General features: G+C 34.3%; 20 protein-coding genes across 50 annotated transcripts in view; 10 read left to right on the forward strand and 10 right to left on the reverse strand.

The window, feature by feature from the left end:
• Positions 1 to 3,628, forward strand: part of LOC103483113 (uncharacterized) — an 18,960-nt gene extending 15,332 nt beyond the window's left edge. For 7 of the 15 annotated variants that reach the window (XM_051085814.1, XM_051085816.1, XM_051085810.1 and 4 more), the window contains 7 exons: positions 525 to 923; positions 1,086 to 1,175; positions 1,277 to 1,366; positions 1,658 to 1,697; positions 2,247 to 2,693; positions 2,827 to 3,005; positions 3,149 to 3,628. The gene's annotated coding sequence lies outside the window, so the exon portion shown is untranslated. The other 8 variants (XM_051085811.1, XM_051085804.1, XM_051085808.1 and 5 more) reach the window with 7 other exon arrangements.
• Positions 3,629 to 4,759: 1,131 nt separating this feature from the next.
• Positions 4,760 to 8,889, reverse strand: LOC103483114 (uncharacterized). 3 transcript variants are annotated; one of them, XR_007821528.1, is made up of 7 exons: positions 8,402 to 8,871; positions 8,071 to 8,130; positions 7,846 to 7,958; positions 7,705 to 7,773; positions 5,696 to 5,786; positions 5,444 to 5,495; positions 5,228 to 5,322 (listed from the first exon to the last, which is right to left on the reverse strand). XR_007821528.1 is itself a non-coding variant. In XM_008439560.3 (6 exons), the coding sequence occupies exons 1-6, from the start codon at positions 8,801 to 8,803 to the stop codon at positions 5,200 to 5,202; spliced, it is 819 nt and encodes a 272-aa protein (XP_008437782.2). In that variant the 5' UTR covers positions 8,804 to 8,889; the 3' UTR covers positions 4,760 to 5,199. The 3 variants fall into 3 exon arrangements, 2 of the variants coding, with proteins under 2 accessions (XP_008437782.2, XP_050941774.1); XM_008439560.3 differs by lacking the exon at positions 5,696 to 5,786 and having other exon boundaries at positions 4,760 to 5,322; positions 8,402 to 8,889; XM_051085817.1 differs by lacking the exons at positions 5,444 to 5,495; positions 5,696 to 5,786 and having other exon boundaries at positions 4,760 to 5,322; positions 8,402 to 8,887.
• Positions 8,890 to 18,903: 10,014 nt separating this feature from the next.
• Positions 18,904 to 25,547, reverse strand: LOC103483116 (uncharacterized). The gene is made up of 2 exons (XM_051086333.1): positions 23,707 to 25,547; positions 18,904 to 20,343 (listed from the first exon to the last, which is right to left on the reverse strand). The coding sequence occupies exons 1-2, from the start codon at positions 25,388 to 25,390 to the stop codon at positions 19,007 to 19,009; spliced, it is 3,021 nt and encodes a 1,006-aa protein (XP_050942290.1). The 5' UTR covers positions 25,391 to 25,547; the 3' UTR covers positions 18,904 to 19,006.
• A 2,840-nt stretch (positions 25,548 to 28,387) lies between these two features.
• LOC103483118 (putative expansin-B2) lies at positions 28,388 to 29,943 on the reverse strand. Its single transcript, XM_008439563.3, has 3 exons — positions 29,692 to 29,943; positions 29,209 to 29,515; positions 28,388 to 29,065 (listed from the first exon to the last, which is right to left on the reverse strand). Exons 1-3 carry the CDS (start codon positions 29,861 to 29,863, stop codon positions 28,723 to 28,725), a joined length of 822 nt encoding a protein of 273 aa, XP_008437785.1. The 5' UTR covers positions 29,864 to 29,943; the 3' UTR covers positions 28,388 to 28,722.
• Positions 29,944 to 34,023: 4,080 nt separating this feature from the next.
• Positions 34,024 to 35,590, forward strand: LOC103483120 (protein transport protein Sec61 subunit beta). Of its 2 annotated transcripts, none has more exons than XM_008439564.3 (2): positions 34,024 to 34,157; positions 35,195 to 35,590. In XM_008439564.3, exon 2 carries the CDS (start codon positions 35,196 to 35,198, stop codon positions 35,439 to 35,441), a length of 246 nt encoding a protein of 81 aa, XP_008437786.1. In that variant the 5' UTR covers positions 34,024 to 34,157; position 35,195; the 3' UTR covers positions 35,442 to 35,590. The 2 variants fall into 2 exon arrangements, with proteins under 2 accessions (XP_008437786.1, XP_050941775.1); XM_051085818.1 differs by having other exon boundaries at positions 34,065 to 34,161.
• Positions 35,591 to 36,343: 753 nt separating this feature from the next.
• Positions 36,344 to 59,880, reverse strand: LOC103483121 (uncharacterized). Its single transcript, XM_051085819.1, has 51 exons — positions 59,571 to 59,880; positions 58,519 to 58,816; positions 57,866 to 58,094; positions 57,383 to 57,722; positions 57,185 to 57,298; positions 56,977 to 57,105; positions 56,620 to 56,811; positions 56,272 to 56,466; positions 55,977 to 56,114; positions 55,695 to 55,817; positions 55,321 to 55,574; positions 54,450 to 54,553; positions 54,262 to 54,356; positions 53,992 to 54,186; positions 52,799 to 52,969; positions 52,582 to 52,657; positions 52,432 to 52,499; positions 49,976 to 50,121; positions 49,638 to 49,746; positions 49,409 to 49,555; positions 49,196 to 49,243; positions 48,985 to 49,113; positions 48,544 to 48,783; positions 46,766 to 46,906; positions 46,612 to 46,697; positions 46,401 to 46,506; positions 45,615 to 45,710; positions 45,352 to 45,504; positions 44,554 to 44,736; positions 44,250 to 44,464; positions 44,031 to 44,163; positions 43,823 to 43,948; positions 43,313 to 43,357; positions 43,107 to 43,184; positions 42,855 to 42,971; positions 41,343 to 41,469; positions 41,161 to 41,261; positions 40,947 to 41,084; positions 40,776 to 40,853; positions 39,801 to 39,947; positions 39,564 to 39,695; positions 39,357 to 39,386; positions 39,124 to 39,270; positions 38,983 to 39,044; positions 38,523 to 38,676; positions 38,236 to 38,427; positions 38,051 to 38,155; positions 37,312 to 37,446; positions 36,894 to 37,130; positions 36,701 to 36,802; positions 36,344 to 36,608 (listed from the first exon to the last, which is right to left on the reverse strand). The coding sequence occupies exons 1-51, from the start codon at positions 59,667 to 59,669 to the stop codon at positions 36,459 to 36,461; spliced, it is 7,155 nt and encodes a 2,384-aa protein (XP_050941776.1). The 5' UTR covers positions 59,670 to 59,880; the 3' UTR covers positions 36,344 to 36,458.
• Positions 59,881 to 61,427: 1,547 nt separating this feature from the next.
• On the forward strand, positions 61,428 to 62,378 carry LOC103483122 (uncharacterized). Its single transcript, XM_008439567.3, has 2 exons — positions 61,428 to 61,868; positions 61,964 to 62,378. Exons 1-2 carry the CDS (start codon positions 61,651 to 61,653, stop codon positions 62,181 to 62,183), a joined length of 438 nt encoding a protein of 145 aa, XP_008437789.1. The 5' UTR covers positions 61,428 to 61,650; the 3' UTR covers positions 62,184 to 62,378.
• On the reverse strand, positions 62,197 to 71,294 carry LOC103483123 (metalloendoproteinase 4-MMP). Of its 3 annotated transcripts, none has more exons than XM_051085823.1 (2): positions 71,145 to 71,294; positions 62,197 to 68,749 (listed from the first exon to the last, which is right to left on the reverse strand). In XM_051085823.1, exon 2 carries the CDS (start codon positions 63,264 to 63,266, stop codon positions 62,418 to 62,420), a length of 849 nt encoding a protein of 282 aa, XP_050941780.1. In that variant the 5' UTR covers positions 63,267 to 68,749; positions 71,145 to 71,294; the 3' UTR covers positions 62,197 to 62,417. The 3 variants fall into 3 exon arrangements, with proteins under 3 accessions (XP_050941780.1, XP_050941779.1, XP_050941777.1); XM_051085822.1 differs by lacking the exon at positions 71,145 to 71,294 and adding an exon at positions 69,783 to 69,932; XM_051085820.1 differs by lacking the exon at positions 71,145 to 71,294 and adding an exon at positions 68,837 to 68,964.
• LOC103483125 (squamosa promoter-binding-like protein 7) lies at positions 69,233 to 71,636 on the forward strand. 2 transcript variants are annotated; one of them, XM_008439569.3, is made up of 3 exons: positions 69,233 to 69,681; positions 69,794 to 69,909; positions 71,106 to 71,636. In XM_008439569.3, exons 1-3 carry the CDS (start codon positions 69,233 to 69,235, stop codon positions 71,558 to 71,560), a joined length of 1,020 nt encoding a protein of 339 aa, XP_008437791.2. In that variant the 3' UTR covers positions 71,561 to 71,636. The 2 variants fall into 2 exon arrangements, with proteins under 2 accessions (XP_008437791.2, XP_008437792.2); XM_008439570.3 differs by having other exon boundaries at positions 71,109 to 71,636.
• Positions 71,637 to 72,199: 563 nt separating this feature from the next.
• Positions 72,200 to 75,728, reverse strand: LOC103483126 (uncharacterized). 5 transcript variants are annotated; one of them, XM_008439575.3, is made up of 4 exons: positions 75,059 to 75,728; positions 73,794 to 73,898; positions 73,333 to 73,600; positions 72,200 to 72,719 (listed from the first exon to the last, which is right to left on the reverse strand). In XM_008439575.3, the coding sequence occupies exons 2-4, from the start codon at positions 73,875 to 73,877 to the stop codon at positions 72,571 to 72,573; spliced, it is 501 nt and encodes a 166-aa protein (XP_008437797.1). In that variant the 5' UTR covers positions 73,878 to 73,898; positions 75,059 to 75,728; the 3' UTR covers positions 72,200 to 72,570. The 5 variants fall into 5 exon arrangements, with proteins under 5 accessions (XP_008437797.1, XP_008437795.1, XP_008437794.1 ...); XM_008439573.3 differs by lacking the exon at positions 75,059 to 75,728 and adding an exon at positions 74,682 to 75,010 and having other exon boundaries at positions 73,794 to 73,888; XM_008439572.3 differs by lacking the exon at positions 75,059 to 75,728 and adding an exon at positions 74,682 to 75,009 and having other exon boundaries at positions 73,794 to 73,893.
• Positions 75,729 to 75,971: 243 nt separating this feature from the next.
• On the reverse strand, positions 75,972 to 79,605 carry LOC103483128 (malate dehydrogenase, cytoplasmic-like). Of its 2 annotated transcripts, none has more exons than XM_008439582.3 (7): positions 79,298 to 79,605; positions 78,098 to 78,256; positions 77,841 to 78,016; positions 77,259 to 77,536; positions 76,926 to 77,061; positions 76,714 to 76,825; positions 75,972 to 76,324 (listed from the first exon to the last, which is right to left on the reverse strand). In XM_008439582.3, the coding sequence occupies exons 1-7, from the start codon at positions 79,338 to 79,340 to the stop codon at positions 76,230 to 76,232; spliced, it is 999 nt and encodes a 332-aa protein (XP_008437804.1). In that variant the 5' UTR covers positions 79,341 to 79,605; the 3' UTR covers positions 75,972 to 76,229. The 2 variants fall into 2 exon arrangements, with proteins under 2 accessions (XP_008437804.1, XP_008437802.1); XM_008439580.3 differs by lacking the exon at positions 79,298 to 79,605 and adding an exon at positions 78,739 to 79,086.
• Positions 79,606 to 80,529: 924 nt separating this feature from the next.
• On the forward strand, positions 80,530 to 85,546 carry LOC103483127 (uncharacterized). The gene is made up of 8 exons (XM_008439579.3): positions 80,530 to 81,078; positions 82,315 to 82,435; positions 82,929 to 83,205; positions 83,342 to 83,470; positions 83,554 to 83,603; positions 84,038 to 84,135; positions 84,217 to 84,504; positions 84,768 to 85,546. The coding sequence occupies exons 1-8, from the start codon at positions 81,028 to 81,030 to the stop codon at positions 85,248 to 85,250; spliced, it is 1,497 nt and encodes a 498-aa protein (XP_008437801.2). The 5' UTR covers positions 80,530 to 81,027; the 3' UTR covers positions 85,251 to 85,546.
• A 571-nt stretch (positions 85,547 to 86,117) lies between these two features.
• On the forward strand, positions 86,118 to 97,406 carry LOC103483129 (E3 ubiquitin-protein ligase BRE1-like 1). Of its 3 annotated transcripts, XM_008439586.3 has the most exons (20): positions 86,119 to 86,349; positions 86,622 to 86,807; positions 87,699 to 87,860; positions 87,953 to 88,037; positions 88,633 to 88,860; positions 88,970 to 89,131; positions 90,607 to 90,800; positions 90,934 to 91,017; positions 91,167 to 91,286; positions 91,380 to 91,566; positions 91,667 to 91,827; positions 91,901 to 91,972; positions 92,272 to 92,348; positions 93,842 to 94,036; positions 94,417 to 94,489; positions 94,565 to 94,651; positions 95,476 to 95,613; positions 95,728 to 95,930; positions 96,006 to 96,171; positions 96,535 to 97,406. In XM_008439586.3, exons 2-20 carry the CDS (start codon positions 86,697 to 86,699, stop codon positions 96,664 to 96,666), a joined length of 2,637 nt encoding a protein of 878 aa, XP_008437808.1. In that variant the 5' UTR covers positions 86,119 to 86,349; positions 86,622 to 86,696; the 3' UTR covers positions 96,667 to 97,406. The 3 variants fall into 3 exon arrangements, with proteins under 3 accessions (XP_008437811.1, XP_008437808.1, XP_050941782.1); XM_051085825.1 differs by having other exon boundaries at positions 86,119 to 86,807; XM_008439589.3 differs by lacking the exons at positions 96,006 to 96,171; positions 96,535 to 97,406 and having other exon boundaries at positions 86,118 to 86,807; positions 95,711 to 95,860.
• Positions 97,407 to 99,382: 1,976 nt separating this feature from the next.
• Positions 99,383 to 100,281, reverse strand: LOC103483130 (ethylene-responsive transcription factor ERF038-like). Its single transcript, XM_051085826.1, has one exon. The coding sequence runs from the start codon at positions 100,193 to 100,195 to the stop codon at positions 99,500 to 99,502; it is 696 nt and encodes a 231-aa protein (XP_050941783.1). The 5' UTR covers positions 100,196 to 100,281; the 3' UTR covers positions 99,383 to 99,499.
• Positions 100,282 to 109,509: 9,228 nt separating this feature from the next.
• Positions 109,510 to 112,125, forward strand: LOC103483134 (uncharacterized). Its single transcript, XM_008439597.3, has 4 exons — positions 109,510 to 109,911; positions 111,160 to 111,318; positions 111,422 to 111,530; positions 111,613 to 112,125. Exons 1-4 carry the CDS (start codon positions 109,603 to 109,605, stop codon positions 111,804 to 111,806), a joined length of 771 nt encoding a protein of 256 aa, XP_008437819.1. The 5' UTR covers positions 109,510 to 109,602; the 3' UTR covers positions 111,807 to 112,125.
• Positions 112,126 to 112,355: 230 nt separating this feature from the next.
• On the reverse strand, positions 112,356 to 114,426 carry LOC103483133 (uncharacterized). Of its 2 annotated transcripts, none has more exons than XM_008439595.3 (4): positions 114,060 to 114,426; positions 113,131 to 113,307; positions 112,930 to 113,038; positions 112,356 to 112,835 (listed from the first exon to the last, which is right to left on the reverse strand). In XM_008439595.3, exons 1-4 carry the CDS (start codon positions 114,354 to 114,356, stop codon positions 112,654 to 112,656), a joined length of 765 nt encoding a protein of 254 aa, XP_008437817.2. In that variant the 5' UTR covers positions 114,357 to 114,426; the 3' UTR covers positions 112,356 to 112,653. The 2 variants fall into 2 exon arrangements, with proteins under 2 accessions (XP_008437817.2, XP_008437818.2); XM_008439596.3 differs by having other exon boundaries at positions 113,149 to 113,307; positions 114,060 to 114,424.
• A 167-nt stretch (positions 114,427 to 114,593) lies between these two features.
• LOC103483132 (uncharacterized) lies at positions 114,594 to 120,267 on the forward strand. Of its 2 annotated transcripts, none has more exons than XM_008439594.2 (14): positions 114,594 to 114,902; positions 116,292 to 116,463; positions 116,541 to 116,731; positions 117,171 to 117,243; positions 117,377 to 117,451; positions 117,545 to 117,655; positions 117,746 to 117,788; positions 118,324 to 118,414; positions 119,033 to 119,135; positions 119,217 to 119,312; positions 119,398 to 119,427; positions 119,516 to 119,618; positions 119,789 to 119,873; positions 119,967 to 120,267. In XM_008439594.2, exons 2-14 carry the CDS (start codon positions 116,374 to 116,376, stop codon positions 120,097 to 120,099), a joined length of 1,224 nt encoding a protein of 407 aa, XP_008437816.2. In that variant the 5' UTR covers positions 114,594 to 114,902; positions 116,292 to 116,373; the 3' UTR covers positions 120,100 to 120,267. The 2 variants fall into 2 exon arrangements, with proteins under 2 accessions (XP_008437816.2, XP_016899082.2); XM_017043593.2 differs by having other exon boundaries at positions 116,320 to 116,463.
• Positions 120,268 to 120,655: 388 nt separating this feature from the next.
• On the reverse strand, positions 120,656 to 122,920 carry LOC103483131 (uncharacterized). Of its 2 annotated transcripts, none has more exons than XM_051085827.1 (2): positions 122,656 to 122,920; positions 120,656 to 121,129 (listed from the first exon to the last, which is right to left on the reverse strand). In XM_051085827.1, exons 1-2 carry the CDS (start codon positions 122,872 to 122,874, stop codon positions 121,043 to 121,045), a joined length of 306 nt encoding a protein of 101 aa, XP_050941784.1. In that variant the 5' UTR covers positions 122,875 to 122,920; the 3' UTR covers positions 120,656 to 121,042. The 2 variants fall into 2 exon arrangements, with proteins under 2 accessions (XP_050941784.1, XP_008437814.2); XM_008439592.3 differs by having other exon boundaries at positions 120,656 to 121,113; positions 122,656 to 122,917.
• Positions 122,921 to 129,038: 6,118 nt separating this feature from the next.
• Positions 129,039 to 131,327, forward strand: LOC103483135 (homeobox-leucine zipper protein HAT3-like). The gene is made up of 4 exons (XM_008439598.3): positions 129,039 to 129,401; positions 129,629 to 129,975; positions 130,210 to 130,289; positions 130,783 to 131,327. Exons 1-4 carry the CDS (start codon positions 129,263 to 129,265, stop codon positions 131,087 to 131,089), a joined length of 873 nt encoding a protein of 290 aa, XP_008437820.2. The 5' UTR covers positions 129,039 to 129,262; the 3' UTR covers positions 131,090 to 131,327.
• Positions 131,328 to 132,951: 1,624 nt separating this feature from the next.
• Positions 132,952 to 137,136, forward strand: part of LOC103483136 (peptidyl-prolyl cis-trans isomerase FKBP20-2, chloroplastic) — a 5,313-nt gene continuing 1,128 nt past the window's right edge. Inside the window, exons 1-6 of the mRNA XM_008439599.3 lie at positions 132,952 to 133,179; positions 134,116 to 134,212; positions 134,328 to 134,542; positions 134,697 to 134,806; positions 135,553 to 135,661; positions 135,801 to 135,877. Coding sequence (XP_008437821.2) covers positions 133,125 to 133,179; positions 134,116 to 134,212; positions 134,328 to 134,542; positions 134,697 to 134,806; positions 135,553 to 135,661; positions 135,801 to 135,877 — 663 coding nt within the window. The 5' untranslated portion in view covers positions 132,952 to 133,124. The remainder of the gene's footprint in view (positions 133,180 to 134,115; positions 134,213 to 134,327; positions 134,543 to 134,696; positions 134,807 to 135,552; positions 135,662 to 135,800; positions 135,878 to 137,136) is intronic.

Consider the following 137,136-nt stretch of genomic DNA (forward strand, 5'->3'; position numbering starts at 1 on the left):
ACTAAGCCTTGGTTATGACGGGTGGAAGGTAGAAGCTGAAATCTGCGTTCTAAAGATGAGAAGAAACCTAAAGGATGCTCAAATTGAGGAATGGGCTGACCTAAGGCTTTCCGTACTTAATTCTTACTTAATCCTTACTTAATCCTTACTGGAAGCTTGATAGCAGAGGATTCTTGTGTTCTAAATTCTTAATGGCATTGGCTTGAGAAGTGAATTGAACCTTCTGTACAAATTTATTTGAAATATGGAGTGAACACCCCAGCAAGATAAGGTTCTATCATTGATATAGTTTATTTGGTTGTTAGTTAGTTTTCTTATGTTTTTTACTGTTTTACTGTGAGGGGCTATTTGTTTGATTAGTGATGTAGTTTGTGTGGCTGTGTTTTTAGGCATATTTTGTCCGTGGTTTTTCCTACATAAAGGAACCCATTTGTTGAAAGGATCTCATTGAATGATATTGATTTTTCTCCACTAATTGGTTCACACCGCTGAATCATTAACACCTTTGAATAGCTTCAATGCAGATTGTCTTAATTGCCCATTTCACCACAATGGTGTTTGTTGTGCAAGAAGAGTGAGTCACAGAGCCACATTTTCCTCTCTTGCAGCCTTGCAAACTTGTTTTGGAAGGGATCTTTCATCCTTCAGATGGGCTATACAGTTCTACAAAATGACATAAGGATTTTCCTTTATCTTCGGCGGGTCACCCTTTTAAAGCGAAAAAGAATGTTTGGATGCACTTCATCTAAGTATTTTTATGGGCCATGAATTGAAGGAGATCAAAGGAATCTTACGAATTACTTTCGACTTATAGGACAATGTGTGTCCCATTGGATCATAACTTATCATTCAATTAGGACCTATGTAATGATGGGTTTGTTCACTTACCAACTACGTTGAAATGCTCCTCCTCGTCAATTAGGGTATGTGTGTCTTTGAATTCTTTAGTGGGAATTCATTTAGATCAAACTTTTAAATTGCCTGTACAATTTACACTTTCAACGATAGAATACTAGAACTCTCTTGTTTGCAACTTTTGTTTTACCGAAAAAGTCATGAACTTATGCTTGTATGTTCATACATAGGATCAAATCTAGCTATTCAGGGACCTGAGAGGTGGCGAGTGTTCATCCACTAGCTTCATTGGCGTTAAGTTTATATCCACAACAATTGAGGTACAAGCAAAGTTCTATCTCTTCAAGATTGAGTGCGTGACATTTATTTACATTTTAGTTTGGAGAGTACATTTTCGTTCTAACTGTTTAATGTTGTTCAGTTGACGATAATCATTTGATCCCCATTAAAAAAAAAAATTGATTGTAGTTGTCATCTCAACAAGCAAGTGATGGTTAGCCCTTCACAACGGGTAAGGAAACTCATCCTATCTTACTTGTTGAGATCCAAAACGTTCGTTTTGTCAAATTTGTCTCCATTTAGGAACATTTCAGATTTTTCATTGCATTTATACTTTGTACCAATCAATCGTAAGTTCTCATAATTTTGCAGAACGGATGCATGTACTTACCAACAATGTTAAAATCTTGAGGCTTGTATTGATTTTTTAACTGTTGTTATTGGTGTTTCTTTCCGTGAGCGATGTTTATATCCGATGGTGGTTATGAATTTGAACTTTTCCTAATTCATTGTCCATGCACAGCTTTTGGAAACCTTTTGATGGACTTTCTTTGCTTCTTTGGGTAAGTTTGACTTTATTTGTTATTATCATTATTATTTATTTTCTTTTAGAACTAATATCACCAACCATTTCCACTGTAAGGGGGAAATGATAACTGAAGTTCAGTTTCTAAGTCCAATTCTTTTCGCACTACAATCCAGTAGAAAGGAATTAGGCCCTTAGATATTAAGGTAGTAGTAATGATTTAGGCCCCTAGATATTAATGTAAGTTGACCCCTTTTATCCTAAGTGGTATCTCATTGATGACTCTGGGCCCATGAAGGGGACCTTCTTCGCCCTGCCATCTTACTTCTTTTAGTTGGTCAAGTATAATGAATTGAGTAGTCTTATTGAGAATGGCATTTTGATAGGTTAGTATTGGGAGCTTTAAAATCTATCTGTATCTGACCTTTTTCTCTTGGTAACCTTTTGGTGGAGCAACACACCGGCCAACTCTCTTCAGTTACATCTAAAATATGTCCAATTTTTTGCTAGCTATAATTCTTTGGCAATCTATTGCTCAAATTCCACTATTATATCTTAAAAATATTTTTGTTAAATTTAACCGCAGGGCATTTACAATTGACTCGAGGGAGTTTACGAGAGATTCACATTTTTCCTCACAGAATAAGGCGGTCTATTACCCACAGCTCTCACTTTTGCCTCTTTCTCCTAGGAATATGTAAGATATGGAATGGAGGCCTATCAAGATAGTAATACAAAGCTTTACAAGTAATAATTCAAATGGTAAACTTTGGAAGAATCGAGTAGCTAAGATCTAAAGCAATGCAAATGTCGATCCTCAAACTCCCTCCGAGACCAAAATAAAAATTTTAATCCAAAAAAGTTCTCCTGTTTCTAAACCTCCATTATTGCACATTTGGGGATTGCCAAAACATTGACTGGTTATTAAATTCTTCCTCCATCTGCAAATGTGGGGATTAAGAAGAAACTCTTTCATAATTTCTACAATCTTTGGGAGAGGCTAGCCCCAGAACTTTGCTATTATATGCACCAGGTATGAAAACAGTATTGAAATTCTAATTTAATTAGGTTTTCCTTTCTTTCCAGTTGGTCACTTTCTGGTAATGTTTGTTACCGTTGCCCTTCACTGGAGTCTTTTCAATGTTTTGTAACTTGCTGTTATACAGTTCAAGTAAGGTTTGAACCTGGAAGCTTTTTCAGTTGATGCATCTGTTTTCAGTTGATGCTGGGACTTGTTATGTGCTTCAGAGATGGGCTTTTCCTTTTCCTTAACCAGATATGAAGACAAGAAGGCCCTCCTACTCAGATAAGCCCATCAAAGCATGAAAATCATTGGATCTTTATGGTAAATTGTGTGTGTGTTTTGACATCAAGCATGTTTGGTGTTATTGATGTTGAAATTTGAGTGGGAGACTAAATTTTTTATGCCCACCACACGCTTTAAGGACCCTTGTTAAGCTTATTGGCATTTTATTTGCTCTACTACAGATCATTTTGATGAACGAGATCAATGATATCTTCGGCAATGGATTTCACACATCTTTGTGGCATATTCCCAATTGAGTTGCTGGGTTATTGCTGTGGTTTGCCCAAGAGTTTTACGGTAACCCACTTGCCTCAATGTTGCGATTTCACAAGCTTGGAATAGGTCACAAGTTGCTCGGGATTTGGGTCTTCGTCGAAATCAATGATTTGGAGGTGTTTGAATGGTCAAGTCTTACCCATCTTCTTTCGCTTATTTTAAGACCTGTGAACAATTCTTGGATATAGACTCTACTCACCAAAGTCTTTACAATTATCTGATGGGCAATCTCACCCATGCAATTAGTCGTAGTTCGAACAAACTTTATTTGGTGATTTGGAAGGATGCTTACCTCAAGAATGAATAACATTTTTTTCTTGTGAGATCTGTCTTGGTAAAATTGATAGAGCTAATTGATACGGAGGAAAACGTCAAGGTTCACTGTTTCTCCATGTTGTGATGTGTTTTCCTTACTCAGCATCCTAACCATCTCTATATACACTGCCCTTTTGCTTCTCAGAATATGTCTGAAGCTTTTGCTTGGGTCATACGTCATAGTTTTGCCAAACTACACATCAACTATTTTAGCTTCAGTTATTTGTGGTTCACCCTTTCCATGGTGTGAACATAAATTTGTGACTACCTATAAACCTGAGTTTCTTCTGTTTCGAGAGGAATGGGTGAATAATTTGGACAAATTTTCTCGACCTTCGTTAATCTTTTGTAATTGATTATTATTATTTAATTATTATTATTATTGATTTTCTAAATTTGGCCGTGGAAGCTCTCCAAAATTAAATATTCGTAGAAATAGTGTAACCAGGTTGAATTTTTCAAACTCATATATAGCAAATAAGAAACATCAATATTTGAGCAATAAAGGTGCTAATTTAGCCAGGATCTACTGTTGATTAGAACGAGATAAAAGAATTCAATAAGTTTATAATTGAGTGGGAAGCATAACATGTGGCAAGGCTTGGCTTCTGAGAGATTAAAAAAAAGTGATGGATGGTGTTACCAAAAGAAGAATTAAGAGATGATTTGCTTTCTTGACTGGATCATTCTGTTAAGAGGTGTCCATGGTGGCCGTCCACCACCGAGCAAGAAGAATATAGTGCCTTTCACTGACGAAGATCCACTGGATATTGGTTGAGCCAAATATTAGAATTCCCTCACCCAATTTTCGAGTAAGGAAAAATGGATTATGGCTTCTAAGAAAAGTAAATGGAGTGCAAGAGGCACCATCACAGATAGCAACTATTACTACCAATGTTTAGATCATCTCTACTTGCCCATTATTACCCAAAATCACAATAATTTTAAAACGAATGATGGATCATATAGGATTATTGATATTTCAGGGATTCCTAAGATCTTTGTTTATAAAATAGTAAAGATCTCCCATAAAAATTAGCCAACGCAAAATGGCATCTAAAGGTAAAAGACTCTAACCCATGGAGATGCCGACGAAGAGTCCTCAAGCATGAAATTAGGAGACTGTCTAGGCCTTTAGACGCTTTTCCACAGTATTAACTTAGCAAAGCGCCATTTTTAAATCTCATTATGACTGCAGCATCTAATCAATTTCTTCGTTTAGAAATAATTTCAACCAAGTACATACGCGATTCGGCGATCAAGGAGAAGCACAAGTGCATAGGACGGACCAAAGCAAATCCCATCCTTAACTAACCGAAGTGTGTAGGTGAATTCAATATGTGAGGACAGATTCTGACAAGATTGTTATAAAGATATAATGTCAAAAGCGTCGTCGTCGTCATCATCTCACAACCCGCAACCTTCAATTGAGCCTTCATTAGGAACAGCGGTATCTCTTTTCACCTAATTCCGTGACCATGCTTTGAGGAAGTAACCCTCCATTTCTAAGTCGGTTGCGGCTCTCTTCCACTTCAACAGTAATAAATACCCTTTGTTTGATAGCAATTTTGTTATCCGTCAAAGAGAAAAATACCCCAAGGGCCTCTCCCAGATTATTTTTTTCCTGGCCTGAAGCACATCCTCAATCCTTAAAGTCTGGGTCTGTAGGTGGTCCCTCGATAAGTTTATCTTGTAAGACTAGACTCTTGGGCACTAAAAGTTCGGTTCCCTGGCCTGACATGAGAAAATATCTCTCGAGTACCATCTGCGTCAAATAAAGAAAGTAAAATGTCAGAGACAATTATTTTTAAAAGAACACACGACTGGACTGCTGCATTTATTATCATCACAATATTAAAAAACATGACAATATTCCCCCACTTTACCATGGCAGCATAGGCATCAATCTTCTTCTGCCTAGTAGATTTATTGAGACCCCTAAAGAAAACATTAAAAAATAAAATTAATTTTCCCCATTATGATACGTGATATATGTGACCAATCCAAATAGAGAAGTATAGATCTGCTGATACAAGATATTACTATTTTATTTTTCAATAAGAAACCGACCAATTTCATAGATCCTTCAAACTACAAAAGAAGTGGAGGAAAGAGGGGTAGGAAAGCCGAATACAAGCCTGAAAAATTACAGAGTTCTTCCTGTCGATGCAACAAACAATCTAACCATAGCGGTTGAATGGACAGGGTCTGGGAGCCATAAAATTTACACTGAGAGAGAACCACAATAGAAATATGTAAAAGAAAATAAGAAGTCTTTCCAATACTAGTGGCACAACAATTTTTTTTTTCTCATGTGAACAATGCACCTAATTTGCATAAAGAAAATAAAACAGCCGCCAGGCCAATTTGAAATATAAGCTGTCCCATTCTACACTTCTCTTCCATTAAGTGAAAAAAGCAAAACGAAACCTGATAACATCAATTATTACAGGTCACAAAAATGTGTTGCTACCCATGCAACAACCCTCACAAGAAACGAGTCCATTCTCCATCAGTTTCATATAGAAATTTGCATGAGTATCAAAATTTCTAGTCATTGACTAGGTTCTCCATCATTCACGTCATTCAATCTTACTTTTTCTTTGCTCCCTCATTCATCAATAAGCTAATTTGCAATAAGTGAAGTATCTATGATTTATCTTATTTGCCACAAAGGCTGTTTGGAATTTAGTTATGGTATAAGGAATAGCTTTCTTCAACTTCTAAGTGAAAACTATTGCTAAAATCTTGTATAAATATCTAATAAGAGCGTTTGGTTTGTAATCCCCAACCATTTTGTGTGTGGGGTGAATCTCAAACCGGCTTTCTTGGTAGCTGTTTATAGAAATCAACAAAGCCCTCTTCTATTTCTTTGTCATTTAAATTGTTGAACCTATATTTACCAAGGATCCAGATGTTGTTTTTCCTACTATTTCTTACTAGGCATGATTTGATTGAAATAAGTTGAGCTTCATCACTCATCCAACTACTTGGACTTAAAAAGCTCTGCGCTAATTTCAGTGTGCTTTTGAAAGGATGGGGAATCGAGAGACCATTGATTAGTTTTAATATTAGAGAGACAGCCAAAGGTCGAGTTCCATGCTTTAAAAGCCAACTTAAAACCTTTGAGCTTCGGTAGAAGATTATGACAATGACCACTAATAGGGTCGTTATGCCACCAATTCTCCTAGAAAAGAAGAAAAATTTAGAAACTATAAGATGTTTCAACCCCTATTTTCACAATTGCAATAAAAAAAATCCAGGTTTCCATCAAAGGTATTCATTTTATCTCAAGTCTTACAGATTTTGTTTGCCTTTGTCAAATTCTCCTTTTCTTTTTTTAGTAGGAAATGGTGAACTCCAATTGATTAGAAGACTGCACCAAAGGTGACGAGTCCTCCAGCCCAAGCCAAGGAGAGTGATTCCCAACTAGCTATAGATGGAAACTCAGAGTAATTAAAAAAAGAAAATATGGAGATGTACTAAATCCAACAAATCTGTTCACTCATATTTCTCTTCAAAAAATTTGTTGTTCTTTATCAGCCATAAATGTCAAAGGAATGCTTTGCAAACATTGAGCGACATTCAAGCCACAGAAAAGAGCTTTCGTCAACAAGTTTCTACCACAAACAGTAGATGATTCCATCCCAATGCTCTTGGGGTTGGTTTGAGCACTAGTCTGCCTATTTGGAATGAAGGGAAATATAATTGGAAACCAACTGATTATTTTGGGCAATTAAACCGGAATGTGGTCACCGCCACCTCGTTGACCATTAAATCCTCAGGCCATATATTTCTTATTTACCGGTGATAACTGCACTTCTTAAATGTTTCGTTTTCTTTTCCATTTTGGACAATTTTTCTACCTTTTTATCTCAGTGTCCATCTCCTCCATTCCTACCATAGCAATTAACAACCAATTGTCTGCATCACCTTGATAAATTCATGATACCTAATACTCCTCTGATACCCAGTAAATCACTACATTCTAGCTCTCCAAACAGCTCCTAAGTGCAATATAGTTTACAGGCAACAGAATCCATATTAACAATACTGATAAAGGAGATGAACCAAAATTTATAGGATAGGATCCAAGGAAACAATATTAAACAAAGACAACATAAGTGAGTGTTGAGGACAACATTACTTGGAAATCATATGGCTTTCCGCTTCTGCTGTTGTCCCATGTTCATCATACAAATAAACTCTCCAGCCCCTAAACTAAAAGCAGTATTAGTACAGAACAAAAGACATAGGAGAGGCAGTACAAGCATTCGGTGTATTTCACCTTTCAGCTGCTCGGGCTGCCACCCTTCCGGCAATACTACGAATTTTGTTTGACTGAGGTGTCTCTTTCCCATCGCATGATTTAGGAAGTCCAATAATAAATTCATCAGCCTCCTACAGTTTATTTCCCATCAATTAATGTGCAAGCAAAAAGAAGAAATAAATTTCCAACATGTTGATAGCATTTTCAGTAGGAAGATGGTCGAAGAGGGAGAGATATATATACTTCCTGTTCAGCAATCTGAATGAGCTTAGCCTCAAGCTTTTGTCCTCGCAACTCTAGAACCTAAGGCAGCAAAAGAAATCATGAATCCCAAACGTAGGATAGTTTCAATATAATAAACAGCAGTCCGCCGTTGGCCACATTATAAACAGTTAAAGAAATGAAATTGAATAAGAACATGGATCATGATTGAGTTAAAAAAAAAAAAAAAGAAAGGCAAAATTGAGGAGAAAATGAAAATATGCAGAAAAGAGTGGAGAGGTAGAATGATGAATGTGGTGAGAATAGTAGGTAGAGAGAAATGCATAAAGGGAAGAATGAAAAAAAAAATTACGGTAAGAGGACGAATGGAGAAGCCTTTACTAAGAGCAAGTCCAGTGCGAGAGGTTCCGAGGTCGACACCTAGACTGAAACCTCCTCTCCAGTGAGGATCGAGCTTGCGGCGGAGGGCGTTGGGAGGAAGTTCAATGGAAGAAAATGGGTTGTTGTTGTGGGATTTGGAAAATAGGGCTGGTGGAGATGGAGGAGGGAGATGAGGATGGAGGGAGTGAAGTAATCTGTGGCTTTGCAACGGAAACTGAAAGGCTTGGAATTGGAAACATTGTCCACACAACAACGTAAACATTATTGGGAGAATTGGGGGAATTGGGGATTCCAAAACCCAACATAAACAATGGATCGGAGCTCTTTCACAAATCACAACCCCTCCCCCCGCCAAAATCCTCAATTTTTCCATTACTCTTTATTTATTCAAACCTTTATCATAATTCCAATCAATCAATTGTTTCAAATCTATGCCTATAGAATATATGACAATAATACATTCTTCTTTCGCCTTAAACAATACAATACCTGGGGTGTCGATCATTTAAATCTATAATTACTGCTTGATTGAGATTACTGTTTTATGTCATTCTTTTTTCAGTTTAACCATTTGAAAATTAAAAATTTAAATCTCCAGTCATTTGCAATGTTTTATTTATTTTTAAAAGATTGAAAATACATATAGTTTTAATATGTCTATTTTAATCTTTAAATTTCAAATTTTATAATTTTACCTTTGAGATTTAAATTTGTCCGGATTCGATTCCTAAATTTCAAGATTGATTTTTACCTTTCCTCGTCTTTATTAGGAATCTCCGCTAATTAATTTAGAATATTTAAAAGAATTATAGTTAACTAAATTTTACTATTTGTATGGTTATTAAAATAAGTTAAAGCAAATTATGGTTTATTTCTAATTTGCATTTTCCTTTTCTGCTATTTTCCTTATCTGTCAGTTTCCTTTGATTGTATTCTTACCTCTATTTGTTTTGTTATTTGCTTATTATTCAATAATATACAAAAATATGAACAAATTAAATTTAAAATTTTAGTTTTATGATTATTTTAAATTAATTAATTGAAAATAAATATTGAATATAAAAAATTGATTTTTAAATATGTAAATTTGAAATTTTAATTAGTACGGAATTGAAGTAGAGAAAAGTGGAAATTTTGAGAAATAATATTTAGTAAGTAAGAAAGTAATTGGTGATTAAGTTAAGTTAAATTATAGGGTTTAGGTGAGGGTCCCGGGACGGTAATCACTTCCTCGTGATGTCCTCATCTATGCAGAGATGGTTCGGCGGCAGGTACCACCGCCCAACAATTTGTTGCCCATCTTCATACTTTAAAGCCCTTCCCTTCCACGCAAAACCCAAATTCAGCAACACAAATTCAACTATATTTACCCCTTCTTTTGTCGCCATTAATATTAATCATGCATGCATCTTACTAGCTTAATTAATTCATATCAGGAAAACGATATAAAGATAGGAAGTTGAAATAATCCAAACAACTTGCCAAAAGACAATATTAATTCCATATGTAGCTCTAAAGCGGTCAAAACTTACCATTAGAGACTGTAAAAGGGGATTGGCCACCAAAGTTTGATTTTCAATGCTCCAAAGTGCGTTTCCATAGGGTTTTGGTGCCTTCAACTAATGGCCAACAGGGGCGGCTTCTCCTCTAGCTTTACTGTTAATTAGTCAAAATTCTTAACCCAAATTATATTGTCGTATGTAATATGTTTTATTGAAAAATGAATGCAAAACTCTCGACTACAACCTCTAAACTAACGTTTCCAACTAAAATTTCTTAGATGTTAATTGATGATACATTTGGGTGACGATAATATTACATACATCATTCTTAAGATATTGTCTTAATTTTACACCAACTCTTAACTAAAAACAAATTAAGTATCCCGGTTAATGGATTTAGCAAAAATTGGGTTGGTGTGTTGTGTCAAATGGAAAAGTTAAAGGAAGTAAAGGGGAAATTTAAAGTTAGTATACAAATATTTTGGAAGCAAAAGAAGAATGTGATGTTTGAGAGGAGCATATTTTCTCATGGAAGGGGTTGAGTCATGAGTGGATGACATGCAATTTCATACACTCAATAGTTACTAATGTCGATGCCTTTTAAATTTGAATATATTGAGTATATACGAGTATAATTTATTTACAATGGAGAGGCTATTTTGATACATACAAACATACACACATATATATATATATAACATTAATTTTCCTTTAGTTCCCACGCAATATAATTAAGCCACTTGAAAAATAGTTAAATAAACTACTTCTTCGTCATACATACATCGATTTGATTTGATTTGATGTATACACATAAAATGAATAAAGATCAGATGAGTATTTGCAATTCCCCACCAAATTGAAAGGCCGCATTATCTGATTGACCTCATGTTTTGTTTACATTTGTTTTTCACTCATTGCATTTAGTTAAGTGGCCACTTATTAAGATAGATATCGAAAACGTAACTAAAAGTTTCTTGGTTATTCTTAATTATAATTAGTCTCTAGTGTAATTTAATTTAATTAGTACGCAACAATATATATATATAATTAAATGTGTGTGAAAGGTGGATGGGATGCCCTTTAATAATCTAATTAATATATGTGTGTGTGTGTGTGTGTGTATATTCTTGTAGAAATGAAAGTGGTTGAGTTTGTGGTGCTTGGGACGTGTACTGAGATTTTGGTGTGTGAGAAATAGAGACGAGTGGCTTACAATTTATTTGGGTTAAACAACAGAGAACTTGATGCTTATTAACCAAAACCACTATCCCACCAAAACTTAGAATAATACTACTACACTTCTCTTTTCAAATTGATTGGATCTCTCTTCTCACTTATTATCATCCATATTGCTATTCTTTTTTTTCCATATACATTATATTAATATTTCGTCTCTCAAACCATAATCACAATTAATAAACCAAATACCTAATAACATATAACAATGCATCTAATTGAAAAAGAGAGCCTTGTTTTTCAACTATATATAATCCCATAAATAATATTCAAATGTATGTCAAATATGATTAATTAGTCTAAAAGTAATATAGGGATCTAGATCACATTATGTTTGTGGATCTTAAAATAGTTTAAAAGTTAAATCAAATATGGAATGAGAGATTAGGAATGCAATGTTGAATGTAAAAATGTAATAAATAATTAATATTAATTAAGATGTAGATGAAAAATAAATTAAAAATAATTCACACGTGAAAAACGATACATAAAAAGTATATTGTTTGTATTTTTTCTAAATGTAAATGTTGGAACAACTAAAAAAAGAAAAGGGGGCATTATTGGTGAAATTTAAATTAGAGGATCCAACTTCTTTTCTTCGATTATTTTCACTTAATTAAGTACTGTCTCCATTTTTCTTCAACTCTCTCCCTCTCACTATATGATGTGAAAGCTCCCCTACTACATTCATTAATAATGTGCCCACTAACTTATTCTCAACTCTTTTTCATTTTCAACTCACATCCCTTCTTCTATATATTTTTTCTTTTAGAAAAAAAGAGGGTGCATGTAGTGTTAGGTTATCTACACTTATATCAGTAATAAATTATTGAAAAAAAACTAGTTTGTCTATTAGACTTTTAAACCAATCTCTCGAAGCAAAGCGTCGATAATATAGGCCTAAAATGCCTTTTGGTTCCACCAACTCCATCTTAATATTGGTGCATTAATTTTGTTAATAAGCCTTAGGACACCTACCTGTATGAACTTTAGACTTGGTTCTATAGTTAAGCAATTTTGATACAACTTGACTCACAGCGAAAATATAAGATTTAGTTACCATCACAGTTGAATATGGACACAAAAATTAAGTACACCTAAAAATCAGTATTTAATCATTTTTTCTGTTCCTAATAAAAGTCAATTAAATCAACATGTTTCAGTGATATTCTAGTTTTTCCTATATATATGTATGTTTTGAAGGTCGCAAACTGTAGTATTAGTTTATTATGGGGAAAGAATTATAAGATGAAGGTAGAGGTTAATTATCTGGTGTAACAATTTCTCTTGAAAATATTACAAAAAAAAAAAAAAAAAGAATTGTTTCAGCTCTACTAGACAAAAGCTTGAGCCACATCACCCCCACATAAGCATTGAAAAAGTCAACTAACCCATTATGCCTTTTGAGGTAACACCAAAAGTCAACTATTGTTTGATTTGTAATTATCAATAAAAGAATATTTTGATCGACCTATGTTATTGTTGTTTGATTATTATTATTATTTAAGAAATAACTCATATACATATTGTTTAATTAGTTTGTATGATTTTTGAGTCAATGCCTTTTCGCTTGGTATTACACAATAATAGAGAATACGCAGTTTCTATTATATTAGTTTGATGAAAATTTAGATGTGACGTGTAAGCTTTGACTGAGGAAGACATTTAATTTCTTCCTGTAATTTCCATATTTATATTTCATTGATTATGGAATTAATCCTTAAGAACAGGTCCACATATATTCCAAACATTGGGAGACCAATTTATGTTTGGAAATGAAGAAAAAATGACAATATATTATATAAATCTGATAGAGAGAACATATTTTGGAATTTATATCATTAGTCAAAGTTGTTTGCCTCATCCCAGGTCTTCTTTTCCTTTTTTGCTGGGTCGATATCTGTACCCTAAAAATACATTGGTAAAAGAAAAAAAGAGTAACCATTTATTTCTTTAAACCATATTGGCTAATCTTCCATATGCGAGCTTGCGCTGTTAATAACCATGCTTGTGTGTATTTCTCTTAATTAAAAAGGAAAGTAGGAAAGGAAGAGCGAAAAGAGTTGTGGTTTAATTAGTAGGTGCCTTTTCTTTTCAAACAAAACCAATGATGATGATGATGGCATTCACAAAATATCAGAAATGGAAGGAGATCACATTTGTTGACCTCTCTCTCTCTTTTATGCTTCTTTTTCTATTTGGGATAAATTTTTCAACATACCTCACACTCTTAGTCCCACTTTTATTATTAACAATTTGTTTTTAACTTTTTTCTGATATATAAACTTTATATACAATTTTTTAAAATAAACAAATTCGAATCACAAAAACCTCGATCATTACTAACAAGCATTACGATTACGATAGTCAGTTGATCAGTTAAGTACTCAATCTGAAAATTAACAAAACAAGCTTCACACACACAACACAAAAGAAATGGTAGTACACATAGTAAAACGCTGCCTCAGAATAACTTGCGAGAATAATTTAGAAGAGAGGAGTGATTGATAAGATCAGATGGGTTAACTAAAAATAGTGAATGTATTTTTGTATATAAAGAAATTAGGAAGTGAAGAATAACCGACCCACCGACTGATGAAGAGAGATTCTGTAAAGTGGAAATGTAAGGGCCAGCTAAGAGAAAGCTATGTGTCCCTTTGCATGTCCCCTTCCTTTTTATAACCCACACCACTATTTTTATCTGTTTGGCCGATCGATTCATTAACCCACACCACACCAAAACAATATTTTTATTTCTTATTTATATCATAAACTTTATCAACTACTCTTATAACCAGTTCTTTTAGTATTAATTATAACTGATCTTTTCTTAATTCATCATTATTTTTATCATCTCATACACTACAGTATTTTAGTACTACTTTTCAACCATTTACTACTGTTTTTATTACATACACTTTTTAAACGTCTAGAGCAAGAAATATAGTAAATATAATAAAATGATTTTCTTAAAGAAAATAGATCACTAAAATTCAACCAACAACAGATTGAAACATATAGTTTCATAAAATTAATAACTCGGAGGACCCTATAAATAATTTGTTCACTTTTTGTAACATCACGTCCTTTAAAAATGTGATTCCTTTTTTTCTGTCTTTATGAAAGAAGGATTGTGATGAAGGGCATGAGAGGGAATATATTTAGTTTGGTATTATAAAGAGAATATTACTAGGACGATAATTTTGACTATAAATGGCCAATGAGATCACAGAACCAAACCCACAACAAGAAAGACGATGATCATATGGGAAAATTCAAATAGAGGTGCAATATTAATTGATGAATATGGTATGTTTTATAACAAACAAATTGCCTTTTTTGATTCTACTAAATATATAATTTTGTTTTAATTACTTGGTATATATATTCTAATTGGAGATTGCTTGTTCAGCCAATTGCAAAAAGTGTTCGATTTTGCCTTTATGAGTGAAAAGTTGAATTGGTAAACTTACTTTTAACTTTTAAAAGAAAATAAAAGTCTCTATATTTGTCAAACTCTCTTAAAATTGTCGATAGAGAAGAATAAATTCTACCGTCCAAATATCTTCGTTTGGTCACTATAAAATTATAATTTTGCTTATTTTTTGAAATATTGCACCATCAGCTTAATTCGGTTACCTTTATATATCAAAGAATTTTAAGTATATATATATATATATATATATATATATATATATATATATATATGTTTGGAATAAAATATGAATCATACTTTGGTATAACTAACAAAATAATACCCTAAAACAAAGACTGATAATTAAGAATTTTTCATCAGCTTCATTATTTGTATGTGTATGTATCCACATTTTGTTAATTCACTACATAACACACATATAAATGTGGGTGTAGAGAGAATTAATTATTTGAGATTTAGTGTAAAGAGAGAAACCATGAAGCCACTTTTTTCCCCAACCTGGCGCAACACACACTCTTAAAGCAAATATTCCTCTAAAACAAGAAATCTCTAATATTATCATCACTACCAAAACTCGATCATAATATATATTTATCCAAAATAATTCATCATCTTGCAAAAGAATCATATTGGCATGCAAAAATATTCTATTTAATTCTAATTATAGACCAAATATTTCTTTTTCCTTTGTTGACTGTTATTATTGTACTTTGTAAAATCATGGAATAAATTGAAAGGTTGCGTTACTAGTATTAATGTAATAATGAATAATGTATTAAAGCTAAGGAAGGGAAAAAAACCTAATTTAATTTGAAAGCACTTTCTATTCTTTTCCCCTATAAAAATACTTCTCTTGTTTGTTCAACAAAACATTTTATTTCAAATTAATTAATTCTACCAGTTTAATTTTTCTTCTTTAAAAAATTGAAAGATGGGTTTCTCTTTTTCTTTTCCGACAAGTTGAAAGGATGAGTTTATACAGTATGTTTACCAAATTTTTTACTTACTGTAATAATTCCTTCTGATTAATATTATTATTTCGATTTAGAACACCGAAACCTTTTGAAAACACATAATATATCGTTGAAGTGTTTCATTGGATAGGTTGAATGTGTTGAATGTTAGGTAATGGAACTAATTTTCATATTACTATGGGTAGACTTTTCTGATCCCATCAGATTTATATGTTGTTTCCAAAGAGAGGAAATTAATGGAAAATTTTCAGAATCACGAAACTTAATAAATATTTTTAAAATAATAACCAAATTTTAGGTATATCCATATATATATATATATATATATATATATATAGAGAGAGAGAGAGAGAGAGAGAGAGAGAGAGAGAGAGAGATAGAGAGAGAACGATCACATTTACGGCTTTCTTTTTCCGTCAGATTAACTCATGTTGAAAACACTATTTTTTAAAAATGATTTGAAAACCAAATCAGAATTAGCTTGTTTTAATAGTGTGATTTTATTACTTATTATCTAAAATTAGAATAGAAATCAAAATATGATTTATAAATTTTAATTAAGTTGCACCTTCAAATTTAAAGCAGACACAGTACCCTTCATATCAGGAAGTTTTTCTTAAAAAGAAAAGAAGAAACGAGTAAAAGAAAAACAAGGGATTGGTAAGGATGCAACGTCATATATCAATTAAGTTGACATTCTGAAGTTTAATTCTTCAAAATGAAGGTTAAGGTGGAGAGATTTAGACGTAGTCGGTACATAGTCTACAGTACAAGTTTGGATTTAGATGTATAAACGCTTAGAGATATGTATATATTCCAATTTTCAAGTTTGAACTTGATTTATTAATTAGAGTGATCGGTCGGTGCTCATGGTAAACATAAAAAAGAAATAAGTATATATATATATATAAAAAGACATAAATAAAGGTAAAACATTAGAGAAAGAGTATATATTGAAAAAGTAGTATTATGGGGTAAAGGGAGGGGCCCCATCTCTCTCCACAGAAGGAAAAGAGGATTAATATTTGAAAGACAAAAAGCTCAACAACGAATATTAATACCATCAAAATCATCTTTTCTTTTCTTTTCTTTTCTTTTCTTTTCTTTTCTTTTATATATATATAAATCATCAATGTGATTAAAAACGTAGACATGCACGAGTTTACTACTGCTTGGGTTTAATTTTTATGATTAAAAAAGAAAAAAGAAAGAAGATTTAGTTGGCATTGACATTATGAATTGTTGTGAGTTGTGGAAAATGACAAAGCAAGAAAAAGAGATTAGGTGGCATGGATTGAGTTAATTGAGAGATGATGCGTTGGCGGAATTAGATATATTAAAGTGGGTGTTGTTTAGTGTTACTACACAACTTAACACTCGGATTTCCCTCAATTACAACCAAACCCAACATAAACACATTATATAAACACACATATACTAAATTAATTAGTAGCATTACAAATTGCAACAAAGTTTTAGCCTACCATTTGCATCTCCACACTATAAAAAACAAACCCTACCCAACCTTACTCCTCAAACTAATTCACAAATCACTACACATTTCAGCATATATTATAATGGACTAATTCAATCAAACTTATTATTGTTGACCATGCTATTTACCTAATCTTTTACCTTATGGGATTAGGGTTTGGTTCAAAATAATATATACACATAATTGTACGACAAGTTGGGTTAATCAAATTAATTTGATTGGTTTCCATGGAGTTGAACTAGAGAAAAAAAAATGATTAATTACCATAACAAAAAAGTTTTCTTTTTCTTCCAAGAACTTGACAGAGAGAATTTCGATGTAATTACACTGAATCTTGACACATAACATAGTAGCAAGACTTTTGTTTAGGAACACAATTTAATTTCTTTAGAACATTACTGTATTATGAATTAAACAAAAAGGGCCGAGAGTCTAGGGTTGATAAATTTTCTTTATTTTTGGCAAGGCTTTTTGAAGGATATATATGTTTTTGAATTTTATAATTAGTAGGTGCCAATGAAATTTCACATAATTAAATGCATTTGTGAAATGTTTTTATTTTTATTATTAGTTTGCAATCTTGAAAGATGATAGAAGATTTTATTTGCAATAGATGTAGGTAAAAAAACAATAAGTGCTAAGGTATCAATCATGCCACTAATGCAAAGTAATTAAATATGAATAAATATTTCCATTTATGAAAATAAAAGGCCACACACTGATCCACACATACTTTGTCACATTCCCAAATCAAAGCAATTTTATTCTCTCACTAAAACTACGGATTGTGCTTTTCCCCCATCCTATATCACACTTTTCTTTTCTTTTCTTTTCTTTTTTCCCCTTTCAAAATCTCCACATTAATTCTTTAAATAAAAAATCCAACAAATATCAAATGACATTTCAAGATATTGCTCTCTCAATTGCAATTTTCTCCCCCATTAAATATATATATATATATATATATAAATGTAGGATAGAAAGGTTTGAATGTAGATGTTAGGCTCACGATTGCATTATATTTGGTGTGCAAGCTAAGTCTAAAATTCATTTAAATTAGCATATTAATATGAGTTTGTATAATTTGTGAGAATGACATATACAATGTTGAATAAATAAACAAATTATAGGTCAATTGTTATTTAAATTAATAACTTGCAGATCTCCATGATGAATTTTCAAATCCAATTCTTTTTTTTTTTTTTTTTCTTTTTTTTTTCTTTTTAATTTTTTTCAAGAAGATCATAGAAGCTTTTTGAAGTGTAAAAAAATAATAAAAAGAAGTGAAGGGAATTAAACATGAAAAGGCAAAAGGGAAAATGAATAAATAAAAGGGAATTGACACAGAATAAGAGACTTTACTGCTCCTGCTGCTGCTGCTGCTGCTTCTTCTCCATGAACTGTCTTTGCCAATTGCAAGTGCAAGTGGAGAGAGATGGCAGTTACCTTACCTTCCATTATTCGGAATATAAATAAAATACAATAAAATATGGATTGGACTCTTCAAGTTCTTCTGAAAATGACATCTTTTGTTCTAAATATATATTTATTTAAAAAAAAAAAAAAGAATCTGTTTTTTTTTTTTTTTTTTTGAACAGTTTGCAACAACTTCATCGTAGGTTGAACCAAAATTCAATTAGTAACCTCAGCCCACAGGAGAACCCAGAAATTATGAACAGAAAATGAAAAAAGGAAAAAGTGTTTTCCGGGAACTGATGAAGGCTGAAAGGGTAATTAGAGCATGAAATTCAGAGAATGATCAGGAATTCCCAAGTCTAAGTAGTAATGAAACTTTCAACCATATAATATATAAGTCAAAACTCAACAAAGTTTCGTTTGGAATGAGATTTGATGTATTGATCAATATGAATATGAATACTCAGGTCAAAATTTTCCTTTTACTTTTTTTGTTACCTCGAAATTTGTATGTTTTTTATTGCCTAATGGCGTTGACGAAATCCGCATCAGAAACTGCCGAGAGTTCGATTTGGCTAACATCGTCTTCCTCAAAAGGAGCCGGGAGGTTAAGATCTATCAAACTATCCGGGAACTTTTTCTGTGCAGTTTTTGGCGGATTTGAGTAACCGGTGACATGAGATCTCTTATGTCCACCAAGTGCTTGCCCTGAAGAAAATACTCTGAAACAAACAGGACACTCGTGAATTTTCCTTTCCGCTATGGAACCACTGCTTGGTGTAGCTGCATTTTCATGGTGGCTCCCCAATTGGGGATTGTTGTAAGTTAGGGACACTTTAATTTTCTTATGGCTAGCTCTATGCCCACCAAGTGCTTGATACGATCGAAACACTTTGTTGCATGTTTCGCATTTGTAATTCCCTCTGTTTCGATTCTTTGGGAATTTCACCGCCTCGGAATCATCGGTCTCTTCCATCGACTCTTCTAATTCCTCTTCTTCTTCCTCTTCCTCTTCATCTTCATCTTCATCTTCATCTTCATCTTCTTCATCCTCATCCTCTTCTTCCTCATACCCACCTTTCTGTTTCGTCCATTTATCCCGAGAAAGCATCATCAGCCAAAACGCAACATCTTCTTCCGTTGTGCTACCGGAGATCGAACTAACTGGCTCCGCCTCCGTCCACGATTCCGGCTGGTTCATCTTCTTCTCCTGAAGGCGTTTAAAAACATTATAATGACGATGGAGGTGGTGGTGGTGGCGGCGATCGGGTTTACGAGTCCTCTTGGATCTTCTTCGGGTTGGGTTCTTTGAGGACTCTGTTTCGCTTTCCCTGTCCTGAAGAACCACGGAAGCTGCGTCGACGGCGAATGAGAATTCAGGATCTACCACTCGAATGCTTCGTTTTGGGTTCTCCCTAAGCCCATAAGAAACACCCTTTTCCTCTTCATCGCCTTCCGAGGATGAGGGAGAGGAAAGAAAAGAAGCAGAGTCACCGTCTTCACAGAGATGGAGATGCGGGGGAGCTGCATCTTCTTCTCCTTTGGGTGGAAGAGGAAGGTTCATCATATGGGACCTCATATGACCTCCTAAAGCTCTGCCATTGGAGAAGCTTCTGAAGCAGAGCTTACACTTGTGGCTGTCCATTGCTGAAACCAATAAATTATTGTTTTTTTTTTTTTTTTTTTTTTTGGAGAGAAAACAGAGGTGGGGGAGAAGGGAAACCCACAAAATGGGAAAAACAGAGTATGAATCTTCTTCTTCTTCCTCTCCTCCTTCCTTCTTTTCCTTTCTTTCTACGTGAGAGAGAGAGAGGGGGGGGGGGGTGTAAACTGAAGAGTAGGTGACAAGCAATCCTCAACCAATAGATATATACAAAACTACGAAACAAAGTAAATTAAAAAAAAAAAAAAATCTTTTTTTCTTCCCAAAAAAAAAAAAAGAAAAGAAAACAGTTTGGTTAGGGAAGGGAATGAATTAGAATGAGAAGAAGAAGAAGAAGAAGAAGAAGAAGAAGAAGAGAGGTTATGTGATTGGTAAGGGCATATTGGTACATTTGAGAGTGGTGTTGAGGATTAAAACGGCAATAGAACAATAAATAGGAAAAATAATGAATGAATGAATGAATGAATGAGTGAGTGAATTAAAAGAGCGATATATGTAAGAAAGTAACATGCAAAGCAAAGCAAAGCAAAGCAAAGCAGGCAACTATGTATTTATCTTATGTAACCCTTCCCCGTTTCCACCATTTATTATTCCCATCCTTTCCTACATATTCCCCAAACTACCCTTCTCAATAATAAAACTTTTTTGTTATAGGGGAATTGTTATTGAAAAATGAAGAAGGGCCGTTTGATATTTGGATCATGAGCTCAAAATAAAAATAAATAAAGTTATATTTAGCGGTCATTAATTAAAAACACTTTGGGGAATTAAACCAATAATTACCAAAATAAACCGATGCCATAGTTGTAGAGGTCAAGGAAACTGCCTGTTTGTTGTAACGACAGGCTGAATCGGGAAGGCCTTCTTAGCTCTTCTTCTCATCTAAAAAACTTCAAAGGTTTTCATCCACGTGTGAGGGGGAGGGCTAAGAAATTAAAGAAAAATAAAAAGAAAAAAGTCCTTTAAAAATGGATCTTTGGGTTGGAAAATGAAAGAGGCCGAAAAAGAGATGGAAACTAAAAAGGGGATCAGGGGATGTGTGGTGTGGGAAGGGGAGTAAATAATGTGCGTAATGTTAGGGAGTTGAGTTAATCATTATATTGACGGAGTCGGTCAGTGAGAGTGAGGGCACAAGAAATGGTTCTACTTTTATTTTTATATGTATCATCATCAACCTAAGCTTAATAATAATAATAATAATAATAATAATAAGAAGAAGAAGAAGAAGAAGAAGAAGAAGAAGAAGGAGGATGAGACCCTCCAGTACTGTGGATTAATGAATTGTACCAAATTTTGTTGAATTAGTAGTAAGCATTTCCCACAGACTTCCTCTCTAATTAATTCACCACAGCTCCTAATTCAAAATGCATTTTCCAAATAATACATACATATATATATATATATATATATATATATATATATATATATGAAATTTAAAATATGTTTTTTCTTCCAAGTTTTCTTTAGTATCTTTTTCTTTTTCTATTTCTTTTGCTTTTGATCCAACTTATCAAGTAACTTTTTGTATACCGTCAATCCCTCCATTTCAATTGTATATCTGGGATGCTTTTATGCAATGCAATGCATGAACTTAATTCAATATGTAACTTTAATGTAATCAACACTCCCTATAATATATATTTACAAGAGTCATTAATAATAAAGTTGAAGCTAATAAATGATGAATTTAATTTAATTATAACCCATACAAGTCTTTATTTTATTATTTCTTTAGGCAATAATTTATCTTATATTTTTACTTTCTCTTATGTTGATGAGTTTCATACTTTACACTTTTAATTAGTTTGGTACATTCTGTACTTATCTTCAAATCACATCACAAAAAGTGATTCAAATTAAACTCACTCCTTCACATTCACTGTTCTATTTTACTCCATAATCAATCACATTTATGCTATAAAATTTCAACTCTTTATTATTATTATTACTATTACATATATATATTTGGTAATAATTCTTCCCATATACTGTTATAATTGGTAGAAGTTATATAAATGTAAATACGTTATACATTATATTAATTATTTTAAACATATTTGATCAAATAGAGTTTAGTAGAGATATAAATTACGATGGGAAGAATGAGGTAATGAGATTGTTCAATTTTAAGCATGAATGGAAACTTTGATAACCAAAGTATATGTATGTATGTATGTATGTATATTTAATTGACATTTTTTTAAAAAAAGGGAATAAAATTAGTGAATTAATTTGAATTTAACAATGGCAATATATATGTGGTTGTGTTGGATGAGAAAAGGGTAAGACCTAATGAAATAATAATGGAGTGGGCATACGATATGAATAATAATTAATGTTGATTTTTGACAACTTGAGTAGAGTGGACTTGCAAACCAATTAAACTCATCACACTATTCAAAAAAAGAAAAGTTGATATTCAATTCAATAGTTTGTTGCGTCAAAAGGTTTTTGTGTGAGTGAAGAAGCCCTTTTAACTAACTTTTTACTTTTTTCTTTCTCTCTTAAGTCAACAATAATTATATCATTATCTTTTATTTCAGTAATTTTAATGTGTAGTATTACTTTTAGATCAACGAAAACAATCCAATTCTCATCCCTTACCAACAACAAGTTAAATTTTTTTAATATATATATATAATATCTAAGTCTCAAACTGATGATTAAAAAGATGTTTCATAGCTAAAATTTCAAATTACAATATGGAGACCTTTTAAACTAATTATAAGAAAAAAAAGAATTGACTTTGCATTCATTGAAAACCATAGTGTGGGCTCGTTGGGTCTTTGAGTCTTAGAACTAAGACATTGGCCCATTTGTATACTCACTTTAAACTAAACCCCTCAATTATTTTGTTCAGTTTTTGGCTAAACCAAGAATCGGATGGAATAGTTTATAGTTTATAGTTTATATGATAGCCAGTGTGCATGTGGATCATGTAGAGAAGAGGAAATTGGTATTTCAACTCAGTAATCATAATATGGTTCATGATATTTTACATGAACTCACAAATTGGGCTATTAAAAACAACAGTTTTGAAACTATTCAATTCACCCTTAATTGGGTTATTAAAAACTTGTAAATAACACTAAAATAGAATATGCCAGACATCACAAGGACTTGACCCATGCTTACATATGTTGGCATGCCACCTATAATAATTAAGAAATGAATTTTGTAGATACATGGCAGATTTTATTGTTGGGTAATCGGTTACTCTCAATCCATTTATAACCAAAATTGTTACAATAGGACCCCATAATTGAAGAGTATGCATATAGAGTAGAAAATTTCAAATTTGAAATTTTGGCATGGTGTGGATTGGATAGAGTATAGTACGTATGAGCAAACTAAAGATCAGAAGTGCATAATCTTAAAATTGACCACAACAATGTTGAATATCATTTAATTTATGATGTCCTCTATTTGTAATTAATTTGGTATGATTTACTGTTATACAAAAATGCACATTACAATGAAAGAATGTGAAAAAGAAGAAAAATGAAAAAGGGATTTATATATGTGTGTATGTGTGTGTGTGTGTGTATATCAAGGATCTGGTGTGACGACATGAGTTGTTGAAGCAATCCCCACCTGCAACCATGGCGAAGAATTCCCTGCACTCATGTTCATATCCTTTAGCTCACTAAGTTTTGCTAATTTCACTTTACTCTCCGCTTCTTCCTCCACATCCTCATTATTCACAATTTTCTTTTCTTCTTCGTTTTTCCTCATCATTTTTTTCTCTTTCTGCTCTTCTTCATCTTCCTCTTCACACTCATTTTCCTGCACCTTGTCCTTTTTACTACACACCCACGACTGCAAGTGAATCTCCGTCGACACATCCATCGCCGGTCTCCGTACCTCGTCCGCGGGAGCTGGGAGGTTCAGATCCAACTTCAGGTCCAATGGGAGTACCAGTGCTGAATTAGCTGTAATTGTATCGAAATTAGACGGAGGAGGAGCCACTACTCTTTTATCGTGGAACTTGGGGGCCTCGGCAGCTGCTGCTGCTGCGGCGGCGGCGGCAGCATTGGAGGTGATCCAATGGCAACGCTTGTGACCACCCAATGCCTGTCCGGAAGAGAAAATTCGGTGGCAAATGGAGCATTCATGGACTTTGGTCTTCCTCTTGGAAGCAGAGGCCAAGGGGTTTTCGTAATGGAAAGCAGAGGAGGAGGAGGACTTGTGGTTGGGTTTAGTGGGGAAAAGAGAGTCCTCATAAACGTCGTCATTTTCACGAGAGTCAATGTCCATGTGATCGAGGCGTGCGGCAAAGCAACCCTTGACTTTCTTGTGGCTAGCTCGATGGCCTCCCAAGGCTTGATGGGAATTGAATACTTTCTTGCACGCTTTGCATTCGAACATTCCCTTCCCGCCGCCTCCCACGGTTCCTTTCGCCTTGTTGTTATTGTTGTCTTCCTCTGTATCTGGAAGTCTGTAGGACAGTGGAGGAATGAAGTTTATTGGTTTCCTAATAATGTTATTGTAATTATAATTTCTATGATGATTATGATCTTGTTGCTGCTGAAGAAGAAGATGATGGTGATCCTCCTTACTGGCGGAAGCGCAAGATTCCTCTGCGTCTGCATCTGCGTCTCCCTCTGCCTCGCCCTCCACCAACATAGGCTCCACCACCCGCCCATTCGACAGCATCATTAAACAATTCGCAAGGTCCTCCTCTTCGTTGGAGGCTGGGGAGCCAACCTTCACTCTCAAAGATCTCTTACGCTTGGACCAATTATTGTTGCTGTTGCTGCCGGAGGGTCTGCGGGGGGTGGCGGTGCATTCGTCTTCATCGTCATCGTCGGAGCAAGGAGGGGAAGAGAGAAGAGAGTCGTCGAGGTCATCGTCGGAGGTGGTGGAGCATTTGCCGTGTTCGAGGAAGGATTTCCAAGAGAAGAAGTCCTTGCCGCAATTGTGGCAAACGCGGCAAGTCTTGAGGCGATTGGGGTTAGTACGAAGGGCGTACATGCGGCGGTTAATGGGTTTGTTATTGTTATGATGGTCCCAAGAATGATGAAGAGAGTGAGGATCGGGATCGGGATCGGGATCGGGATCGGGATCGTCGTCGTCAAAAATGTTGTTATTGTTGGAAGGAGTGGGTGAGTCGTCGGCAACAATGCCGTGAGCCCTCATGTGACCTCCAAGGGCTCTGCCACAACCAAATCCCTTTTTGCAGATTTTACAGAAATGCTTCAAGTTGGGCTTTTGGTGGTCCAAAATCAAAGCTGCCATAAACAAAACAAATTATAATATAAAATAGTGATTGGAAAGGGATGAGGAGACGAGAAAATTAAGGTAGAAATAGAAGAAGATGGTAATGTTTTTTTTTTTTTTCTTCTTTTTTTCTTTTTTCCTTTTTGTAATTTTTACAATTTAATTTAAAAATGTAAAAGGAAAAAGGTTAGTAGCGTGTGGGAATTAAAAGGTAAAAACGCATGTTGTTGTTGTTGTTGTTATTGTTGTTGCTGTGTATTTTTGTTGGTAATTGTATGGTTGAAAGTAAAGCAAGGGGTACGGTGGGTAGTAAATTAGTAATCCTAGTTTTTAGTTGAGAAAGGGAAATTTTGTTTTGGATTAAAAGAAAAAAATAGAGGAATTTGTGGATGAAAGAGAGAGAGAGTAGAGCTTTAGGTTTAAACATGAGTTGAAGGTGCCAAGTGGAAGGTGGTGGAGAGAGAATGGACTTTTTCTTCCACAACATCACTGGCGCCGCCGCCACTCGTATCCAACCGCCACCGTCTCTCCCATGAATATTTACTTTTTTTAAATAATTAAAAAAAAAGAAAAAAAAAGAGAGAGAGAGAGAGAGTGAGGCAGTGAGTGAAAGCAGCAGAGACCAGTAGTTGCAACTGCCTTCATTTCATATCATCATATCCCTTCAATTCCAAGCCAAGTAAATCATCCCAATCACCCCTTCCCTCTCTCCTCTCCCCCCTTCATTCCAATTCTTCCTTCTACACAAATTTCACTTATTATATACATATAAACATTATGGGTTGTTAGGTTTAGAGGGTGTGTTACTACACACATTGTATATTGAAACAATCTTAGAATACTAAACATGCTTGCACATGTTAGATTACGATACATACATCCATATCATTCCCACATCTCTAACTTTGTTTTCTATTTTAACCCAACCCTATCCATCCATCCATCTTACATTTATGTATGTAGAAGTAAGTAAGTAAGTACAATCATCATAACATAACTTCCTTTCATGTAATTATTAATTTTGAAATGCTATTAATATATGTGTATACCTAACATTCATTCATTTGGAATATTGAAATTAGATCTCATTAATATATACAATTTTTTAAAAAAAAATTGAGGGAGATTTCTTTTTCTATTTTTTCTTTTTTATTTTGTAATACTTGGTCAGCTTGGTTTTCCTTATTCATGGGTTGACTAATGACTTGAGCTTATAGCACATGTTAATAATGTTTTCATCCTTTTTTTACATGTGTTTATTCTTTTTTTTTTTTTTTTTTGAAGCAATATATATAACAAATACCTTAAGGAGAGAGAATAATCCACCCAATTCAAAAGGGTGTGGACTAATTGATACTCAATACTAATTATGAGCTTTAACTATTATTTTTAATAACATGCTCTTTCAATAAATTTATATATATATATATATATATATATATATACATGCACAAAATTATTTTAGGATAAAAAATAATTACAAGGGCACAAAAATAGTTAATGCAATTGTGCTATCTTTAAATTAATCTAACCGACTTTTTTTTTTGTTATCAGAATACATATTATGGAATTTAAATGTTAAAATTGTCTCTTGTAAAGACCTTCTCAAATATGTATTACGAACAAATTAATTTGTCAGCAATTTTTAAGCTTATTATGTAAAAATAGAAGACTAAATAATCGATATATAACCCTTAATTATATAAATAGTGTATTTTTACTTGTTTTGATTTTTTTTTTTTTTATAAAAAAATTGTATTAAATTTTAAATAATTTTGAGTTTATAATCAGCCTTCCTCTTTGGTTAAAGCAAACATATTGCTTCCATTAGTATTGTGATCGGGAATTAGTTAGGTCTCTCATCAATCAATTTTTCCTTTTGATTTCATTGCTTCCATTCAAAGCATTCAATTAGCATTTTGGTGTTAGTGTATGTCAGTTAGTGAAGAATTTAGTAAGAACAGTACATACACTACAAACTAAGCAAAAGGATAAGCGATAATTTAAAAAATCTTTTTTACTTCTCACTAATTAAATTATATGATAAGGAACACGACCAAGTTTACTAATAACAAACTTAAATCATTATAAACTTTTATTAATTTTTTTTATCATGTTAACTGAGTTTATGTTATAACATGAAAAAAATAGAAGGGTAATGTTAAATATCAATATGCATATATAGTTTATGAAAGGTAGAGTGATCCTTAATAAATTAAATAATAGAAGATAAAATTTACTAGAACTTGGTAAATATATAAATATATAATGGCAAAAAAAGAAAAAAAAAAGTTAGATATAATAAAATGAAATTATATCCCTACCAAGTAACAATAATAATTATCTCAAAATAAGATGTTGGTTAGTTTTGTAATAATTTCCCAACAATTTGGTTATGATGGATGAGTTTGTCAATCTTGATGAAATCATGTAATTATTGAAAAAATATTCGTGAGAATTATTTACGCATATTTTAGTATGTATGCATTGATTATTTCAAAAGACATATTGAAATTATTATTATTTTAAAAAATGTACTCATTTCAAACATCTCAAATATAATTTTATCGATTGTTGTTCTTTTAATTAGTTACTAATAAGAGGTGATTTGTGTCCATTAATTACTCTGACCATTTTTTAAAAGACCATAATTATAGGAGGAATTTTTATATTTCATGCATGCAGTCATCCAACCTAAAATTACTTTCACATACACAAATAGACAAATGTAACTCTTATTAATAATTTGTATTTCTATTAAATATTTTTTTTTATTAAAAACTGTTTGATGAGAAAGGTACAAAATCATGAAACAACTTGTTTAGTCATAATAAATTAATGCTGAATTTTAATTTTAGTCAAATTAAAGTTATTTATTAAAAAAAAAAAAAAAAAAAAATATAAGTCAAATTAAAATCAAGCTTTAAAAAATTTTCCCATGTGGGTTTGGTGTCAACATAACCTAAAAATTGTATTGTTAAAGTTAATAAGGTAAATGAGAAAAAAATATAAATATATAACACAACAATTATAACATTAACCCAAATAAGAGTATTAAAATTATACATGCAAGTTCACAAACCCAGAAAGTCTTTAATCTCTACTGATTTAAGTTGACTTTCGGTTCATTGCATACATATATTTTTTATACTTACGGATCTATTGACCTCTCTTTCTCTCATACTCTCATATACTATATTACTATTACTATTACTATTACTATTATAACTGCTTTACTGCTAACAAGTAACATCGCATGCAGCTCCACCTCCAGCAGCAGATCTCCTTAATTACTTATATATAGCTAAAACTCTCTTAATTAATTATTCTATTAATATGTTATCTAAATATTATTTAAGTGGATCGAAGTTGACTACTGATCTATAACTCTTCCCTGGTTGCCATCCAGCCGGAATTACGTTGTTAGCAACCACAGTCTTGCCGGATTCAAGGGCAGTAAGCCTGAGGGAGAAGGGTGCTTGAAGTGCTGAGCCGTAGTCCAGTTTCCAAACTGCACCCCATGACCGCTTCATTGGAATCCATGAGTTTGAGTCCAAGGCCCCCTGTTTCAGCTCCACTGAACCAAGTTCCCCATCTCCATCCTCATACTCGATCAAAGCTGCAAAATAGTTCGAGTTCGACCCCGAGTCAACGATGAAGTTGATCGACGTTCCTGGATAATTGCACTCCACCCTATACCAGCCATATATACATATATGTATATATATTAAACAGATAACATAGTACCAAAGCAGAAAAAGTAATCTAATTTATCAATAAAAATAAAATCTTGTCATAAATTAATAAATAATCAATCTTTATGTACTTTTAATTACCTTTTATGTTGAATGTGCAAAACGCCGAGACTGCGTAGTTCTTCTGCCCGACCAGTTGCAGCCATAGCACCAAAAGCAGTGCCACTTAGGTCAAAGTGGACGGAGTCGGAAGCACAGGATCCACCGGGACAACTATCAGTTATAACCACTGTCACTGGATTCCCTGAGCATGCGCTTTCTCCAGAGCATTTCACCTGATAACAAGCTCCACAGGCTTGGCCATTTTTGTACAAAGAAGGGCCTCCCGCCGCAATAAACGACGAAAATGGCGGTTGCTCAACCGCTTTTCCATACCCACATGAGCCTCCTATAAATAATAATAATGAGTTATATATATATATACATATACATATGCAGTTCGATGAACTGAGATTAATTAAGATGATATTAATTTTTTAATTAAAGCTAAGGTTGGCATGAAAAGTTGTGACAAGCTAGTGATGATATATATAGTAATTAAGTGCAATATGGTAGGTAGTATACCATCACTCCCAGCACCATCAGGAGGACCGTACCAAGTGGCGACGGCGGGGGACCAATCGGAGTCATAGGACTGATACTTGGAGACGTTAAAGGATTTGGGATGGAAGCAAAAGGAAGTGGGGGTGAGTGAAAGAGAGATGATAAGGGCAGCAAAGAAAAGGAAATGCGTCATTATTATTATTATTATTATTATTATTATTATAATTAAGATATGGTGTGTGCAAACCTTAATTAGCCTGTGCGTGGAGTGTGGAGTGTGTGTGGGTTCTGAATGGGTTAAGAGTTTGGGGTATTTATAGACTTCCTCATCCCCTCCGATCCCTTTCCAATTCTACTTCCGTCATCAATTAGTTTTTGTTACGTTATATTATTAATATATTTTTTTCTCCACTTTATGGCCATACATGCATCATGGGAGTCTGTATATATTTTTTCTTAGGAACAATCCAAGCCAACCTTTTCGGTGGATGATGTAGGTTACATTTTGATAATTCTTATTAAAAAGAAAACTTCGGTGTATTTTGGATGCACTCATCTCATCATCATCTATGTGCATCTTTTGAAGATGTGGAAAGGAGAGGGGATGGAGAGAGAGAGAGAGAGAGAGAGAGAGAGAGAGAGAGAGAGAGAGAGAGAAGGTATATTATAGGGTTGGTTAATTGAGGTTATTTAGGCGTTGATTCCCGATGTCACATATTACGCCCTAAAACAGTCCACCATTTTCGCACGTGCCACTCTCTCCTTTAATTTTCCTTTCTTTTTTTTTTTTCTTCGTTTTCTTTTCCCAACACTAACAAACTTATTTTCTATTCTCTCTCTAAACATATCCATCAACTTCTTATATTTATATATTTTATTATTATGTTTTCCATTTTCATTCCAATTATTTCAACACATTTAATTTACTCTTCCTTCCTCATTCTTAATTTCAATGAATCGTATCTTAATTTCCTTCTCAAAATTTGACTTTATGCCACAATATTAAATAAATTAATACATCATATATCCGTTAATTGTGCTCTCTTTTTTCTAATTATCAATCCAAACTCTCACCATTCACACCACACATTTACTGATAATCTATTACACAATTTTAGTTTTCTTTTCCTTTTTCAAAAAAAAAAAGAACATTTAAATAATGATTTAGTAACTATTTTACTTTTTGTTTTAAGAATACTTTCAAATTCAAGTCTAAATTTTGAAAACTAGATTGAGTGTAACTTATGATTCAAATCTTTCATCTCTCGGTTGATATTCAAGATTAAAAAAAAAAAAAAAAAAGAGAGAACATATATAGTTTATATTATATATATATATATTTATGTAGAAGAAGAGAGGAAGAAGCAATTTGAAGGAGGCAGAAGCACATGGGTTTATGAACGTCAGGTTGAGAAATTGAAGGGACAAGAAAGAGTGCTGAAATTTCTTTGTGATAAGGTTAAATAAAATTGAAAAGATTTACGAAATAAGGAACCAAATCACATGCCAATCACTTTCACTAATTCTTTCATATTTCTTATATTAATCCCAATTTTAATAATTCACTGCGCCAACGGATTACACAAATAATTTATACTAATCCCAAATTAATTACTTCTTTATTATTACTTTTTGCCTTCAACAGATAATGTATTATAATTGACATAATTACACTTTAAACTTCCCTCACAAAAGGGTTTGATAGTTTTGGAGGTATTAGCAGAATTCTCCACTTGTTTTCTCTCTGTACCATTTTATACACCAAAATTTCCTTCAATTTGGGAATAAATAACATTCACAAACTGGTAAAAAAAAAAAAAAAAAAAAGGTATTCAAAACAAATCCAAAAGAACATAAATAATAATCAAAGGCATGATGTTTGAGCAATAATTTTAATATTCAAATGTATTAGCTCATTGAATTAATGCCAAGTTTCCTAAATTTGTCCAACAATTTCTGCCAATCACAAATTCCAAACCAACCTCTAAATTAGCCTTAAATAAGACAAAAGTATTGATCTCAGTAGATATCTTTGTGTTAATTAAATTTGAAATTAGCATAATATATATAATATTTTCATTTGGTTGATGTTACCCTTCCTCCATCGTAATTTAATTTGAAAAAAAAAAAGAAGAAAATCAATCAATACTGCCTCCGTTATTAATGCAAATTATAAAGGATAATGTGTAGTTAAGGTGGTTGTTCAATTTGTTTCCATGTTATTTTGATAGTGAAATCTCAACCATAAACCATATTTCATTTTCAGAAAGATACCAACTATATGAATTATTTCTTCCTTTTCATATATATACATACATATTTGGCTGATAGCTCCATTAGTTATTTAGATTGTATTTGTTTAAAAATTACTGAGGGCTGTTTTTAATTAAAAAGTCTTACTTATGGTTTATTTAAAAAAAATATGTAGCATGTGGAAGATAAACTTAATTACGTTTTGGATGTTGCATTGTCTTAATCTTTAGCTCAATATGCACAAAGGAAATTTTAATGGATTTTTAAATATTGTCTTTAGTTATTAAATTAACAAATATGGTTAGTTTTAGACATATCTATTTTTTTTTTTTCCTTTTAGACAAAAAAAAGGTTCTATACATATCTTAATTGTTTTTAGTAGGTATTGTATATATATTTAATTAATTTGTTCCCTTGCATTTCTATATCTAATAAAATAAATTTCATCCGTCTCAAATGAAAATATTTGGTGCATATGAATTGAGTTAAATATATTTGTTGTTGGGAGTTTCAAATTAACAATTCTATAAGGTCATTTATGTCATAAAGGCTATATAAAAAAACCATAGACACTTTAATTATCTAATGCATTAATAGTAACACATATTTGTTGGCATATGAACTTTCTTTTCTAACTAAAAAAACACAAGGTTAATATGAATGTTTCCATTTTAAACTGCTTCAATCATGTTTGTTCAATGAAAATTTTGGATCAATTAATAAATTATGACATTGTTTACTAAATTGATGATAAAATTACAAATAATTGAGTTTGAGACTAATTAAAAATTAAAATGTGTTTTAAATCAAAATTGAAGAGGTAAACTAGTTAGTCCAAGTGATTCCAAATGTTTTCATTTTGAATAAAAAATTTCGTTTAATTTAGTCCGAACAATAAATGACACTCAAATCTAACATAGTTTGTTGTAGGTTTAGGTTTATAGATCAACCGAGCTCAAATTGATAAAGGTGGGTAGGGTTATTATAAGTCTTCTTTGTCTCTTAACTTTTACTTAATTTGTTTTATGGGTATGATTTAGAATTTATAACAATTTATATTTTAAACATATATATGATAATTGACCACCACATCCAATATTTCCTTTCTTTTATATATAAAGAATTATTTAGTTATCAAAACGACCAAAGCAAATTGCTCAGATTGATAGATATTTATGTGTTATCAATATCCAAGTTTAGTTCAATTGTTTCTTGTTATTTTAAATAGTAAGAAGATAAAGAAAAGATGATTAAAAAGATATAATAATAATGAGTATACAATACATGCTATAAATTAAAAAAAAAAAAAAAGTTTGTTATAATAATTATATATTGATTAATACAAACTATCTTAAATTTCAAAATCAAAACGGGACCCAAAGATTATCCTTATGTCTATTATCGATCTACTTTGACTAAGGGTGCAAACATATTGAGTTGGGAGACATCCTCAACCTAACCCATATTTTCAGGTTGGTTGGGTTGTCAACCCGAATTTAGTTACCAACGCAACCTGTAAAATATGGATTGGGTTGTGAGGTTGTATTATTTTTAACTTTTTTCGTTTCTAAATTTTAATCATCAATCGTAAATCAAATATTTATTGCATGAAGTTAAGCAAAAAAAAAAAACTCTCGGAACTCAAATTGTTTAACTTTTATTAAATAAATAAATAATAAATAAAATATAATATATATTTATTTATTAATATTTATATTTATCATATTAATTCAGGTTTATCGAATTTTTCAACCCTCCAACCCAGAACTCAACACATATAATATGGATTGGATAATACGGATTGCCGGATTATTCTTACACCCCTAACTTTGGCCACATCTTGAAAAGAAAAATTGTTCATGTGTGGATGAATAATTTTGGCATTAACAAATTTAATAAAAGTGGTAATAAGAAACAAGCCCGGTAGATATAATAATATCCAGCCGTGGTTAATCTGTATGGTTTGGTTTGGTCTGGTCTGGTTTGATTTGGTTTGTAAATGATCTAAAAAAACCGAAAAACGAAACATCGGAGAAGGAGAAGGAGAAGGAATAGTAGGAGCCAGGAGGCACGTGGTAGGCGGGTATTGGTTAGGAATACGTCAAATACAAATAGGCATAAACTTCAATAGAAATAGAAGAAAAGAAAAGAAAAGTTAGAATTAGCATTCCCTTCTGAATTCCAATTCCATCTCCCCATTCCAAACAAACAACTCTTCTTCGATTTTGTCTCAGGCAAGTCCTCTCCTATCTCTCTTCTACTTCCATGAATCCATCATGAACCAACCTGATCTCTCTCTCTCTCTCTACATATATATATATATATATATATATATTTTCATACGATTTGGTAAATTAGGGTTTCCTAACCATTCTAATTTTTTTCATACGATTTGGTCGTTGTCGTGGTCGTCAGATCTGGATTCATTCTATTTTATTTTTTGCTAATTGATGTTCGAGTAAATTATATTCTTTGCGCCTCTTGAGAATGTTCGTTTATACATATGCTTTGTTTTCCATCTCGATTTTCTTTTGCGAAACAGATCTCCCTCTTTACTCAAAACTAATTACCCTCCCCCTTTCCTCCTTGTTTTTGTTCAGTTTGGCGCTAATCTGTGGTGGCTGTTATAAAAAATTAGGGCTCCAAATTGTTTCTTCTGTTGTTAATTTATCGGTCGATTATATGTTTTAATTTACAAACTCTAACTTTTAGGGAGTGTTTGAGGCCTCGCGCATTTTCTGGTTGAGGCCTTGGGGAAGTCTAGGATCTAATAGTTTTTTTTCTTCAAGAACAAAATCGTTAATTTAGCTTCTGATTCCATGCATAGTTTGGTACCTTGCGTTCTAATTTTCTTTGAAACTATTGATCTGAATCAGTTCCGAGTCTGTCAACATTTAATCTCAATTCATGCAGTATGGCCTACCAATTGGTTTAATTACGCAGTACCTAGTTTTAGGGGTTCAAAGTTCATTCTTTCGTATGTCGAGAGAATCCATATTCATGTTAACGAACATTTGCACGGATTTTTGGAGTTCTAGGTAGATCAAAGTTCATTGTTTCGTGTGATGGAGATTGTCTTGTTAGATAATGAAGTTTTGATAACCTGATTTGAGAAAGGTCAGGGAAGGAATGGAAGGTTTGGAGGTTAACATTCCTTCCTACCTACATGTTCATATTTGATTCAGAAGTGCTCAACAAGGGATGTCTCCCGTTCCCGATATCAATTGTCAGCTTGAAAGTTTCTAAATTTTCATTCTCTTCGTCGATACAGAATGGCTTTAGGTGGAGGTCCCCAGAGAGGAAGTGCGGCAGCTACTGCCAGCATGCGCAGGAGAAGAACAACAAGTTCTGGTACATCTGGAGGTGCAGCTGGAACAATGCTGCAGTTTTACACGGATGATGCTCCTGGACTCAAGATATCCCCCAATGTTGTTCTCGTCATGAGCATTGGTTTCATTGCTTTTGTTGCCGTTCTCCATGTTATGGGTAAGCTGTACTTCGTGCGAAGAGAAGCCTAGAGGGTTTTCCCCTGATAAAAGTGTGATGCATATTTAAATTCATTGTGGCAAAAGTTTAATTTTGAACTGAACTCTCGTTTGTCATTACAGTCAAAACTAATTTCGATTTTGTTACTAGTTAGAATGAAAGAGCTTTTCTGTTCTCTAAATTTTGCTTTTTCCGTTTGTTGATTATTCTTATGCTGCACATTAAAGCCCTACTGCAATTTATAACAATGACAACCGCCGGAGTGTAGAATCAGATTTGTTGTGGAAATGACAGTCAATTTCCATATTCTGCCTGTGTTATAATTGATATATTTAAGCAATAAGTTCTTAATAGTTTTTCTTTCTTCCCATTGTTTACGTAAAGTTGTGCTTGAAAAAGTGACTACAAAATTGCTTAAGCTAGTTACTATTATTCAAGGCCAAATTATTTTTAAAGTTTTACTTTAAAGCAAATATGTGAAAGACTTGAATTCAATTTTTTAGCTCCACTAATTCGAATATTCAGTTCTCGTAATTCTCTAAATGAGTCTACGCAAATCTCTGTTTCCGTTGAATAAACATAATTAATTTTCCCGTTTTCGGAATAAAAATGGTTTTATATTATCTTGACATGAAAGATATTTTGAATCTCCATTTAAAGGACTTGCAAGTATTTTACATTGGTTTTGGAAGCTTAAATTATAAGGAATTAGTTTGAAACGACTGATGTGCTACAACTTTATAATTGTGCTGGCTAAAGCATCATGGCTGCTATTGGCCACATCCATTGAAAGTTTTCGATAAACTAAACGTGTTGTAGTCAAGTGTTTAGAAATTAGAGATAAACAAAAAAGAATAGGAACCGGAGATTAATGCACAAAAGATGAGACTAAATGAAATCCGAAGCTTGGTGGAAGCCTTTCACAATCAAGAAATTGGAAATCATATTAACTTTAAATTGAGCAAGAAATAATATTTACAGAATAGTTAAATGGGGAATTAAATAGAAGTGTGGTACACATGAATGAAAAGAGGCAAATATATTACAAATTAGTGGGCGGTGTCGGGAACCCAATTTTGAACCATATTTTCATCTGCAGATTTAGGTCCACCGCAGGATCTAGATACCGACTCGAATAGTCTTTCGATGTCAGGTGCACATCTTATGAAGGAGCGGTTCCAAAAGTTATATCTTGGGTTCTGAAAATATTACACATACTCTCACCTTAGTATATTAATGTAATAAATATGAGAGATGTTTAAAATGGATACAGGTTGGGATTTTTATTTACCTTAATAAGCTCAATGAAAGTAATCAGCAGACCCCATGGATGAGGTCGATTAACAATTAGGCGTTCCAACAACACCCTTGTTATCTGCTCCTGGATAATTTCCTGCCATCATTCCAATAACATTTTATTATTTACTTTTTCAAAAAATATATATACTAACGGAAGAAAAATTTCTGCAAAAAGAATAACTGACCTGAGTTGATTCTGCAAATAAGTATAGGAGGACAAAAGAAAAATAGTGAGTGTGGGTATTCGGATATCGAAGTTGGTTTGCAACAGCATTGAGGAAGAGGTAACGCCCTTCAGTATCCAACTCCACAATCAGAGTCTGGAAAATATCTAAAGCAGCTCCCACCAAGAATACTGCTAATGTAACAGTATTAGCACTTGACTGCGCATGAGGACTTCTTGCCTGAAGTTGTTGGATGGCCTGAACAGTTGTATAAACATCACCACCATCTTTTAAGTTCAAAACAGAATAATGAATCGAAAAATGAATGAGAAATCCTAAAACTGTTGCACGCTGACGTTGTGCACAATGTACAATTGAAGCATCGGCCAGAGATAATCACCAAGTACAAAAACGGTTTGAAAGGTAGAGAACCAAGTACCTGCATCCCAACGTAGAGTACAAGGGAGTTTATCAAAGGCACATTGTAACGGGTCCCAGCAGAAGCAGCTTCACTGGGAGGAAGGAGCAATTTCTGCTTCAGATCAGCCAGAAACGAGGATCCCTGTTGCCTGGTCTGCAGAGAGGAAAAAAAAAGGGGAAAGAACAGTAATGCAGATGTACGTGAGGAAAATATAGTACACGACAACAATGGAGATAAAGGATGGGCAGCCAAGAGAGAAAAATGCCTGAAATAAAGATTCAAAATTTTATTTAAAAATAAATGTAAAATATCAATAATAGTAGGAAAAAAAAAACTATCACCAGTTCTTGCCCTTAACAATCTTCCTTAAACTACAAACAAAAACGATAAAGCTTGTTCCTTGTTCACAAATGAGAAAAGAATTGAAGTAGCTTGTGAACCTTTTGGAAGCTATGCCGTTTTCTTTAGTTCTATTTGTAAAATGCATTTATTTTAAGAGCTAGCTGTTTTTAGTAAGGCTTCATAGCCGTTAGCTACAGGTTGTCAAGGAATTAGTTATTCTCTTCCACACCTTTAAATAGCCGTAGCTAGGCTGAATAATTCATTCATTCATTCAGTAAAGAAATCTTGGACTTCCCAATTGTTCAAAAACAAGAATCTGAGTATTGTGTTGCCGTTTTTTTTTTTTTTTTAACTCACGTGTGAAACCAATCAATCTTCCTTGCATGTATAAATAGTAAACGCCAAAAGAAAATACCTTGAGATACTCATCCACATCAGCCTTCATCTGTTTTGATTTAAGAGCTCCATCCACCTCAGACAGAATACGTGGAGATTGATTGATTTCCGCAAGCAAGTCAATCTGCATGTGATGGAACTTCTTTAGTACCTCATAATTTAGTTTCCATAATCAAAATGCTCGCTAGAATATGAAGACTAGACCTTCAAGTTGGGAGTGGATGGATCTGGAAGTCTCATGTTTCGAGGAAAGGCACTAAGGATGATATTCCGCATCTGAATGCAGCTAGGAGGAATCACATCGCAGAAGGTAAAATGATAGTCACATAGAAACTCGGGGAAATCATGAAGTAAGACTAGCAACACCCTAAGAGTGCCTTTATAAAGAAAATGAACCTGCAAAAATAGACGATAGAAAATAAATGCAACTATACAAAAGAAACACTCGTCCATTATTGAGACGGAGGACAGCACAAAAAAGAAGGGCAAACCGGTGGTCCAAGTTCAGCGTTCCGCAAAAAAGGCTCCATGAATTGAAACATGTCTACCAGCAAACGTTGGATGTAAGGCCAACCCTTCTGACTATTCCCAGTAAGCATCTTCGGCATAAAACTTCTATGACTAACCAACTCAAGCCAAGCATAGCTGGGGAAAGTATCAACCCAGGCATTAAGTCATTGCAATAATAGAAAATTAAAGAAAAGAACAAAACGTATCTGTGCAATCTTTAATACACATCCATAGATATAGGCCACGATCCTTATTGAATAATTTTTTTCCTCTAAATAAAACTTTTGATTCAGAAATGAGAATAATATCAAAAATTTATAAAGAAAATGATAGCCACAAGAATTGGTACCATTAGAGATCTAATTACAAAATCTAATTCCCCACCTAACAATTATTTCCTCGGTCAAAGATCAAATTAGGAGCCAAAGAACAGACGCTAACCTGAATGCTGGAATCTTAAGAGGGTGTAAAGCATGAAATGCATTAGCAAAAGCCGTCAATATCTGCAACGTGGTGACCCAAAATTTAGATTATTCATGAAGGAAAGAAAGAAGCAATTATTAGGAACGAGTGATTTCATACCTGAAAGTTGGCACCGTCAACAATAGGTTCTAAAGACCCAAGGTCAGGAAGCCAGTTAATAAACAATCTAAAATATGGTCTTGGATTAAATGATCCTTTCTTCTCCTCGGCATCTTTCTGAATAAATCTTACGGTCACTGCCAGAATCTGTAGCAATACGGAATAGAATTACTAAGTCATGAACAACCATGCAAAATATAAATACGGCACAAAGTACTTCTATAGCCCATTACCCTAGATAAAAGAGCCGTTTTACCAGATCCCTGGAAATAAAAGAACAGAACATGTCAGAAGCAAATAACGAACCTGTATTCAAGAGGATGAAGATATAGATACAGTAGACACACGGGTATATGAAGAAAAAAAATTAATTGCAGAAGGACCAAAAAATGAGACGGGGCAATATTTTACAACAGCAAGATGCATGTGTGTGTTCTCACCTTCAAGATTGAAAATACAAGCTTGGCATAAATGTCAATTGCAAGGAAGGAAAGATTCTGTATTTGTTGGGGTGATTGTAATGCACCCGAGTTAATTACTTCAGATGATAAGCAATGTGCCACAGAAATCTCCTACATTGCCACGGATACAGTGAGTTGGCAAAATAAAAATAAGATTCAATGCTAAACACAAATTAGAAAAACAAAACAAAACAAAACAAACAAATTAAAGCATACCGTTAGTAAACGGAAAAACCGATCAGTCATATCATCCCCTTTCAGAAGTCCATTCTGATGTAATTGTAATATGAAATGGTTAAAGGCAGCTTCATTAGCACCAGGAAGCTCACATATCCGGTACCATTCAGCAAATAGTATTGACACCTACAAGAAGTAAATTGAAATCTTGAAATCAATAGATACACGTCTTTTTCATCTGAAAATGTCTCTAATCCATCTGTTGGTAATTGTTGAAAGAACAAAGCAATTGAGGACGTTCTAAGTTCTATTTTTGCATTTACATATTTACAGAAAGATCAATAGCTTTTCTGCATTTACTTGGGAGGTAAGATTGCGTAGAGCCAAGGCCCAAACGTAGATACAAAACAGAGAAGATGTGACATGGATACAATTAGTCATAAGCTATAAGACAATGTCATGGCAACGGAACAGTAGTTAAAAGATAATTTTTAAAATATATATCACCTAACATTCCAGTGATGTTGGCACAAGACATTTGTTAAGTTTACGTACTCTCCTAGAAACATGGAGTAAAAAAGATAATGAACTATGTAACAATGCAAGGGTCTTTTTTCTTTTTCCTTTCCCTTTCTTTTTGAAACAATATATTGAGAGGTTCAAATATTAATAATTTATTTCTAATAATAGAATGCTTTTTGTCAGAAGTTTCTATAAATACAAAAACTTACTTAAATTTTTTTAAATGGTTCAATATCATGTAATAAATAAGGAAATTAAAAACAGAAATATTTCTGAATTTATACATTCAATAATATAGTTCAATATTACACCCTTCTTAAGAGAACTATCTCTAATGGCGTTTAGATCCCTAAAGAGTAACTCTGACATTCACACTCCAAAAACTGATGTCTACAGTTTCAAACAGTTCTTGTCTCTTATAAAAGCTCCCAGAGCGTTAGATGGTGATGCAAAAATAACATCGTGAGATATCATAAAGGATAACCAAATTACCTGATCACGGAAACCAGCTGGATCTTCAGATTCAAGAATACTAGAATCTTCCCTGTTTGCTATGGAAGGTACAGGAGCCTGTTACAGGAAAGGGCAAAAATCTGAGGAATCAAGAAAACACAAGACACATCTCTCATCGTTATAGTAATTATAGCAATCTTCTTAAGAAACCTTCTTGTCTCTGGCAAGTCTAGCCTTATCCTCTTTCCCAACATTAACCCCAGAAATGGCAGCTATACTAGAAGCAGGATTCTTGATTATCTCAACCAGATGCTGCAAAGGCTCAGAAGATCCAGGTTTTGCAGCAACCTAGCAATTAAACGACAAAGAGACTTTAGAAAAGTACCAAGGAAGAGTCCTCCAGTAACTCTCCTACAACACAAACCTTAGTTAATGCATCAACAAGATTGTGAAGTTCTGAAATTACACTCGATTCATCCACAACCAAGGTTTGGAGGAGGGATATAGCAAACTCTGTTGCAGCCTCTGAAAAATTGCATAAATGGTCAGTTCATACAGACACCAAAAAAAAAAGGAAATATTAATGAAATCAATACGTTGACTTACTATTCCTGCCTCCATCAATTAGTTTCGCCATATGAACATTATACTCTGCAAGATTCAATAATTCACTGCGAATAAGGCCAAGAGTGATGTCCTTGTTGTACTTTCGTTCTTCCTCGGAGTAAATCACCTGTAAACAATAAAGTTGTAGATGACATGACATTTCAAAGTTTGGCTTTAGAAAAGCATTTCTAGCAAAGAAACTAAGAGTTAAAAACAAGATAGATTTAGTAAATAAATTTTAGCGCATGAAGAATTTGGTATATAAGTATATACGCACACATATATACATGCATACAAACATACATATACATGTCTGCAAACAGATCTATACACACGTCTGCATTATGTAGAACGTCAGTAGGTTGTTCCACATATTAATAAGAAAACCCTCGGGCCAGGAAAATTATAAAGCAAGGTAATGAATTAAATAATATAAAAACTATTATATTCACATAGTTCATGTCAAAAGATGAAGTTCGATTGCTAGAGGGTTCTTTTTGAAATTTAGAAGTGGTGTGCAATTCTCAAATAATTTTAGGAGTTTTTTCATGTTCTCCCTTGGCTGCTTTGCATTGCCCCAGTTGCTATTGTAATTTTCTATACGTGTTTTTTATCTTAGTCTTTATTTCTTCTCCTTTGCAAGGCATACTTCTTATGTATTTTTTCTATTGCGTTCTTTGTTTCACATATTTTGGAGCTGTCTCTTTTCATTTTTATCATTTACTCAATAAAAAGTTATGTTTTTTCATACCAAAAAAAAAGTGAACCCATTTATTTAATTCTGTCCTCTCATTATTTTTTATTTTTTTTTTTTTTGTAGGAGTTGTGGGAACCGACCACGTTGCCTCCAAACGGGGAGCAATAGCAGATCATCTCGTCTTGTAACAGCAAGCCCATCAAGACTACACCAACAACCAAATGCAAGCATTATCTAAGCAATTTCATACTTCTACCTTTACTCGACATCCCACTCTCCCTCCCTGTCCAATGTAGGGGTGTGGCACTCCGACCATGTCGCTACCCCAAGCATATGTGCCCATGATTGGCACATTGTGCTTGGGAAATAGGCATAGCCACATAGAGGTACCCCATGCCCCACCCATGCAGCCAGATCACTCCCCTATCTCTCATTATCTTTCTATAAAACCTCGCATCAATATTACTTAGTACAATTATGAAATGGGTTAGTATAATTACAACATATCTTGTATAGCAATCAATATACAACATCTAAAATCAATACAACAATATATAACAGGAACAAGCTTAAAGTTAAGGTACCCATTCTACGACAACTATTTTTTTTCATACATCCCTCTCTACTTCTGTGCCTTCAGTGTGGATATATTTATGTCCGTGCACATATGTACATTCAAATGAAGAAATTAAGTAGGTAAACAAATCTAAGATCAAGAAAGAAAATGAAGAAACAGTAATGAATGTAAAAGGTATAAATGGTTTCCAGATTGCATCCCCATTTGGAACAATAAACTTTAAACTACTAGACCATACCCAGCTAGTAAGTTCCTTCACAACTAGCTTGCAAACATCGCGAATCGCAATCAGAATAGCAAGATGGGCACCCACATGGAAAGTGTTTGATGCATTCTCATATAAAACTTTAAACACCTGTATCACAAATGTAAATCCAGAATGAGGGAGATAAAGCAGCATAGAGTCTATTAAAACAATCAATTGACAAACAAATAAGGTGAGAAAAAGAAAATGACAACCGCCTCTCAGTTCAAGACAAAATTAAACAACCTTTTGAGCCACAGCAAGAGCAGCTTCATCCCGACTTATACATCTTAGTATGATCTCAGGAACCTCGGCAATAACACCCTGAACAAAAATCATTTAAATGGAAGCTTTAACTTTCGAATGGCAGACCCATAGTCACTCGTTGAATACATAAAACTAGATTTCAAATGCCCATGGTGATAGAAGTGAAAGGGAAAAAGACAATATACCTGGAATTCAGCTTCCCGAGCCTCACTACTAACCAGAGCCTCCAACTGACACAAAACATTAGGGTTAGTTTATAAGCTAAGGTAACATCTAAAAAAGCAAAGCAACGGTGTTGCAAAAATTAAAGGCCGATATCATTATTCCCAATATCAAAGGGCTCCAGCAACTCAGTTTCTATTGATTGCATGCAGGCCCCTTCCTTTATACTATTACAAGTTACATATATGATATAACACTCAACAAAATGCTAAGAAAATTAAGGGGCAAACAACTCAAATCACCCTTCTCCATACATCTATCATCCCCTAAACAATCCCCCCTTGCATGCCAAAGGGTCCAAATCAAAATGAAAGGTCAAGAGCATTTAGCGAAAATAAATGCAAGTCCTTGTATCTCCTATATTCAAATGAAAATACAACGTATAGACAAGCATTATTCATAGACAATGGAACTATGTTAACTGGAATTGGACGTTTAAGAAGAGCATAGTTAGGCTTAAGAGTAGCGCCAACCTTTTGTGAAATAACTTGGAATTTATCCAATGCATCTCTGGTAGTAAGTGAGGGTTCAGACATAGTAGTTGCAAGCCGATCAGTAGTGATTGGTGAGGGCAAGGGCTGGGTAGAGGATCCAGGTTCCTAAAACATGTGCACACAAACAATTAGAAGTATGTCACTCGGGAGCAAACTTATTATTGAAATATAAAAGTAATTGTCCAACCTTTATACTGTCAGATGTGTCAACTGCATGTAGCTCAGGGGCTGAAGCAGCCGAGGGGAAAGAAGGAACAACCAAATCATTTTCTGCACCTCGTACACCAACACCATCAGCAGCAATATGTCCTGAAGGTGCACTGAGATATTGAACAGAGGGAATGATCAGGGCAACTAAATGCGCTTATAACTGAAACAATACAAGACATTGGCCGGTCTAGAAAACCTTAGTTGGGGCACAGAGCTAGGGTCTACAGTATCATCCACCGACCGAGATACTCCTTCAAGCCCAGTAACAAGTCCAGACGTGTATCCTGAGTTAAGTTGTCCCGATGACAAACCAAATTGATTGCTCAAACCAGTACCACTAACTGTAACTGAAGAACCAGTAGACTGTGCAGCTTGGCTATTTTGATTTTGCAACGGAAGCCTAACAAAATCCTGAAGGATATGCCAAAAAATTTACCCTATTTTTTTATCTGTTTGTTTTTATAAACATCAAAATTACAAGCAATGAGAAGGGAGCAAACCTCGTAAACTCGTTGTTGTGAAACGGACAGATGTCCTGGTTTAGGGCGGAGAGCCTCAGGCACAACACCAAGAGGTCCTTGTGCATACATGCCAGTGTCAAAAAAGGTTGCATTAACACCCTCCCGATGCTTCCTTCTTAAAGAGAGCTGTTGAGCTATTTCTCCATCAATGGTTTGTATTGCCTAAGAAACACACAATTGCCAAAAAAAAAAAATTATAAATCACGTGGTATATTACTATATAATACCAGAAACAAAAGTTTAAAAGATATGATTTCTTCAAAGATAAATTTCTGATGGCCCCCACAGTCAAATCAATAGAAGGTAGGGAATGATTGGAAGCACTTATCTAAAGGGAGGTAAGAACTTGACAAAAAACAATTAAATAACCAAAAAAAAAATCAAGGCTGCAAGTATTTTTCAAGTGCAAGTCGATTTAGAAACCCTAAGTACTGTGTACAGTACAAAATTAAGTCAGATTATAATAAATACTTAAAGGCAAATCAATTTAAAAACTTTAAGCATTATGTAGAGTACAAAATTCAATAAAATGGTAACGAAAAACACTAAAGTAAAATTTAAACAATTAAAAAGAAACTCCAATTGTTACAAAAGAGAAAATCACATGCAACTGTGTGTAAGCTTGACATAATTTTTCCAACACAAAGCACTAAAGCTTTTCAGCTCTATAAAAATACGACTGCCGAACATGGAGATGGTAAAGATTCCCTGCCAATTGAACCATAAACTAATCTCAGAATATCAAGACCTCGATACACAATTTCAGAATTTACTGACCTTGTCTGTAGCAGCCTGTTCAATTATGGCACAACCAAGATCAAGGTTATCATTTGTAACAAGCTGAACAGCTTGCTCAAGCAGATCACTAGCAACGCCCAAGTTCTGAAGAGAACTTCTGAGTTGACTCGATATTGAACCTCGTAAGGGTTCCTACAGCAAATAAGTTGCACTCAGTTGATTGAAAATGAAACAATCAACCATAGTAAGCTTGACTTAATAAAAATTGTGTAATCTTAAAAGTTAAACGTAAGATGAAAAACCTTGCAAGTCACATGTGCTAGACATCCAGCCAGACTAGCAACCATCAAATGTGCAGCATTAAATATTCGGGTCTCATCTGATTCCATTGCATAATCCTACAATCGCAGATGATTCAAATAAATGGAAGGAACAAAACTAATGAAAATGTGGAATAAAGCAAAAAAGTTAACTATAGAAAATTCAAAAGACAGACAACAACAATAAGTTCAAAAATTCAGGGAGGTGCCCATCTAATAAGTAAAAAAAAGACATTTTAGAGCCAAAAATGAGACTTCCAATCAAAACCGAGAACAATGCAATAGTTGAATTCCTTAAACATTCAAGGAAAACACTATAGAACTAGACAATAAAAGTTCAGTGATGACATACATACGAGACATAGTTGAGCACTTTAATTAGAAATTAGCAAGTGTATGGTATGTTTTCTGAACGAGAAACAGAAAAGAAAATGGACAAGTGTCACATACTCCTAAAAGAGTACTTTAAGAAATACAGAATTAGGAAGGACAAGTAAAGGCAAGTTTTAACAGATATCTTGCAAGACGCCAGTGCTTTCTCATCCAATCAGCAATAACTTCATAAGCCAGGCAGTTAAATAGCCAAAAGCAATGAAACGAACCTCGTGGATGGAAACAGTATAAAAAATATTCATTCATGGAAAGTACTTCCTCAATTCTAAACAAAACCCAAACAAGGAGATAAGCTCAGTAGATATGTGAAATTGCAAAATGAGGTAGGATCATTTCAAAAAGAGCATGTCAATCAAGTTAACTTGTCGAGAATACCTTCAAAACCAGTTCCTTTGTTGTTTGGGTAGCTATAGAGACACTACGCTGCACAATACCAGAAACAATCTCTTTCACAGCTCTATCCATTGCAATTGGAACTGCTCTGTAACATGTGCAGGAAGATATAAGCACAACTCATTTTACCAAAAATAGCTGTACCATAGATAATTACTTAAGCTAAAGGGTTATAGTAGTATAAGCTCCAAACCTCTGAAAATGAATGTGCAAGCCCAAACTATTAAGTTTCTGGTTGATCACAACAAGACTTCCTATATTAGGGATACCTGCAGGAAGCTGCAATAACGAAAAATAGCCAATAAGCAAGATTATGTTATCCAAATTAGAATGCAATGCAATCATACCTGATTCGTTGAGAATGGTGATGGCGATGGTGTAGCTTGTAAAAGTCCCTGGGCAGTAGGAAGCTGATCAGACAAGCCCAGCGCAGCAAGCTTTTCATCTTCCATTAATGTGCCAGAAGAAAGATGAAGTGGGGCAGCATACTACAACCACAAATAATTTAAAGCATAAAAAAACACCATTAGCAATTCCAACAAAATAAAACAGAAAGTTTGTCCAATCTGAAATAGCATGGGGGTTTAATCTGCCTATTTTGGCTCTCTTTCCAGCCCAGCACCAAACTAGCAGACCAGGTCTGTCACCAGAAAATGTAACAAAGATATGTGGAGGAAAATACTTAAGAAAATTGAAATTTTCATGCAAAGTATTTTTTGGATGACAATATTTTTGGAAGTAAGCAAGGTTTCCCAAAGACTTCAGTTTAATTATGAAAAGAAAACAAACTTACGAAGAAGAAAACAAAAACTTAGGAGTAATAGTTAGACATTAATGAGAAATTGAAGATTATATATCGGTGTACTAAATAACCCCGCTTTTCATTTTTTAGAAGAGAGCAAGAACTTCAGTTCAAATTCAAAAGGTAAGCATTACAACATGGCACCCAATAAAACAAAAGCTGTTGAAGAGAAAAAATCAAAGCAAAGGAATGACAAAAAGACACTCTAGTTTAGGTTGGTCGTTTGAGTGGTGCAATTACGAAAATTGGAAGGCCGCTCTAATCGGAAGCCGTAAAATGTAAAAAAAAAAAATCAAAGCAATTACCCTTATCTCAAAAAATACTAGCATTCCTTTCCTTCTGCAATTACAACAATTTTTTTCGAATTCACTCATGCGTATTATTTCCAGGACTTTTTAGAATTCTGACTGCTAGGACTCAACGGTCAGCCATTGCTCATCTGACTCTCTCCATGTTGGGTATTTCAAGTTTAGAAGAAATGTTATTGATGTCAAACTTATGACCAAGCTCCAAGTGTTTAGGCCTAATAATAGAGATGATGTTATTCTTTGGATGTTGGAAAATGATGGTTTCTTTTTAGTTTTAAGTCCTCTTCTAGTGCTTGTTGCGAAGAAACCTACATTAAACAGACCAAGTCCTATTCTTATATGGAAAGCCAGATGTCCTGAGAAGGTGAAGGTCAAAGTCTTCGTATGGATTTTCTCGTCTTAAAATCTGCATACTTGTTGTAGAATCCAAAGAACTCTGCATCATTATCCTCCCTCCCCTGAATTTTTTTTTTTTTTTTTTTGCCCTTTGCTATGGGTTGTTCAAATTGTAATGGTGTTGGCCCAGCGAAGCCTCTGATGCCCTTCTTCACCTTATTGAGGGCCTCGGGTTTCATGCTCAAATGAAAATCATTAGGTCCAATGGGGTCATGGACCTCTGGAGACTTCGGTTTAGTTTTGTATTCATGAACTATGAACTAACTAGGGACGTTTTCTGGGTTCTCGTCACTCTTTTTGCTTCTACTTGGTCTTCTATCTTTAAATTCTTCTGTAATTATAGCCTAACTCATATTTATACCCATTGGGCTTCTTTTTTATAACCTGTGGGGATCTCATCTCTCCCTTCTTTTGTAGTTTCCCTTTGATAACGAAGGCTATCTCATCTCCCCCTCCTTTTGCTTTAGTGACAATTACAGGGATAATTATCTTTTTTATACTCTCATTTAACAATCACGATTAATGATACTCTGTCATTCCAATTTATAAAATGTTTTTAATTAAATTTGTCACATAATCTTTGTCTCTTAGATAAGAAAAACCTCAAGAAAGAACGAACCTGGGATAACAGGTGAGTATGATTTCCAGAATTTGATGGTGTTGCAACCTCTAGCGGGAGCTCCACTTGATTTAAAGAAGACATTAAGCCAGATTTCACTTCAGCTACCATCTGTGTCTGAGATGCTCCAACATCCTTATTCGAAAAATCAGGATTGCCATCAATTTCTCTCTTCCGGTCTTTGAGAAGAGAAGTTGGTGTTATTTCTTTCATATCCACACTGAGATTCTTGAATAAAACCTGTACAAAATCAAAGTCAAACTATGAAATTTCTGAATGAATTAAATTCAATGATAAGAACTTCATTTCCCCTAATAGACTGGGCATTTTTCATTTAATCAATGAAATTCTCTTATCCCAAGTCAGCAGTACTAATTATCTTGAGAATTTATAGCTAACTGTATCCATAGCCATTTACCATCTTGAAGCGTGCATACATACCTCAATATCAAACTTGAGGTTCATTTTCAAGTTAGGCATTGAATAAATCTCAGCCAGTAGTCCAAGAATGCCCATGGTCCAAGGGTTTGGAGGTTGGTATGCTAAACTACTTTGACATGGTTCAAGGATCTACAGCCATAATAATATAAAGGTAAGATTGCGATACTCAAAAAAAACTACCAAAAATATTCCTCACACAGTGTGACCATACCTTGGAAGTAAATGGTATTACTGCAATCATTAGCCCCTTTTCATATGCCTGTCAAGACAAAAAATGAGTACGAAGAAGAAAATAACAATGAAACAGAAACTAACATTAAGAAATATGGTTTTCAAGAAAACAAAAATGATGTAAAGTGGAAGAAAAAATCTCAAACTCCCTCCGTGGAATGAATCTAAACAACACGAGTAGATGCTTTATTACCTCAATTATCAAAGATTTTGGATCTATTTCACGGGCTCGCAGCACTTGGTTCCTGCCAATTGTTAGTTTCCCAAGCCAGCTTCCCAAATTCTTAAGTAATGAACGTTCTTCTGAACTTGACTTTATAAGGTCTGATCCTAACAGAACCTGGAGAGAGAAGAAAAAACAAAAGCTAACTACAATGCCAGGCAATGGTTGCACCTCACATTATCCAAGAAGAAACGAACACCTTGCAGTTCTCATAAGTAGCCTGAACGATCTCTTTACTTAAAGCTTTTGAGTTAACTCTGTCCAGGAACTTCAAGTACAAATCATGGAAATTCGGCTCGATGCTAGCCCTGTAATATAATATCGGATGTTAAAATATAACTTGTGTATAAACCAATATTTTCTCTAGCCGAATTTTTCTAGTACATCCTGACAGTCCCCCCCCCCCCCCCCCCCCATACTAAACTGTACCCCACGGTTTTCAGTTTTCAGCTCAATGGTACCCTCCAATAAATTACAATACACACTGCAATTAGTTCTGTACAAAAATGCATACAAGAATTCAGAGTAACTTCAAACCTCTTCATGACCATATACTGAGCAAACCAGGGATAAAACTGCTCCTTCAAAATTTCTGTAAATTCTTTTGCTTTGGCTTCAAGATTAGCGAGTGAAATATTATTAATCATAAATGAAATCTTATCCTGTACATCCGATCCGGGAGCCTGTACACATAAATGAGATCTATCAAAAGGCTAGATGGGCAAACATAAATTCAAAGTCCCATAACAAAGAAATAAGACTCGCTAAACAACAATTAAATAAAAATACAATAGAGAGGAATATAAAGCTTCATTTCAACACTACTAAATAAGTCAAAAACTAGAAAATGCAGAAGAGGGCATAGTATAGAGTAGACAATGTGAACCTAGTCTAGAGAAAATTACACTCAGAATGTCCAAGTTCCTAAGGAAAACTATCAATAACCATCACCAGAAAGGTATAGTATGGAGTAGAAATATTGGCATTTGACAGTTTGGCTATAGCCTTCTTGACAAACTGCTGATGAATGAATTTACAAAAGAGGGAGACGGCATCTTTCTTTTCGTTTCTACTTCCTTGACTCTTTTTTCCTTCAATTCTTTGTTTGATTTTTCTTTACTTCTACCTTTACAAACTTTGCTACTTCCTCTTAATCAAAATGTTGGTGAAGACTTTCTTTTTTCTTAAAAAAAGTTGAACAATTGAAGAAGGTGAGCACTATAATCGCATTGAACGTATGTTCAACCCGATTGACGGGTGCAAAAGGCAAGCACCTTACTAAAGAGCTAAGAAGCACGGTCGGTTTACTTTGGTTATCGTGTCCGTGTCTGACACTTGGTGGACACGTATCGGACACGTGTTAGTGCAATAAATGCATTGGACATACATAGAACACTTGTTAAGTAGACTAAAAAGATACATATATGACAATAATAATAACTTTTTGAATGTAGAATACATCAAGCTAAGTCTTTTAAGCATATAAATGCATCAATGCATTTACTATGATTTTTTTTACTATAAAGATGGTATATATTTTTTTTAAAATAATTTTTTTAATAAATGTGTCCTTGTCGTGTTGTGTCCAAGGTTTTCAAAAAATGGTGGTGTCACCATCTCTCATATACGTGTCCGTGCTTCTTAGCTAAAGAAGCGGTATGGCCTAGCCTCAAGCAAGCGTCGAACTGTGCCTCAGGCAAGCATCGGACTGTGCCTCAGGCAAGCGTCGAACTGTGCCTCAGCAACGCTAATAGGAACCAAAACCAAAACATAATCAAACTAAGTTGAAATGTAAAGAATGAAAATGGACAAATAAAACAAGAGTCTCAAGGTACTTGGACCCTCCCCTCTTGAGATCTCACCCAAGCCCTACTCCACTAGCCAAAATAATGCCCAAGTTCATCTCTTTCTACTCTCTCTATGCATAACCACGCTCCCTAACTACTTTCCTAGCTAATTACTAATATGCTTCTATTACTCTAATAAAATAACACCCTAATAGCATTCCTATCGGGAAGTCTCAAAGAAGTACCACAACTCCAAAGCAGGCAGCAGTATATCAGACAGCATCACCTTCTCGCTGAGACACTTCCAAAACTTTAATTCTTAGTATAGAAGGAAAATACAATATTTTACTGCTTGTACTTGGAATATGCAAGTGAAGGAATTTTCACAAACATGGCAAAAAATAATTATTATGATAGAAGAACTATATTACAATGTGAATAACAAAATACACTACAAAAGCATTAAAATCAAAGTAACTTGATAATTCTATATAATATATTGAATATTCACAATAATTGAGAGCACGTAATGACCTTTTACATAGGGGAATTGACCTTTTACATAGGGGAATAAATAAACCTCAAAGAAACCACAAAAGGATAATGCATAAATAAAAATACCAAAAAGGAAAATGACAATGGAAAATAATAATAAGGCATAAACCCTAATTTCCTTTTAACAAAGCTGAACAACAATGTCAGTTCAAATTGTTCGGTTTTAAAATCTTAAGCTTTTTAAAAAAAATAAAAGACCGAACTTCTTAACAAGAGGAGGCTAAAGCATCGATGAGTCCAGGCAACCTTATCACCTGGTTTATATTCAGAAGGGGTCAAGGTTACCTATCCTCATAATCCGCTAGAAGGAAAGGAAGTAAACCTCAGCGGGATGCTGCATGGCATGGGTGGATAAGAATTTGTTTTTAATTCACTAGTTATTAAATTTATTTCATTTTTAAGATAACTCTACATTTTATATTTAACAGAGAAAATGTATTCACATTCAAGTAGACCTTAAGCGCTAGGGGTGGAGAGTACCGTTCCAAAAGGAAAGGCAATCACAAAAACAGCATTCCAATTTCAAACGATCAATAAAAGACAGTAAACTCCGAGAATCTAGGAGAGAAATAAGAATCTATATTGCGTCCACATTCGTCAAGCCTCGAAAAATTGAAAAAAATGTTTAGAGATAGAACAATGAACGAGTACCTCAATAGGAGTTTCTCTTTTCTCAGCAGCAGCAACAAGCGTTTCAATATTCAAAGCTGAACCAAACCCTGTCAAAGGATAAAACATAACCATTGTATTCTTTCCAAACAAGCAACAAAATTTTCGATGTCTAATCAGTGAGGAACTAACTGGTAGAAGCAGCCCCCCGTGAAGGACGAACAAAACCAGGGGAAGGACCCAGCGCTGCTGGAGTATTGGTTGTATTCTGCAACCACAATTGTAGCAATTTACAAAGAGAAAGAAGGAGATATTTTATTGTTAATAATTAGGACGATTGAAAATACAAATAGAATAAGACTCTAATACAGATGGACAAAAAAAACTAGGAGAATGGAGAATGAGTTACCTTTTGATTAGCAGAAGCATCACCAGTCGGTTGAATTGAAGTTTGCCCCATAGAAGGTACATTTGGTTTTACCTCAACAAGTCGATCATCAGTGGCACTTTCATATTTTTGTTGTAACTGTATTGTTGACGAAACCTGCTGGCCAGGTTGAATGTTGCTAGAACCATTTAACTGCAATCAACCAAAACATAATAAGGCATCTGAATAATACTTGCCATCAAGAAATTATCCCTCTCAATGGGTAAACAGCATATGAAAAACCTAATTCCATCTTCAAATAACCTTTTTGTTTTAAGAAACCAAGCCTACATTTGGATGAAATAATGTACAAGGGCATAAACAAAAAAAGCACGCAAATAGGAACCCACAACTAACAGTTCAAATGAAAAAACCAGAGTTGGTATTTACAAAAAGCCCGATGGGCAGACACCCACGAGGAACCATCAAAACATCCTACTAATATCTCTCAGCCCTTCGAAATATCCACCATTCCTCTCCAACCAATCTCCCACAAAGTAGAAAAAAAAATAAGCCCACCACATAATTCTACACTTCCCATGTAAGGGACAATTCAAGAGCACCTCCACAATCATGGAACCATAGCCTCTACTTTGAATTGGGTCAAAGCAAAGAACTTAAGCACAGATTCCAGGGGAATAAGCAAAGTAGCAATCCAGCAACAAATAATTGATGTCCTTCTCCTACCACCCACAAAGACCGCACCATTGTGAACACAACAGCAAGAAGAAATTACAAGGTGTTCGATCTTATTTAGTGGGCTTGTTTTCTATCTAGCTTTGTATATTCTTTCATTCTTCTTAATGAAAGCTTGATTAGAAAGCTTCATTTCTCCCACATCGCCTACAAGGTTGCCCTCTTAGAATTGAAGAGTTTCCTAGAGCTAGCTCTATGGATCACAACTTCATCAAACTGCCAATTTGAGCACCCCCTCGAAACTTCTCTTTTCTCTGCACCAATTACAATAAATATTTCTAAACTCCCACTACAGCAGCTCTCCCTTCACTGTACCTTATTGTTCACCCATAATTGAGAAGGCTTGGAGTTACCAAAAACATTCATTTCTGGCATTAGTAACAAATGATTTCTTGTGCATATTATAGTATAATTCCAAATTAAGTCAAAGATATAATCTGAACAAGGCAACAAAAATCATATTTGAAAGCAGTTGCAACCTCCACATTTCCTGCAGGGACATCCGAATCAGAATGGCCAGCAGATATCCTCAGGAGAGCCTGCTCAATGAAAGCAACAAGTTCTACATGAGTGCTTCGCAAATGTGATATTTGCAGAATATGATTGCAGTACTGCGGCCACTCAATCAAGCGATCCACAAACTGCTCTAGAGCCTTCGTACCGAACACAAACATCTGCCCAAAGAAAAGGTGTTAACCATAATAATATAGCAAGCACAATCGAAACCACTCTCGAAAATGCAATACAACTTTTGAATCTGCAGGTTTGCGAAGTGCATCAAGGACACCACGAAGTGCAATCCCCAGTGTAAGGTGAGTTACAAGCTGATGCTTAATAACAGAGCCTGAAAAAGAATGAAATGAGCGAACTTTTTGAGATACAAAAGGATAGATGAAATTAACCTATTAAAGAAACTCAATTTCAACAAGAAACTCACCAAAGAGAACTGCAGCAATTTTAAGCTGTCTTTCAGGATATTTAGGGAAAAATCTGTACTCCTCAAAAAGATTTGCAATCATGCATTCAAAAATTAATTGTTCCCTGTAAGAATAACACAGTTCGTGAGCTGCCCATTCTAACCAAGCTAAACCTTTTTTCTTTTTTGTTAAGAACGTGATTAATAATAACTGTGATCCTACATTCTGACAATGGCATCAAAGATGAAACAAAGAAAGCTGCAGTTGCCGGAAATGGAAGAGAAATTAAAAATTCAGATATCAAAGAGAACTGGAATGGAATACTATGCCATAGAAGGAAGTCTGAACATATGACCTCTACAAGCGGATGTGAAGCTACTACACATACAAGATCCAACTAAACGAGAAAACAGACAAACGTGGATGATGAATCAGTGAATTCTAAGAACTTAGGCAAGAATACTGTTAATGCCCACGGGTTGCCTCGTGAGATTAGTCGAGATGCACATAACCTGACCCAGGCACTCGTGGATATAAAAAAAATACTGCTAATGCCCAGTGCAATGTAGCCACTAAGAAATTAGAAATCTTGGTAAAAGTAATCAAATTAGATGCACTAAAACACTTACAGTACAGAAAAAAATGTGCAAATGGGAAAAGGATTCAAGTGTACTTGATTGCTGATGGTGGAAAAACATGTAAATTACTTATACACGAGTGAAACAGAAAAAGGTTCCTAAATAAACTATAGTTGACTCTGCCAAGGTTGAATCATCTAACATCAAAAGATATGAGAAATCAAGGAAATCAGTCATCAACACGTTCACACAGTGGTACAATTTTTAAAAAAAAACAGACACTCATGCCCAAAAGGTAATAAAGATTCATCACCTTTTCACTGAAGATTCCTTGAACCGAGCAAGCATTTGAACCATCGCTTCAATGGTCAACTGACCGGAAAACATTTGTTGGAAGTAGGAATTAGCTTCCGCCTCAATGTCATCTGTATATCCTTCTGTTGCAGGGACATCTGAAGCCTCGCCATTTTGCAGCTTTGGGTTTGACTCCAGAACTGCATCTTGCAACTTCTCCATTTCCTCGGATAGTTTAGCGGATGCAGTAATCCCCACATTAGATCTAAGAACCTGAAATTCACGACTAGGTTAACCATACTATTCCATTTGACAAATGTACAACATAACATTTAGACCCCTGCATAGAAGCAGGAATTTGGTGGTGAAAGTACTGGAGTTGTGCCATAGTACCTTCAAAAAGGTAGAAGCAGTGTCCAAATAAATATTTGAAAATGCATTAGAAGGATAGAAAGTTTTGGTTGAAAAATCTTGAGATCCCCCATAATGAATCCCTTTTAAGAACTTGAGACATTCCTGCAAATGAATATCATAAATGTGCACATTATAATCGAAGTTGAAAACTCGAAAGCTAACAGAAAATAGACGTAAACACATATATATTCCTTAAATTATAAACGTGTTGGTCTCAAGGACACAGTTCTAAAGGTCAGGCAACCAAATGAAAAATGATACCTCAAAAAATACATCTTTGTATGTGCTCAAATTGTTACTCAACCACTTCTCAAGGTCTAAACATTCCTGTCGTGAAGCAATAGCTGCCAGTCTGATGCTGCAGGAATAAGGAATCATATCCAGTACTGAAAAAAGTATCTGCAAAAAGATATCGGTGGATGAAAAAGAAATTTCAGATTTAAAAACAAAAGAAACAGTTAGAAAATTTTAATCAATACAACAAGAATCTGGTTCATATCATCACTGCCACACAGAGAGAGGGAGAGGGGAGAGAGAGAATTTAGTATTAGTTTACCTTTAATTCTTGGCAGATGTCAACTATCCTAAGCATGGAGTCTGGATCACTGTTTTGAGCATCCACAAATCCCCGTAACACCAAATTAGGGTTAAGATGCCATAGCTGGAAGATCAATTCACTACCAAGAGGATTTCTCAACATCAATGGGAAGACTGAAAAAGAAACTTCGTACTGAAGCAGATTATATGCAGTCTGCAAGAAATATGTAAAATTTACAACCAGATCAGGATGTGAATGTGTGAGATAGCAGAGAGGACAAGCTTAACGAATAAATTATTGATATACAATAAATTAAACAAAATAAAAATGAACCCCTTAGTGTAGAGGTGACAAGAAAAAGTGTACGTTGGTGTGTGCCATCCCAAGTAGCAATAGCTCAGGCCAGTGTTTAAGAGGAAACTCCAGAATTGATTGCACAGATCTAGCATGACCTCTCTCAGCAAGTTCACACAGTATAGCCAAAAGATCAAGGCACATCCATGCTTGATTTGTATGTTCAAGTTGAAGCTTATCCCCGTGCAATCCATCAATATAGGCCTATAAAAATATCTCATCAAATGTAAAATATTAGGGATACGTACTGCCAAATCAGGCAGGACAATGATTAGTTCCTGCAACAAACTTTCACAGCAATTGAAGTAGGCTAGATGCATGCAAACCAAAACAGGGAAGAAGTAGAAGTGTCATAAATATTGACCATACCAGCTGTCTTCCAGAGTGAGCAAATGTAAATATTTCAGGTGGTGCCAATACCGCATGTTTAAGGAAAGAAATCTGACCCTCCATATTCTTCCAAACGGACCCACAAATAGTATGAAGAGGAAACGCATCCTATAACCTCAAACAAAGACTGGGTTAATGAGGAATAGATCATTTCATCTCAGGACATCGCAAGTAAAGCAAATTATACCTGGCATGCACGTCTATAAACAGACATGAAAAATGAGAATGCTTCCTCATTAGGAATGTAAAAACCCTCGTGATCCAAATTTTCCATTACCCTTATCCAGTCAACTTTAGGCGCCTGTATCAGGAAAGCACAGTGAGGAAAAGAAAGTAAGAAATAAATTAGTATACAGAACATGCAGATGAAGAAAACAAGGCTTACAAGTTGCTTCACTGTATCTAGGAGAACATCCACATCCCACGAGCTCAAGGATGGTAAATCAGACAACCCGCTGAAACCCAAAGCTAGACTAAAAGTTGCATATATATTTCGACTGTCCTCAAGACCAGTGTGATTGCGAGCTATCATGCCAAGTATCTTAGAGATAGTAATCTCCGTCAGCGGCAAAAAGAGGGACAAAATCTCCTTGCATTGTGCAGCATTGACTGTACATCCATAACCCAGTTCCTTCATTATATCTCCCATGCTCATTTCCTTCTCCATTTCAGCTAAGATGGAATCAAAATCATTATCGAGGGACTCATGTGACAGATTTACATCCCTGCGGTGGAAAGAAAATTTTCTTAAGTTAATAACAATGTTACAAAAAGCTCAGATACCCACACAAATTCATTAAAAACCGACAACCCAAGGTATCATACTGAAATATTGAAGACTAAATTTAAAATAAATATTCTGTGCCACCTTAAAAATTTCTCCTCTCGCAATTCATCTGAAAGAAGTGGTGACAAAACAAACTCGGTAACATCTTTTAACTGCACCAAGGATAGCATTTGCATGAAGGAATCTAAATGCTTCGAGAGCCCTTCTGACCGTTGGAGGAACATGATAATATCCTGAATTTGCTGGGTGGAATCCACAGATACAGCATTAGCACAAAGTTCCTCGATCTGACTAATGCAGAAGTTCTTTCCTGAAAAAGCAAAGCACAACCTATGAAGTCCCCGCGAGGAAAAAATAAACAAAATACTTCCCAAGTAGCTGGCTGGCTGAATGAGTATAGTTCCCTTGGTGACGTAAAATAAAGTTGATAAGTTGTCAGTCGTAAAAGCAAAATCAACCAGGGATTTATGCTTATTTTTATCAAAAAAAATAATAATAATAACTACTATGTCCACATTATCTTATCTAAAAAATATATACACCTTTTTTTTTGTTTTTTGAAAAGGAAACTATATATTCGCATTAATAAAAGAACCAAAGGAAGGATGGCAGGCTTCAAGATTAGAGGAGTTCCCTGGATATAAAAGCAACTATCACAATGTCGTAAAATAGTAGTTGACAGCAAATTGACTGCCAGAAAACATCAATAATCAATAATAACTTCTAGAACTTACCACACAGCCTTGCATCAAGATTTTCAGAATCTGAAACAGCAAGACCAACTCCAATTCGTTCACACATTGACAAGTTTAACAGATTTGAGATGTTCTCGAGAGTAACTTGGTTGATATCTCTACTTTTAAGGGACTCACAAAATATTGTACTAAAATTAGGCCTGTCCAATAGATGCTTGAAAACCGAAGAAATGATGAGTCGCAACAGCGGGTTTTCCAAATCTGTCCCATGACTGGTGAAATGATCCAAACAAGTTCTGAGCAGTATGAAGCTTCCTTCAATTCCACAGTCAATAAACTGAAGAACATTGAAGATCTTGATTCAGTCAAATGCTTCAAATATATGCATATATATATAAGTGTATAAGATCAAAGCACTAGTTAAGTGAAACCCGTGTTGCTATTTGAAAATAATATCTAGTCAACCTCTATTTCCTAATTCATCTACTTCAGGTTGTAGATATTAATAACTTCCATGAAGAAAAATAAAAGAAGGGACGGTACCAAATCAACGGCAGTCGAAAACAGAAAAAGCTTAATAAGTACAGTAAATACATAACACAAATTGTAGGACCCTCAAGGCAGCTATATATAAGCTTTTCAAGTAAACACCCCTCGAGGCAGATATATATATATATATATATATAAACACCCTCAATGCTGATATTCGATTGAAAAGAAAGAGCAGTCGCTCTGAAACTCGCGTAAGTAATCTTATTGCCAAAAGGAAAACTCGGCAAGGTATACCCCTCCCCCCCCCCCCCCCCCCACTTCTCACTGACCAATTCATAAAAGGATACCAAATCCTATAAAACACAAACTCTGAAACTGTATTGCTAGAATGCCTAAAGATCAAAATCATAAAAGGTAGTGGGGAATGGAGAATTGAGCCAAAAAAAAAAAAACGTAAAGCAAGTGGGGAAATATAAATCTAAATCTAAACCAGGAGGCAGAAAGAAAAAAAAGAAAAGAATTATATGAGCAGAAGGGAGCTGAAAAGAGAGTAAAAGTAAAAGGGAAAGTAAGGAGGTGAAAGAGATGTAAGAAAATACCTCAGAAAGCTCTTTGAGAACGGATTCAGCATTAGATTCAGTCAAACTGTGTAGGAGGAAGCGAATCTGAGAGGAGGTAGCAGTCGAAAACATCAGCATGTCGACGGAAGATCGAGATGCTAGGGTTCAGAAGCAGGAAGAGTGAGGGTCGGGTGAGTGAGTAAGTGCGAGGACAGAAGAAGAAGAAGAAGAAGGAGAAGGAAATGAATGAAAGTTGAAGAAGCGGTTCGAGAGAGATGGATTGCGGGAACAGGGAGTGTTTTAAGAGAGAGAGAGAGATAAAGAAAGAAAAAAGAAAAAGCGAGAGATAATGGAGAGAACGAGAAGAGTATAAATTAATGAAACGCATTTGTATTTTATTTTCTTTTGTGGACTGCTCTAATGTAAGTGGGCCTTCTACTTCTTCCTTCAAATCCAAATCCAAATCCAACCTATGTATGTATGGCCTTCTTGTAAATTAAAACTCAATTTATATCTTCTTCTTCCCTTTTTTTATGCATCTTATTACCATTTTAACCCTATTTCTCTTACATTTCATTACATAATTCTTTTTACTTCCCATTTTTCTTTTTCTTTTTCTTTTTTTAGGTCAGAAAAAATAGTTTTTGAGATTATTTTTCTAGACCGGGTTCATTTATAAAACACAAATAATCTTCAATCTTGTATTTTAGGTCAACATAGTCATTAAACTTTTGGGAACTTTCAAAATAGCTTAAATTAGGAAAACAAAATTAAAAAACACATTTTAAAAATTATTAGTTTACCGATATAACAAAATTTAACTAATAAGATGTAAAAGTTGTTGGGAAATTATCATAAGTATAAAAATTGACCAAATATTTATATTTTATTAAAAAAAAACTAAGTATAATAAGTTTTGAAATTTAATGACTTTTTTATGAACGGTAAATATTTTTTTTTTCTATTTCTTGAAAAAATTTCTAAGATTATTTTTTTAACAAGGAAAATGGAGATTAAAAAATGTGTTTCGTGCTAGTCAAACTCAAAAAGAAACCTGTACTAACTAGTAGATCAGGATGTTTAATTTCATAATTCACTTCGGTTGTATTTTCTAAAATTGTACGTTTGTACTTTCTGTAAAATTAAACACCATTTTTTTTCTTACTTTATTATAATTTTCTAGCTCCATATATGTATGTATTTCTTTTCTTTTTTTGTTTACAACTGCTTCATATTTTGTTTGGAAATAGAGTTTCCATGCTTAATTTTTTTAAAACTCGTGTCTAGTTTTCGAAATGATGAGGATTTGATTGTTGTAGGTAAAAAACGTGTATACTATTGTAAGAAAACTCGAGGATGAACACGAGAAATGAAATGATTATTGAGCGAGACCTTTCTATGTATTTTAGTTTATTGGTCCTCCCCAATCAAGGATATCATTTGTGTAATTACAGATTTATTTTTTATTGTTTTACAATATTAAATTTGGATGGTTTGTACTACAATCAATCTTGCCTTCTATACTCTCTATTTTAGTTGAATTTACTGCATACCCTTTCAGTTGTCCAATATCTCAACTTGCAAGGAGTTTGGGTGATATTAGTATTGTTTCTCTCTCTCTCTCTCTCTCTCTCTCTCTCTCTCTCTCTCTCTCTCTCTCTATATATATATATATATATATATATATATATATATATATATATATAAAAATACATATAAAACGTAAGAAATATGAAAAATTTTAAAATTATGTTCCATTATGTGAAGTGACATAATTTATAAAATAGAAATTTGTAGGAACTCATCCTACCTATAATAATAATATTAAAAAGAATATATATTTGTATTGAGAAATAAAAAATCAAAAGAAGGACGCGGAAACTGGCATCGTTGAAGACACAGATCATAGTATAGTATCTCTCGTGTACATCTCAAATAAGGCATCCCGCGTGTACCTTTCACTGTACTCTTTAAACATATAATACAATACAAACCAAGTCGGCCAGAGGAAGACAAGACGGAAAGTGAAGCAGTCGACGCTGGCAAAACTAAAAAATGAGAGGTCCACACCCACACTCCATTCCCTTTCTCTTTTCTCTCCCCCCCTCATTCCCCCTCTATGCTCCTCTACCAAAGCGATTACTCTACTCCAACCAACACACTTCTCTATATCTATAAATCCAATATCAATTCCTCTACTTATATTATCACAAGACTAGCTCACAACTTAATCAAGTCCATGGATTTGAATCCCCCTCTCTGTTGCCTATGCGGCGACGTCGGTTTTCCAGCCAACCTCTTCCGCTGCACCAATTGCTCCAACCGGTTTCAACACTCGTAAGACACACACACGCAAACGCACCCTCTTCTTTGTATATGTATATTCTTTCACTTCTAATTTCATCAACTCTAATAGCATGTCAATTTTTCAGTTACTGTAGCAACTACTACAGCGGGGAATCGGGTGATGCAATAATTCGAGTATGTGATTGGTGCCGAAGTGAACAAAGAACCCGCCGTCCTGCTGCCTTTGCAACTACTACATCCCAAAAGGATCGAAAAATTACTGAAATAAGAAGCTCTGCCGCCGGACTGCCTTCCCCTCGCCCTGCTCCACGCCGATACAAGCTTCTCAAAGATGTCATGTGTTAGACAAGTTTGAATATTTAAACCAATCAAAAATACCCTTTATCATTTTTCATTTTCTTACTTACTTTACACACGCACACACACAAACACATGTATATCTTAATCTAATCCTGTATGTATGTGTATGTCGCTCGATAAGCTTCATGCGGCTCTCTGTAATTTATAATTTGAAGTTTGAAGATAATGAACTTTTAAATAGAATGTTGTTTGCAAGAATATATTTGTTAAGTGAGATCCTTATGGAAAAAGAAAAAAATGGCAAGGGAAAATTAGGAAGAAGAAGGGAAGTGAAAAAGGGCATGCCATTGTACACGTGGAAACAGGTGGCTGAGTGTCAGAAGTATCAGACTCCAATTCCAAAGACTCAAACTTGAAATTCGGATTCGATCCGTACAGAGCTTGCACGCCTTCCACGTCGTCCACTTCCAAGTTCGCCTTCTTTTCCCTCGGCTTCAAACTTGGGTACATCACCGATTCCCTCACCGAGCTGTGACCAAGCCCCAACAAATGACCAATCTCATGCGTCGCCACCGATTCCAGATCAACTGCCACCGCTGATTTCTCCTTTTCGAAATCCACCGCCCACGTCTCCGCCGCATCCAAGTGCAGCCTCCCAATCTCGGGGGAAAAAGAATGCGCCAAAACCCCCAACACCCCGTCGAACGCCTGTCCGTCGCTATGATCGCCTCTGTAAAACCCGATTTTAATATCGGCGTACCCATAGTCGTCGGTCTCCTCAAAACTCACCGGAACCACGTGGGCCCATTTCGAAAACGCCTTACGAAATACGGCTCTCACGTCTTTTAAACTCAAGTTGCTCATCCAATTCTCCTTGAAGAATGCGTACGTGAGCACCATCGGCATTCGCCGCGCCCACCGTGGCTTCCCGGGAAAAAATACATAACGTTCCGTTGCATGGGGGTTATGCAGCGTTTCGGTTAGGCGGCGGCGCCCCTGCAGTGAAGAGGAATTTGACCGGAAAATAATCACCGCGGCGGTTGAGTTTTGAGGCAGTGTTGTAGGGTATGGAAGGCAGGACGGCGTACAGAGGAAGAAGAAGAGGAGCAATAGAAGGGGGAGAAACATGGCGGTGACGGTGAGACCATTGGCATGCAAACAGTTAGAGAGAAATGGGAATTTATTGTGTTATATATACATATATATGTATGAGAGAAAGGTAAAATTATAAATATGGTGTTGGGTTTTCTTTTTGGGGTATTTGAAGTTAGTACTAACCTCGTATTGTTGGCGTTGGATGTTCATGTTTCTCCTCTTTACTTCAAATTTAATATAATTTTTAATAACATTGGTCGTTTGGTGGAACAACCGTCCCTTTTATTATTCTCTTTTTTTTTTTAATACTATTTGCTAAGTAAATATGTTCATTTTTCACCATTTTTTATGCATCTTTCTCGTCATCCACACCAATAAAATTAAAAAATATATATATTTAAACAACAACAAAAAAAAATTACACAACAAATTGTGATTGGAGGTGAGTGCTACGATATTTTATTAAATTAAGAAAATAAAAAATTTCCAGGGAAAGAGTCCAGCCGATAAACATTTATCCTACTTAGAATCAGGTTATTGTTGGACAATATGCTTAGTCACTTACGTCTAAACGAGTAAAATAGGTTAATATTTGGATTTGTAATGCGTAAACTGAATCTAGTTTTTCTAAAATAAATGATGTGTTTACGATATAGTTTTTCTATATAGATATATAGATATATAAAGCAAGTATATGGGCCATGGTCCAAAAGGAAAAGAGAGGTGAGGTGGTTTGGTGATGGGAGAAATGTCAAAAGAAAAAATGATAAGGATGTGTGTTAGTGTTAGTTCAAGTTGAAGTGTTGGAAGCAAAAAGGACTGGCGGTGGTTGTTAGGATATATGATGGTTGCTTTGCTTCCTCTTCTTACTGTGTTTTCTTTTGTTTTTTTATCTTCACTACTGCATGCGTGAAGATGACTCCAAGTTTTAAAGTTCAGTCTAGTATTATATTATTGGAAGAAATTAAACTAAATTACACTACTCCAATGTTATAGGATTCATACTACCATAATATTATATAAGGAAGTAACCATAGAATAAACGATGGAAGATTTCCTCCACCCCATAACACACATATATTTCTCTACTGAATTAGCGCATGTACGTTATGAAAACATAACTCTACTTTCATAAACCACGATGAGTTACAATCCAAAAAATTATAGGGAGCCCCTCTATCTGGCCCATTTACACTAATTTTGAATTCTCTCCTGGGCTGAGCCCAAGCCCAAAAGAAAATCTGAAACCACCCCCAACAAGGAGGGGAAGAACGCATTTGGAAACATTCACATTGGACTATAATCCTCATAACAATAGAAGCACTCATCCCCATGGCCCATTCGAAAACTTAATTACTTCAGGAGCCTCTTAATCCACTTCCATTTGTAGGATTGGTACTCCCCACTGATCACTCACACACAGACCCTTCTTCACAATATTTTCTTAATTACTCTGTAAATTTTGTTTTCTTTTTCTTTGTTAATCGGTTCAATGATATGTCTAAGATAAAGAGATCCAAGCCTGTCACATCTTTTAGTCAAAAAGTATATATTCCAATCAATTGAAGTAGGTTTAAGATTGACAATAGATGTAACTAACCGCACCATTATTTTAACCCTACTCTTATTTTTATTGATTGGAACATCTCTACTCTCATTCTTCTACCATTTTACGTCCATAAATTACATATCATGTTGGTAAGAAAATAAAATATGGGATTTTGTTTGTAATTTTATGTCATACTTTAATTGATCCTGAATTCGAGATCGAACCTTACACTCCTACAATAAGAGATACTCTTACAATAAGAGATAATATCAATCACGATCAAACTAAGCCCATCTTAACGTAAAACCTTAGCTATTACTTAGCAGGCTAAGGTTGCTTTTAGATTGTAAGGATGTGAATGGTTATTGGTTGAAAAGTAGAGAAATAAATGGTGGGGAATGAGTAATGATAGAGGAGAGAGAGGGAGAGAGAGAGAGAAGGCAATGGCAAATAATTGAGAAGAGAGAGAAATTGGGAGGTTGGGGAAGGAAGGAAATGGAAAGCAAAGGGTAAGGCTGAGGGTGAGAGATAAAGAGTAAATAATAGTTTGGCAGAGAATCGTGTCCCACCACCACCTCCTCCTCCTCCTCCTCCTCCCCCCCTACCCTTTTATGACTTTCATTCATCACAAACCAAATACAAAGGGCCCCATATTGACTCAGCTTGATGGAACAACTTCTTTTTCTTTTCTTTTTTTGTTTAACATTTTTCATCTCTCCCTCTCTCATATTTTCTGCATTTCTTCCATTTTTATATATCACTCTATTCATTATATCCTCAATTTTTTTCTTTTTTTTAATTTTTTTTTCGAGTTCAATACTACCAGTTGAACTAGTCTCCTTTTTAGTATTTAACACCAATTTTTACTTTTCTTTCAATGACTACAAAAACGCAATAATTTATAAGGTTTGCGTTTTTTTATTTAATTACCGAGGGGGAAGATATAACGAATAATAATAAAGAAAGAGAGGGGGGGGGGGGGGGGTTGAGTTGTAGATTTAAGATATGAGAGTTTGGCAAATCCAAAATCTATCTCATTTGTTTCATTAAAAGAAACAATGCAAATCTCTCATCATACACCAATCTGGGTTTTGGAGTACACTTCTTCTTTTTTTTTTTTTTTTTTTTTTTGGCAGTTTTATTTATATTTATATTTTGAAATTATCCCTTTTTTGATAAAGGATAAAGGGAGAAAAGGAGTACACGTGTCAAACACCCAGAAAGCTGGATTTATCGGAAAAAGAGGAAATTACGAATTTCGGACTTTACAGAAACAACTTTGACATTTTTTGTTATGCAAAATCAGATTGGAGAGATCTTTGGAGATGTACTCCCTAAGATATACTTGTCTTTGCTGCCTTTCCCGCCGTACACGTGGCAGAATCTTACCAGAGTGCTTGTCCCCTCCCCTCCCCTCCCATCCATTTTCATTTTGCTTGATTTATATCTCACTTTTTTTTTTTTTTTACTATTCTTCCTCTTCATTTATGATCAGTTTTTTTCAAAATTAATTGTCAACAAAAAAACACAATTAGCAGCACATTTGTGTTATAAATATTGGAGAGGTAGTCCTAAAATCATGGAAATTGGGTAATGAGTAGTGTTGGGGGAGGGGGAGGGGGAGGGGGGAGGCTTCAAAAAGAATGGGGGAGGAGTGGTCACAATCAGGCACAGTGGGTCAATCTTTGCTGTTTTTGGGAAGATCTTAAGGTGGGTCCCAACCTTTAACACGTGTATGGCCTACTCCCACCCTCTCTTCATCTCATCAAACCTTCCCCCAATCTAACCATACACTATTACTACTCTCCTTTCCTTTCCTTTCCTCCCATCTCATTCAAATTAGTTCTATATCTATATATTTATTCTTATTCTTTTTTCTTTTCTTTTCTTTTTTAAATACAGGTATACATCTTTTCTCTTCCATTTCTTAAAAGTATAATTTTCAGTTTTTTTTTTTTTTAAAAAAAATCCTTTGGTGGGTCCGAGAGGGTCTTGAATTATCCAATTAAGTGATTGATAGATCAAACTTTCCTTTGGTGTGTCACTTCTATTTATTTGTATATTACAAGAAATCATTACTGCCAACAGAAATACAACAAAATAACAATTTTTAGTCATACAAAATCCAAGATACACATTCAATTCTCTTCTTCAACAATAAGGAAGTGGAATTTCTACTTATGATCATTGTGTGCTTTTAATAATAATAAAAAAAAGAAGCACATGTTCAACTTTTTAAAACTTTAAGGCAATGCAGAGACTAATTACATCTATACAATAATAGCAAGTGATTTTGTATTAAATAAGTTCTTTAAAAGTTAATAACAAACTCGTAAATTCAACTACACTCGTATTGATCTAATTAATATGTTACAGTAGAGATTAGGATTACAATGAAATGAAAGTAAATAAACAAAATAAGTTATTAAAAAGACGACTTGTTTTGTCCAATAGAACTAGGCAAGCCCAAGTGTGAAAATATTACAAACTGGTCACCCAAGTCAAGCTATGGTCAGGTATTGGTTTAGTTTGGTTGATTGTTTTATGTTTGTTTTTTTGGAAGCATGTGTATGTGCGATGTTTTCCAAGTGTTGGACAAAGGAACGTGAAGGATGGGACTACCAATCTGTTTAAAACATTAGTTATAGATTTGATTAATTTAGAGGAAGATATTTGGAATGTCCTTTCTCTCTCACACACTAAGTCTAAGTCTAAGACTGAGCAACTTATCCAATTGTGTCAATCTTCCCTTTCTTCTCTCTCTAGCTGCCTTGGAACTGTTCCAATCCTAACACAAAACGATAGTCCACTACCCCACGTGCGTACCCACACCCCTCCACAATCCCCTCACGTGCCACTCTTTGCAACCATTTATCAATTTTCTGTGACAGACAGCTTCTTCAATATCATTGGAAAATCTTACCTTGCTGGAAATTTATAATGTATCAGTATAAGACACGAACTTCAATCTTTTTTCTTCTTATGTTTAAATGTATGTCTACTAATATTACTACTTTATTAGTAAAATATACTACATCAAACTTGGATTTAGTCGAACTTTACTTGTTTGATAAACAAACTTCGACAAAACCACTTTTTGATAAGAAAACCACCTTTGTCAATCATTTTCAAGGACAATTTTCTTTTTTATATAAAATCTCGTGACTTTTACTTTTGATTTTACCCAAAAAATCTCATAACATTGATAACAATTAACACCCTTTCTATAGGAATTACTATTTCCTTATCCAAGGAATGCAATACTTTGATTGCACTTTCAACACCAAAATACATGCATAATAAATAAATACTTATTTAACTCCATACTAAATTGCTCTATATCTTTAAACGAACCCTTTTAACTCAAGAGACATATTAAAACCACAATTCAAAACTCAACTAATTATCCAATATGGACATATTGTTCCCAGACGTTGGGAGGATATTGAATTCAGTAGTGGTAAGACCGAATTCTTTACAAGAGACTGAACCATGCCTACACCTTGCCACCTCAACGCCACGTGGAAGGCTACGTCACACTTGCTGGTTGAACTAAGTGCCTTTCTTTCTTTCTTTCTTTTTGGTTTTTTTCCATTCAATTTCAAATTTCTGTTTTTGAACTAAATTTTTGTCCTTATTGTTTAAACTTTGTTTTTTTACAAAAAAAAAAAAAAAAAAAAAAGTTTATATCTTTTAAAAGAAAGAACTACCGTGAAACGTTTGTTGTAGAGAGTTCCGTGGTCTCAATAGACCGAATTGAATAAAACAAACCTCCACACCTATTTTTACGAGTAGTTTTGGGAGTACTATTTTTGAAAACATTTTTAAAGAAGGACCATAGTTTTAATCCCAATTTCACTACTGACATTAATCGTATTATAGACTAATAAAAAGTTCTTTCGATACCTTTAATTTATTTTCCTGTAAGCAATAGCAATTCCGCTGTTGAATGGGTACAGAGCTAAATCTGCATGGAAAAAAATAAAGTAGAGTGAAATAATCTTGAACCTTTATATCATGGAAATAAAGAAGAAGAAGAAGAAGAAGACGATACTAAAAATGAGGTAGTCGATTTTTATATTATCTGGACTTTTCAAATATTTTAATCCCAGTTTTCCCACTCTACTGGTCTTGGCATCTCATCTACTGTTGACTGTGGAATGGTGCAGCTTTAACCCCCTCCTCTCCCCATTGGGTTTTTACAATTACAAATTATATCAGAGAGAGAAGACTCTTCACTGCTTTTCTTTTTCTCTCTCTAAGACTCTGTTTTTCCCGACATCAACCTCTTCTTTCCTTCTTTTGGTATAAATTCCCCAACCCCATCTCCCCTCTTTCTTCTGTCACCATTCCCCAACCCCAATTCAACAAACAAAAAACCTTCAACCATTTCCGGCTCTATTCTCCTCTTCTTCTTTTCTTTCTTTCTCCTTTTCTCTTTTCCTTGCAAATGGAGATGGAGATTTGCGGCAACTTGATGGGACATTCCAATCCCAACGCAGCCACTAATCTCTCTTGGCCCAATAATACCATTACCAATAATAACAACAACAGCAACATTATTTGGGAGCTTAATTCCCAACAACCCCATTTTCTATACGCCTCTGGTGAACATAACCCCACCACCCATTTCCACCCTGACCCTCATCTCATGTGCTTGAACCTTGGAAAAAGGCACTACTTCGAGGACTCCAACGCCCCCTCCCTCATCCTTGGCAAGAGAGCCAAGTCCCCCTTCTATGCCACCACCGTTCCCCGCTGCCAAGTCGAGGGCTGCCATGTCGCCCTCGTCAACGCTAAGGACTACCACCGTAGACACAGGGTTTGTGAGATGCACTCTAAGGCTCCCAAAGTTGTGGTTCTTGGCTTAGATCAGAGGTTCTGCCAGCAGTGTAGCAGGTCCCTGCCTCCCCCTCCCCCGCCTCCTTCAATTTTTTTTTCTTGTTTTTTTTTGGTCAATTTAACTTTATTAATACTAAATAACAACAATTGGCTCGTACTTCATTTCTAGGTTTCATGTGATTTCCGAGTTTGATGATTCCAAGAGGAGCTGTAGGAGGAGACTGGCAGGTCACAATGAGAGGAGAAGAAAGAGCTCTCATGAATCAGCAAGGAACTGCACCCAAGGTACCAATCTCCTTTATTTTTCACTTCAATTCAACCATAATTGACATATACTCTCCATATCCTAAAGAAAAACAACAAAGGAATGTCTTCAGAGCCATTGGTTTCTAAGATCTGATTGTTAATCATTTTGTTTTTAGTTTTTAAAAATTGATCGTGTCTTCCCAAATTTCTTACTCATACTCATTTTGAATTCTCTCTATTCTTGAAAAAAAACAAGTTTTTAAAAACTGTTTTTTTTAGCTTTCAAAATATCACCTTGATTTTGAAAACAATGCTAAAATACAGACAACAAAACTTACAAATGAAAAAATAATGTTTAAAGACTCAGTTTTCAAAAACTAAAAATTAATAAAAGGGGCCTAAAAGTTTATCACTTCATTCTGTCCATAATTAGAAAGTTGAGCTCTAAAGTAGTTGGTAATGGAAGTACAAATGGAAACTGAAAAAGTAAAGTAATGAATATGGAATTTGAACTTGATTTGATCTTTTAATAATAAAGCATGGTGATGAATAATGATCGAAGAAGAAACGTAATTAATCATGGCTTTAAAGAACAAGGATTATATCATGGAGTAGGTGTTCCCCAATTCCCAATTATTATCTTTTGTTGTTTTGTACAACAAGGAATATAAAGGGAAAGAAAGAAGAAAGATGATTTTTAGTTTCCTTGTTTATTCAACATCAAACTTTAAAAGTGAGAAAGGGATAGAAAAGGACTGCCACCCCTTCATATTTTCATATCTTTTGATGACCTTTAAATCACAGCCGGCCCTTAATCCCTCTCTCCCCTTTTAAACTCGTGTCTAAAGTTTCAGAAGTCTTTATTCATTAAACTTCTTTTCTTTTTGTGTGTGTGTGTGTGTATACAGTTTGATATATACTCGATTTTTAGATTTTTAAATTCTAATTTATGGGCACTTTTTCATTTATAAAATAATTTTGTTTGCTTATTTACTTGACTTCTTCTTGTGTCAAAAACATTTTTCAAACGAAGTTTTAAATTTAGAGTTGGGTTTGTTTAAGGCTCCGTATATAATTGTTTGAAAAGAGTACTTAATTTCTTAGCATTTTTCACTCGTGAATGTTATTTTCTATATAAATATTTGACTCCTTAGAAATGAAATTGAAAGATAAAAACGGAGTTATAATTGGAAATGAAATTTGATTTTGCCCTAATAATTGAGGTGAAAATGCAGCAGAAAACAAGTCGATGACAAATGGAATTGCATACGTACCATCCCCGACGGGACGTGCTCTCTCTCTTCTGTCATCGAAGAACGAATCATGGGCCAACTCATCGGAGCTTTCACAGAGGTCAAGCGCCGCGCTCCGGGAACTGATTGCGGAGAATCGCGCCGCCATCCTCGCTCGCCAATTGATTCTTGACAGAGACTGGCACTCAAACCATGGAGCGACGGATGATTTCGGAGGAGGCGGCGTTGGATTCCAGCAGCAGGGATTGTATTGCGAGCAGCAGCACAGCTGGGAGAGGATGAACGAAAATGGCGGTTCGCATGTGACGTTGGATCTGATGCAGGCGCCGAGCTCGGCGTTTGGGTTACTCTCGGTGAGAGAGAAATCGAAGGAAGAAGATGAAGAATGTTGCGAGTTATGGAACTCCTTCAATGATCACGACCCTCATGTTGTTTAAAATTAAATATATATTATATAGTGTATATTGTTTGTGGAATCCATTTACATTTCGAAGCTCTATAATTCTTTCTTCATCACTCCCATCAATTCTTTTCTTCTAAACTCCCATCTTTCTTCTTTAAACTTTGAACTTTAAACTTTAGTTGCCAAGGATCTTAATTCTCCACTTTATTAGTACTAAATAAAACCAAGTTAAGATTTGATGACATTTCTTATCTAATAAACATTATCTATCCTTTGTAACATTTGAAATTTTGCTTTAATTAACCTTTTTATCCTTTATAACAATTTCTCTTTTAAAATAATTAGAATGACAATAACATTATAAAACAAAATAAAAAGACCCCATAAAACAATAAAAACAAACATCTATTTTAACATTTTTTTACATGGTTAAAAATTTAAAACTAAAAAGACTAACTAAATTGTTACAAAATGAGAATCATTACAAATCAAGTATATTTATTTAAAAAATATAACGTTTAAGACTAAAAGTAAGTTTTATAATTCGTGGACAATTTTTAATCAAGAATCGAATATACAACTTCAGCTGATTTATATTAGGAACTGATTTTTTGTTTTCTTAAACGTTATAATCAATCAAATACAAAAATCAAATACAAAAAGATGGAACTGATTTTCTTTTCTTAAACAAGCTTCTCAAAAGCATTTAAAATTAAACAAAATCCAAATGTATTCACAAGACAATCAGAGAAGTCCACAATCCCATCAGCTAGACTAAATTCTTACATGCTAGTAGAGTACCAAAAATAGAGCTGGATGTAAAATTCAAGACTTGGAGGTATTCTTATCTATTCCAAGGCTACCCAGCATGGACAACTAAATGATTTGTCAAATACAGTAAGAAGTGTAAAAGAATGTACTTGGGTCAGTTTTCAACACTTGAATGAGAACCTGAATCGGTGATCCATCCCAAGTCACAGCAACAAAGGTCCTGGTTGAGCTCAATTCCCACCTCCTCATTCATATTGGAATAGATGGGCAAAATCATTTGGGTTTGTCTGTCAATGTCACCATTGCCTTGAGCACCCCTGGACTGATCTTGTCAGCTAGGGCACCTTTTTCTGAAATCAGAAGGGACTGATCTTTTACGTAACTCTGTAATTTCTTTGCCTCAAAATCAAGTTTCGACTGATCTGCCATGTGAAAGAGGTACAAACCACAAACAATAATTCAACTGTCAAAATAAAGTGAAAGCTCTACAAAGTCCAAGTGAATGAAATCAATGTTCCCAGCTAGAAAATGCTACCGACTATGGTATTCTTTACGGGGGGAAAAAAACACAAACAAACCATGTGTATGGCACTTGAAAATGGGAAAGGAGCTTCATTATTTCAAAACAAGGGATGCATATATTTTCGAAAAAATGAAAATACTTTGTTTCATATTTATTATTCATATAGAGTCGGGAACAATCCATCTTATTTTCAAACCCAAGGGAAATCTCCACATAAACCACAAATAGTATACACACACCGCTCTTGCCCCATCCTCATCCAACTTAAGCAAAGCCGTTTGGCCACTGCAGATTACAATGACAAAAAACTGCCATGAAATTATTCAACCCAAAGCTCTGAGGATTTTACTTTAGCCATTAATAGGTTATGTGAACGAACGTGGAACTGCATATGTTTTAACAAATTTTAGCGGATTGTTTCTTAAAGAGCCATGCACGAATAAAAGGCATAAAATTAACAGCACTAGAAGAAAACATAATGTGTCCAAAACATAATGTGTCCCAAGAGTAACCTGTCTCCAGGATTGTATGGGCAGCATGAAACGGTACCCTGGCGAACACATCAGTTCCTGGGAACATCATCCAAGTGCGCTCATTAGAATCATGATTTCCACAGGTAGTGCAAATCTCCTTCACTAGCGGCCTTGATTCAGCACCCCCCACCTCCTTCATTATTGACTCAAAAGACGATGGAACACTAGACTTTGTCGTCCTCGCTCGCCTCCTCAAAGCAGTCAATGCTTCTCTATTCCCATTCCTCACTCTATCGTTTTCAACCAACTGACATTTTGATGCCAAACAACAACGGTCACTTTACCTTTTTACTTCTCAAACTTACAGAACAATTTCATTTCAATGACAAACAAATTGTGAAACCGCATTCCAATTTTTTGCCAAACAGAACGTATACAAGTAGGAAACAGAAGTAATCTTGTAAGCCAAGTTGCCAAACTTCTAATATTTTAAAGCTTACTTCATTGCGGGCTAGGAGGAGACGTTCAGCTTCAGCTTCTAGCTCTATTAAGCTTTGTTGAAATTGTCTCATAGTCTCATTCATTTTATTCCAACCTAAACTTCACTTTGAGCCATCATCAATAACATCCAAACATGTAATACAAAGAGATCATCTTTCAGCCTCCCAAAATAAATACGAAAAAAGTAAACGTTATTACTAAGAGAAAGTGAGATTGCCAAGTTCCAGCAAATAATATTAATTACTATTGAAGGAACTGAAGAGAAACCTAGAAAGGGATCAGACAATAATTTTCTGTGATAAAGTTAACCAATTACTGAATGTAAATCAGTTCGGTTTTCTCTTCAATTGTGTATTGAGAAAATCGTTATTTCTCTCTGACTATATCTGTAATCTATATCTGTAATCTATATCCATATCTACAACATTTATACTATCTAACAAAATTGCTAAAGTGATGAATATTTAGGTCATCCCTTTCACCCCTCCCCTTCTAAATATTTTCTACAACTTTCTATATCAAGTCCATGAAGTACAAAGCACATAGAATGTTCTTATTTCCAATAAATTCAAAGTACCAATGGTATTTTGAATAATTGTATTGGAGAAGATTTTTACTCAAAAAATATTAATTGTCTTCATCCAGCTAAAACCCAGAAATACAAACATGGTTAAGGTTGTTGGGACAATCAAAAGAATTCGTATAAACTATGCATTAAAGAGAATTGAATAAGGCATAGACTACATCATCTGATTGTAGAGAAATAAAGAAGAAGAAGAAGAAGAAGAAGAAGAAGAAGGGAAAAAGTAGAAATTCAGAATCGCATAAACAAGGCAATTTTCAGCGAGTACGAAATAGATGTAAATGGATAGAGGCTGAGAGAATACCACTAACACTAACGAAAAAATAATAGAAACTCAGGACAAAGCCGGCAGCGTGAACCGGAGAGAAGCAGCAGGGAGGGGACACTGAGCTGCTGAAAGACAGGAGGAGACGGCGTGAAGAAGAAGAGTTCAAGGAAAATTAGAGGAGGTGACTACAAAATACAAATACATCAAAATGGGAAATCTCCTATTAAAAACTTTTTGCGCCATTTACTTTCACGGGTGTAAGACTAAGACCCGGACGAGACACCAACCGATCTGATTAGATCGGACCGGGCCAATTTCGATTTTTTTTTCTTTTTTGGTATGTAATATTAAAAAATTAAAAAAAACAAGAAAAAGAAAAAGAAGAAGAAGAAAGAACAACGCCATCAACTTACGATCCCAGGAAAGGGGCTACTCAGGTTGGCTTCTTCTTAACTTTTCTTCTTTTCGAGTTCGTGTGAGCACCGGCCTGGCACACTGGACGGCAAGGACGTGGGTTGAATAATGAAAAAACCCTAATTTATAAGGTTTGAATCAATCGAACCGAATTGGTTTGATGCTTTTTAATTCGAACAAACCACCAATAAAAGTTGACTGCATCTTTGAATTTTAGTCGTCCATATAATTAATTACTTACTTCCATGCAATGTATTTTCATCTTTTATAAAATCAGACCAAAAAGAAAATTAATCAAATTGAGCTGAAGTAAACCAATAAAAGAAACTCAGGACAAAGCCAGCAGCGTGAATCGGAGAGACGCAGCGGGGACACTGAGCTGCACAGGAGGAGACGTCGTGAAGAAGAAGAAGAATTTAAGTTTTCTTTTCTCTCTTTTAATTTTAAGGAAAATTAGAGGAGGTGACTACAAAATACAAATACATCGAAATGGCAAATCTCCGATTTAAGAACTTTTTGCGCTATTTATTTTCACAGGTGTAGGACTAAGACCCCGGCTCGGTGGTGTGCGGAAGAGTCACCAACTGACCTGATTAAATCGGACCGGGTCAATTCGTTTTTTTTTCTTTCCTTTTTTGATATGTAATATTAAAAAATAAAAAATAATAAAAAAAGAAGAAGAAAGACCGATTTTTTAATTATAGCAAAACACCAATAAAAATTGTCTGCATCTTTGAATTTTAGTCGTCCATATAATTAATTACTTACTTCCATGCAATTTGTTTTCATCTTTTATAAAATCAGACCAAAAAGAAAATTAATAAAATTGAGCTTAAGTAAACCAATAAAAGCTTTTTTTTTTTAATGGATGAACTTGTGATGGGATTGTTCCCAATTGGGTGAGAATGTATGTAGGAAACAATTAAACCACGAAGTAATTTGTAGGAGTGGCAGCATACGAGAGTGCTGTACGGTTCCACACACTTACATGGTAATAGCATACTACCATAAAATATAGCAGTTTATTATAGCAATAATTCACGTAAAATAATGAACTACCCATAATTTCTGTACGATTTCCAGAAATTATTGAAGAAAAGAAAAAACAAATTAAGAAATCCCTAAAGATTTATTGAAGGGAAATCATGACTAAAATAGCACAACTCCATATCAACCAAGGCATGAATAAGCCAAAGCTTTCTCCTCAATCAGCTCTTTTGCTGTTGCATCCATCTTGGCTCTTGAAAACTCATCAATCTTCAGCCCTGCAATTGCAATAGAAAGCCTTCAAAATCCAGTTCCATTCTGGGTTTACCATTTAAGTAACCAATTTAATCCATAACTAAAATTCCTAATATTATAAAGATTTACATCATACTTCCATTCCTTCTAAATCTTATCCTTCATACTCCATGTTATATGACTACATCATAAATATTGAGTCAGTTTCTAAAGTTCAGAAATGAGCATAAACTGATCTATGTAAAATATACTGCAAAGTTTAGGCAGCCAAAAAATACCCTCTGAAACTATGATGACAAAAAAAAAAAAAAAAAAAAAGAGTCGAGAATGGAAGTTTAGAAACCGAAATATAACATCAATTTATTTAACAAATCTCATTCATGACCCTTAGCCTGGGAGAAAAAAAGCTTACCCTGAACGATTGACCATTCTCCTTTCTCACATGTGACTGGAAAGGAGTAGATAAGACCGCGTTCTATACCATAAGAACCATCAGAATACACTCCCATGGAAACCCAAGTTCCCTAAATGAAGGATACAACAAAGCAAATAAATTTCAGCCAAATTATAAATAATAAAAATACCATTCACGATCAAATGTCATTTGAAGATTTAACGATCAACCTTGGGGGTCCCCAAAACCCAGTTTCGTATATGATCACAAGCAGAACTGGCAGCAGACAGAGCACTAGATAGCTTTCGAGCCTTTATAATGGCGGCACCACGTTGCTGTACGGTGGTAATAAACTCGGTATTCAACCTTCAAAATTATTTGGAATCAAATGTTAAAACAGAAAACATCTCATCTTTGAAAAGTTTTTCTTCCTTCTTTGAACAAACTACTGAGCAAGCAATTTTCTTTTGAAAGAAGAAGAGCAAGCATCTTTTATAGAATATATAGAAGCACAGATACAGTATCAAAGATTTCGAGGATGTGGTCCGAAGTTGTTGTGTTACCATTGATCATCTGCAACCAATTCTCGAACTGGTTTCTCTCCACTGCTAGTGGTGACTTTTGCATGATTGACGTCTGGATACTGTGTAGAAGAGTGATTGCCCCAGATAATGACATTCTTCACATCACTAACATGCACGTTTAGCCTCTCTGAGATTTGGCCTAATGCTCGATTATGATCCAATCGTGTAAGACATGTGATGTTCTTCTCGGGGATTGAAGGGGCAAACTCTTTCAAGATGAGAGCATTTGTGTTGGCCGGGTTGGCCACCACTAATACCTGTAGTTAATGCACTTCCTTCCATAAAATTGAATAAATGGAAATAAATAAAGCTCTTAAAGCAATGTTATAGTTCTCAAAGCAATGGGAGAGGGAACATTGTCAAGTGGTGAATGAGGTAAGCAAATGCCAAGAACAGTATTAGAATGTGGCTTCTTTTCCTTTCTTTTTTGCTGGGGCGGGGGGCAGGGATTTGTATATTTTTCAGGAAAGATATATTAATTGCTTTTTCCATACCACATAAATAAAACAGCCACCAAATAACTACCACATGTCCCAGAATGTTGGAGGGTACTTATCTTACCTTACAATCTGGAGCAGCATGCTGTTCCAAGGCTGAAGCCTGTTTTTTGTAAATGGAGACATTTTTCGTCATCACGTCCTTCCTTTCCATGCCCTCCTTTCGAGGGAAACCACCAACCATAACTGCAACATTGACTTCCTTACAAGCTTCAACGACATCCGTTGTTGCAACAACACCTGTTTGGGCAGAGTACAGGAAGTTCAAAACCCACGGAAGATTACTACCCAAAGAAAGACAATGTACTGCTAAAAGCATACCCTTTAGCAGAGGAAAGGCAGCATCTATTAATTCCATCTTTACACCATTCAAAGCCTCAGCTGCAGGCTCGATATCGAGCATGTGCAGAATTACTGGCTGATCAGGGCCTAGCATGACCCCCCTTGCAATCATTGGAACAATTGCATAACCAATTTGCCCTGTACCATAAAGGGAAAGGAGAATTATTGGCTCGAATACAATAAGAACTACTTGTTGCTGGGAGATGCAACATCTTGTAGTTACACTGTAGCCAATAAAAAAGGAAGGAATATGAACCAATGTTCTACTTTTCTAGCATAAGATACTTAAATTTCCTTTCATTATTCTAATTCTGTGATACTTGGGTATGTATTAAATGAAGAAATAAGGCAACGGGAGAAAGAACCGACATCAAACGCACGTAAAGATTTCGGATTGGATCCGCATTCAGCGAAATCACATATTTCAAAAGAAATTTCCAAATGAAAAAATATTTCATTAAAAATTAAATACTAATCAGGATCAAACGTTTACCAAAAATTAGAAAAGAAGAAACAAGAAAAGCAAATTTCAATTATAGCAAACAGTCCCTAAAAATAACAAACGTAATGGTTATACACGGAAGAAAATAATGGAAAATCCGAAAAAGAACCGATCATGCCTGCGGCTCCAGTGACTAAAACTCTAATCGGTTCCTTCTCCATGCTCACAAAACTCCACATATACCTAATGAGCTTCCAAAAGAACCCGATGGTAAACGAAACAACGAGAAATTTCTGGAGAAGTTCGGTTAGCTCCATTTTTTCTCTCAATCAAAAGAAACGAAAAACAATTTTGGCTGACAATCAATACAAAACTCGACTATCGCCTCCAGAATCTGAAGAAGAGACGATCATCATTTGCAGAGAAAGCAAAGAATCGGCGGACACAACACACCCACGCCATGCCAAAACCAGTCAATATGCAAGGCAGAATCATGACGGTATCCAGATTCCTAATACAAGAATCCGAATCTTCCATTCTTTTGAAACATTAACGAAATCGACAACGAAGAATGAAAATTATTCGATTCAGCGATGTGAAGCAGACAGATAGATACAAAAAAAAAAAAAAAAAAAAAAAAAAAATCCTACATTGTCACGCAACCCAAGCATATGCAAATACTTGATTAAATTGAAAGAAGTAGAAGACTGAAAGCAATATAATGGAGGTGATAATACCAGCAGCACCAGTGACGAGGACTCTGAGAGGGTTTTTCGCCATTGTTGTGAAAGTGGATGAGTGAGATAGGGGCAGAAGGTGGATATATATAATAACAGAATGGAAGAAAATGGTGGAGATGGAAGAGGGGGATAAAGAGAAGCATTGCGGCAATCGAGGACGTGGATAACTGTCAAGAGATCATGTGTCGCCATGCAATGCAATTTGTGAAGATGGCCATTTTTATCAACAACAAAGAAGACGCTCGCAAGTCCAAAATTCCGCAAAGACACTCTTTGCTCTTTGCGGTATATACTTTTATCCAAATTTAACCAAAACTAAAATGTTCGTACAAATAAGTTTCACATATGCATATAAAAGTATACATTAACCATCCAATACTTCTTATAAAATAAAAAAAGTTTTTGGTTTTTTTTCTGTTCGAAATTTTAATTTCTAAAGTGTATGTTCACTTGTATTAAGATTTGTAACATATTTTAAATTTATATTTGTGAAAATCGTGTTCTGAGTACATGAAAATTATTATTATTTCTTAATTGTCACGAGACAAATAATATATAAATAATTATGTATTAAATAAAGTGTAGAAATAACTTTTAGACTTGGATAGAAAGTTGGGTTGGGTTGGTTTGGTTAAAAGTGCATTAGCCCTAGTAAACTAACTCAATTTCATACAATTTTGATCAGATTGAATCAAGCTCATACAAGTTTGTAATCCAACCCAAATTGGAGAGATTGAGTTGTATTGATCAAATTTTTGTATTCATCGTGTTGTTTGAACATTCTCGATAGAAACAACTGCCGATAAAATCAAATTGTTCACACGCCTCTCCACGACGAAAGAAAAATAGAATACAGTGACAAATAGTCTCATTTTCGAGTAAAGAGGAAAAAGTTGGAGATGATCTACATATCATCACGCTTTAGGCAAATATTTTGCAATATAACATCACGCTTGATTAAATCAAATTGAATATCATTTTAAAATATTAGATTAGTAAATATATTGATATACTCTATTCAACACGTAAACAAAAATTTGATCTCCCCGTCTTTTAACAAATGATATGTTTATTTATCGTTATATATATATATATGATCTATTAGATAATAAAAATAAGATGACTTTTATTGAAAGATGGTTATGGATCAAACTCAATCAATTGAACACTTCATCAAATGAAGGATAAGAATTAAGAAAAATCGATCAAAGTACGAAGAACGTAAGTCTCAAACTTTAGATTTGTTGGACATTGATTCATCCATGATCGAATATGTTGGTTGATTACAAGACCCCCGGATTAAGAAGGGAAACACATGTAAACAATATAAAATGATTATTTTAGGAGACGGTGCAGGATGAAATGGTATGAATCTGGCAACAAAGGAGGACAGATGTTGAGAGTAACATTAACGACTTAATTTACTTTTAATTTTAATATATACTTTTTAGAAGATGGTACCATCTCCCATATTTCTCCAAATTCCACAACCTCTGGCCCCTCCAATCCATGACTTACCTCCCACGTAAAATCGTTAACCTCACCGCAGTCTTGAATCTTGTTCCTTTGCTTGTTTGTGGTTTCCATTGCGTCACAGACTCATAATTCCTGTATACTCGAACGGATTTCAATTCCCTTTTTCCCAATTCATTTTGGATTTCTTCATCTCTCTCCTACTTCTTCGCCCGAAATCGACCGGTTAATTGACGAAGTCGCACTTTTCAAGGATGGGGGAAAGCGGGATTACAAAGCCAGGTGAATCAGGCAATCCATCGCTGGTAAGTTATGCATTATGTGAATCTTCCTACTTTTCCTTCCTGCTGCCATTTGCCTCATCTCTATTCCTTTAATTCCCACGAGATTTTTTTGATTTTGTGAATTCGTAAATACTGTCATCTGCACGAAATCGTTTAGTTTACAGGAGTTCATTGGGTTTATGTTTGCCGGTTGAAAAATAATCAGTTGATTTGGCAGTTTAGTGTCGGTAGATTTAGGAATGCTTCATTGCTTGCTTTTTTAAACTGATTTAAAACTTTTCAAGGGTTCTGGAGATTCTAATTGAAGAGCCAAACAATGTTTGAAATGGTACTTACTGGAACTACATTGTAAGTATATCTATTGGTTGGTAGATTTCAATATAAAGTCTGTGACAATGCATAAACAATGTTTTAGATTCCATATGAATATCAATATCAATATCAATAGTCTTTCAAAAGTTCCATAGGTAGTGGCAATCATCACTGGAAACTACAACTCAAAATCTCCTGTATGTTATGTCATACTATATTCTTCAAAGCTTTAACTATTTTGAAAACTTATAAAACAAGAGACTCTTATTTTATTATTTTTCCCTCTTCAAAGGTATAAAACAACAGACTCTTGAAGGAAAGAAAAGGTAAATTGGAGCTGACGGTACTTCATAGTTCTTCAGGGACGTCGGTTTCCCGTAAAAATTGATATAACTTAGTGCAAGGGCAAAAAATGAAGATAACTATTCAGGGTAAAGAAACGTGGAATTTTTATTGATTGATGAGTTAGTAACTTGGAATCAAGCTGTAGAGCATTGGCATCATGATTCCTTCTCAAAATGAATGCCACGAGAAATTAATAATTTAACGATTAACTTCTTATCTCATTTACGAAACGTTATCATTGGTTTGCATAACATATAATTCATCGTCAAGAAGTCCAATAGTAATGCAATAATTGTTGGCCTCTTCTTTTACGCCTCTGTCAAGCCTGAAATATCTTGCTTCTACTCGATAATTTTTTTTTCTCCTTGTGAAACAATGCTCCACAAATGCGTTTGTAGAACAGGGAATGCTTATTTTGTCGGTATGATTGTTGTTTGTATTAAAACATGATAAAAAACTCATCTCATGATGACATCTTTGGCTGACTGTAGGTGTGGTCCTTGTTTGCATCTTGCAACTTACTATCTTCAAGTAACTGTCAACTATGTGTACTATGTGTTCTTTTATATATATAGCCTCTCAACAATTCCTCTTTCTCAGGAAGAGCATGATGGTTTGATTGAGGGCCTTATTCCTCAGCTATTTACATCTGTACCGGTTCTCAACGGGGCTGCTTCTTATGTAGCACAAACAACTTCATACTTTACTAGCTGTTTTTCTGGTACTTATCTTCCGTCCTTTCGTGTTTATTTAACTGTCTTCATCTCTTCACAACCTTTATATTATGGTGCTCTTGATTTTACCTGCTCGTGCTTGTGTCTTCTATGACAAATCATTTTATTGGTTTGAAACTTTTACAACCTTTTCAAATTTTGTTCAATTGATTAATGAATTAATGATTTGATGAATTGAGAACTGTTTACAACCTGCTTGCACGTGCATACCTTTTTTTAAATCTTCTTTTTTACTTAAAATAATTCTCCATCTCCTGTTTCATTCTTTTCTTTCTGTTTTTACTTGTATGGTTATTTTTATAGTTTCTTCTTTTCGTTTACCTTTTTTATTTATTAATGGTTATTATGATGCTTGCAATTTAACCAAGCTTGGCTTTAGAAGTGCTAATGATTTTGTCTTTCTTTTTTTTATTAACCACTGTTTTACATTCCATGCATTCTAACTAATTTGGCGACAGTTTTATGTTGATTCGGTCTCAGTTGACCCTGACCTTAGAGAACCTAGGAATTCTTCTTTACATGAAGAGGAATTAGTGACATTTCCTTCCAGAGAACCAGAAACGCCATTGAGAGACAGTGCAGATCAAAGCTCTAGTTCTACACAATCAATAATTTCCGAACCAGCTGAAGCTGCAATCAAAGTTCCTCCTGTACATACTGAAGTTTCAAGAACCGCAGTTGAAGAGTCATCCCGCCTTAGTGGCGGTCTTCAATTGTCAAGTAATACTGGTCGGAACGGCATGTCAATGTTTCAAGGGTATTGTTTCATATTAAACTGAAATAAATGTACCAGATGGGATTTTTAGGTGTGGGCTACTTTTTATCTAGTTTGGTACATGCATCTTAATTCCTTTCTTTTGTTTGTTTCATTTGTAATGCTCAATCTCATTCAGCCTCATCGATCGCGCCCTGAGGACAGTACGTGGGTCTGCTGATGATATAGGATGGCTTCAAAGTGCATCTGGATTGCCCTCGGTTGAAGATGGAACTGAGAGGTTTACGGAAATCTTGGAAGACATCAGGTAATATGAGCGATAGCTGCTCTTGCTTTTCTACTACTTAACTGGATTGATGTACATCGTTGACACACTTCTCTTTCTGTCAGGCATGGTATTCACAGATTACCTAATTCAGTGGTTTACTTGCTTGTTCCAGGTAAATTTTTCTGTCTACATAATTTTGTTAGTAGATTTTTGACAGTGCATGTGAATTGGGCATCTGTGAATCATGTGGAAAATCTAAGTTGCAACTGCAACCTTGTCTTAAGCTGTTATGAACTTTGATTCTTTAATGGCCCAAGGACAGTATTGTAGACTTAAATTGTTCACGATGTTGAATTAAAAGCTAGAAGATTGGATTTAAAAAATATTTGAGGTTCTGAAACGAAGTTTGGTTATAGAAGTGTTAAAATGGAGTTGTGATAGGACATACTAGATAAAGTTTTAAATCCTAGGTTTCCTTGTTGTAATTGAATTTTAATATGCCTAAGGGAACGCTTCTTCAGATATTTAATTTTCTTTAGATCCTTTTGTGGTTTGTTTGAGAACATACTTACCTGGTTTGGCCGCTGTAATTCATGTAAATGGTAGGACTTTTCAGTAACCACGGACCATTGTATTTTGTCGATACAAAAACAAAATTCTCTAAGATGGGTCTGGCTTGTCATATTGCAAAGATTCATAGTGAGGTATCTTTATTTGCTTTAAAGTTTTTACCATTCTGTTATCTCTCTTCCTATCACGTTAAACAATGAAAAATCTATAAACAGGCTTCAGTGGAGAAAAATGCAAGGGAGATCAAAGACTACGTGGAAGAAATATATTGGGGTTCTGGGAAACGTGTATTGATTCTTGGGCACAGCAAAGGGGGAGTAGATGCAGCAGCTGCCTTATCATTGTATTGGTCTGATTTGAGAGAAAAGGTTGCGGGCTTGGCATTAGCTCAAAGTCCATATGGCGGCAGTCCAATAGCATCTGATATCTTGCGGGAAGGACAGCTTGGCGATTATGTAAACGTACGAAAGCTTATGGAGATTTTGATTTGTAAAGTGATCAAGGTACGTGTAGGCCAATTATTGAAGGTTCTTTTATAGAAAATATACAATTGTGGACTGGCTGCCTCTCTATTGTCAAACTTCCTAAATATATGGCGAATTGAAATTGCGTATTTCTTTATAAGTATCCATGTTTTTTTTAATAAATTTCCTCCCTGTCAAATTGCATATTCTAGCTATCTTGCTTGTATGTCATGGACTTTATATATTATCACATTTGTTTGAACCGAAAAAAAGTCTAGAGAATTTGTTTGCTTTCTATCTAGGGAGACCTGCAAGCTCTAGAAGATTTGACGTACGAGAGGAGGAAGAAATTTTTAATGCAGCACCACTTGCCTGCGGAACTCCCCGTGGTATCATTCCACACCGAAGCCAGCATTTCACCTGCTGTCTTGGCAACCTTGTCTCGTGTTGCTCATGCTGAACTACCTGCTCCACTCTCCACTGCTCAAGCTCCAAAACTCCCTGTAATGATTCCCCTGGGAGCTGCAATGGCAGCCTGCGCCCAGCTACTGCAGATCCGTTACCGTGAGAAGAGTGATGGACTTGTAACATGTCGTGATGCTGAAGTCCCCGGGTCCACCGTGGTGCGTCCGAAACGTAAGCTAGACCATGCCTGGATGGTTTATTCGTCTCTCAATGATGACACGTCCGAAGCAGATGCATCTCAGGTGTGTGAGGCACTTTTGACATTGCTTGTTGAAGTTGGGCAAAAGAAAAGACACCAGTTGACGAATAAAGATGAATAATTGCATTGACATCGTCTCTGTACTTTCATCTTTCATTGCAATGGAATTTGATGTGTATATAGTTTGGCTTGTGAGATCACTACTTTTGATGGGTCGTGGTTATTATAATTCATATATCAAAAACGGCAAGAATACATAAAGATGGCAAATTAGATAGGAAAACAGAAAAATAGGCGATGTTTAAAGAGCGATAGACAGTGGTGAAGCAGGTTGTTCATCTACGCCATTCAATAAGGGCAGGCCGACTGCGTTTTAAAATTATTTTATTTTATTTATTTTTGGCCTATTTGCTATTATTGTTTTTCTACTCTGATGTGCAATTTATTGATATCTATAAAGTTGAGATGCTAAATAGACAATTAGCAAAGATAATTTAACCATAATTAAACGTTAAAGAGTGTTCATTAACTATTTTATTTTTAGTTTCATTTTTTTTTTCTCTTTCAAAGTTATTGGATTAAAGCAGAAATCCCACCTTTAATCTTGAAATTGATATTGGTGGTAATATGTTAAAAAGAGTCTTAAATATACTTGTAAAATATAAAATACAACAATTACCAATTAAAAAATCTAATTGTTTCAAATGAAATAACAAAATTTTGTGATTAGAAGAAGGACGAAATCTTGATTTATTTCAAGTTTACATATTATTGTTGAGCAAATAAAATCGTAACGAACGACGTTCAGTAGAAATAATTATAGAAAGTATTAATATTTGTAGAAGAGAAAGTGAAGGGCAATATAATTAAATTAACTCTTCCCTAAGAAAAAAAGAAAAAGAAAAAGAAAAACAATAATATTAACTATAAATTTATAATGGAAAGCGCGGATTTGTATAAAATAATGACAAGTATAAATACAATGGCGAAGACAAATTCCGAGGGATGATTTGCAGTTGGTGATAGAATTTCCACTTTCCGGAAGTGCCCCCATATTTTTCTAAGAATTTCGACGCCATCGGAATTTTGGCACTGCCACACCAGTAGACCCACACGACTCCCCATTTTCTCCCTCCATTAGAGAACCATAACAAAGTGGGAACCAGGCCGCATCAGACTCATCTTACGCCCCACAAATCCACCCCTTCCTCCCAGCTGAGGTTTTTTTTCCTTTTTTTTTGGGTTCTTTTTCGGATTTTTCATTCTTTTTACAGTTTTCCACCTTAATTAGGGTTTGAGCGGCTGAATCCACCATATTTCTTTATTGCTTTCTGTTGCTTCAAGTCTGAATATATTAGCTAAGATTTCTGTGAATACCCTTTTAGCTCTAGGATTTTCTTGAGGAATATACTATCTTGTGGAGGGTTTGGGATTGAGTAGTGAACGGTAATCAATCTTCCAGAAGGGTGATCCTCTGAATTAGGGTTTACAGGTGCTTATTCAATCTTTGGAGAGGTGTTATGTGAGTATACCTGGTTGCTGGCTCTTGTGGCCTGTGTCAGGGGGAATGGGGAGCACCGTCGAATCAGATAGAAAGCGGCGTCACTTTAGCACCATATCCCCAACGGCGGCTACTGCTAAGAAAGCGCCCTTCTTGCCCATTTCTGAGGACAAGAAGGTAAGGTCATTCAGTTAATTAGTTTCCAACCTTTTCGAACTTATTGTGCTTCCATACTTGGTTTTGTAGGTTTATCCTGCCCAGCGTTTGTCGTTTAGATTACTACCTTTTTTGAACGACTTTGCATGTGTTGTTATTTTTCGTAAACTCATATTGACTACAGAGATTAAATTGTTCATTTTTTTAAAAAAATTTGAAGCCATCTTCTTTTTACGAATCCGAGGGTAAAGACTTTATATGTGCCTAGTCTAATGCAATCAATGTAAATTTCTGTGGGTTTTTGTTATAAGTTGGATGAAAGTATCTTCTGAGAGAAAAATCATGAATTTCTGATTCATGACTTATGATTTGTGCTTATCTTGAGTGGTGTGCGAAGTTCAAGAAAGTGCAAATTGATTTTGAATACATTCTATCTGATGTAGCTTGAGATTTGGAAAAGAGACCTAGTATTTGTATTGAATTATGGAAGAATTAAAAATACTGGTTTCTTCCCCCAACTGAATCACGTGTTGCAACGTATAAAATAATTTAGAAGAATGTTAATTCTTGGAACTGATAGATTTAATGTTCAAAATACGAAAATTTCACTGTCATTGAATTTGATTAGAAGACTACCAGAATTGTGTTGTACTAAAAAAACTGAAAGAAATGTAAAGAAGAAAACCAGTAAGCCATAGTGTCTGTATACCCATACACGTAGAAATATGTATTTCTGTATGCCTCTGACATGTGTGTGAGATAAATGCTCTTGGACAATCAATTATTAACATATTCTTTATTGGGCATCCATGTGCAATTTACGAAAAAGGGAGGAAGAGGTTTGTGAATTCTGTTTATTTGTAGAATGAGAACGAGAACTAGGTCCTAATATATCCTCTATTTCCTTTGCAGCTGGATGTTGCTGTTCTTCAATACCAAAATCAGAAGCTCATACAGAAATTAGAGGTTCAGAAGGTAGAGTACAAATCCCTTCAGAATAAATATGCTCAGTTAAAGGAGAAACAAGAGCCATATGATACGACAGTGGCTGTGGTTAAAAACTGTTGGGAAGAGGTATTTGTATAGCTTTCACTGGTCATCTTCTTGACATACCATGTAATCTTTCGTACATTCCTTGAAAGTGTAGTTTATCCATTTTGCAACAGCTTGTTAATGGATTGGAAACATCTTCTGTCCGTATGAGGAGGTGGAGGAGCAAGCGGGATGGTGAGCATACAATAGCTGCTGTAGGTGAGAATTTTTATCCTTTATTTGGACTAGTTATCTTTTTCCCTCTAGTGGGATAGAGTGCTTCCATTCATTGTTATTTCTTGTTTGGTTCTTATATTGAAGCATGAGGACGATCTGTAAATGTAAAAAAAAGCAATAGAAAGAAACAAGAAATAATAGGCTCTTGATTTAGGCCAATTGGAGAGTTTTTATAAGTCTCTTTGGTAGTTGTACATCTTCATGTGTAGAGTGTCCTACTGTGTCCTGATACTTTAAATCATCATTGATATATTGTTTCGTTACACACACTCACACAAAATCCAAGAGCCTCTCTAAAGGGAAGTGCACAAGCTTGGGTGAGGTTCTAAACTTATATTATTTTCATGCTCGTTGGTGTATGCTTTTCAATTCTCTTGTAATTATACTCCTGTTGTATTTAGTCAACTTGGAGCTCTTAAAATTGTTATAATATGTTCGAATAATAAAGACAGTCTGCATGTTCTGTTGGTTTCTTGTCTCTTTTAACTGAAAGGACCTCTGCTTGTTTTCATATGTTGGTCCCTTTCTTTTGCTAGTTATAATTTATTAACATTAATGTTTTTTAATTGCATTGTAGATGGATCTTCGTCTAGCTTTGAAGATGCTGTTCTTAGTCGGCTTGCAGAAACAGGTGCTACTCAAAGTTCCTCAGCATATAGTTCCTCTAAGCACATGGAAGAAGAAACAGAATCACCATGTGAGAAGACCAAAACTATTGAGCGAAATATAGAAACGTCTATTGAAAATCTCTGGTATCTGAAGGATGGTTTACATGCCACATTGTTGAGCGAGCTCCCAAAAGATGGTATGTACAAAACATCATGGATGCTTATGTTATAATCTGTATCTGCTGTCATTCTTTGTTCCATATGGTTTCTTGCTTAGTTCTCTATACATATTGGTTGTTTTGTTAGATTCATTCAGGAATAGGACATCGGGCGACTTGGTTAAAGAAGTACGGAATATGAGGTTGAGAGTAAAGGATTTTTTGTTTAAGCAGAAGGTTTTGGCTAAAGAATTGGAAAAGCACCGGGACTTGGATGCAAAAACTAAAGCTGAGCTAAAAGTTCTAAAAGGTAACTTCTGGACATTTTGTATGATTTATCATTTGCTGTTGTAAATGAGAACCACAGAGTAGACATGTGTAATTGAATCTACACCTTTTATGTTAAAAAGACATTACATGGATTTATTTTCTGGTACAGGTGCCCCTAGCATTTTAAGCATGGTTGGATCACTTTTGGTGCTTATGCATTATCATAACTATTTTGGTATAATTATTGAACATGTAATGAGAAGTGAATCCGAAGTTATTTCAGTATTTTCTATTCATACGAAAACTTTACTGAAAATCGTGGAATAGAAATACCAGAGGTTAGAATAACATGCTCTGAAACCAAGCAAACTGAGATTAGAAAACAGCTTTTCAGTTGAACCTCTCTATTTGGTGTTAATATAAAATGAAGTATGATAAAAGAAGAAAGCTAAGAGACGGCAGTGAAAAGAATCAACTACCATTTTCTTGTCAAAATTCCTTGAAAGATTATTTTATTTCTTTCGTTCAATAGTCCAAAACATATTTATTTTGTAGACCTTTATAACCTCAATTGACCTTCAAGCTTGAGTCTAATAATCAATTGCTATAGGATTTACCTCATGGTGGTTTAGTTTTATGAGATTTATCTTTTAGGTTTCTTGAAAACTAATTTTTTTTTTTTTTTTGTGAGAATATTCTCTCACATACAAGGGAAGGGTGACTCGTGAAAATATAGGTACTTTTAGCCTGTAGGAGTGTTTTATGTAAGAATACAATGGCATGCAAAAAACCAATCCCTCAAAAACCCCACTAGAGAAAGGAGGACCGTCTAATTAAGGGGTGCTTGTAGGAGCGTTAGAGGTACGACAGTCATCTCGGAAGTACAAGCACTTCAATTGGGGTTATGTTTCCGTGTTTTTCACTTTTTGTCTGTTGAACATATGTATCTCACTTGTTAGCACAACAGACATATGTTAAATGCTAGTTGTATAGAGTGATACTAGTCAATCACTTGTTAGAAATAATAAATTGACACAAACAGTGATATGAAGGAAACAATTAACTTTAAGAGCAAAATGGGTGGAAATGGGTGGAACTCAGTCTTTTTAAGCTTATAGATGCATGAGATCAAGTGTAGTTTCTTACACCGTAGACATTATGTACATTTTAGAAAAATATATACTTCAATAGTAGTGTCATGGACTTCGTGTCATCTTAGTGAATCATTCTGCATATCCTTTGAGTCATTTGTTTGATCAATCACTTATCGATACAATCCCCAATTTCTCATTAAAAATCAATCCCTCATTTTGAATTTGGGGTCTCTTCGTAGCAAAAAGAAAAAAAAGGGGAAGAAAAAGAAGCGATAAATAGGAAAAAGAAAGAAATAAAAAGAGAATGCCGTGCAACATTATACAGGGGCTGGGGATGTTTTTCTTTGGTGGGGGGGGGGGGGGGGGCTAAATGTCTGCCGGATGTTCTGTGTTTTCATTTTTCTCTTTCTTTGTTATGAAGTGGAATTGGAGAGTGCTGTGGCTGAACTGGAAGAGAGCAATTCCAAGCTAACAAAGCTTAGAGCTGAACATGATGCGGCAAAAAAGGCTGGATTTCCTGTTTTGAATCTTGCAGGTAAACATTCTGCCAGTGGTAAGGTGAGAGATAAACAAAAAGATCTGCGAGATATGGAGTTTTCTCTCAAAGAGTTGAAGGTAATTCCCCTTCCCCCTCTCCTGCTCTTCCACGTTTTGATTTCATATTTAAACTTTAGGTTTTCTCCTCCTCCTCTTTGTTTTAGAAATAATAAGGCATTAGTTGCTAATTTGATTTAATTATGTTCTACAGGACCAAGCAGTTGATCGACTGGCAGAATTAAACAGTCTACATGAAGGACGGCTAAAAATGCTTCGACGGTTATCTGATATCCAGGTTGGAACTTATTTAAACAGTCTTTTTTCAGTCACCTTTCTCCTAATTGTAGTTATAAATGTTTATCGATATATTCTGAAACTCTTATTGCAAGGGTATACCCCCCTCATGTAGGATCTGATTTACAATTCTATTTGCCTTTTTGACAGAATACTATGAAGAGTGTGAAGTCCATTTCATCTTCAAAACCGTATCTGTTATTGAGAGATCGAATAGAAAAATTAAAATCGGAAGTAAACGAGCAGCAGGCTTTATTTGAGAAACTACAGGTTGTAAACTGGTCGGTAGTTGCATTAATGCCTGAATCTGTCCTTTATTATGTGCTTCGTTTCTTTGATGCTAACACATGCTGCCAACATCAGGTTGAGAAGGATAACATTATATGGAAGGAGAAGGAGCTGAATATTAAAAATAACATACTTGATGTCTTGAGAAGATCATCTACTGTCTCCGATACTAGGATTAATGATCTGGAAATACTGATTCAGAAACAGAAGGATGGAAAAAAGTCAATTGAGAACAAGCTGGTTGAAGTATTGAAAGAACCAGGTTGGATGGGGTGTAATGCTTTTCTCAAATCATAGTATGGATTGCCCTCCACATTGGGTTTTAGTGCCTTTTCCATTCTGATGGATTGCTTTTTCTTCAGGAAGGAAAAAAATTGTCTCAGAATTTAGAGCATTGGTTTCTTCGTTTCCGGAAGCAATGGGCTCTATGCAAAGTCAGTTACACAAATACAAAGAAGCTGCTTCAGATGTTCATTCTGTCCGGGCTGACATGCAATCTCTTTCTAGTATCATTGATAGAATGGTAGGTAGAGTTTGATTAAGCTCAACTGGAAAAGGGGCTGAATGCTGACATCTTTTCTTTTGGACTGATGCAGGAGAAAGAGTGTGAAAGTTTGTCATCTCGATCCAAGGATCAACATGCAGAGATACAGAAGTTGCAAGCCACGGTATAATTAACTTTTCTGATAGAAATCTTAGATATGTTTTTTGGGATAGTGGGCTTGAGAGGTGTTTTTTTAATCCGTCCCTCCTATCCAATATTCGACAGAGTAGCAGAAATTTAATTTGCCAATGAAAATGACTTCTGTCCCAAAACAACCTCCTCACTGCATGTGAACTTAACTTAGAACCTTGGAAGATTGTTCAGTGATCCCTCCCCTCCCCCCATCCAATGCACACACCACACTGCTTGTAATTTACAATAAGATTTGGTAGCTGTAACATCTGTTTCTAAATGTTAATGCAGGTTCAAGATTTAACAGAAGTTAATCGGGAGTTGAAACTCATAATTGATATGTATAGTCGTGAATCAACTGAATCGAGGTAGGGTGGCCTAAATTCACTCTATTTGGTTTATGATATTTTGTTGTGTCTACAAAAATGAATTATTGTTATAAGAAACGATTCCTTGATTGTCTAAATGGCTTGACAATTGATCATCTATCTTGTAGTCTAGAGTGAAGAATTACTGCCAAATCCAGTCATTGTTAGCTATAACTTCACTGATGAAAGTTCTTCTACTGCAGACAAAATATTGTTAAAATTAGTTTTTCTTTTTATTTCAATTATGCAATAGAGTGCCAAAGAATCTATGTGTTGTGGTACCCACCAATCAATCTTAAAAGTTAGAAGCAACTTACTCCAAAAAAACAGGAACAAAGAATTGATTTTCAATTGACAAAAATATAACGTAGCATCATCAGAGGCTAAGAGAAGAATGATTTTGAGAAGGATGCAAGAGAAGGCTTCTATAAAGCACAGGACATGGATTTATATATTTTATTTTATTTAAAAATAATTTACAATTAAAATAAGAAACAAGAAACTTTCATTTCAATTAGTGAAAAAAAGTACGAAAGGAGTGGGAAGACAATAAATACACTTGCCCTTCTGAGCATTGGAGCTGTTCTTAAAAAATAGTTTTATATCAAGTAAATTTTGTATAGCCTTTGTTTTCAGTTTGCTCTTTGTTTGTTGGTGGTCCTTTTTCGGGTTTCTTTAGTAGTTTAGTTTTGTTGTAGCTAAAGGAGGCTTGTTGGTCGAAGTTGTTTGAAACTTTTTCTTTTTGGTTTTATTTGTTGTTCATGCCTTTTCCTTCACTCCTTTTGTTAGTTTGTATCAAAAAAAGAAAACTTATTTGACCTACAACTTTAAAAAGTAGTTTTAGGATCTCTTTGAGTAAAACTATGGAGAAGTGTATGTGGATTTTTCTTGGAAAGGATTTAAGTCACATTTGGTTAAGTGGGAAATGGGAGGTGGTGATTAAATGAATATCGAGAGTTCACTTGTGGGGAATTTAAGTGCTTGTAACAAAGTGGTTTTGGCTAGCGGACTTTGACATTTCCCTCATGAGTTCTGTAACTTATGTCACAAGGCCTTTATGAGCATATGTGAGCCACTCCCTTCAATTGGATTTTTGGGGTTAAAGGCACTTCTAAATATCCTTTGAAAGGTATTTGAAGTAGTATTATTTTTTTAGCTCATAAGTGGTTTGAGGGATACACCTCTATGATCCTTCTTTTTCTTTTTTTCTTTTTCAAATTAAAATTTTTATGTTTGTATTCCTTTATTTTGACACGGATGACTTCTTTTTGGAACTGTTTGTATTCCTTTATCATGGTAGAAAGTTCCTTTTTGCCCATTTATTTGATTTTTGGAAGGGGGCAGGCGTGGAGGACAACAATATTTGAGGGGTGGAGTGTAAACTTTTTCTTCTCAATTTTTTTTTTTTGTTTCTCTCATTTTTTATGACAAGGAGTTCTAGAATGTACCAATATTTATTCTAGTTAAGTGTGCTTAAGAATTTACTTCTGCAGGGAAGTGTTGGAAGCTAGGGATTTGGAATATAAGGCATGGGCTCGTGTGCAATCTCTGAAATCCTCTTTGGACGAACGCAACCTCGAATCACGTGTTAAGACTGCAAATGAATCCGAGGCTATATCTCAGCAAAGGCTAGCTGCTGCCGAAGCGGAGATTGCACGCCTAAGACAGAAGTTAGAAGCATCTAAAAGGTTGGACTTTAATCTGACTATTTAGGGAGCTTGTTGTTCCTCTTCTGCCCTCATAAACCATATTCTTGGATTCATTTTTCACAAGTTGTGTGCTCGTTTGTGTACTAAATGCTGGTTCTGTGATTTTTCCATTATTTTTTTTTTACTGTCAATAAGTATGTCATTGATTGAATGAAATTACTAAAGGGCAAGTTGTCATGTGGGATTACATAATGCTGTTCCATTGATTCTGGGAATGATTTTTAGTCACATTGTTTGAATGTTTGTTTGCTATCCGGTTAATACCATTCTGGGATAATTGCCAGGTTCTTAGTTTTTTTCCTTCTAACATTATAGTCATATAGGCTTCAAACCATGAGCTCATATTCTTTATTTTTCAGGGATTTAACTCGATTATCAGATGTTTTAAAATCTAAAGGCGACGAAAATGTGGCATACTTGTCTGAAATTGAGGTAACTTGTATTCTGAACTTTGACTGTTTGATCTTCTGAGCATTGTGAGGTAATCTAACTGTTAGTCTTTGACAGACAATTGGGCAGGCATATGACGATATGCAAACTCAAAATCAGCATCTGCTGCAGCAAATAACCGAGAGAGATGACTATAACATTAAGGTGATTATATCTTTTGAGGCTAAAAGATTGATGATGATATATTTTCTTTGCCTTTTTTTGTTACTTCTGAATGGGGGCAAGCTTCACTGTCATTGTATTATTTCTTTCCTTGTAATCTTCAAAATATAATGGTTTAGACTGAACTAAGAAAAGGAATTCAGTCTTTTGACTTTATTTCCATGGTGTGTGGGCTGTGAGAATGCTAGTGTAGTAACGGTCAACAGATATGTTTTTTCTGCATGATGGAACATTTTTTTCTTTGGTTGAGAGGGCATACAAAAGATCCTGAGTATGCAAAAGAAATGGCTCCAATGCAAAATGAGCAGTTATAGTGGGGAGTTTGATTCCTAATCATAAGCATTAAGCATAGTAATTGGCCAAACCTCATTCCACGATCTCACAATATCCAAGAAACAAAGAACAAAAAGGTAACACTTTTCTCAATCTAAAGGGCGCAAAGGAATTTGCATAAAGTACAGGTGGCACGAGATCTAAACCTCACCATAAACAGTAGACGCACAATGATCTCCGCCACCATAGATCCAAACGGTTGGTTGGAGTTCACAGATTAGGCAGTTTTGGGATGTCAGTCTGTAGTGATGGATTCTGTCTGTAGTGATGGATTCTGAGGGCGGGATCAGTCCTCTCAAAAGGTTATTAATACTGTAGTTACTTTTTTGTCATCTTGACTGTTGATATCAATTTTTCTTAAAAGAAGTAATATAACTTTCCATTGATAAATTGAAGAAAGACTGGGAAAGTTGTAGATATCAATCCCAAACTTTTATTTGACGTTCATATGCTGTCCATTTATGTTTTTGCAGCTTGTTTTAGAAGGTGTGAGGGCAAGGCAATTGCAGGAGATTATGCTCATAGAGAAACAGGCCTTGGAAAACGAGGTTCAGCAAGGCAATGCATCTCTTGTACTTTACGAGATGAAAGCTGCTAGAATTGAAGACCAGGTAATATGAGAAATTGTTGAAACATTAACTGTGGGGATGAAGAATTGTAACTTACTTTCTGAATAATCGTGTTATATTTGCTTATTTATCATTGTAGTATGATTAATATTACAGTTGAGGGGCTGCTCAGATCAGATCCAGAAAATTGAAGAAGACAAATTACGTGACACAGATACTCTTGAAAATACTCAAAAAAGATTGTTGGAGATTAGAATTGCATCTCAGCAAACAAGGGAGTCACTTGATCAATCTCATTACAAAGTTGAAAAAAGTCGGACAACTCAAGCAGAGCTGCAGATAGAATTAGAAAAAGAAAGGTATGGATATTTTCTGTTTCTTTTCATTTATTTTGTTCGCGCACAACTTGCTAGTGATGTTTAGCTCTTTTTTAGGTTTGAGAAGAAAAGAATAGAAGAAGAACTAGAAGTTATTGGCAGAAAAGCTTCACGGCTTGAAGCACAGATGGAAAGCTCATCAGTAGTTGAAAAGCTTCATGAGGAACTTGGGGAATACGAAAAGATAGTGAATTGCAAAATTTGTGTCAACAGTAGAAAGCAGGTAACTTTTTTCCCCCTATCATAGTGATTATTATGCGTATTTGGATTTGGCTTAGAAATTGGAGAATTTGGTATCGTTCTTGCACTTTGTTGCTTTCAAGAAAATATTACAAACGAAGAAATCCTAGTTGGAAGTAACTGACAGACGAATACCTGTAAGGTATAAGCTTCTTATAGATCGTAAAATCACATCTTTTGGGGACCAGAATTGCTATGCTCAATCCAATAAGATATTGTATTGGGTGTTGATGCCTAAACTTCGAATTTTTTTGTACTTGTTCTTTCTCTTCAAATTTCGTTGTCTTTTCTTTTTCATCTGTATGCTTCATTTCGTTTAAAATTTCCTTTTCTTTTGGCTCTTCAGGTTGTCATTACAAAGTGCTTCCATCTGTTCTGTAATCCCTGTGTACAAGATATCTTGAAGAGTCAGCATCGCAAATGCCCAAGATGTAGTGCAAGTTTTGGGCCCAATGATGTCAAACAAGTTTTCTTTTGACTTGAAAGTTTGAAACTGCTCATACGCACCTCACGACATGACTTCTTAGCTGCCTTTGGTGCACATTTCATGGCCATTTGGTTGAGGCACGAGTTGACATGGGGATATAAACAGGTTTACGTGTATGACTATGTAGAGTGTAGGGCAAAGTGCAAACAGTGCGTGAGACGAGAGCAAGGAATGTGGAATTCCTGCTGCATAGCAATTTAAGCTAATCATTTAGATTGTTGGCTTGGTTGTAGTTTGTGATTTTATTGAAAATTTATTGTGATGCATATTTGTTTTAGCTTCCCTTATGATGTGCTTGGAGCAACTGGAAGCTTTCAATTCAATATTTGCAGATTATTCCGAATTGCTTCACACTGCTAATACAGCCATGGATGGACATAGACAAGGCTTACTTTGCTCAACCAAATAGTTGCGCTCCCACCCCAACAGTTGAAGCTACAGTTGATGTGTGGTGTTCTTAATGCAACGGGGTTTGCCTGCCCTCTCAAAACAGCTGGTGGGGACAACCTCATCTCTCCTGCCGGCAGAAATTTTTGTACATGACTTGGTTAGGCCCTAGAAGCTGATATTTTCATTCGATATATCTTATACATTCATTCCTCTCTTCTTTTCCCCTTCTGGTGTATTTGAGCTTCCATGTTTTGATGTTTAGTGAATCTGTCAATGCACATGAGGTGCAGAATTTGTTTGAAGATGCTTTCTTGGTATAAGATTGCTTGTTTATTTGGCTACTTTTTTATTGCATTTATTTATTTATTCATTTTTATTTTCGTTTTGGTCCTTGGTTCTGTAGCAGTTGGTTGCTCCAGTAGCAAGAAATGAAGGCAGGAGATTCTTCTCATGTTTATCCGTCTTTCCCTTTTCAACTTTTGTCAATTATTTCTCTATAAGATATTTTAGTTAGATTGATGATCAATTTGTGATGCCTTAAACATAGCATGTGAAATCTTTCGAGTGCAATGATTATTACTGGTTTAGAAGAAGTGTCTTGTTGTACGGAGGTTGAAATTTGGTGAGTCGGGAAGGACTTTGTTGTCTTGTTATGGACGTGTGGTTCAATCTGGTGAGAGCTTTGCTTCATTGTATGATTCTTTTTGTGAGGTCCCTGTGACTTTATACTGATAAGCAAGTACTGAAAGATTCTCATTTTTTTATAAGCATTAATGTAATTCAACTTACAAAAAGGCTTTGTCCCTTCAAAGACAGACCCACTCAAGAGGAAAATCAACAAGGAACAAAATGGGGACAGCGCACATCAAAAGCATACAAGTGTCACATGATTTCTCCTCTAAAGCATTTTGCACCTCTTTTACACAAAGCAACAAATTTGAAGGAAACTTACTACATGTGGTACGATATCTTTTTTTTCCCCCTTTTCAGATGGGGCAGTGCCCATAATTCCTTTTGGCGATATCAACATATTATTGATAATTCTTCTTTTTTCTCTTCTCCATTTTATTACTTTCATTGTTCATTTTGAAAAATTATCTGAGATTGCAGTTGTGTCGATATGATGCCTACTCAAACACGGGCAAAAATGTGATGAATGGCGATCATGGTTTCGGTTGTGATGTAGATTCAATAAAGACAATATTGATGTCAACTAGCTCTTGAATTAACTCCATTTACAAGGTATTCAATAATTGTATTATTCAAAATCTACTTTTCTTCTTGTCTTTACTTTTGTCATATTCCAATTATTATTAAATCCGAAAACATTGGTGGTGCAGTTCAGCAATGGAATACCGTTAATTAAATCTTTCTTCTTTAAAAAGGGGAAAAAAACTGCCCAATAATTAAGTGGATCATTTCCTCTATGCTCGCAATATTTCAGTTGGGGCCAAGGGGATCTCATATCATCCTTTAAATTTTGGCCAATAGCTAAAGAAAATGATGGAAAATTGGAATATTATAAAGAAGATATAATGATGGTGAGACAAGATGAATGAGGTCACTTGTGAATTGAAATCTGTCTCATGTATGAACAGGATAAGTTCTTGTCTTGTTAAAAAAGTGATGCTTCTCTCTGTTTGCTAGTTGTTGGAAAATTGCTATTCAACTACTCTCTCCCTCCCTTCCAATTTTTATAGCAGCCAGCTGCCTTTGATGTCATGAACTTGTGTTTTTATTTGTTTCTCTAGCGAAACTTGTTGGAGAAAACACTATATTGTTAATCAACCAGTCTATATTGACATGTATGGTTGAAAGTAAGTAAACCTTTCAACTTATACATTTAGTTGGTAGCATTATTCTTTAGGTTTGTTTTTAGTACAAACTTTGGGACGATTCACAGTCGAACCTCCGACTTCTAAAAAGGAAAGCCTTGCTAACTTTTTCAGCATTCTAGATTCTAAATTATATACTTCATTCATTTTCAAATATTAGAATCATACAAACTCAAAACACATAATGATTTTAGAACAATCCAAATCATTATATAGGGAATCATTTCGGGGTTTATTCCATTAGCCAAACGGTGAAAGAAAAATGTTGGTCATTTTAGAAATTTGTCTAAATTTGAATCCTTATAAAATATAATAGTAATCATATAAGAACATTTTTATCCAACATTAGATAATATCTTCTCAAAATTTATAGAGAATGTCCTTAAAATACTTCTTTAAAAACAAATGTTAATAAGATTAAATCTCGGACGAAGACTAAATCTAAATTTAGAAGTTTGAATGGATATTGTTGACTAAAGTAATTCCAAAAACGTTTTTTACTTTGTTATCGATTATCTTTATTACAGCATAACATAAATACATCACCTCGGAAAACAGAATTTTGATGGAGTGAAGAAAAATGAACACAAATTTTGAACTTAAATGAGTTCCCAGAATGAAGGCTCTTCCAGCCGAAAACCATTATGATCGGCCGCCGCACAAAACTGCCACAACGAAGAATGATAAACAAACCCATCTTTTGAATCAGAACTACCGATGACCAAATCAGGCAAATCGAACAATGTCTCATCACCGGCTATCGTCGACGGTGAGTTTGTGGAATCCTCTGTTCTCTCTCCCCCATCGCTTCCAGGAAACAGAGGCTCCCTGCTCTCCTCCACCGCTTCCTCTCCTCCACTTTCAGCGTTGATTCCGGAAGAAAATGTGGCGGCCGCTGCCTGTGCCGCGGCAGCCTGAATGTCCTTATGGGACCTGGAAAGCGGGCGAGGAAGGAATTGGGCCAATTCTGGGAAATTGAGAAAAGCAGAGTGACCTTTAATGGCGAGGGCAGCGGCGTCATGGGCTCGAGCTGCCATTTCCGGTGTTGGGTATGTTCCAAGCCAAATTCTAGTCTTCTTCCTTGGCTCGCGAATCTCAGAGACCCATTTTCCCCAATTTCGTTTACGAACTCCTCTGAACATAGGGTGGTCTCTGTTTCGTTGAATAGTCGTCCTTTGTTTTGTGTTCTTAGAAGAAAGGTGTTGGTATTCATGATGGGTTGTGATAGAGGGCGAGTGAGAAAAGGAGGTTGCTTTAGCATCAGATGCTTCAATATAATTGAAAAATGGTTCCATTTGATGGAGAGAGTGGCAAAGGTAGAGCTACTAAATGTGGTTTTAAGTATAATTTGGCACTACAATGAAGAGCTTTTCATTTTATTAACACATTTTCATGTTTACTTTCATAGAGCAGCCACCACACTTTTGTTTTTTTTGTTTTTTTCTTTTTCTTTTTTCTTTTTAATTTTTTTGTTGTTCTTTTTCTTTGCTTTGAAATGGGATGGGATGGGATGGGATGGGATGGGCTGGATTGGTTGTGTGTAGGTAAAGAAAGAATAAGACTACAAAAGAAGGGCTGAGGGCTGGGGTCCGATTGTTTTTGAGAAGTTATAAAGCACAAAATACAGCTCAATCCCTATTTTTATTTCCATGTGATTGTTTTCCGAATGCATGTTCTCATTTTATATATTCACACTTATATTCAAATCTTGTGTTTTCAAACTTTTACCACGGTTTCTTTGTGGGTGAGAAGTTGAACTTCGATCTCAAAAAGAAAACAAAACAATGTTTTAAATATTAAGTTGTACTTGTGTAGTCATGACTGTGTATCCCTTCTGATCTAACAATATTGTTCTTGTTTTTGAATTAGTTTTACGAGTGAGAGAATTATAATCGCGAATCAACATAAATTCTTTTAGCATATGTTTGTCTATACTCACAAGCTTCCTAAGAAATGAAAATCTAATTTTGTTAGGATCTTTTTCATTGGAACGAGGTCATGGGTTATTTATATATCCTTTTTTGACTTGGATGTTACATGTATGAATACTCAAATGACTAACAAGGGAAGAGATCAAACATTCAACCTTGAGGGATGAATGATGAATGCTATGTCAATTACACATAGCTAAATTCACTTTGCCAAATGGCGATTTAGAGTGTAGTAGTTAGTACATAAGAGATATACGAATACGAATGTAAATTAAATAGTTTATAAAATGATTTCTTTTTAGTAATTCTTTTATTGGAGCTTCCCATTTAAACAAAAGTAGCAATAATTTTACGTTAAGGCAATTCGGTGAGACTTTGTATTATTGAGCAAATTCCAAAATGCAACCATCTCTATACTTTTATCTGGTACACTCACACCAAAAAAAAAAAAAAGAAAAAAACAAAATTTTCTTAGAACATATAAATATAGTTGGTCGCATGTTATATTATATAATAGGATAATGTTACAAATTATTTGGTCTATATTATGTATAACGTCAAAGGAATTAGGATGAAAGATGGTATAAAAATAAATGTAAAGTGACGTTTGGAAACATGTTTTGTTTTGAAAGGTCAACCTTCGTGGTCTCAACAACTCAATATATTTAATACTTTTAGTAATTTCATGTGGGGGATTTGCTCCACAATGCTATATGCTAACTTTTTCCTTTTCAATTTTATTTACTTTTCTACTTATTATTTGATTTTACCTCAAAGTGAAATAAACAATTAATTGATTGCAAAATTTTCAATCCACCTTTCATTCATGCTGTAAAATAAAAGAGATAATCTAGAGAAAAAGCATTATTTTTGTATAAACAATAATTCAAAATCCACCAACTAGGGCTGCCCAAGTGGATTTTAAATGAGCTTAATTACTTGGTCTATGCCAATTTGTGAAGATGCTTTCTCATTTCATTTGTCTTTGCTATCACATTCTTTTCCTGTTTTTCTGCATTTTTTTCTTTTATTTAAATGGTTTTTTTTTGTCACATTTGGTAGCATTTTCGCTTCAAATTTTCTATTTTATATATAAACATTCATTATTAATTAAATAGTTTACCTTTTCTTTTGAAAATTAAACATGTCTTCTTTTAAATTTATTTTTAAAAAATATATACAAAGGGGTAGTTGGATTGTTAACGTTGACTACAAATAAACCTCATCCTAAGTTTCTAACCAAAAAAAAATAAAAAAAAAAATGTTTCATTTATTTTATTTTTCTTGTGATAAAAGCAACTCTGTATGGTTGTTCAATTTAGGTTTCTTCCTCTTTACTTATTTTTAAACATAGAATTAAGATTTAGGTGTTTCTTTCGAAATAATAAAAAAAATCAAAATAATTATATTCCCTAAAAATAAAATAAAAAAAACTCACTAAACGACAAAAATTCACTACATAAAATTTTGTAATGGAAGTTTACTCTTTTTCTTTTTAACTTCGTTTAAGATGATGAGTTTATATTATTAAATTTTACATTTAAAAAACGAAAGTTTATTTTTAAAATCGTTCGATAATAAATAATGAACCTAGTATTAAATAAGTAAAGACAAAAAAATTTAGACATAAATAAATAAAACGTTTGGGATGGTTAGTTGATATGATTGTTCTGGATCGTCATCGTGTTTTATGCTTCAAAAAAAACAAAGAACAATCAAAATCAATTTTCCTCACCAGTCTTCATCAAGAAAGAGGGTGAGGGTAACGTGCAAGAAAGACACTTAAATTTCCAAATGAAAGAATAACTTTGAGAAGATGTGTAATAACTACAACATCACGAGCAATGTTAGGATGATCGTAAAATGAATTAATATTATTTTATGTATGTTTAAATGACTTCTTAAAATTCTAACAATCTATATTTGGTAATACATTTTATTTTTTTATTAAAGTCCCACTAATTAGAGGTTTAAATGATAGAAAATAAAATAGTAAACTTTTGTTTTGTTAACTTTTTTCATACTTACCCACGACTTGTTCTATCAAATTAGTTAAATGTTCGAAGTTTTATCTCCTCATCCTCTATATAACAATTAAAAAAAAACACTCCACGACACACGAGCTTTTTGTTAAGTCAAAATAACACAAATAAAATTATCAAATCTATACACAAAATTAACATTGTCATATATGGGTATCTTAACTAGCCCTCACCAAGTAACTATTTTCTATATATATTGGAGGATATGGAGCAAAATTTTCCTGTTACCATTGATGATTATAACTCTCAAAAGTATATATATTCTTATCATTTCCTAGAATTAATAGCCTCCTATATTTATTGTTTTGTGATTAATGACAAATAGTACTAATACATACTCAAAATTAATATCATCTTATTCATATCATTTTTTTAGTTCAAGTTGTGGGATGGGTATTTGAGCTAAGCTGTTGTTAGTTTTCAATCCTTTTACACATTCATATCTTATTATTTATATTAATTCATAAGATAATTTTTGTAGTATAGAGAGATGATAGCAATAATAATATATTTAAATTAAAGCATATATAAGACGTAATTAATTATAACTTAGCTCTTTAATTAGTCACAATACTAATTACTTACTTGTGTGCGTATATGTGTGTGTGTGTGTGTGGATTCTAAACAAAAATGAGATAATATATCGGAAAGTCAAGAAGAAGAATGTCAAAATATTGAGTTTGACAGAAGTTTGCAAATATCATAGAAATGCATTTGATAACACTTTTTTCTGACATTTAATTCTCTTTAGTATGTATTTCTCTAATTAAATTCATCTCTTTAGATTAAATAATTTAAATCTCTTTCCCAGTCCTAATTAATTTTATTTATTCTGTCTTCCAGTTCCCAACACATACATGTCTCCTACGTACCATTCTCTCTCTAAAATTTCAATATTTCTTTTCTTGGTAACAAATGAATTTGTTATCTATCCTAATTAACTTGTTAGGATATAATATATATCAATTTTTGAGGAATGACATCAAATTCTTAAACTTGGATAAGTGTGTATCAATTTTAGGCATGTTAGAAAGGTTTCCAACACAACCCCAAAACCACTCTCAAAAGTGGGACTACCCAACAAGCATGAAAACAAACAAAACTCTTTATATTATGTCCCCATCGCCTTCTACGACAAGTTTGAAAGAAGATTCAACTGGCGACAACCATGTGGTGTGGTTTCACTGATGACTTCGATGGCAAGAAGTTTTTGCACTGATCATCAACTAAAATGCAGGCAAGAAAATTAAGGAGAAACAGTACAACATGAAAACAATATTGAACTAATCCTGGTCAACCTTGTGAGGGGGATTATATTACACACTCCGTCACATTAATGAAATCAAAGAAAATGGAGACAAGTAATGCTGTGTAGTTAACAAAATTTGGTTAATGTTTATCACAATACGATTATGTTTAATCAAAACATATCAGAAACACGACAAAGTAAACAATATATATGGTTATGATTCGTAAATATCTCAACAATCTAACGTATTATCCTCGATATAGGAAAAAAGGAATTATGCATTTACTCAACAAGAGAGCATACAACCCTAATAAAATAATACACGAGATATTTATAGAAACTCAATGTCACTCAATAACAAACATTATGTCTAAGACGTAAATTTGATGATTAATTTATGTAATATATATTATATGCTATTAGGTAGAATAAAATATCGTTATATGTCAATTCAAATATAGGGAATTAGTATTAGATAATACGTGTATTAATTATCACGTCAAAAGTCAACCATGATTCATTCTTGTAATTGTTGTTAGAGATGAAAGTGAAAAAGAAATGGAATTGAGGAAATAAAGATAAGTAGTGTAATTTAAAGAGGGGTTTGCTCTTATTTATTAATTGGTATATGAATAATGAATGGAGAAACAATAATTGGTGAGGGCCAAAGACATTGCATGCAGGGAAACACAGAATAAAAACATGGACACAAATTAAGACGACAGACATGCATTTAACTTTATTACAATTAACCAAACCTTCAAATATTAAACTGCTAATTATAATAATAATAATAATTCATATTATTAATATAATTATTATTGGGTGTGTGTTTCAAACTGTTACATTGTGACCGTTTGTTCTTTCCATTTCAGCATTGGCACCATTCTTCCAACAGTCGTAATGTTTCATTTCCCAATATTCCCTTCTTTTTTTTTTTATTTATTTATTTCATAATTCATAATTAATTTCTTCTCTAAAATATAATTCCCTTCTATAAATTCTTCTAAACTTCTCTTTTTCTCTTCAAAATACACAGTTTTTTTTTTTTTCTTCTTAATTTTATTTCTTTCTTCAGTCCACAGTCAAACACACAGTCTCTCTCTTTTCTTTTTCTTTTTTTTTTTCCTTCTCCACACAGACAAATCACACAGAAGACTGATATGGGCACAGTCGAGGTCTTTAATGGTGCTGATTTAAATCCCAATGCAAAAGAATGGAACCCTATTTACGATTGCGCTCCGGAGGAAGACCGATGCCTCTTTCTCACCTTCTCAAATGGCTTCCCACTCACAGAGCACCAAATCGTCACCTTCTTCACCCGGTACGTACGTCTACCTATCTTTTTCTTTCTTCCAACAAGTGGAAAAATCAAACATCAAGCAAATAGTATATATATGTGGTTTATGCAAGTTAAGAACCAGACATGTTTTAAGTGGTATATACATATATTTATATATGTTGTTTTAGGTTCGCTGGATTTATTATGTTATAGAACTTATCCACTTTTAAGTAATGTAGAAAATTCGGAGCGTGCATCGAAAGGGTGTACGTGCATTATCCGGAGGGAGGGAAACAACTGCCATTGTTTGGGAAGGTGGTGTTTGTTGCATCTTCAATTCCAGCAATCGTTCTTGGAGGAAAAGAAGAAGCTAAGTTTTCTATTGATAGCAAGACGATGTGGTGTAAGAAATTCGAGGCTCGAAAAGCTCGGTCTAGGGCTTCAGCCCCAGCTTCTCGACGGCGATAAAAGAAAAAAAACGCATGAGAAGAGGGAAAGGAGTAGTACTGCTGGTGGTTTTGGTTTGGTTTTGTGTGGAAGTGTTTGGATAAGCCCCAAGTTCATTCATGTATGTGTTCTCAAAGGAAAGGCCATGAAACCATTGTCAGTTTCTTCGCTGAAATTAATAAATAGGAACTTAATTAATGAGAGGTTTTTTTTCTTCTTTTTTGTGCCTATGAATTTATGCTTTTTCTTCTTTTGTTGAGAATTATAGATCATCATCATCATCATCAATTGGAACATTGCATTTACAGAAACATCCAGCCCAGAATGAATTAACCATCCTTAATTTCCTTTATAAAATTAAACAAGAAAAATAACAATCTCAATCGTTATATATATATATATATATATATATATATATATATATAAATATATATATAATTTAGAAATAATTCATTTCTCTTCCCATGGTAGTAAATGGACAATTTCTACTTTAAAAATAACAATAAAAAAGAGAGAGAAACTAAATTCATGATATCAAAAATTTTGAAGCCCTAAACTTCAAGATAATTATTAGTACTTCAAGCAAAAAGAGTTGATTCATCATTGACTTGCCAGTTAAGGTGAGTTTATTAACCATATTAGAGTTTTATATATTTATCCATTGTTGTTGTTTTTTTAAAATAATTAACCATGTGAGAGATTAATTAAGTTTAATAAAAATATATAAATTTGATATTGTTTTTATATTTCAATTAATATTTTTGTCGACAAGTCTATAGAGATCGATCGATATTAGAAAAAAGTCAAATCTTTATTATACATAGCGTAAAAATACTAGTATCTTATTGAATTACTATTTCTCTCCCTATATGTCAATTAATTTTCATATAAAATCTTGAGTTTATCTCGATACTAACGTGGATATAATACGAATAACAAATCTTTTAGCTTATTAAGATTAAAATATTTAATCTTTAGTTAATTTATTTATCAAAGTTTTGGAAGTCAAACTCTCCCAAGACCTCATGTGTTAACGTTGTCATAATTTAAAAAATTAACAAAAACTATATTCAATATATAATATATGTTCATCATCCGAGCCTACCCATTTAATTTTTCATTCACTATGTGAGACATGAAAATGAACATAGCTAAATATTAATATTTTTGAGATCTTTGGGATGGTTGATATGGTTTAAGATTCTTCATGCTACGAACATCAATTTATCTCGTTTTAATTTGATTTGTAGAAACGATATATTTGTGACATTTTAAAGATATTTTGGCATCCTAAGGATGATTATAGAGAACATAGAACCAATTTTAGATAGTCTTTTCAACGAGTTTCTAAGAATTCTCATGTTGAGTTCTTCTAATATCATTTTTCTTCCTATACTAATTTTTTTTTATTTTAATTACCATTTTGAACATCTTTGTATGTATACACTCTCAAATTTATATATATATGTATATATATATATATACCTATGTTTTTAATAAATATTAAATTTTGTTTCTCAAAATTGGTTAAATAATAAAAATGACAATTTTATGAAGGAAATAAAATGTGAGATTAATATTTTCAAAAGTTATAGTAAATATGTTAATAGATGATTAAAAACGAATATAAATAAATAGTAAAATAAATAGTATGGACCAAATTGATATTTAACCTTTTATTTTTATTTAAAAAATAATTAATGTATACATGTACTAAAAACACCATCAAGTATTCAATTATATATATATATATATATATATATATATATATATATCAATGCTCTTTGAAAAACAAATAAGTTAAAATTGAATTGATACTAATATTTTTATCAATTTATACAAGAACTTCAACCTAATATATAAAAAAGTTATTTTGCAAAATAATACATGAAAGTTAGTAAAACTAAAATTGACATATATGTATATATATAACATTAAATTGGTAAAGACCAAAATGGATTTGAATTAAATTTTAAAATATGTTATTATTTTCCATATATGTGAATCCTACCAAATTAAACAAAGATAGTTGTTTGAATATTCTCATACATTCTCATAAATTAATCTCTCAAAACATACATAATTAGTCATACTAAATAAATAATTTTGGGGTAAAAAATTTAGAAAAAACGTGGTTTCTAATTGCGCCTATCAGATTCTATACATTATTTCACTTTTTTTTCTTCCCTTTTGGAAATGAATTAAGGACTTTAATTAACTTAAAAAAATAACAATAATGAAAGAAATAAGTTAAAACACTTTTACATGTGGTTCATGTTTTCTTGTTTTTCAAATAATATGAACAAAAACTATAGTGGGAAATCTACAACTATTCAATTAATGCATTTCTTTTTTTTTTTTTTTTTACTTGACTTTGTCTGTCTCGTAGAAGACTTTATTTAAGTTTTGGTGAGGCAATTTTATTTCAAAGAAATCTATATATCATAAATAAATTAATTAGTTTTTTTATTTAATTTTCTCACTTTATACTATTCATTTTCCCTGGTGATATACCAAACTCCAATATCCCTATCTTTTTTTTTTTTTTTTTTGATTAATATAGTAAATTCTCGTCATAACACTAACACTGTGATCACTGATTACAAAATTTTAAAAATATCAAACATGAATATAGTAAATATTTTTTTACTGATCACAGTACTGGTTTTTTTTTTTTTACCTTAAAAGAAGTATCAACTATTTTTAACTAGCAATTTGAAACAATTGAGTTTTTTCGAAGTTTAAAACGTAAGACTACCTCATAATTATAGATTTAAACTAAATGATATAAGTATCCAGCTGAGAGAGTGAAATAATAATAATAATAATAATAATAATAATAATAATAACATATGGAAATTACGAGGAGAATACATTGGAGGTGAGAAATTGTAAAGACATATGAACACGTCATGGACGAGCTTCGACTTGTCTTACAACTCTTACTAACTCTTACTAACTCCTAACCCCCAATGACATCCATTTTGTTACATAAGCATCTCCTACGTCATTTTAATTTATTTTTTTTATTCAAACTAAACCATTTTTTTTTTTTGTATATAATTAACAATTTATTATTATTATTTAGTATGACTTTTTTTTTTCTCCATTCCCACCCATAATGTAATAATAAATTAAGATTAATAGAAAAAATGAAAGTGTTTTAATGGGTATGTTTGATATTTTTTTCTTTCAAAATATCTAGTTAATTTTTCTTTAACAAATTAATAATATATAGTTTTGAGTGTATTTTTTCTTTCTTTCAAAATATGTTAGCTATTTAAGGGAGAACACATCCAATTATCATACTAATGATCGATAATTCGATCTCCATCATGTTAATGTTGGTGTTAAATTAGTAGAGTACACGTCAAAGCAAGCCATATAGAAGATATATAGTCTGGGTTCAACTCAAATACTATTATGAATGTCTCAATATACTTTATTGAAATTAATGTAAGAAATAGTGAAAATTAAAACTTAGGTAAGTATCTAATCTTTTTTCGAATGTTTATAGGATTTAATTTGATTGAAATGGAAGTTGAGAGTTAAGATTTTCGTAATTAACGTAATAAATTTATGGTCAAAAAAAGAATGTGGTCAATGGGGATTTTTTTAGCACAATGTGTTTCGAGTTCACATAGATAATTTATATAAAGCGGCGTTTGCAAAGTACGAAATTATAATCTTTACATAGTAACGCTCCGTCTTTTTCCACGGATTGGCAATAACAAAAAAAGCAATTTCCGATATGGAAGCCGTACCCAACGGCAGCCCCCACCCGGACTTTTACCAACACGTCGTCGTTATGCGTCACGGTGACCGGTTCGACAACTTCGACCGGTCCTGGTCGGCCACCGCCCCCCGCCCTTTTGACCCCCCTCTTCACAAGGATGGCCTGGTTCGGGCCTTCGATACGGGTCGGACTTTTCTCCACCTTCTCCCCTTCTCTTTTCACCGCCTCTTCGTTTCCCCTTTCCTCCGCTGCGTCCAGACCGCCGCCCAAGTCATCCGAGCCCTCTCCGCCGCCGACGATGCCAATCCCTCCACCACTCTCAAGGTCTGCCAATTTTCATTATATCCGTAGTTGACTATTGCTTCTCCTCCGTTCTCAATCTTTTGAATTCTACATTCATTTCTTAGATTTTTTTTTTTTTTTTTGTTCTGGGTTTTTTGTTTTTCAGGAATTTTGATGGGTGGATTTCGGTTTGACATTTTTTTTGTTGATTCAGACATAGATAGGCATTGGTTGACAATGATGTTTCTTCAAAATAAAAATATCCAAATAGAAACATGTAAATAAAACGTGGATATCAATAAATATTTCTATAAAGTCACGAATTTATTTAGATTAACTTGAGTATCTATGGATATCTATATTCGTATTTGGATTAAATAGATAGCATTTTTTATGTTTATTGAACCATACGATTTACAGATATATTCGTGCCGTCTTTTTGTTCATTGGTGTACTAATAATCATGTCTTTGAAATTTCTGTCTTAACTTTTTCTTGTCCTTTTTTGAGTTTGCTGCCATTTCCACTTCTTTCCTCACCATTGGATATTTGGGTAATATTGCCGGCCAAATTTTAAGGAAACTTGAGTTGGGTTGAAATTAAATTTAAAAAAGATTTGGTTTGGTTTGATTTAGATGAAAAACCAAAACTAACAAAATAATCCTCGACACCGACAGATGAAGGTGATATGACATCTACTTTCGTGTAGTTATTATAGCCTGCAGTGTTGTTTGAAAAAGGCTTGTTGAAAAGTTCTCAACTTTTTCAAACAAAGATCTGTTCATTGGCAATCAAAAATTTGTTTTCAATAATTGCTGCTTCAGATGATTGTCTAAATTGTTTTGCTTTTGAATGGTAACAGAAGTTCAAGGAATATATTTAAAAGTCAAATTTGCTTGTTAATAGAGATTATATATCTTTTTCTAAAAGAATTGAGATTAGTCTCACTTTTATCTCCAAAATTTGGGACTGAAGTGAGAAATAATTGAAAAGTAGAAAATGAATAGCTTCACTTGCTTTGATTATCTTATAATTGATCTTAACATCATGAGATCAGATGACTGTCTTCAGCTGAAAAGTAGGACTCCAAGAAGCTTCATTATTTAAAAGAACTACTCCTTTTGACTTGTATGATCGTTTTGAAATTGGTTTCAGATTTTTGTAAATCGTGAAGTTTGAAGGAGGATTTACCCTTCCCTTCAACTTCATTGCACTCAAGTCTCTTTTTGTAAAGTTATTTCTTTTTCCTGCAAATGCTGAATTTTGACACTTTGAAATCATATTACTGTAGGTTTCTATAGAGTATGGACTGTGCGAGATGCTAACCAGTGAAGCAATCAGACCAAAAGTTGCTCCAAAGGATTTGAATTGGGGTTTTGATATTCCACAGCTCGAAGCTATTTTGCCTAGCGGCACTGTTGACCATTCCATAGAGCGGGTATATAAAGAGGTAAACGGTGGCAAATGAAATTGTTATGAAATGAAGTTTCAATGTATATGCCTAATTTGTTTTTAGCTCTGTTTTACTAAAGGCTGTTTGATGAAAACTTCAGATGCTTCCTTGGGAAGGGACAACGGTGGTTACTCATCGTCGGTACGTTCATTTGTTCCAGACACTTGCTGATAAATACCCGTCAGAGAATTTGCTACTTGTCACACATGGTAAGTAGTATTTTTGGTGGCTGCCATATGTCGTCCTCATGGTTGTTCTTAAGATGTCGTTTGCTCTTCGTGTTGTTTTCAGGCGAAGGGGTTGGAGTTGCGGTTTCATCATTTATGGAAGATACAATTGTGTATGGAGTTGAGTATTGTGCATTTGTTGAACTACGGAGGCCTGTTTTTAGGAAAGGCGATTCGTCTGTGTTTGGAAAATTTGAGGTGATACTTCGAGAAGGGCAAGATGGGATCAAACACATGCCAAATCCAGAAAAAGAATGAAACCATACTTTTCCATGCGAATAAACTGCCAGAATCTCTACTGTTTCCAATCTCCCTTGATTCTATAAGCCATTGGATTGGCAAAATCTCTCTTTATTTTTGGGTTTTCTTTGAATAAATGAGTCTGAAATTCGTGATCTTATTTTAGAAAGTGATAATACGACACTGATAATTGTTAAGGAGAGAGAACAAAAATGAAAGTGATGTGAAGTCTAACCAATGTGACCCCCTCCCCCTGGCACAACCGTTGTTATTTTGTTTTCTATCAGTTTGGTAATGCTGACGATTGATTTTCAGAAATCAATAATAATTATAATTCTCCATGGTGTTCCAATTTAGTATTAACAATTGACTTCCGCAGTCAATAACAGGCTCTTGTATAGCTAAAGAGAAGATCGCATGCTATGATAAACTTCCCAAAAGATCCTCAATAGATTAAAGCTCTGAATTCTGTTTTAGTTTTCATCACACACACTAACATGCAAACTTCTTGCTATGGCCTTTGCTGCGAGTACACAAACACAGTTCTCTTGTGCAGAGCTAGTAAAAAATCGAACACAAAACCAAGTAGTTATAATCACTAAAGAGGCATATGAGCTTCCAATTTAATTATCTTCGGTAGAATAGGCTAGTATAGCTCACTCCATATTTTAACCTTTCATTATAACATTTGAAGTTCTCCATAACTATAATCTACACCTAGTTACAATCAAATTATTTAAATTCTACCGTATGTACTATTTTGTAACCATCAACCTAGACTTTAAATGGTCTACATTTCAAACATAAATTATTATAACTCAAACTAAGATTATCGACACTTTAAATATAAACTATAATAACCAATTCAATGCTTGGAAAATTTAATACCAGCAGTGTCGTCAGGCGAACACAACTCGAAGTTTCCAGCAACAAATGAATCGTGGTTGAGAAAAATGGGTCTCCTCAAGATAGCATATCCACAATAATCAACATGAACAACCCTTGTGTTTTTCAAAACTGTAGAAACAACAACTCCAACTCCTATGCCTAAAAACAGCGAGCAGCCATATTTTAAACATAACAGAGAAAAAGAAACTAAAAGCAGAAATTATTGCTATATCTACATCAATCTATAGCTAACCATGAGTGATAAGCATGATGTTCTGGGAATGGTATCTATCAGCCAGAGTCTTGAAAACCTGTTCAAATCTCGACCTTATAATCGTAGGGACCTCTCCAAATTGTGGCATCTGAAATGAGATATTGAAACAAGAAATAAACTAAATATATCAAAAGTAGAAGAGGAAACAGAAAGTAGAAGTGTTATCGAACGAGCTGTAACGGGTAGTTTTGTTTGTGCCTCTTCATATATAGGTTCTACAGAATGGTCTGTAGAAACGGTAGGTAATATTGTTTGAAGATCTGAGATGTTGAAACCCCAATTCCAATCCTTTGGAGCCACTTCAGGTGGGATTGCTTTGTGGTTAAGCTTCTCACATAACCCATATTCTATAGACACCTATATGGAGCAAAACTCTTACATTTTAACTTAATTTCAAAGGTCCAATATTTCAGTTCAAATAAACACTTCCATGATGAATGTTTTCAGAAAAACATGTCAAGCACCGCTTAAAATTGTCCTCAAAAGAATAATTGAGTAAACTATTTTCATTTATAATTTTAAAGGATATTGACTAAAATTAATAAAAACGAGCATTGTTGTACATCCTAAACAAAAGTTAAAAATTCTCTTTTCCTTAATTCATTTTTTAATATAGTATATATATATATATATATATACACATTTATGGGATGATTGATAAATGAGAAGTTGAGACGCTTTAGAGGGTGTTTTGAACTAGATTGAATTACTAGATAGGAGTCGAGTTAACTAGTCCTTAAAATTAATTAATATACATTTGATATCTAGACTCGTCCGTGTGTTTGATTATGAAAAATTTATTTGATATCAAATAATTTGGTAGAAATATTTCTAATAATTATGTATGTAATATAAATATTTATAAATATAATAAATTATTACAATCATTTATGACAAAGTAATATTGCTACTATTATTACATTCGATTAGTTGAATGACTTATACGTCCCTAAAAGATTGTGTTTGAAATACGTCCAACATATTTCAAATTAAATTTAGATTAACAAAATAAAATGGATATATATTATAGTTTTACGTATTACCTCTTACATTATTTTTAAATTCGAATCATATATTTACAATTTCAATCTAATTGAAGGAATTCTAACCTTGAGTTGGGAGGTAGCGGCGGAATCAGCAGAAACGTGGTGGACCGCGGCGACAACTTGGGCGGCCGTCTGAAGGCAACGAAGGAAGGGAGAGACGAAAATCCGGTGGATGGGGGATCCTAGATCGTTCAAGATGGCCCGACCCGAATTGAAGGCCCGGACAAAGCCATCTTCCATGAGGGGCGGGTCCCATGGACGGTCCGCCGTGGCGGTCCATGAGTGGTCGGAGAAGTCGAGACGATCAGCGTGACGGAGTACAACGAGGTTCTGGTAGAAGTCCGGAGAAGTGGACTCCATTGAAGCAAATAAAGCAAGTTTGACTGCCTTTTGTGTATGAGAGTGAATGAGTTAATTGTTACAATCAATCATAAGTATCCTTTTTTCACTTTTTTTTAAGAAAGAATTATTAAGAAAAATGATTTTTCAATTAAAAAAGTTATATTTGAGCGGGGTTTCCGGGTCTTGTAAATAAGGGTCTGGTTGACTCGACCCGGTTAGGCATATAATATATATATATATAAAAAAAAACACTAAAACCCAAAACCTCTCCGTAATTTGCCGCACGCCCACACCCTCCGCTCGCCTCGCGTACAGTCGCCCCGCCCCGTCTTCTTCAATCTTCAGTTCAGCTTCCTCCCCGCCGGCCGCATACCTCTTCGCTTGCCCTTCAAGCCGAACGCCCCCCTCTCCGCCGGTGTCCAGTTGCTCGCCCTTCAAGCCAGCCGCCCCCTCTCTGACACTGTCCAGTCGTCGTCCTTCAGAATTTTGTCCGCCCTCCCTGTCGTCCGCCTTCCCGCTAGCACTTTGGATTTGGTGTTGAATTTTTTTTCTGCCTACACTTTGGTAAGTTAAATATTTTGAACGTGTTGAATTTGCTGAATTTGGCGTTGAAATTTGTTGAATTTGTGGTGTTGAAATTATTTAATTAAATAAAAATTTAGTTTCAAACTCCAAAAGCCTTGCTTGAATCCCAACACAATTAACTAAAAATTTAGTTTCAGGAAAAATATATATATATTGACGTCTTAAAATATATAACAACAATTTAGAGAAGATATCAAATAAGATAGAAGTCAGTATCCATTCTATGTAGTCCTAAAAAAGCATTCTTGTCTGTAATCTCAACTTTAGATGTTATTCCTATTTTATTTTATTATAATTTTTTGTATGAATTTAAACTTCTAAATGGACATTGTAGGCTTAGAATTCGAAAATCAATATGAAATTTTGGGTTCAAAGACAATATGAAATTTTGGGTTCAAAGGCAATATGAAAATGATCAAACTTGTAACCAAAGTTTGATCATTTGGGCTAAATTTGGTATGAGAGTTTAGTTCAGGTAAAATTTGGAGGTGGTACAGTTGGTATCAAAGTAGAGTTGTTCTTGTAGTTTGACCTAGAGTCTAGGTTGTTAAAGTTAGTTAGTGTTAATGGTCTTTCTCAGCTTCTCTCCATCACTCGGTATGTGAACTTAAAATTTTCATATAATATTTGATTGGATTGGATTGGTTGCCTCGTATGATTATGCTCGACTTTCTTGTTTGCTAGAAGGCATAGTGTTTTCTTATAGTTAGCTAGATAGTCTGTGTTTGTCTTGAGCATGTGGTGGGTGTTGTTGGTTAGTAGGGATACGGTGCTGCCATAGTTCACTAGATAGCACGTGTTTTGTCTTGAGCTTGTTGCATGTTAGTAGTATTGGGATGTGATATGAAAACCCTATGATCTGAAAATTAGGAACCCAATTGGTGAACCCGTAATATCAAATTCTAAAACGCCCAAATCAATTTGACAACATCCCAAGGGAATGGATTAGATTTGGATTACCCTTTGATCGTAGACCAAGATGTAAGGAGAACTAGTTCTCCACTCCACAAGCAAGGTGACCAAACTTGTCTGAATGTTCTTGGCATGCAATCATGAATCAAAAATTGCCAAATGAGGTGATGAGGCTCTGTCATCTACTAGAGAATTTCTATCGATAGAAAAGACCATAAACATCCAAATATCATAAACTTGCTTTAAACAACCTAAAGGCAAGGTTTAAATAGCATCCCAATAAAACTCTAATGCATTGTGAAAGACTAAATTAACCCTATTTAAATGTTTTAAAAAGGATAAAACTAGAAAATATTAAAATTATATCACAATTAGTAAATAAAATGCAATTAATAATTCGATGCTTGGTCTGTTTATATTAGGATGTGTCATTGAACATATGCTCTTTTCTTTCAGCTTCCAGTTGATAGACCTGTTTGTTTAGGTTTAACAAACTAATAAATTTGTCCAACAAGTCCTCTGGACTTCATCCCATAAGATGGGGTCGGCATCAAAAAGGGAGAGAAAATTACAAGCCATTGGTAGTGGGTCTGAAGATTTTGAAGACATTGATGATTTTGAACTTCCTGTAAGTCAGTATTTTTTCATATAGAATAATTTATTTTCTTTAACTCTTTAGTCTGTCTAATTGAGCTTTATAACTAGGTTGAGGAAGAGGAATACTTAAGTGACGAAGATGACAATTCAGGGAATGAGGAAGAAGAAGTCGAAGATGATGAAGATGAGGATGAGGATGAAGAGCAATTAGAAGAGGAAGATGGAGGGGAGGAGGACCGTAAAGATGCTGAGATGGAGGAACTTGAGAAAGAATATATGGATCTTCGTCACCAGGAGCAGTAAGAAATTATTAAATTATTTTTGTTGCTGCCTTTTACACTTAACAAATCACTGCGTATTTTCAGGAGTTATTACTACATAATAGAGAAGTTACGAATGGATGTGCAAATCGTTGTCCTTCTTGTTCTTTTTCTTTCTCTTCTCTTTTAGACTTCAAAGTTTCTTACATGGTTTTTTAAAGCCCACACTTTAAGTTTCTTGTATAAACCATCTTTTCCAGGAACAATTATATAAAGATATGTCTGTGTTCATTGTAAAGTTCTAATTTCTTTTATTCTCATAATCTACGTGTTTTTTTGTTCATTTTCAAATTTTGATGTGTTCCATATAATTTTATCATTGTCTTCATTTTAGCGCTTTTCAACTATTCTTTTTAATATTTTTTTCATTCTTTTCAATGAATGCTTGGTTTCTTACCAATAAAAATGTTTGATTCAGAGACATTTTGAAGAATTTGAGGCAACATAAGGATGAGGATTTTCTTAAGGGTCAAGCAGTGAAGAATCAAAGGGTATGCCATGTTTTTCAATGCTTCTATTTCACGTTCTACCAAATAGATTCAAGTTTATGCTCATTGGAAAATAATTGGTTTGCCGTTTGTTGGAATATCTAAGATTCTCATAATGTTTCCTCCTATGTTTTAGGCTTTGTGGGACAAAAGTCTGGAGCTTAGATTTTTGCTTCAAAAGGCATTCTCCAACTCAAATAGATTGCCAAAGGTCTCTTGGTAGCAAACTATCATTTCCTGAAATCTGTTCTTCATATTTTCAAGTGAAAATATTTTGTTCTAAATAGTATATGTTTGTCTGCAGGAACCAATTAAGTCCTCATTTTGTGAATTAGACAATGGTGTTGAGGTGGCATATTCAGATTTGATTACATCATCAAAGAATACTTTGAATTCTTTATTGGAACTGCAAGAGGTTTAATTTTTCTTAGAACATTGTTCCTTCTATTCATGATGCCCATGGGCTCTTACCTCTTCTGTTGACTCTAGTACTATGTTGTGGCAGGCTTTACTTGAAAATAATAAGCATATCGTCCAAGCCACCGATGGTATGGAAATTTTCATCTCTGTGTCTTTGTAGACTTTTTCTTTTGAAAAAATGATGTATTGAACTTTTGTTGAGAAGAATTGAAAGAATACAACGGTAGTGAGTAGATTTCCTCATGCACATTATAGTTATTACCCATTGAGATGGAGGAGTGAGCATGAACTTTGATGGGATGGTTGGGATCGCTTATCATGTATTCCTTTCCGGAACGGGAGTTTAGTTTACTTTTGTGGCAGTGGACTTGTTAGATCAATTAGGCACAACAAATATTTTTTTTTGGAAGTAATTTTGGCATGATCAGTCTCGATTCGTAATTTTATGATTTATGTATTGCTAGTTCCACCATGGACCTGTGAGATACTTCTTGAAATTATGCACTTTAGATGATTGCTTTCCTCGTTGACCTGTGAGATACCTCAAGAGCTTTTTCTTCTTGTACTATTGATGATACTGAACGTGCTTGTTGCATGTGTGTACCATTAGTTGTAATTGGTGCATGCATTAACACTGACTGAGCTTTGTTGGCCATCATGGAGGAACTACAAAGCTTTTGGAGTCTTCCAGAATCTCAAATACTCATAATGAAGATGATGAAGATTGGTCCCGAGTTGCTCAGATGCATCAGAGGTGCTCCCTTTTACTTGACAAAGCACCATTATGCTCGACCCTCATTTGCCATTTTTTTTCTTCTGAAAATTAGTATAGTTTGAATTTCTTTTGCCGGTTTAGACTAATCAAACAACTAATTTCGTTGAAGAAAGGATAGGCTGCATGTGGGCTTAGCTTTCTACAGATAGATAGCCATAGTTTGATAAGTTAAAGAAAACGGAGGTCTAAACCAAGAGTGCACAAGTAGAGCGTTACATGTTGATATATGCGTTTATGCGGCATAGAAGCAACCTCTGTATTTGCTGTCTTTTCCATTGTTGACTTAATGTTAAACATGAGCTTTAAAAAGATCGGTTCTCCTTTCTTCAGCTTTCTCACTAAAGCACGCCTTCTCCCCAAGAATTGTAGACGAACACAGAAATAGGACTAAAGTAATGATGAAACCATGAATAGATAGATGTCCAATTGATGGAAATAATGGAGATGAGAATCTATGTACTGATTGTCGTGAATTCTCTGTCTCTTTGACTCTATTTGAAGATGTTAAATGGTGGTAATAAATGAATATTTCCTGAGGATTTGTGTAACTTCTAGGAAATTGATGTTGAGGAATCTGTATGTGTTGGTGTGTTGCAGGATAGGTGCTTTCAGAGATAAGTCAATTGACAAGTGGCATAGGAAGACACAAGTTACGACAGGTGCTGCAGCTATTAAAGGCAAATTGCAGGCCTTCAATCAGGTTAGCTCCCGTTTATATATATTCGATTTCTTGTTTTCTGTGAGAAATAGCAGCGGTAACTTATTGTCTTGATGGTAACAGAATATTAGCGAACAAGTAGCTGCATATATGAGAGATCCAAGTAGGATGCTTAATCAAATGCAGCTTGGGAGATCAGCCGTACACGTATTTGGAACGGTAACAACAAGCAAATCCTTGTCCTACAATATTCCATTCCCTCTTAATGGTAATCTGTTAATGCTATTATGCATGGCAATGACAGGTTCTTGACGAAAGCAAGAGCAAGGAGCAGGTGATTAATGTCTTTTAACTTTATTTCTTTCGTCGTCTCATTCCTCAAAAGTTTTAATGTTATCTCATTAACAACTTATTATGGTTAGGAAGCACAAGTTGAAGGAGGTGACCCTGAACTTTTCGACGACTCTGAATTCTATCAGCAATTATTGAAGGAGTTCTTTGAGACGATTGATCCGAATTCATCTGGTATAGATTTTCTCTCACCATAAAATACTAGATTAAAACTTTTAAGAAGCCAAAAAAGAATTACTATGAAAAAGAAATATAATGTTGCATTAGAGAATGGTGATAATAGATGTGGGTGTGGATGATGATAGTTAAATTAAAGATGTTTATGTGAATGTGCAAAAAAACAGAGACAGCGTTCTATGCATTGAAGAAGTTGCAAACAAAGAAGAGAAAGATAGTTGATCGGCGAGCATCAAAGAGTCGGAAGATAAGGTGTGCTTTAGATCATTTGTAATTGTTCGTTTTTACAGATTTCAGTGTTGTGTTTTGGTATGAAGATTGATTTGATCTGATCACTTGTTGTAGATACACTGTCCACGAAAAGATTGTGAACTTCATGACTCCTATGCCTGTGGATCTTCACCAAGCCACTCCCAAACTAGTCAACAACATTTTTGGTCTGAAATCCCACATGTCAACTACAACCACGGCCGTTTAGTGCATCTATTCCGGCACCCCTCCACTTTTTTGGAATTTTTCTGTCTTTAACAAGAACTACAAGTCTCTTGATTAATTGCATGTTTGAATACTTTCAGCTTAATGTGTTTCTTGTATTGAACAGTTTTGTTTACATGTTGAAATATCAATTATATACCTCTTTTGCCTATTTGCCTGCTTGTTTATATTAGGTTTGTCAATTCAACAGGTTGTATTCAATGAAGTTTCACATTCGAATATAAATTCAAGTATATTTTTTTCTTAAAAAAAAATTGATTCTCTCCTTCAATTGAGCCCTTTAAAAGTCGCATCTCAGTGACATTGCATAATTCTTTATTATGATCAGACATTTTTCAACGCACAACAATTTTCTAAACGATTTTTGTCTATATAAAGAAATCAATGACTAATACACTATTATTAAACATTTTAGGATGGTAATTGTTTTTTTAAAAAAAAATGTGTTTATTTACGGATATCTAGGTCGATTTTTCCATAATTTAGAATGATCTTGTTTGCATGACCAAGAAAGAAAAGAAAAGAAAAGAAAAACAAAGGAGGACAAATCAGCATAGAGGATTTTACCTAAATAAAAAATGAAATCGTTGTTTTAGGAAGGTTGGACATCTAAAGTAAACAGTAAAGTAAATCAAGGGCAATTTAGAAGAACTCTCTAAGCCCTTAATCAGTGATCTGATTTCATTGCTACACAGCAAAATAATTATAGGAGACCTCTCTATAAGAGCAAGTACCAAATTAAGGGTTGATAAAGAAAAATGGAATCTGACCCTTCGTAACTCTTTCACCATCGAAGAAAGTGCTCAGTCTGTGCTATGGAATGACTTTAGTTGACTCATGTTGGTGAGAATATGCGCTCCTCAAAGTGAAAGTGAAGATGTTCCCAGTTACCCACAGAATAGAATAACAAAGGCTGCCATACTCATTTATCTTGTGCCCTTGAACGAATCCCCAATCCACTTCTGATTCTGGCCCCTACTTCCATCACGTCTTCCACCTGTTCCAATACAACCCTAGACCAAAAATTAGTAATCGTACCATTCATTTTATCACCCATTTCTAGAACTAGTAAATTTGTTTTTCAGACATGTTCTCCTTTTCTTTCGTCCAGATCAGAACACTTTTTAAGAAATTCTGCGTCCATTGAAATTATTTCCACCAACCCATGATTTTGTAAGAACTGATAACAATGGCTTCATCTGTTCATCCATTAGAACAAGAAGGAAAAAAAAAAGAACCATTTCTGGTCACCAAAGTTCTTCTAAGTTCATAACGGTGTCATGGAGATCCTATTTCTATATCACAAGCCTCTCATAACCATGAATGCTATCTACCACCTTGTTGATCATGGAGGCTTTCACCTATGTGAAATAGCATCGCTCTTAATATGTTCAAATTACCTCTGCCTATCATGTACCAATTACCGTGAAGCTAGGACATTAAAAAAAAAAGAAAAAAGAAGAAGAAGAAGAAGAAGAAGATCCTGCATACTCCTAAACAACAGATACTCTACAGTTATTCTTATTAACCGAGAAAATCATCTGTTACTTTTGCATTGAACTGACAGAAGCTACAGAATTGAGTTTAACACCACTTTCTACGGAAAGACAAGGAAAGCTTAAATTCTCACCCGAAGGATCACACCTTTACAATAAGGGTGGCCACTTGAAGGAGGCAAAGCCTCAACTTGTATGTGGTTTCTAAGTGTACCAGAATTTAGACTAAATTTTATTTTATCTAAAAAAACACTCTTGAACTTTATCCTTTATCAAAAATTGCTCCATAAAGGTTTCAAAATTATCTTGAAGTAGAAAAAAATTAGAATTTTGGGCGAAGGGTTTGTGCTTGAATGTCATTCTTTTAGACTTAATTCTGGTGAGCGTCCTATTCACCACTCCATCATTACACTTTCTGTCCAACATTCTAAAATATTATATTCTATGAGTACTCTTGAAATGAGGTTTATGAAAGTTACAAACTTTTAGTTTCCCATACCCTAAACCTCTAAATGTAAAGAAGTGGATAACACCCACAAAAAACTACATGAAAAATATGCATGAATCAACCACTCAAAATAAAAATACCTAAATTCAACTGAGAAGATTCTCGAACTTAAGCACAACATTAAGCCTGGTGAACAAACTGCCCGAGATAAACAACACGACTAAAATCTGGCATCAGCAACAAATAATCTAATGCGACCAAAGAAACTGACACCTACTGAAGTATTTTTCCATCCCCTGCTCGATTTCACTATTCAAGTCAACGAAATTGATAGTCCGAATCAAACATTAACAAATTAAGCTAACTAAGCTGCCAAAAACTCAGAATTCCATTCCTCCTGGAAATTAGCTAAATTCACGGCATACTGACGAATCAAAACTGATATGTTCAGTTAATTCACCAAAGCCCGATACGAGTACAAAACCAGACTGATCAAAGTCGTCCAATTAACCTCTAACCTAATCCAGGATGAGGGGGAGGAATGAAGAAAAAAATGCGACCGATAGATACACAGTAGAAAAGCAGTGAAGTGAACCTTGTGGATGCCAGAAGCCTTGAGGGAAGCAATGGCAGACGAGGCGGCAGCGCCGACGAAAAGCGAAGCGACGGCGAAGGCCTTAAGGGGCATGGTGCTGGAATCACCGACAAATCCTCGCCGGAAAGAGGCGATACCCCAACCTAACTGCCCTGCACCGGCGAAAGCCCACCACCAATGGGCGTTGCTACCACCGTCGCTTCCTCCGTTCTCCTCCATCTCTCTTCTCCGCTTTTGCGTTGCTTTCCTTGTAATTCAGTCGCCGTCGCCGTCGACAATATAGAGCCCATAGGAGGTAGGCCATCGCTAATGGTCCTGGGCCTGAATGTCTCTATGTGGGCTTAAACTAATAATGAAGCCCAATCTCTCCGCTTACTTCTCTATCTGTCTTGTCCCAAATATGCGTATATACCTCATTCTTTATCGGGTTTTAACAAACATGCAAAAAAAAACAAAAAAAAAAAAATAGAATGTCTTATTACAAGTTTGATCTGATATTGTCAAATTTTCTTTAATTTTATATAAATGTAGAGTCTAAAAGATCAAATTATCCATCTTTATTATTAATAATATTTTAAAAATGAAATAAGGTGATGATATTGAAACTAGTCGATTCTTTACTTCTTCTTCCAGCTGTCTTACGTAGTGATTAAAATAATATTGATGATTTATTATACATTAAATTTAATAAATAAAATATTTCCATGTTAAAAGATATTTTATTTTATAATAATTGCAAATCTACCGTAGATAATAACGTGATATTGAATATAATTAAAATTGTATTTTATTTATTAGCATAAGTAAAGGAGTAATAAATTACATAATAAATTCAATATAATGTGAATAAGAAAATATTTTGTGTTTAATTTAAAAAATCATTTATAATTAATAATTATGATAAAGTTATAATTGTCTTAAAAATATAAGAAATCCTAATCAAGATAATAAATTTTATTTGAAGACATTAGTAAAATTGCAAGAGTCATTGATTGTGTTAGTGAATGGTGTTTTGATGTGCTTAGTGATTATGTTTTGTGTATTAGTAGAGTTGAGTTTAAGAATCATTTATTATCTTAATGTATTTTTAGTAAGATTGTATGGGAGAAATGCTTTTCCAAATAAGGTATTTCCCATGTAATATTGTATTGGGATAAGAAGGTCGCTTGATTTCACAACCATGACAATTGAAAATCAAGTAAAGCATAAAGTTTGGAGAGTTAAATTAGTGAACCATTTTTGTTAAAAGAGTTTAAATAAATGTTTTTTTTTTCTAAATAGTTATTTTTAAATTAGTTTTTAGATGATCTCAAACTTTTCTTTTTTCTTTTTTCTTTTTTCTTTTTTCTTTTTTCTTTTTTCTTTTTTTTTTTTTCTTTTTGTCATGGGTTCTTAAAATAGAAATGAAAATGTAAAGGCAGATTAATATCTTTCAGGTGCAACTTTTTTGAAACATGGAGATGGGCAATTTAAATAAAGAGTAAAGGGATTTTGGTATATTTTCCTTTTCTGGGTTCCTTTCTCTTTTTTTATATATGTGACATTGTTAAAGCATTGGATGCTTCAGAATCTCAACCTCCAAAAAAAAAAAAGTCTCAACTTCAAATTTCACAATATGTTTTTTTTTTCCCTCCCTTTTTCATCTAAAAAAGTGATATATACTTTAAGATTGCATGTTTTTTCTTTTTTCCTTTTTTTCCGATGTTGATATTAGAATAGAAGTCGAAGATGGAATCTTTCGTGGTTTCTATACCATCATATATCATGTCCTACTCGTTCTTTTGAAAGGGAAAAAATCCAAAATAAAAATGCACAACAATCATTTAATCCATTACCTTTTTTGAAAAAAAAACACACACATATATTTACATCAACAAATTGATGTGGATGAACAACGTTATTCTTTTCGTAATGGCAATAACCAATTTGGATGTGTTTGGTAAATTTATGCACTAAAATTAATGTTTGTAAAGCTAATTAGTAAGGGCCGAATAATGTTTACATAATTGCAAACGTAAGTGCCATTTAATTATTATTTTAGTTTATTTAATATATTATAAAAATATTGTTTTTTTTTAAGAATGGTTGAAATTCCCGTGAATATGATAAAAATATTCAGAAGATAGATCGTGTCTATTTAAACTATGATATATGTATAAATCGTTTCAAAAGGCATAAGAAATTTTAATAAGTTGTTTTAAAAGAAAACGGGAGAAGAAGAAGAAGAAAAAAAATAATTTAAAAATAAATTAGTCTATTAAACCTTCAAATTATTGTCGTTTTTTCAAAACTCTCTCATTCGCATAAGAAAAATAATTGTATCTATTTGTCAATAATTGTCTAGAAATATCAAAATTAAAAATCATTTACTCTAAAGATAGATAAAATGTAAAACAATAGATGCAATATATAAACTACAAAAATGTGACATATAAATTAGATAATGAAATATTAAACGTAGTATGAGTAGTAGAACATATATATATATATATATATATATATATATGTAGGGAAGGATGTCAATAATTAAGAAATAATAGAATGGAGATGAAATAGAATTGAATGTTGTGAAAAGATTTGATGTTGGAATGGTGATAGATAGATAGGAAATAATAATAATAATAAGAATAAGAATAATTGTGTTGATGATGGGGGAGAAGAGAGGGAGAGGGAGAGGGAAGGGATAAAATGGGCGCGTGAGAAGAAGGGAAAGAGTATCCAATGATTGTGGACAAGTGGGATGTCTGAAGAAGGAGAGACAAAGGCAACACACACGAGTGCAATGATGGGACCACGTGTTGTCCCCCATCCTCCATGTGAACTCCTCCATGTTCCCCACGTGACCCCCACTTCCCCCTCCCCCCTCTCTCCTACCTTCACCCTCCTCCCCTCACGCGCATTTTCTCTTTCATTTTCTACTCTCTTATTCAAGTTTTCCTATTTCTCATTATTTCATAACTCTACTTTTAAATAACAACTCTTTATCTTTCAAAAAATCAACATTTTTAATAATCTGTTGATTTTAATTTTGAAATTAACTTTCAATTTTGTGTTTTATTAAATTTCATACCTTCTTCTTCTTCTTCTTCTTCTTCTTTTTTTTTTTTTTTGTCAACATCGATCGATTATAAACTTTGGAAAAGTTCTCGACAATCAAGTGTGATTTAAACTTTTTAGTTCAAGGCTATCGATGAACATCTTTGCGGATTGTTGAAAGCTCGTGTCGCTATTAAGAATTTACTTGAGTTCTATCAATTGTAGTATATGACTGTATCTCGTCCTTGTATATTCGTGTTACTAATAAAGAAGGGTGTGTGTTTTCGTAGTTAGCACAACTTCTAGAAATTGTTTCATTATCCATGGCCATCGAGATTGTGTCATTTGCTTAGTGCTTGAGATTACCCAATTTTTCTCTATTTTTTTACAACAAATTTTGATTTTGAATATATTAGTGTAAAATCAACATAATTGAAAACATATTTAACATTTCATGGGATTATAGAGGCTATTTTAAAACTAAAAATATATTTAAAATTTTAGAATGCAAAGATGAAAACAGTATAATGGGAAACAATTAGAAAAAAACGAGTAAAGGATGTCAATATCATAAATTTGATGGATACAAATTGTGATGTAATAAAATTTTGTAATTTCAAATGAGCGAAAGCGATACACGAAATACCATAATTACGTGAAAAGTTCAATAATTTTAGCAGAGTCTAAACGAAATAAAATAATAAAATATAATTGTCATGTTTTAAACCTAAGGACATATGTGACTTTTTTTATTTATTTTATTTTATATTAAAAATAATGGTTAAACAAATGATCTATCTAACAAACCAAACAAATATTAGAATGAATTTATTGAGATTTGATTGATAGGAAAGAGTAGGGTTCCAATATCAAATAGATTGTAGAAGCATTTCCTTCAAAATGGTCCACACCCTTACATTATCATGTGAAATACACCCAATCATCTTTATTTATGTATTTCTTTTTATTTTATTTGTATTTATCTATCCATAATCTCAAACACTCATTATTTATATATCTATCTATCACACTCTCATTATGCATTTATTGATCAAGGCCCTCAGCAAACAAATTAAATCTAATTATTACAAAAGCAAAGACTATAGGTCTTTTAATTTTCTCTCGTCATTTAAATTGTATTTATTTCTCTTCTAGATGTATGTTACTTTCATCATTTAACCATGGTGGATTTACCATAGGCTTAGAGCTCAAATTCCTATTGACTTTAATAAGTTTAAATTTTGGGCACCTAATAACTCTTTTAAATTGATTTAAACGTTCATAAAGAATCATGAAAATAATTTAATAATAAACAATATTTTTAATATATTTCTTTCTTTGGAACTTTACATGTATTTGAAAAAAATATGTACAAGAGAGAGTATGGCTCATAAACGCAAATTTTATAAAAATAAAAAACACATAAAGGAAAATGATAATATAGTAACCTAAACAGAAGATGAAGAGCGATATTGAATTACATTTCAATTATATATATAATTGAAGAAATTATTTTTTAAGTTTAAAATGTCATATAATTATTTAAAAAAATATACAAAGTTATTTGAGTGATTTTTATAAATAATAAACTAACATAAGTACATTTGACCAATTGTAATTTTTCCTTAAAAATATCTTAAGTATCATATTAATTTTGTTTAAATTATAAATCTCAATGCGGAGACGATGTAGATGGGAGATATATTAAAAATATTGAGTATGAAATTTTTGTTTGTATATAAAAACTTGTTCATACTTGCACGTAATACATGAAATATTGTGTGATAGATTACTGCTATGGAAATGCACCATATGTATTTGTTATTGTTAAAGGGAAAGAAAATGTTTTGTGGAGCCCGTGATGGGTAAGAGTCAGCTCATAGTAGAGATTGAAAAGAAGGTGAAAATGATAATGCAATGCCCTTTTGATAGATACCAAATAGGGCAAATAGGGCAAATAGGGCAAATAGGGCATAGCCATTTTGCAGGGATCGGTCACACCAATCCCTCCAAACATTTTCATTGCAAAATGTGCCACAATCAATGTGTTGTTATTTTATTTTATCAATTGTTTTTTATTGTCCTATTTAGGGACCGAGTTAGTGTTTTTTCCAACTTAATTATAAATTCTTTGAATTTTGTTACCATATATAGGATCCTAGTCTATTAAAAAACTCAAATAAATATATAGTTCAAAATTAAATATTTGACCTAACATCAATAAACCTTAATTAACACTATCTTAATGAATCCATCAAAATACTACATTGAAAATATGTTGAGATTTACACAAACTTTATACAAGATACATGGATCATGACATATAGTTTAGAGTCTAATAATCTAAAATTTCAATTTTCATATAAAATGTTTGATTTGCCCTCCAACATGGTTATTGGTTAATTGTTAAAGAATATAAAGTTTGACTTGAAGGTCACAAACAATATGATTATTTAGAAAGAAAAAAGAAAGAAAGAAAGGGGACAGGTAGAGAGATAAATGAATGAGTTACTGAAAATGGAATTAATAATATTTATTGTGGGGGGGGGGGGGTTTGATTGGGAATTGAAAATGTGAGTGAGTAATGGGAATTGGAATGGAGAAGTCAAATGAGATGTTAATTGAATTTGATTAAGAATGCAGTTATGAAATGGAGTTAGGAAATAGGAAGAAAAGAAATAGCATTTGCATGTGATAGCGTTATGGGGTAACCTCTCCCTCTTTCCCATTTCACCAAACAAACTCCTCCTTCTCCTCCTGCTGCTCCTGCTCACGCGCTCATACCCTCCCCCTCCATCACGTGGACCCTCCGACATCTGAATAAACCTATGGGGATATAACCAATTTGCCTCGTGATGTGGAGCTGTCAACGAACGCTACAATACAACACACCACTGGAGAGAGGGACCCACTCAAACCAACCCCCCCCCCCCCTTTCTGGGTCCCACTGCACGTGATTTCGAGTAGCATAATCATCAACTGATTATTTATTGCGCGTGTCTTTCACTTCTAGCGCGTCCACATTTACTCGGTCAACGAGCGGGAAAGCCGCTTTTTCTCTTATTACTATTATTTATTTGTTTATTTATTTCTCTCTTTTAACTGAACTGCTTTTCAGGTTAACCATGGTAAAAAGTGTTTTCTTTTTTTTTTTTTGAACGCAACCATGGTTAAAAAAGTTAAAACCCTAAGAAGAGAGAGGGTGATAAGAAAAGCCATTTTATCATGATTGAGCCAATAGCCTCTCTGACATTAGTGATGATTAAATCTACACCCCTCGTGTCTCTCTCTATCTCTTATTATTATTTTTTTTTTATTTAAATTTTCTCTCTACTTGTATATATAGTCCCATCCATGCTTTTACTCTTCTGCTGCAAATTACCAGCAAAAGCTATGACATCTCTCTGCTGCAGCCTCTGCCCAATTTTCCCACCATTTTCTTTCCATCTGCTTTCCCACAATCCAAACACCAATTAATTACTCCCACTTCTTTCTCTCTTGTATATATTTTTTTCTTCTTGCATTTGTGTTCTTCTAGTGTTATTTGATTCTCTTGAACCGACAACACGGAATGGGCGGGAGAGATGATGACTTGGGACTCACTTTGAGTTTAGGTTTTGGTGTTACCACTCAGCCCACTCACATGCAAAGGCCGTCGATGCATAATCACCTCCGCAAGACTTCTTGGAATGAGCTTTTTCAATTTTCTGGTAATTTGTGGATTTCGTGTGTTGTTAGCCGTTTTGTTTGTTTTTATTGGAGTTTTTTTTTGTGTGTGTGTGTGTTGGATCTGTGATTTTTTTTTTTGGAATGGTCATGCGAAGATTCTTCTCCGATTTTGCGACTATCGTTCGTTTCTGATGATGATTGACGAGCATTTTATTTATTCGATTGCGTTTCTGAATCGTCGTCACTGTTTTCTCGGTTATTTGTTAAGATCGAAACGCCGATTCGAGGTCGTTTCTTAGAGGAATCGACGTGAATCGGTTGCCGACGGGCGTGGACGGCGAGGAAGAGAACGGCGTTTCATCTCCGAACAGTACGATTTCTAGCATTAGTGGAAAGAGAAGCGAGAGAGAAGCGGCTGGAGACGAGGCGGAGGCAGAGGCAGAGGCAGAGGCAGAAGCGGAAGCGGAAGCCGAGAGAGCCTCGTGCTCGCGAGGGAGTGATGACGAAGACGGTGGAGGCGGGGACGGCGACGCCTCGAGAAAGAAGCTGAGGTTATCTAAGGAACAGTCAATGGTTCTTGAGGAGACCTTCAAAGAGCACAATACGCTCAATCCTGTAAGTGGCAATTTGGTCATTTTCGTACGAAACTTCTCTGGCCGGTGGCAGTTTGGGTAATTATTACGTCTAAGGAGGGCGTTTTAGTCAATATCCGGTTCAGTTGTAATCAAAAGTGTTCTAATTGCAGTTAATTGGATTTTATTTAGAAACTTTTTGTTAATAATAATACATTTACGTTTAGTTTAACTTAAAAGATTAATTTGTTAGATTATTTTGTATGACAAATTTCAGAAGCAAAAGCTGGCACTTGCAAAGCAGCTGAATCTGACACCAAGACAAGTGGAGGTGTGGTTTCAAAACAGAAGGGCAAGGTGAGTAAATTCTACTTACAATCTCGGGGTAGTATGGACATTTTATTTTACGCTGTATGGTTAGAGAAGGTCAATTCATTGGACATCCAGGGATAGAATCGTAATCTCGTTAAAAGCGGAGGAGTTGTTGCTTTCGTAATTAATAAATGCTCTGCCTCTGCATTTAAGTAGGAAGGTCAACTTTGTCATATCAACATTGTTGCCTCCATCATTGATATTCTTTCTCCTTACAGTTTTTTTTTTTTTTTTTTTTTTTTTTTTTTTAAATATATCCCAAATTCCCATTCGTCCAATTGCATGCGATCAATTTTTAAACTTTTAAATCTCCCTAAACTTCCTTCCACATTAACTTTGAGGTTCCTTATTATTATGATTTGTAGTTTCAGTAGTGAAGTGATAGAAATGTTAGTTTATTTTGGGTTAATTTTCTTTATTTCAAGGGAAATAGTTGAGTGGGATTAATTATTTGTGTGGGGATTTGATGATGGGGCAGGACCAAATTGAAGCAAACAGAAGTAGATTGTGAGTACTTGAAAAGGTGCTGTGAGAATCTAACAGAGGAAAACAGAAGGCTACAGAAGGAGGTGCAAGAGTTGAGAGCACTCAAGCTTTCTCCACAGCTCTATATGCACATGAATCCTCCTACCACCCTAACCATGTGCCCTCAGTGTGAGCGTGTGGCGGTTTCTTCGTCTTCTTCGACGTCGGCTGCTACGACCACACGCCATCCAGCAGCGGCTGGTGTGCAGCGTACCTCTATGGCCATCAACCCGTGGGCAGTGTTACCGATTCAACGTTGATTTGTTGAGTTGTTGATCTTCTTGTGTTTCCTTGTGGGGGGTTGTGAGTTTAATTAATGTTTGTTGGAGGAGGACGGACAATTTTGTTTTGGAGATGCTGGTGGTGATTAAGTTGGCTAGCTTTGCCCAGTTTTCTCCTGAATGAAACCAAGTTAGATTTTGGTAGTGAGAGAGGAATGGACAATGGAATCATATGGTCAAAATTAAGATCAACGAAGACCCTTTTCTTTGTCATTAAGCCAATACAATTGCCTAACACAATTAAATACGTTAAGTTATTGATATACATCAATTAACAATTAATATACGAAGACGGAAAAAGGTCACCTTTTAACAAAAAGAGATTTGTTTCAATATACTCTCATATGCATGTTAAAATGATGTATGGCATCCTACGTGGCAAATTGAACTCTTAAAAAAGAAGGAAAAGAAGGATAAAAGAATGGGCAGAGAAGATTTCTGATACTGCTATCCGAAGAAGCTTTATTTCGTTGGAAGTTTCGAAAGATGGTTCTAAGATTTGTAATTTTGGAGAAAAATAATTTTAGGTGCAGCTAATAATACAAATAAAATTGAACACCGATGATATGGTGTTCAGGACACCTAATTAACACTAGTATTGACTGTTTTTTTGACACTTGATTCCGAATGCCTTACATAGAATTTAGTGACGTAACAAACCTCATAAATTTATGAAATTGCTAGCTTATCATACTTCAGATGGTTACAACTCCATGACAAAACTGCCACCAACATCTTATCTACTCAGTCGAACTCTTTCATGGTTTGTTTCTTATGACTTTGTACTGCTATCATTGGGCTTCCACCAAGTTTTTCAAGGATCATTTGAACTCACTTTAGATATTTCTCACATGCAACTTAACTACTTGGCTACTTCATAAGCTCTCACTTGTGTCCTTTAAGCTAACTCTAGATTCCCTCAAATGTCCATCAATTCTGGTATGTTGACTGGGCTTAATTCTACCTCTGGTCATAGTCCTCCAATCTATCTAAGACTGTCTACATATATCCCCATCCTACTTGGCTATCTTGAACCCATAAAAAGAAACAAGAAAAATATATATATTCATTTTACATTTTAGAAAGAATAGCTAGAGGAGATTTCTGATATTGTTATCCAAAACAGCTTGTGTTTCATTGGAAGTATATCCGACCCCCCTTTTTTTTTCCAAGAATTTTTAATTTAAATTTTAAATTATTGTTTTTGTTGTCTTCTCACCCTATTTGAAAAAAAAAAAAAAAAGAAGAAAAAACCCATATTGAATTAAGATGAAGAGAACAAATTTTATGGGCCAACACAAGCATGGGCTCTGAGAAATCAAATATATTGTGGGCCTCCATGTGCTTGGAAATGTCTCCTTTGCAAAGAGGAAGGTGAAATGTATATATTATAACAAAAAAAAAAAAAAAAAAAAAAAAACAATATAATATGTGTGTGGAGAGATCAATCCTGGGGTTGATAGTAGCAGTTAAGTTATGTTGTTTTTGTTGTGTATATTCTAAGTTGTCAACTTGAAAATCAGTAAAAACAATAAAAAAGAATATCTCAATTTCAACATATTTAACACTGACATTGCTTCAAAATCACACTTTAATTTTTTTTTTCTTTTTAAAAAAAATATTTCATTCATTTAGATAAAATTTAGAAGATGGGTTTAAATGACAAAATGGATAGAAAATATTTTTAAACACATTTTTATGTTGAGATGATAAAATAAAACTTTCTATACCTTGTTATATTTGTAAAATAAACTAAGTCATGGATGGGTGGGTTGACTACCTGGTTACCATTTTTTGTGATAATGTTAGCCGTGGATGGGTCCGTTGCGACCTTTGGGGGATAAATGGCATTTCTGAAAATTTGTAAAAGGGCGCGCCACAAGAGATGAGATAACATTACAAATACAAATACAAATGATGTTATTATACTTTACAAAATTGAAGATAATGTGTTCGGAATAACGGGAAAACAGCCATGCCATAGCGTTTTCCGCCATTTTTTTTTGCAGAAGATATGCTTATTACTTGCTCAACGCCCTCTCTCACCTCCTCCGCCCATTCTCTTTCTTGTAAGACCCATTCCATTCCCTATCTTCTTCTTCTTCTTCTTCTTCTCCTCTCATCTCTTCAATTTTGTCATTATTTTGGATTTTTGCGATAAAATGTACAAAGATTCATACTTGCATTTTGGGTACTTTCTAATTTTCTCTATTCACATTGAATTTTGCTCTAAATTGAGTTTGCTCTTAATACAACTCAGATTATCAATGTCTTTTGGCATCTGCTTCGTATCGTCTTGTTTGCCTTGCTCAATAGTTGCTTGTAGAAGAGGAGTGCGATTTATCGTCTTTAGTGATCTCTCCTTCCTCACCTCCTTTTTATTTCCCCGTCTGCAAGTTCGTTTTTTCGTAGTTGAGCTTCTCTAAGCTATTCATTTACAGAAATTATATATATGTTTTTTATCTATTAAAATAGTCATCTAATTAAATTTTATTGTAACCTCTTAATTTAAGCCTTTAGATTTAGTGGTGAGTTAACGTTGTATAGTATAAGAATAATGCTCGAACCTCTGAAATTTTATTTCATTCCCAATTATGTTGACTTTCATCTATGTATTTCCTAAATTTTTAAGAACACAAATAAGGGGGTGAGAGTGATTCTAAAATTGTTGTTGTCATTTTTAAATTTACATGTAAAATGCTTTTAAACTTTCTAAACCAATTTCATTGGTACGAAAAATGTAGTTAAAAGTATAAAATCAAACATCGAGTAGTATAAGCCGTGTTTAAAAGTGTTTTTAAACATGAAGAAAGTGATTTTGATAACTTCAAAATCACTCCAAAATACATACTCACTCAAGCTTTTGGGTTGATAGTTAGTTAACAAGATAGTGCGGTAATTTGACTGTTTTTCAATGCATGCCTCATTGAGTTGTGTTGAATAGTGTATTGGTTCATCTCTACCTGTTCCTTTGGTTTTATAAATCTATTGACACCCTCTGTCAGGCGGGGCATTTTCCGGATATGCAACATCAAGAGCTTTCATAACTCAAATCAAGCAAGTACAGCGCCACTGCTCGTGTCAGAGTTTCAATCACAGCAGGTTAGATTTTGAATATTGGTTGATGGCTGTGATTACTGATTTGTATTTCATAGTGAAGAAGGTATCTTGTGATCAGATAAGTCCTGACCCGAATTATTTTTTCGTGCATGATCAGCAAAGATAATTCTTATATATCATTATCCAATGAGAATTCCAGGCGAAAGATTCTCCTATTTTTCTTATCAACTACAGCTTTATTTCCCACTCGGCGTTCTTCTGCCAAGACAAAGAATAAGAATCCATACGATGAAAGACGCTTACTAGAGCAAAATAAACGGAGACAAAAAGAAAACAATGCCCCTGATGACTTTCCAAGCTTTGTCAGGGAAGGTATGTATCAGGCTGCTATTCCATGGTTCAATTGAGGTATCTTTAACTTCAAGGCATTGCCTTCTAAATGCAACTCTGATGTCTTTCCTGAAAATAACAGAGTAAAATAAAGTCAAATGTATGAACATTATAGATTTTCTAATGTGTGGCTCAGGTTTCGAGGTTAAGGTAATAACACCAGAGTCCTATGTCAAACGTGACTCTGGGCTCATATATTGGGATATCGAAGTTGGTAATGGTGATTGCCCCAAGGATGGTCAGCAGGTTTGATTTTTTTCTTTTCACAACTACAATATCATTTCTTCAATATTCTTGCAGAATCAATATCTATCTTTTAGTGGTGTAGTATTCGGATTAGCAAACCATATCTTCAGTTGAAGTGTGTTTGACTTGCTGATTCGTTTATCACATTTTATGGTGTCAGTATGAATTGAGAGTTCATTTTTATCTGAGAGAGAGAGAGAGAGAGGAAAAGATGTGTTCACATTGTAGACTTCGCGGAAATGAATTCCAATCTCTGATGTCAGCCAACAAGAATGGCATTAAGATTGTTCATGTAAGAAATCCTAGAAGGCTGAATGATACTTGGTGAACGTTCACTTGCAATTCTCAAAAGATTGTTGGTCCATTGATGCTACTTTGTATCAGAATCTCAGAAGCTTAAAGAAAATGATATATGCACGTGCACCTTTTGCAGTAGTAGCCGGACTTAGAATTGGTTAGCATAAGATTATTTTAATTCGCATACACAGTTTAGTGATTAGGTCTCTCTTTGAAAGACAGAACTGAGTTTGAGGGGTGGAATTTCCAGGAACTTCAGAAGATCCCTGGAAATGTATGAAAAGTGTTTCTTGGTTTCATATTAATAATTGTAAGAACAATTTGAATGTTGGTAAAAATAATTCACCAACCTCAATATGAACAGCTGATTTTGTAATAAGTGATCGTTGCATGTTTTTGACATTAGTGAAGTTTCCTGGTGTACATTGTGAATGTGAAGTTCCTTTCAGGTGATCTTTCACTATGTTGGCTATAATGAATCGGGTCGTCGAATTGATAGCACATACTTACAGGGTTCTCCGGCCAGAATCCGTGTGGGCACAAATGCATTGGTCCCAGGTAGTTAAATCATGCCCCTTTATCACCACACACAAGAGAGGAAAAAAAAAAAAAAACTCTCACCAATCTTGTAAAAGCAAGAAGAAATTTATATACAGTTGAAAATAATCAGATAGCATCTGAGAGAAAAATATTGCAGGATTTGAGGAAGGAATTCGAGGCATGAGACCAGGGGGAAAAAGGAGAATAATAATCCCACCAGAACTTGGACCACCTGTGAGTTCTCAAGCATATGATCATTGTTTCAGTTATATATGTGATCTTAAATTTCTTGTAACTGATGGTTATATAGGCAGCAATTTTTATTCATGCAAGGAAAGACCACACCCATAATTTGACCTCCCATTTGCTGCAGTTGTATTTACACGTGATAGAATTCATCTCCAGCTAGACAAGCCTCTATCTTTTACCATGAGATTGTTTATATAGATAATTAAATGATGTTTTCTTGCTTGGCAGAATACTAGAATCTCAATAGGAGAGAACACACCGATATTGGAGAAGAACACACTAGGTTGGGGCAGATTAGAAAGTTGCCCACTCAAAGTAAAGGAATCCCGGCAGGCATTAGCAAACAAGTTGAACTAAATAAGAGGACAAATATAAGTGTACAACAGGTGAAAGAAAATCAACTCAAGAAGAAAATATGATTACAAAAGTTTCCTCAAAACAATTGTTGCAAAAAGTTAGTCTTCGATAAAAAAAAAACCCTTAAAAACATAGGAGTGATTGATTGTGAAAACTGAAAAACCTTCGAAATACACCCAGAATAACCCTCAAAGCTTGGACTCTCTAAAACTTTCCCCCTTGTGTACAATAAAGGTTTTGTGTTTCTTATGGAGTGAATTTCCATTTTCCAGATAATAGAACTTACTAATCTAGGAAATCTTAGTTCTATATTTAAACCAGTGACCACAAACTAGATGTTTTAAAAATCTTGAAGCTTGTTGGAGAAGCGCTACGATGGATGTAATTCCTTTTGGAGTTTATTTGCAGATTTCTTCATGCTACATTGGTAAAATAGGCTCTCTGGATCTTCATTCTCAGTAGAAACACTAACGTGGAGAAAGGCCAAAGAAGGAAATGACTTTTTGGACCCAATCAGTTATGTTGACCCCTCATGCTAAGGGCCAGATGAAGAATTCAATATCTTTAGAATTTCTTTCTAAGTAGTAAATAATTTGGATGGTTGAGAAGATCGAGGTTGCCATTCTTGATCGACAATTTTCAATACTGAATATCTGAACCACTTTTGTTCACCTTCCTGTTATTTTTGTTTGACAAAACTATGTGAATGGCAATGCGATTGCCAACTAACGAATCTAGGAGGGGGATGGGGGGTGGGGAGTGGGTGAGAACGAGTTATCTAGAGATCCACTCATCTTCCCAAGAAGAAATATTGTCACTCTTATAGTTTCACAAAGATTTTATTTTCAAAAATGAATCTCCTAGAACTTTTTTACTTAAGACCTCTT

This window comes from Cucumis melo, chromosome 6 (genome assembly GCF_025177605.1).
Source record: "Cucumis melo cultivar AY chromosome 6, USDA_Cmelo_AY_1.0, whole genome shotgun sequence".
NCBI lineage: Eukaryota > Viridiplantae > Streptophyta > Magnoliopsida > Cucurbitales > Cucurbitaceae > Cucumis > Cucumis melo.

Excerpts from the sequence above, each read along its gene's own strand:
- LOC103483114 (XM_008439560.3), bottom strand. The coding sequence starts at position 8,803 with ATGGAAAAATTGAGGATTTTGGCGGGGGGAGGGGTTGTGATTTGTGAA. Across the intron at positions 7,959-8,070 it reads TTCAGATTGCTGAACAGGAA|GAGGCTGATGAATTTATTAT; the intron begins GTATATATATCT and ends AATAAACTGTAG. Across the intron at positions 5,496-7,704 it reads GAAAGCCATATGATTTCCAA|GGGTCTCAATAAATCTACTA; the intron begins GTAATGTTGTCC and ends TGTTTTCTTTAG.
- LOC103483116 (XM_051086333.1), bottom strand. The coding sequence starts at position 25,390 with ATGGCAGCTTTGATTTTGGACCACCAAAAGCCCAACTTGAAGCATTTC. Across the intron at positions 20,344-23,706 it reads TCATGTCGTCACACCAGATC|GATTGCTTGTCACCTACTCT; the intron begins CTTGATATACAC and ends CTATTGGTTGAG.
- LOC103483118 (XM_008439563.3), bottom strand. The coding sequence starts at position 29,863 with ATGACGCATTTCCTTTTCTTTGCTGCCCTTATCATCTCTCTTTCACTC. Across the intron at positions 29,516-29,691 it reads TGATGGTGCTGGGAGTGATG|GAGGCTCATGTGGGTATGGA; the intron begins GTATACTACCTA and ends TATTATTTATAG. Across the intron at positions 29,066-29,208 it reads TTGCACATTCAACATAAAAG|GGTGGAGTGCAATTATCCAG; the intron begins GTAATTAAAAGT and ends TGGCTGGTATAG.
- LOC103483120 (XM_008439564.3), top strand. The coding sequence starts at position 35,196 with ATGGCTTTAGGTGGAGGTCCCCAGAGAGGAAGTGCGGCAGCTACTGCC.
- LOC103483121 (XM_051085819.1), bottom strand. The coding sequence starts at position 59,669 with ATGCTGATGTTTTCGACTGCTACCTCCTCTCAGATTCGCTTCCTCCTA. Across the intron at positions 54,554-55,320 it reads AAGGAATCTTCAGTGAAAAG|GGAACAATTAATTTTTGAAT; the intron begins GTGATGAATCTT and ends TTATTCTTACAG. Across the intron at positions 42,972-43,106 it reads CTCTTGCTGTGGCTCAAAAG|GTGTTTAAAGTTTTATATGA; the intron begins GTTGTTTAATTT and ends TTTGTGATACAG.
- LOC103483122 (XM_008439567.3), top strand. The coding sequence starts at position 61,651 with ATGCTCCTCTACCAAAGCGATTACTCTACTCCAACCAACACACTTCTC. Across the intron at positions 61,869-61,963 it reads TCCAACCGGTTTCAACACTC|TTACTGTAGCAACTACTACA; the intron begins GTAAGACACACA and ends TCAATTTTTCAG.
- LOC103483123 (XM_051085823.1), bottom strand. The coding sequence starts at position 63,266 with ATGTTTCTCCCCCTTCTATTGCTCCTCTTCTTCTTCCTCTGTACGCCG.
- LOC103483125 (XM_008439569.3), top strand. The coding sequence starts at position 69,233 with ATGGAGATGGAGATTTGCGGCAACTTGATGGGACATTCCAATCCCAAC. Across the intron at positions 69,682-69,793 it reads TTCTGCCAGCAGTGTAGCAG|GTTTCATGTGATTTCCGAGT; the intron begins GTCCCTGCCTCC and ends CTTCATTTCTAG. Across the intron at positions 69,910-71,105 it reads AGCAAGGAACTGCACCCAAG|CAGAAAACAAGTCGATGACA; the intron begins GTACCAATCTCC and ends GTGAAAATGCAG.
- LOC103483126 (XM_008439575.3), bottom strand. The coding sequence starts at position 73,877 with ATGAATGAGACTATGAGACAATTTCAACAAAGCTTAATAGAGCTAGAA. Across the intron at positions 73,601-73,793 it reads TCCTCCTAGCCCGCAATGAA|TTGGTTGAAAACGATAGAGT; the intron begins GTAAGCTTTAAA and ends TCAAAATGTCAG. Across the intron at positions 72,720-73,332 it reads CCATACAATCCTGGAGACAG|ATCAGTCGAAACTTGATTTT; the intron begins GTTACTCTTGGG and ends TTCACATGGCAG.
- LOC103483128 (XM_008439580.3), bottom strand. The coding sequence starts at position 78,877 with ATGGAGCTAACCGAACTTCTCCAGAAATTTCTCGTTGTTTCGTTTACC. Across the intron at positions 78,257-78,738 it reads TTTAGTCACTGGAGCCGCAG|GGCAAATTGGTTATGCAATT; the intron begins GCATGATCGGTT and ends TTTATGGTACAG. Across the intron at positions 77,537-77,840 it reads ATGCTGCTCCAGATTGTAAG|GTATTAGTGGTGGCCAACCC; the intron begins GTAAGATAAGTA and ends CATTAACTACAG.
- LOC103483127 (XM_008439579.3), top strand. The coding sequence starts at position 81,028 with ATGGGGGAAAGCGGGATTACAAAGCCAGGTGAATCAGGCAATCCATCG. Across the intron at positions 83,206-83,341 it reads GGCATGTCAATGTTTCAAGG|CCTCATCGATCGCGCCCTGA; the intron begins GTATTGTTTCAT and ends AATCTCATTCAG. Across the intron at positions 83,604-84,037 it reads GGTTTACTTGCTTGTTCCAG|GACTTTTCAGTAACCACGGA; the intron begins GTAAATTTTTCT and ends TGTAAATGGTAG.
- LOC103483129 (XM_051085825.1), top strand. The coding sequence starts at position 86,697 with ATGGGGAGCACCGTCGAATCAGATAGAAAGCGGCGTCACTTTAGCACC. Across the intron at positions 91,973-92,271 it reads TACAGAAGTTGCAAGCCACG|GTTCAAGATTTAACAGAAGT; the intron begins GTATAATTAACT and ends ATGTTAATGCAG. Across the intron at positions 94,652-95,475 it reads GAGATGACTATAACATTAAG|CTTGTTTTAGAAGGTGTGAG; the intron begins GTGATTATATCT and ends ATGTTTTTGCAG.
- LOC103483130 (XM_051085826.1), bottom strand. The coding sequence starts at position 100,195 with ATGGAACCATTTTTCAATTATATTGAAGCATCTGATGCTAAAGCAACC.
- LOC103483134 (XM_008439597.3), top strand. The coding sequence starts at position 109,603 with ATGGAAGCCGTACCCAACGGCAGCCCCCACCCGGACTTTTACCAACAC. Across the intron at positions 109,912-111,159 it reads ATCCCTCCACCACTCTCAAG|GTTTCTATAGAGTATGGACT; the intron begins GTCTGCCAATTT and ends ATATTACTGTAG. Across the intron at positions 111,319-111,421 it reads TAGAGCGGGTATATAAAGAG|ATGCTTCCTTGGGAAGGGAC; the intron begins GTAAACGGTGGC and ends TGAAAACTTCAG.
- LOC103483133 (XM_008439595.3), bottom strand. The coding sequence starts at position 114,356 with ATGGAGTCCACTTCTCCGGACTTCTACCAGAACCTCGTTGTACTCCGT. Across the intron at positions 113,039-113,130 it reads AGGCACAAACAAAACTACCC|ATGCCACAATTTGGAGAGGT; the intron begins GTTACAGCTCGT and ends ATCTCATTTCAG. Across the intron at positions 112,836-112,929 it reads CATCATGCTTATCACTCATG|GCATAGGAGTTGGAGTTGTT; the intron begins GTTAGCTATAGA and ends CGCTGTTTTTAG.
- LOC103483132 (XM_008439594.2), top strand. The coding sequence starts at position 116,374 with ATGGGGTCGGCATCAAAAAGGGAGAGAAAATTACAAGCCATTGGTAGT. Across the intron at positions 117,452-117,544 it reads ACTCAAATAGATTGCCAAAG|GAACCAATTAAGTCCTCATT; the intron begins GTCTCTTGGTAG and ends GTTTGTCTGCAG. Across the intron at positions 118,415-119,032 it reads GTTGCTCAGATGCATCAGAG|GATAGGTGCTTTCAGAGATA; the intron begins GTGCTCCCTTTT and ends GGTGTGTTGCAG.
- LOC103483131 (XM_051085827.1), bottom strand. The coding sequence starts at position 122,874 with ATGGAGGAGAACGGAGGAAGCGACGGTGGTAGCAACGCCCATTGGTGG. Across the intron at positions 121,130-122,655 it reads AGGCTTCTGGCATCCACAAG|GGTTGTATTGGAACAGGTGG; the intron begins GTTCACTTCACT and ends TTTTTGGTCTAG.
- LOC103483135 (XM_008439598.3), top strand. The coding sequence starts at position 129,263 with ATGGGCGGGAGAGATGATGACTTGGGACTCACTTTGAGTTTAGGTTTT. Across the intron at positions 129,976-130,209 it reads AGCACAATACGCTCAATCCT|AAGCAAAAGCTGGCACTTGC; the intron begins GTAAGTGGCAAT and ends GACAAATTTCAG. Across the intron at positions 130,290-130,782 it reads TTTCAAAACAGAAGGGCAAG|GACCAAATTGAAGCAAACAG; the intron begins GTGAGTAAATTC and ends ATGATGGGGCAG.